Source organism: Lepidochelys kempii, chromosome 3 (assembly GCF_965140285.1).
Source record: "Lepidochelys kempii isolate rLepKem1 chromosome 3, rLepKem1.hap1, whole genome shotgun sequence".
In the NCBI taxonomy this organism is placed as follows: Eukaryota; Metazoa; Chordata; order Testudines; family Cheloniidae; genus Lepidochelys; species Lepidochelys kempii.
In genome coordinates, this window is record NC_136382.1 from 108,980,825 (window position 1) to 109,102,720 (window position 121,896).

Genomic DNA, 121,896 nt, shown 5'->3' on the forward strand with positions numbered 1-121,896 from the left:
CTGATCCTGCACCTTTGAAGTCAGGGGGTGTTTTACTGTGCAGGATTAGGGCCTTAAAACTACACCATGTAATCTGCATGGAAATCAATTGAAACGAGGACCAACAAAGTAGTCAAAGGCGGGTGATCCTCACATCAGGAAGATCTAGTCCAATCTTTGAGCAGGGGATTGGACTAGATGACCTCCTGAGGTCTCTTCCAACCCTAATGTTCTATGATTCTATGATCAGAAACATCCATTTCAGCGTTATGTTCTAGAGACAAGCTCCATCCACACAAACTGTTCGACAGCAATCTGAGAAGTGTAATGAAAACCATTTGTCTGTACCTTACAAAAGAAAATCCCTTCCATTTCTTAACAAAGAACCATAATTAATATTGTCAAGGAATATGGAACTACAGGGATTTCCTTTACTTTTATTAACAATGCTGTTGACCATATAAATAAACTCCTGTAGTAATGCCAAACAATTAAGTGCAATGTCCTGTGTAAATGAGATGTATATGCTCTCACCCCTTACATATACACAGTGCTAACACACCACATTCTCAGCAGATGTAAATAAGCATGACTTCATTTGTTGTTTGCAGTTGTGTTGTAGCCACAACATGTTGGTTCCAGGATTTTAGATACAGTGTGTGAGATAATATCTTTTATTGGACCAACTTCTGTTGGTAAAAGACAAGCTTGGAAGATATCACCTCACCCCCCTTTGTCTCCATAATTTCATTGACATCACTGGGGCTATGCCTCTTTATACCAGCTGAAGATCTGGCCCAAATTGAGGTGTTATTAACTGATCTCTTTCTATAAAGGCAAGCACCGATACTGCCCTGCAGTTATAGAGACAGCTGGATCCGCCAGTTATGAAAAGAGTGAATGTTTTTTTCAATTTGAAGGCGTTTGTAAAAACATAGATGATGCAAAAGTTATATCTGGTTACATTGCATTCCTGCTGTTTTTGAAACGATTGAAACACAGATTATGTTTATCTGAGAATTTCAGAGACGTTAATGGTGCCAACTACTGACTCGAAAAGAAAAGGTGTTGATCACTGAGATGTAATTTAAAGCTGATTATTGAAATTGTCATATTACTGTGATTTTTATTGGGCTATGTTTTAAGGCTATTGGGGAAGTTTTTTTGGTACAACTGACAGCCACATAGCTTCCATTTTAAGATAACAGGACCAGTGCTTAGCCCACAGGTAATCCCCCAAAATGTCATCTGCCATGTTCATCTCTCTACTGGCATTTTACTTTGAGTGTGATTATGTATAGGTTTGAAATATAAGAAGACATTATTTAGCTTGACAATATAAAGGGTCATCAGGAGTCTAAATACAGAATTAAGGTGTAACTCAGCACTTTTTATGACGAGTCAGTGTCCAGTAGTAGATCATGCAGAGAAATTTTAGACCGGGAGGGTGAAAAGTAAACCCTCTAAAGCAAATCCTGCTTTCCTTACATGAGCAGCTGCATTGACTTAATGAGTCTATTTGCCTGAGTAAGATGAGCAGAATTTGACTATTCAGTACAGGAGAAAATGACCTTATTCATATGTTCTAGTGTCCTGGGAAGTTCTTTCAGGACACCTGAAATGTCCCAGTTTTTCATAGAATCAGTCCATCCATTTGGTGCTGTTTGTTTTTTAACAAATATAAAATGCTTGTTCAAGACATATCCCTTTGCTGAGTAGAACTGCCTCTGCATTTACCAGTGGAATGATCATTCAATGTGATGACAAGCATTAGGAGTGAAGAGAAGTTGAATGGGTGAGTGGAGACATGATTAAAACTGTTCATATGCTCAAAGTGAATGTCAGTGACACATGTTCAGTGTTTCATGATAAGTTTCTGCGGAAACAAAATCTGCCATGCCAAAAAATTGGTCCTTTTGACCCAGGAACTGGCAGCAGCAATAGCCTAGCATGACACTTTAAAAAAGAAAAGGAAAGCTTATGCTCAAATAAATGTGTGAGTCTCTAAGGTGCCACAAGTCCTCCTTTTCTTTTTGCGGATACAGACTAATACGGCTGCTACTCTGAAACTTTTAAATAAGATACTCTTGTCTTTGGTATGATGATTTCTCCACCCTAAAAGGTGTCACCGTAAAAAAATTTCCCATTTTTGATTTTGAAAATATGATCACCTTGCAGGTAGGAAGTACAATTCTATCCTACTCAAACCCTCCTCCCCCCGTCTATATCTGGAGTTTCACAGGAAGATGGGAATATTTCTCTGACTTTTCTTTTTCTCTTGCCTCTTCCTCCACCTCTCATCTAAAATAAACCTACTGTACTTCTTACAGGCTAACAAAAGCCTCCCAGCAGGAGGCCAACTCGCATATCCATGAAGAGCCATAGCCTCTTACTGCCACTGGCCTGAATCCATTTACCTGGTATTGCACAGCCTTTCACTGACTGATAAAAGACATCTTTATCTATTTGCTCAAGCCTGTTCCTAAGGAAGGTGATGATGTAAGAACGAAAGGAGTATTTTCCAATATTCTCTATTGTAATGATATTTAAGCGTATACATGCATCCAAAAATTCGCTGATGGGCACCTTTTATACAACTTAACGTGCCATAACAGATTCGGTTCAGTATGGAATCTGGTCAGAAAGGCTAGCAGTGACTGCGAAAACAGCAAAAACGAAGGGCCTGATTCTTCATTCCATGACACCCATTTTACACCCCTGTCTAGTCTAGTAATAGACTAGATGATCAGGCTATAAAACTTATTGGCTCCTATGAGTCTTGTATCCTGGAGGTTTGAATGGGCAAAGCATTTGAAGGGAGTGAAGCATTTTGGGTTTTATTCCTCTCCCCCTTGCCCTCAGTATGGGCCTGATCCAAAGCCCACTGAAGTCAAGGTCCTTAGTGAACTAATGATTTCCAAAAACTTCCCAGTACATCGGAACAGGTTGGTTTCAGAAAATGGGGAAAGTGAAACAACTTCACTATAGTCTGTTTAAAATAACACTCCCACTAATACATAATTTATATAAACATCATTTCAAGGTGTGTATATATAACCCACCTCGATATAATATACTGTATGGCCATTGCTACTGCCCAACCTTAGGCAGTGGGTCAAGAAGCACACTATTGCTCTGCACATGCCTGAATAAAGAAAATCAATTTTCATCTCCTAAAGGTACGACTATCAGAGGAGAAGGTCAATAAAAGATATTAGTTGCCCAGAAGCATAAATGTCTGGAGGCAGAAGCCTATGGTGTACAAATCTGTTCAATTACAGTTTACCCTTATAAAACTATTACTGTCATAAACCGTTCCCCATGTTTCCTTTTTAAACTCAGTGATGGGCAGAATAATTAAAGAGCAGCTACAGGATAGCATGTCCCCCTGATTTTCAGAAGTGTCATGGCCAATACTCAGGCAGTGTAAATGAGTACAAAGCTCTGTTGACGTCAGAGTCATGTCCATTGACTGCAGCTGAGGATCTGGCCTAACATTTTAAAATCCTGAAGAAAAGGAAACTGTTGCCTCATCTGCCTTTTCAGCTGTTCCATACCAGTTGCCTTAGTCTCCCCTTTTCAACATATCTGATTCCATTTCATTTGCACCTTCTGCAGAAGCTTTGCATTATAGCAACACAGAGACATCCCCCTAGATTGTTGTGTATTTGTTTATTGTACCTAACAAAAGGATCAAAGACACAAAAGTGTATTTAACAAAAATAAAGAAGGTATGGAGAGAAAGCAAAAATACACAATTAAAGAGCTCAGTGTGTAAACCAAGTATTGAAAAATAAAACAAAAGGTAGAATATTAATGTGGAAAAAACAATGGATAATACAAAAGGAACAACACACACACAAAACAGGAAATAGACAGAGAAGGCAAAATGAAAAATGATACACAAAAAAATTAAACCCCCAAAACCATAAAGCCTGAAAGAACGGATGTTTCTATAACAAAACACACATTAGAAATATTCTGTTTCTGATGCAATTCTGCAATCTGAAGCAATGATGCAACATAAGTATACATTTTGGGTGAGAAATATATAAAAATCAATTTCTGTGTGTGTGTGTGTGTGTGTGTGATTTATATATATATTATTTATAGAATAAATATGGAAGGTACTTAGCTCTTATATTTATATATATAAAAGAGCTAAATATATTCACTATTTATTCTATTAATAAATCTCTTCTCAGTATGGTCAGTAAGAAATCTTTCCCCCCTGGATAGCATTGCCCAAAGAGCTATGTGGACTAGGTTTCCTTTTTCACCTTACTTTGGACCACTGCTAGAGGCAGAGTACTGATCTTGATAGTATGATCCAATGCAGTAAATCTGTACACTCCCGTACATTCAGTTAAGCTGTGTGAAATGGTTAAAACTCAGAACAAACTGGAGGATTTGGGGCTTTTCATACTGTAAGTAGGTAACATTCTGATCCTCACCTGAAGAGAAAAGATACATACAATGCATATAATACACAATGCCCCTTTTCTGGGGGTTGCCTTTATTGTTAACTTACATAACAACACCAAAACATAAAACTCAGCTTAAGCTATCTCCCAACAGAACCTTCTCTGGCCCAGACCCTAGTTCTCTGTGTCTCATCCCTGGTTTACACTACGAGTTTAGGTCGAATTTAGCAGTAGTCAGTAAACTGCACTAGCGAGCTTTTAAATGTCCAAATGCACATTCTATCACCATTCTGCACTTGCTCAGCCTATAGTTGAACTGCTCCTTACTACTGTTCAGGGTGGCTGTGTATGGCCTCATGAGCCATGGCATTAAGGGGTAGGCTGGATCCCCAAGGATAACTATAGGCATTTCAACATCCCCAAGGGTAATTTTCTGGTCTGGGAAGTAGTTCCTTCCTGCAGCTGTTCAAACAGACCAGAGTTCTTGAAGATGCGAGCATCATGCACCTTTCCCAGCCATCCCACGTTGATGTCGGTGAAACGTCCCTTGTGATCCACCAGTGCTTGCAGCACCATTGAAAAGTACCCCTTGCAGTTTACGTACTGGCTGCCAAGGTGGTCCGGTCCCAAGATAGGGATATGCATTTCGTCTATTGCCCCACCACAGTTAGGGAACCCCATTGCAGCAAAGCCATCCGCTATGACCTGCACATTTCCCAGAGTCACTACCCTTGATAGCAGCAGCTCAGTGATTGTGTTGGCTACTTGGATCACAGCAGCCCCCACAGTAGATTTACCCACTCCAAATGATTCCTGACTGACTGGTAGCTGTCTGGCATTGCAAGCTTCCAGAGGGCTATCACCACTCACTTCTCAACTGTGAGGGCTGCTCTTATCTTGGTATTCTTGCACTTCAGGGCAGGGGAAAGCAAGTCACAAAGTTCCATGAAAGTGCCCTTATGCATGCAAAAGTTTCGCAACCACTGGGAATCATCCCAGACCTCCAAGACTATGCGGTCCCACCAGTCTGTGCTTGTTTCCCAGGCCTAGAATCAGCGTTCCACAGCATGAACCTGCCCCATTACCACCATGATATCCCCATTGCCAGGGCCCGTGCTTTGAGAGAAGTCTGTGTCCATGTCCAAATCACTATCATGATCACGCTGTCGTCACCTCCACTCCTGCTTTTGCAGGTTCTGCACATACTACAGGATAATGCGCGAGGTGTTTACAATGCTCACAACAGCAGTGGTGAGCTGAGCAGACTCCACGCTGCCGTGGTATGGTGTCTGCAGGAGAGCAGAGTTGCAGTGGAAGCGGTAGATGACAACGGATGCCACAGAACGACAAGAGGACCTGCGAGGTAGATTCATGGCACCAACCAGGAGAGCAGAGTTGCACTGGAAGCAGTGGATGATGATGGTTAGCAGTCCTACTGCACCGTCTACTGACAGCAGTATGGTGTCTGCACGGAAAAAAGGCGTGAAACTATTGTCTGCTGTTGCTTTCACGGAGGGAGGGGCGACTGATGACATGTACCCAAAACCACCCGTGACAATGTTTTTGCCCCATCAGGCATTGGGAGTTCAACCCAGAATTCCAATGGGCAGTGGAGACTGTGGGAACTGTGTAAGGAGGTGGGGATGGCAGATACAGCACTCGGTATCTGATTGACTACACCTGTTGGATGGTTTAAATTTCTTCAAACCCCTCCATCATACACTCAGTGTGCCAACAGAATTTAGCACAAAAAAAGTGTAGAAAATAATTACTTTGCCTCCGGTCCATGTTTTAAAGAGAGACAGACTTGATTAGGAGAATGTGGACACCTCTGAGCACAGACTTCTAGTCAAGATAAATCTTTTACTATTAGTTCCCCACTTATGGGATAAAGTCCATAAAACAATACTACTTGTAATGATGTTGCAGCTCTGCAAATGCTGACACTGTGACATGACATTACTCATGAAAATACCACTTTCTGTGGCCTATGTCTCATAAAATGACCTCATGGTCCAGTGTGTATGCAAATATTTAAGGATACAAACCCAGTAGCTGCTATGGGATATTTTGCACCATTGCTGAAAGACCTCATCCTATTATTTTAATTGGGTATCTGACAATGTAAGAAATAATAGAGGTATGAAGTGACTCAACAAGCATTTTATTTTCTATTATAAAGTCAGAAATCAACACTGAACTCACATATTTTTAAGGTTGTATAGAACTGTAGTTGTTTTTCTCTCCATTTCTACATCTACTTTTGCATAGTTCCAAGAAATGCTACTTGAAGCCATAGAAGATTAAAGTAATATTGTATTGAATAGCTGAGCTATTCAAATCTTAATAATGATGTAAGGTGCTGATCCAGCAAAGCACAAAAGCAGGTTCTTAACTATAAGCATGTACTTAAATGTTTTTGGATTGGGGCCAAAATGATGATAGGGCTTTGCTATTAAAATGTAGGAGTTAAAAGGCTGGCTCTAGTGTAATCAATGACAAATCTCTTATTAACTTCAAGGGAGCCTGAATTTCAACCATGACCATTATTCAATTATCCTAAAAGCCATCTAATTAGTGCTTTCTTTCGGTCATGCTTTTAAAAAAGAAGAAAAAGTCACTCTGTATGTATGGTGATAGGACCCGATTTATGCTTGGTCTAATTCCATTGATTTCAATGGAGTTACACAAGGGCTGCATTTGACCCTCTGCACTTTAAGCATTTGTTAAAAGGAAAAATAAATCTAGAGAAAACAGCAGAATTATATTTGATCACAATATTAGAAAAATGTGACCATGCAAAAAAGTATGAGCTATAAACAGTAGCCCATGGTATTGCTAAAGGAAGCTAAAAATGTTAGGCTGAATCTTTAGCTGGTGTAAATCAGCATAGCTCCATTTACACTTCCTGAAAATCTGGTCCATTATCCTTAACTCAGCAGAATCCCACTTGTTTCACTTCCAGACACACTGAAACTTGTTTTCTAGGCATTTTACAGATATAATTGTTTCTAATCCTCACACAGTACAATTTCTACAGGAAGTTTACATGGAGAAAGATCATGGGAGCCCAGTATTCTACAAGGGACACAATACAAGGTACACATTTGTTTCACTAAAAGGAAGAGGTCACCAGTTTTCTGAGAAAATATTTATCTGTAACTGAAAGGTCAAATGAAATACAAAGCACAGTTAGAATAGCTGTCTATGGAATGAGTACCACTGTAATATCCAAACAAGGAAATTAATATATAATTGACCCCCATCCACAACAAGTCTCAACACTCAAATATACTGTTCAGTCCATGGTGACTTATGAAGTCAACCCTTGTAATATTTTATTTTCAGAAATCACCATTACTGTAACATGTGTCACTTGATGTAGGGAATTTCCAAACTTATGATTACTATTAATTACACTATGGGAATATTTAAACCTTTCCTTTTTGCTCCTCATTCCAGTTTCTCCCAACTCCTTTTATACAATCCAAATAGTAAATATAGGCATACTTTTAAAAAAAACTCTGAATATTTTATATATGTTATTTTGTATGTTTAACCCCATTGAAGTTTAAAGGGAAAAATTCAATCCCTTTTTCCTCCTAAAGCTAAAAAAAGATAAATTCACAAATCTCTCCTTAGGTCAGTCTAAATATTTTCAGTTGATTCTCGTGTCAATGATAGACCAGAAAAACTTTTAGTTCCAATGCAGTAAAAAAGTACAAGTACTTTAAAGGGTATCTTTGAAAAGAGTACGTTTACTGTGCACCAAACTAACCATGTAGTAAACTACAGTGGGACCCCTGTAACTTCTTTGGCAATTAGTCCAGCATTCCTTCAGCATGAATGCCTTCCATTTAGTTCAATGGGAGCTTAAGGTCCACAAAAGTGCAGGATAGGGTTGAAAGAGTCCTCTTCAACTCCCATTAAGTCAAGACTCTCATTGACTTTAATGAAAGCTGGACGGTGTCCAAAAGTAATAATGACTCAGTCAACTGAAGTCAATGGAATTTTTTGCTGAGTAAAAACTGATGGATTGAGATTGGTAATTATTTACCAAGTGAATAAGTCCCCAGTAAATGAAAAGATAATCTACAGAAGAAAAGAAGAAATACAGCTGTCAAATAATATGCTTGGCTTTATCAGGGAAATCACTCACATTTCTACTACACATAATACAATACAACCCTCTAAAATGTTAAAGGAACCACCTGTAATAAAAGCATTTTACACAGTCAAGACAGTGTGTGTATTGCTGTTTTCTAGGATGTCAACACTAAAATATATGCAGTCATCATGACTTCAGTAGTATTATTACTTTCATGCATCTTTATTAATATAACGAGGATGCAAAACTATATGTATAATAATACTGAATTTATGATGACTCAGAAGTTATATCTCAAAAGTAAAATAAATGAAACTTGAACCTCTATACCACATCCTCCATATTTCACTGGTGATTTGACAAATCTCTGATTTGAAAATACATTCCTTCCATATCATATAGAATATCACAATAGCACTTTTTAAAATGAAAGTATATTTTGCATGTCCACTTTCATATACAAGGCAGTTTGAGGTAAATTCCTGAACTGATTAAATTAGAGTGTTACATTCTCCTTTAAGGATCTTTCATAAGTTGTAGTCAAAAATACCAAACATTAATATAGATTGAATGCTTTATACAAAAGTAATAATATAGGGCCTGATTCAAAACCCACTGAATTAATCTGACTTTGAGGGGCTTTTGGATCAAGCTTTTAGATGAAATTAGACTCTTTTGCAAACTGGCTGAAAAACTGGGGAAATAATTTTTTTATACCCTGAAGGAAAAAGTTAAAACAAAAACAAAACAAAAAACAACAAAAAACTTGTGTAAAGCTAAAGATACATTTTCCAACACAAACCTTTATCACTGTTATACACTGAAAGCCAGTCATACGTGCACATGGTCAGATAAGACTTCCACAGAAGTCAGTGAGAACTTTGCCTGAAAGAGTTCAAGAACTTTCATCTGTAGCTGAAGAAAAGTGTTCAAAACAGGAAAGAAAAAAAGATGATAATAATTTAAAGGATGCAGTCAGTCATTTTGCAATACTTTTGTCATTTAGGACCTGAGCCTGCAATCCCTTCCTTATTCAAGCAAATACTACACCTGGGAACAGTCCCAGTGGAGTAATAGGGCTGCTCACATGAATAATCACTACCACTGTGAGTAAGAGTTGTCAGACTAGGACATGAGGGATGGTGGAAAGAGAAAGTGTATTTTTCTTTATCTGCTATTCCTCTAGAAAAGTTTGAAAATGTTAACGGAGCTGATCCGGTAGCCTTGAATTCCTTGAATGGTTCTCTTTAAATCATTTAGCAGAAAGAGATGCAGGAATAAACCCTTTCCTCTTTATGTGTTGGTTATTGGGGGAAAAGGGGAGGGAATTTGTTTGTTGTTTTTTATGTATTTTTGGAATGGAGATGAAATGGGTATCACTGTTTTGGGCAACAAAATCAAGGTATATAATTCAAGGGCATGTCAAAACAGAACATTTTGGTGCATCAGCATTCCTATGATACCAGAATAGTTCTGGTACTAATATCTGGTAGCTAGTTGCTCCTGTAGAGCAGAAATTTCTCTCTCTCTCTCTCTCTCTCTCACACACACACACACACACACCCTGCAGATAATGATGATCTCTAGGCGTATTGCCATCTTACCTGTCTGCACTCAGGGCGGTGAGAGTGAAGACGGACACGCCCACCGAGGTGAGCTGGATGGCAGGGATGAGTTTGCAGCCCACCTTTCCGAACATCCATTCCTCGAAAAGGTAACGGGAGGCATCCACCGGCATGCAGGTCACCAGCAGCAAGAGGTCTCCGGCGGCCAGGCTGGAGATGAAGATATTGGGCACGCTTCTCATAGCGCTGTTGGAGATGAAGATCTTCACCAGGGTGATGTTGCCTAGCAAGCCCACAGTGATGATGAGCAGGTAAAGCGAGGGGATCACACAGCGGACGATAAACACCGCCGTGCCCCGGGAAGGGGGCAGGAGGTCTGTTTCCAGCAGCACCCCTGGCACCAAAGCATTGCTTACATTTCCTCCTGGGGGCTGCACGGTGAGGTTGAGGGAGAGCTCCCCAGCCATCCTCCCAGCTCCGGAGATACCAACTGCAATGGGAAAGAGCAAAATAATTTGTCTCTGAGTCAGCAAAGAAAATCTTGTTCTTTCTTTCTTCCAAGTTTTCTCCCACCAAAATCGCAAAGGAGGGATTGTCTGCGGACAAACACTGAAGAGTTAAAAGAGAGAGACCTTCAGTTGTGTCATTTCTCTACCCAAAGCCACTTCTTCGGGGTCAGAACAGTCTCTTGCACATTGGGAAGATTAGGGGAACTAAACGAGATCCAGAACGCAGCTTTCTGTTCTTAATCATCATCTTCAGGATGCTTCTGTTCTGAAGGGCGCATCCCCAAGTCCTTTCTCACAGCTGGTCAGATGGGAATAGTGATGGGACTCGCATAACTTCTAGCCGGGTCTTCACTGCTCTGGCAAGAGAAAAGACTGCAGCCCTCCAGGGTCTGTGGACCTGTACAGCTCCTTCCACAGGCTTTGATGATCCCCAGCCTCTTCCTGTGCTGTGTTTCAGTCCCTTTCTGACAGAGCCCAGCTGATGGACTGGAGGCAGGCTGGGTCTTCTACTGCCTCAGTCCTTCCATTTTTACATTCGCCCAGCTCCGCCTTGCTGGGAGGAGCCACCAAACCCATTGGGTTGAATGCCTGAAGTTTGGTCCGTTGTGGTTGTGGAAGGAAGGAGCTCTTCATCTCCAGATGAAGGAACGTTTGGCTCGGACACCAGTAAAAAAGGCGATAGTGAGCACGCTCCACACCTGTCCTGCTCCGAATTACTATCATTTCCAGCTGGAGCCCAAGTCGGAGTAATAAACCAACCACCTAGGAATGCTGCTAACTAGATAGCTCTGCCTTTGGCCCAGAGAGCTACCCAGTCCGTGTTACTGACTCTAATGCCCATGCATCGAGCGGGCGGGGTGGTGTGGGGTGGAGCTGTCCAGTTTTTAGTGCTGAAAACACGTAGACTGTCCTTAGGAAAGAAAACCTTTTTAGTCCCGGACACTTTCCAGTGACTCTTGAAACTGACTAGCTTTAAAGGGGGGTGGGGGGCGGATGGACCTATATTCAAACATCTTATCCAACTGTGTTTGTTTTGTCGAGTTCAAAGAGCGTTTGGCCAACAGGCTAAGAATGTTTTGCTTTGAGTTTTTGGTTTGTAATAGTTCACCTAAAATTCGTCTGGTTTAAGGAAATGGAAAAAGCTGAGATGTATCCGTGCTGTGCTATGCCAGTGGCAAATCAATATATATTGTAAGTGATGGTTCGGTCTGTGTAGCATAGGGTCTCTCACCAGAGTGCCTTGCTCTTCCATTAACCAACATGCTTGACATCTTTGTTGAAACACGGTGGGTCGCTCGAAAATTCTTAGACTACAGTTTGGGGACGGGTGTGCGTCTGGATGTTTTTGTCATAAAAGACTCACATTTGGTTTCCTAATTGTACCCTACATTTTCAGCGGGATCCATTAGTTTAATGCGATGCACCTGTACAAATATCGTACAATGGAGAAACATCTAGGTGAGTGGAAGTTTTCAATGTGAAGAGCCGGATTATAGCAATGCAGTGAAACAGCGCTAGTTGCCATGAGTACTGTCTGGAAATTGTTTTCTATCTTTATTTTTTTCTGAATGCTACCAAAAGGCATGGAACAAACGTGCACTGTTCATATTATTAAAACAATACCCATGGTATATTTGGCATACAGGATTAAAATATTATGGCATCTAGAAAAAACAAGATTAACGAATGAACACATGCAGAAAATGGTGAAGTGGCAATAGGAAACTAATATCGTAACAAAGTCTGTCACCTGTATGAGATAATACATATCCTGTCAACAGTGCATTATCCAGTAAAGAAACTGGAATTATAAGGGAAACTGGTTTATCTTTAATACATCTTTATATACATAAAGATAACCATACATACGTTTAACACACTATTGCTTCGCAAGCCTACCATCAATACATTAATTCCTGGGTTGTATTCCTGGCTCTGCCATTGATTGGTCTGCTGGGTGACCTTGGGCATGTCATTTCACCTCTATGTGCCTCAGTTTCTCCATCTGTAAAAAAGGGGAAATGATATCAACCCCCCTTGTAAAATGCTTTGAGATTTACTGGTAAAAAGTGCTATAACTGCTATGTTGTTGTTATTTTGTTACTGTTGTTTTTAAAAAATATAACATTTCTAATCTTCTGGAATATATAATTTATTACAGTATTGTAGATTACTGATTCATGTACTGCAGAGTACTATTTTACAGAACACAGTAGATTGTACCGGAAAACAACCTGGGCTAGTATTCAGAAACATCTGACATCCAGACTACAAGTTTGCCACTAAGTGTTTGCTGTAGAAGCTCACAGCTGTCATGTAACACATACATTTGTTTAGCTATTGGATTTATATTCACACTTCAGCAAATCAAATTGTGGTTCCTTTGAGATAACCTGGAACACATATTCTTGCTTTGAGTAGTTCTCTAAATTACTGGTTTATTATTGATAGAATAGACTTAATTGAGTTTATTTTAACTCTGTAAAGGTCATTGTTCACAATACAGATATTAAATTACCTTGAACGTTTTCTAACCATTATTCACTCTTCCTCCTGTTGTAAGGTGTCTACTGATTGAGAACGATAGACTGAATTAGTAAAAGTTAAATCTGTCTAACCCCCAAATGTATAAATGGCTTGCCTAGTGACTTTTTTGAGAATGCATTTTACTTGTGAACAATAAATATGCTTGATTTGGAGTGATGGTTTGTTATTGTTTATGTATTTCAATACAGATTTATGTGGGTGATCACATGTGACAATAAGAGAGAAGTTGGTCTTGGTTAGAAACTCATCGTACCAGGGAATGGGGAAATTCGAAAACCTGAGTCGTCTTGAACCAGTCAAATCTGAAACGCCAACTGAGCATCAAAAGCAAAACATTTGAAAGGGCTTTTACTTGGTATTTTATCCTGCATTCGTGGTTTGTGTGCTAACTCCTGAAACTAGCCAAGCAGCCGCTAGCCTCTTGACTCAACTCGAGCGAGTCCACGGAAAATTGCCATTCTGACACTGATATATGAAAGAATTCTTATCCTGGCAAAGTGTAACATGTTCTTCAAATTGAAGGGTGAATTTTCAACAGCGTCTAGGTGATTTAAGAGCACAAGTCAATGCTCCTAAATCACATTGGTGCTTTTAAAAATCCCACCCTGAATCGGTGCCTTTGGAAATCCCCCTCTAAAAGTCCTGCTTTAATTCCTTTAAGTTTTACCTACATCACGTTTTCAAAACTCAGCACAGAAATTAATTATGGTCTGACATCTGTAAATTACACGTTGGAAACAGAATGATAGATCTTGCCTCCAGTGCCTTTCAAAGAATAAGCACATAGACCACAAAGAGCAAGAATCTACTGTCCTTGGCGAGGAGAGGGAGCAATCAAGGGACTCAGATCTTGATGTTCAAACTATCTAGCATTTACTGTTGAAATAAAGGCTTTAATCCATATCTTCTGATACTGTTGTTTATTTCAGATTACAGCCTACGGGCACACAAGAAAAAATTGATACGTTAGTTTCAGAGCAATGGAGCGAGGGAGAGGAGAGAGAGAGAGATTGCAACAAGTTAAGTAACTCCGGTGAGAAAGAAAGTAACTGTGGGCTGAAACTCACTTTTCATTCATAGCAGTATACATTGGAATTTTAAAATCACGGTATGGCGGGCAGATTAATCTTTGAAAACACTTACTATGCTGTACGGCTCCCCAAAAGGGAAAAGGCAAATCGGCCCATTCATTAAGACAAAACGCCTTTTTACAGAACTGAATAACAAGTCGGCATGGGAATGAAGCTAATAGACTGGCCCCACACGTGTCTCAAGCGCCATCTACTGAGCACTGTTCAAAACAGGGAATAAATTCAGTTCCCATCTCTTTGTTTTGCTTAGTATTTCTGGAGCAGGTACTTGTGCATATCAGCGGATGTAGATCTGTAGCTGCTGTGACCAACTTAACATAGCTCCAAATCGTCGTTTCTGTCCAGCAAGTCTGACGGCAAACTCCACTCAAGGCACAGGTTCGCATAGGCGATTAAATCATAGCTTGCAATCTGAACATTAAGACCTATTAGGTCCATGTGATAATCTCAGCCTTTAGCCCACAGCAGATTTTGATGGTTGAAAGCATGATGCTTATACCTTCATGTAAAAAACAAACAACAACAATATTATTTAATCACAAATTGCATAACTTCTTATTCTTCTAGAGAAATAACTTGAAAGGTGCCTTTTTCTCTCATACTACTTGTGTTATCTCTCAAATATCCACCATACTGGGTGAAATATATTTCAGAAAGACTTCTCACTCCAGATAAGGAAAGTAATAATCATCTAATATCAGAAGAGACTCCAAGTGTGAATATTAACTCTAAATAGGTTACACAGTGCTGTATACTCTGAAAGGGACATGGGCTAAAAAATCCTTGATGTAGAAATTATCAAAACAATGTCAATTTAACAATACTTTACACTGTATCAGAGAATGAATGGAAATGTTTTAAAAGGTGCTGAAACAAGTAATATTGCTTGTTTTATGTTCTTCTAATCTTACATGGAATCTCAGTTTAACTATCCTTTAACCCAATTCCAAGTAATGCAAAATAGAAAGAATTCTTAAATCTTAAAATGGAATTTCCCATAGAGAAACTAGATACCAGGCCTCTCTAACAGTAAAGCAGAATGGACTTTTGATGAGACATGAAGCCCCAGGGGTGTCACCCAAAGCAGAGTAGATTCAGATAAACTGCTTCTGCTTTATCCAAGGCAGAAAGTATTATTCTGGTGACAACTATCAGTATTTAAAGATCAAAAATTGGTTTATAGCCAAAAGAGAAAAAAGCAGATTGTCAGAGCAAGTATTGTGGAGTTCTTGGAAGCCTGATAAAGAGAATGACAAACTCCAGATAATCAGAAGTACTAGTAACACTTGGAAAAAATAAATACAGAAAATAAAATCCTGACCCCTTGAAGTCAATGGAAAAACTCCCACTGATTTCAGTATTGGCATCTAAGGTATCTGCCCTACTTTTCCACTACTCTATTGAAAAATTAGGCACAAAGCATGCCTTCTGTGTTAATTTGTCAAGGACATTTTATGGAAGAAGAAGTGGGGGGGCATTCCTCAGATCTGAATAAAATAGCCTAAGCAGCCCCATGTCTTTCTTCCTTTCTTTAAGGTAAATAATATTTTGACAGATTGAGTAACTGAGGAATTCAGTGGGACAGCCCATGTACATAACCAGTTGGAAAGAGTCCAGAGGAGAGCAACAAGAGTGATCAGAGGTTTGAAAACCATGACCTGTGGGATAAGGTTGAAAGAATTGAGCATGCTTTATCTAGGAAAGAGAAAACTGAGGTGAGAACCTGAAAACAGTCTTCAACTATGTAAAAGCATGTTATAAAGAGCATGGTAATCAATTGTTCTCCATGTCTACTGAGGTTAGGACAAGAAGTAATCAGCTTGGATTGCAGCAATGGATATTTCGGTTAGATATTAGAAAAATGTTCTAATTCTAAAGATAGTTAAGCACTGGAAGAGGTTACTGTGATACTGACATACCATGTACCAGCTCATGCCAACATCCCCATGTCTCAGAGGAATACCGACAAATACATGAAGAAATGAGAAAACAGTTTTAAATCATTCAAAGCAGAGGCCAAATTAGAGGGAAATAGCAATGGGACTTTCCCAGGCTCCACACATTTGAGTCACACTCTCAGTAGACTGTGCAGATGTTTCAAATATGATTATGCATGCTCTGGGCTCGACTATGCTACTTGGGCTTGGTTACCCCTCTGTGGGGCTCAACCGCTTTGCTGGGTTCTTGGTTAGGCAAACAAATTATCAGTTGTGGTATCTCCCAAGTCCACCCATCCTCAGACTAAAATGAGTTGTCACAGTGAGTAGATTGTACATATCTTCATAATATCGTAAGCCTAGGTCCAAAAGACTTAGGGGGGTGGAACTCCCTTCTCCCTCTTTAATAAGGCAAAGAAATATCATATTGTAAGCCTTCTGTCAGCCAATGGCAACAGCAAAGGCAAGGTTTAGTCTGTCAGGTCAGACTAGATGATCACAGTGGTCCCTACTAGCCTTGGAATCTATGAGATCTACTATCTCGGGCTCTTTTTTCTAAAATACATAAAGCTTGGTTCAAGCCCAAACCCAGAGCCATACTCCTACCTCTGGTTCTGCCGAAATAAAATATAACCTCACTGACCACCTTTACCGCTGGTTTTTCCATAGTTTTCAGGTTAAAAATGAAGTAGATTTGAGTTCTCCTACTGTGGCTTTTTCTTTTATTTTTTCTTTTATTTAAAGAGGGCCCTAACCAATACAAACAAAAACATATTTTATTGACTACATTAAACAGTGTATTTTCACTGGCGACATGTATCCTAAAGGGAGTAAGTGAAAAAAGTATTAATGACACTAAATTGAAGGGTAGCATGCTGTGATAACTGAATAATCTGGAGGTATAAGCATTAAAATCTGTTTATGTGCATATAAATCAAACTCCAACTGCATTTTTGAGCAGGGGAAAGCCGAGACATTTTACCAATGATTTTTAATTTTTTTAAAAATATGCTCACATATAGAGCAGCTGCATACTTTAATCCTCTCAATATCATGTAAATATTGATCCCAAGATGCAAACCTATTTTGGATAAAAGATGCAATAGGCAAAAAGTGGTGGGGGGTTAGGGGTTGCAATAGCTATCTATTATTGCAATGAGTCAGACAAACTACAAACAAATAAAATAACTCTCATTGTACAAACTCGCTGAGATTATGTTCTTGCTTAAAATGTGAAAATCTTTTCTTTGGGAAACTTTTATATGCAGCCTGAGATACAAATACAGAGAGGAAAAACAAGATTGCCAGTCGTGCACAGCTTTTGTTTTGAGGACACTTGTGAACGAGAACTGGATCAAAGTCAAGAACTAATTTTGCACAGGTTGTCAAATAGCCTGGATCCAACACCCGCCAAAGTCAATAGAAGAACCCCATTGATTACAATGGGTGTCAGATTAGGTGCTTAATAAGAACTTCCAGTTTCTTAGAGATACCTGCATATCAGTGGTTTAGAGGCTAATGCCTTTGGTAGTCCATTAGTAGTCTTCTGCATTACACATAATTTTAATTTTTCTCTTTTCTAGATTAATGTTCTCACTAATTAAAAATAAATAATAACAAAAGTAAGGGAATAATGGCCCTGCCTTGAGCCAGGCATGGAGTAAGATTGTACAGAGCAATGTTCTAGATCGCGTCTACTAAGGCAACTCCAGCTTCACCTCCAATTCTTTGGGTCTTTCTTGATAAGAGATATTTATTTATGATGAACAGGCTCAAACTGTGCAATGGTTTTCTGCACTGCAAAAGTGGGATTTAGGATGATGCCACCACATTCATACACTTAAGCCCAACGCCAGGATTTGAACGCAGGGTTCCCGTTCAGTAAAACACTCACTTAATTTCTAGTCTGTGTTTAAGTCCCACTAAAAAATCAAATTGAAGTCAATGAGACTTAAGTACATGCATGATGTTAACCATGTGTTCAAGTGCTTTGTTGAATAGGGATGGATTTAAGCCACTTAATTTTAGGGCACCTACTTAAATGCTTTGTTAGTGCATTAGACCATAATGCCACATATTCCTCAGTAGTACTACGGTTAAGCAATAGCTGTGGTAAAAAAGGTTATATATGGAAATAAGAGGGAAGCACAAAAATATCTATTCCTACCTTTTCAGTTCACAATCCTGCAACTCTTACACATATGAATAATTCTTCACTTCATTGGGAATACCCAAATGAGTAAGAACAATTCACATATGCAATGTGTTTGTAGGACTGGACCTTTAGTGGCTTGCTTTACAGTCTGGTTTAATTTAGTTTTCCTAGGAGATATAAGAAGGTTTGAAGTTTCTGAGTTCTAGGGTATTTTTCTCGTGGTCATTAATCCTGGGAAAAAAATTATTATTATTTATTCATTATTTATTGAATTAAGGCCTGATTCCTAGAATGAACAGTATCCACAATTCCCATTGACTTGACAGTAGCTATGATTGATGTTAAAAAGTGGCTGCTTTTTTTTTATAATATCTGAGAGCTATAACTGACTACAGTTCTCAGAGGAAAATAGTTTGAGGACATGATGTCCTAGTATGGGAGCAAAAGATTGCTAGTATTGAAAGAGAAATGATATAAAGTTACAAAAAGTAAACTAAAGATATTTATATGTCAGGTAATAACAAAAACTGGATGTAGGAAATTAAATTTGGATGGCCTGATTCTCCTTTATGCCTCTCTCTCTCCCCTTAAGTGTAAAGGAGCCTTAAGTTGGATGTAAAAGTAATTTATCAAAGTAATGAAGCTAGACAGTATAAATGAGAATCAGGCCTGGAATGCTTCAAGGTCATCAAAAATAATAGTCAAATTTAACAAATATAATCCACATTAATATAAAGTATTGATGTTATCTAACTCTGTTTTGTTATTGTGGTATTGTTATTTATGTAAATAACTGATTTACTGATCTTTAATACAGACCTTTTAAAAGTCAATCAGGCTTACTGATCTGCTACCAACTCTTGCATCTTTGTTGGATAAATCACTTTCCCCTTCAGTGTTTTGGAGATGTATGGTGAAGGGAGGCCTGCTCCCCTACGATCTTGGATGAACCTGCAGGGGTTAACAAGTGACACTATCTCTCAAAGAGTACAGAATCCCTTCCTGCTGCCAACCTTCCCCCACCTGTCAAAAACACACTGCTGCTCCCTCTCAGAAAATAAGTCAATATGACTCTCTGCCAACCTTTCAACCTACAAGGCAGGTTCCGTTAGGCAGGAGCCCATGTGGCTTATGACCAATCAAACCAGTTTGAAATTCAACAAAGTAACAAGAAAATGTGTCATAAATTCTCACAGCCATTCAACATGAAAAATAAATTTCACATTTTCACTGGTGAGGAGCAAATGTTCATAAAACTCCCTTTTCTTTTGTGTGTGTGTGTGTGTTTGTGATCTTGGAACAGGCAGATGTTGATAAACAAATGTCTGATAAAAATATCGAACTCATCTCTAATGACTGGCAGCCTGGTATCTTGTCATAGTTTGAGGTTTGTGTGAGCATAACCTGATTCTGTGGTAGACTTGACAACTGGAAATATGTGATAGAAATAAAGGAGTCTGTAGAATGTGTAATTTTGTTGAAATGAATATTTATCATGTTTCTCTCAGCTGCTGAGAGGTCAAAGATGTTACAAGTGGCATCATAAAAATGTAACAGGAACTTAGAGAGGCAAGAAAACTGAAGATTAATTAGCAGAGACGTCATCAGCCTTTAGAAAAATGCCACTAATACTTTCACTGGAATATAACTTTGGTCTTTTGTTTTTAATTTTCAGAACTGCCAAACTCTGCGACTCTCCTGTGTTCAGTAGTTCACCTAGCATTCATGGCTGGCTTTTCAAAAAGAGAAGTGCAATTACACAAGCGTAAAGGGTCAAACCCAGCCCCCCCCCGCACCCCACCTCCAACTATGAAATATATTGCAGTGTGGTCCTGCTACAGCAGATAGAGCAAAAAGTGTGTGTGTGGAGTGGGGTGAGGGTGGCAAGGGATAGAACACATGCAAAACTGGGGGGTTACTGTGAGTGGATCCTCCAGGTCTCTCCCTGCTAAGGGCTGCAAAAGGTACTGCAAAGGCTACTCTGGTCCCTGGACTGGAGTAACCTCTGTGTAATACAGCTCAATAGCCTTTTAATGTGACTGATGCTAGCCTGGGTACCTGAGCTGTGCGTTAGGATCTAGCTTTGAGCTGAAACACATGTGAAAAGCATATCCATGGTTGTGTGCTCTCTTACAAGAGTGTCATTTTCAAATGGCTAATTATAGGCCTATTTATCCTTCTGCATGACTTGTGCATGCAGTTGTAGTGCTAGTGTGAATTTGTAGGCCTATACTTCTGGAAAATGTTATATTTCCATGTTGGGTATATGTGACACAGTGGCCCATCAGCGGCTCACTACCCTATGTCAGCACCTCTTGTCAGGCCTGGCCTACCCACTACACCTAACACATTGTTGTCATAATCTGTATTTAAAAGGTGTCATATAAGATATCTTTGGAAAACTTAACTCTGATCATTAATATTCTTCCATGGTGTTTGTAAGGGATTGTACAAAGAGTTATGGATATGTGTTAGAATTATATTCTTAAAATGAGTTGGGCAAGCATAAGCCCAATCTGCCCTGGACAAAGGAATATGTATTGGTTTGTCTGACCTGCCTGGTCCTCAGGCAGAGGCAATGAAGGTAAATTTACATAAAAGGTAAACAAAGCCGTCAACCTCACATGTGGGGGAGATAGTCTGTTGCTGGGTCTGAACCTCAGATGATAAATAACTGAATCAACTGATTGTGTACAATATTACTAGATTATACAAGTGTATCAAGCAAGGTCTTTTATTAAATTAATGACACACTGTTGTTTAATACCACTGTGAAATGTATACATTAATACTATATGAGAAATTATGGATACTCACTCATTATGAAACACCCAAATTCAGGACATGGAATGTGTCAGACCCTACCAATTTTTGCACCCAGGCCCCAAAATTCTACTGCCTGAGTACAGACCATGTCCAGCAACTCCTACCACACCAAATATTGCAGACCTTGGTATATTCCAGTGCCACAAAACCCAGAGTTGGAAGATTCATTTTGCCAATTTTGGCACCTCCCCTCCCCCGCATTCCCCCCCCCCCACATTCCACTGTGTAAATAGAGCATACATCCAGTTGCATCTACTACACCAAATAAACCTGGATCCAAGCATGTTGTGTTGCCACAGAGCTGCCAAAATCCATATCCAAGGTATGTATCATGCAAGATTCTGCCTATTTTTGCTCCCAAGGCTTCATATTTCACTGCCTCAGTAAAGAACACATCCAGCCACTCCTAGTGAGCCAGCAAATTCTGGGACTGATGCTACATAAATGGGGGAATAGGATCCACTTTCAGGGAGCATAGACCAGAGGCACCAGGGGGACTAGTCCTGGCAGACACATAGAAGCCACCCATGAGCCCCTTGATTGAGAAGGGTGTGAGAGGAGATGCATTGCAAATAGACCACACATTTTTCAAGGGGTGGGGGACAGGCAAGTTTCAATGAAGGAAGAAATGTGGAAGGGGCAAAAGGTGGCATAGTTGTGAATTATGGGATGTTTATTATGGACAGAGTAGAAATATTGAACAGTGCAATATTGATAAAGGGATAGGGATAGATTTGTTTCAATGGGGCATGTGGAATATGGGGTCAGGTTGGAATGGAATGGCCTATGGCAGGCATATGGGTGATGCCTAGGTTGGGTCATATGGCTCCAGAAGAAAGAATTAAGAGAGTAAAAGATTCCAGTGGGAACCTGTACTTAAAAAGGAGACCTCAGGGGAACCTGTACTAAGGTACTGGAAGAACAGTCTGAATTCTACTTTCAAATGACAGACAGAATCTAGAGGAAAAAGGAAAAGGCTGCTTGGTAAAGAATGAGGAGTAGTGGAGAAGACACAGTATTCAGGGCCCAGAAGAAAAGTTAAGTGGTCTGGTGACAGAAGTTACGAATGCAAGAAACATAGACAGCAGTGAGCAACTACATGGCTATAGCAAAAATATGGGAGAACTGAATCAAGACTAACATCAGGGGGTGAGAGCAGTTGGTGAGTGGTGGGGAGGGCATCTCTTACCAGTGACCCTCAGCAACAGGCCTGCAGAAATTTCTGTGGAATCTCTGGATGTACAGTATGGCTTTTTTACTATAAGAGAGCTATTCCTTTTGCAGTGGGAGACGTATATAACTGTTCTGAGGGTCAGAAATTTGTTACTGATCCACCATATAGACTTTGTGGGGATGTGTTCCTATATTTTTTCAGAGGTTTTCCCCAGAAGATAATGACTGCTGGTTGTGATAAGTATTCTTGCTTTAACTGATACATCTTTGGACAAAATTACATCTTAAACTATGACAGGTTTCAGAGTAGCAGCCGTGTTAGTCTGTATCCATAAAAAGAAAAGGAGTACTTGTGGCACCTTAGAAACTAACAAATTTATTAGAGCATAAGCTTTCGTGAGCTACAGCTCACTTCATCGGATGCATACAGTGGAAAATATAGTGGGGAGATTTTATATACACAGAGAACATGAAGCAATGGGTGTTACCATACAGACTGTAACAAGAGTGATCAGGAAAGGTGAGCTATTACCAGCAGGAGAGCGGGGGGGGGGGGGCGGGGATGTGTGTCTGTGTGTGTGGAAACTTTTGTAGTGATAATCAAGCTGGGCCATTTCCAGCAGTTTACAAGGACAGTAGGAGGGGAAATAAACAAGGCGAAATAGTTTTACTTTGTGTAATGACACATCCACTCCCAGTCTTTATTCAAGCCTAAGTTAATTCTATCCAGTTTGCAAATTAATTCCAATTCAGCAGTCTCTCATTAGAGTCTGTACGCAACAAAAACACTAACTCAGGAACCTATGCTTACAACAAAACCTGTTACCAACTGTGTCCACTTCAATCTCTTTGGTCACTCGATTACAGACCTAAAAGTGGCAATTCTTCAACAAAAAAACTTCAAAAACAGACCCCGCTCTCCTGCTGGTAATAGCTCACCTTTCCTGAGCACTCTTGTTACAGTCTGTATGGTAACACCCATTGTTTCATGTTCTCTGTGTATATAAAATCTCCCCACTGTATTTTCCACTGTATGCATCCAATGAAGTGAGCTGTAGCTCACGAAAGCTTATGCTCTAATAAATTTGTTAGTTTCTAAGGTTCCACAAGTACTCCTTATCTTAAACTATGGAAATTTTAGCCCAGAATCAAAAACTAAGTAAAGTATAGGAACATTTGTTACACACAGTTTTCATAGATTCAGAAATTTTAAGGCAAAAGGGACCACTGTGATCATCTAGTCTTACCTCATGCATAATACAGGCCACAGGACTTCAAGTCTAATAGCTGTGGTTGAACTCGAGCATGTCTTTAAGTAGAACTGGTTGGAAAATTTAGCCATTTTGACTAAAACAATTTTTTTTCATGAAATCTTATCAATTTTGACAAAATAAATATTTTAAACTAGAATACCGGAATCACAAGAAATATTTATGAATGCTTCCATGCAGTTCTAAAACAGTGGTCTGAATTAACAGAAATATCAATGGAAGAAATGGTACTACCAATGTACTGTCTACAAAAAAGTTACTGGAGATAAATGTTACGTGAACTTTGACATATAGGAGATTACCACTGATGCTCACAATTCATCAAACATGCAACACTCCCTGAAATAAGTTTTGATCATAATATAATATAATATAAGAGAATATTGCTTATGATCTACCACCAGGCTAGGGAGCTCAAAAATATAGAAATTACATCACCAAAAAAGAGGGAACCTGTAAGTCGCATTCTGTGAGTCCAAAAATGCTGGCCAATATAAGATAGAAAAATTAACTGCTCTGTAGCTACAATGGAACAATTTTCCCATTTAGTTAGTACTTAATACAGACACTTGTGCTGTAAAGACTGTCAAAGCAAAGCACAAAATATTGCATAAAGCACAATGTCCTACAAAAAGACAATTCCTCTTAATGAGAGACATTCACTGGATACTGATTACTGTCATGAAGACAAAAATGCTTTACCTAGACTTAAACTATGGACAGAATATGGACTAGATGTATGGAATTGCAACAGTTTTAGGGAATCTTCTTCTTATGGAGACTAGAGAGTCATCAGTTTGAGTCATTTTTTGTTGCAGTAGCCAAAGTAATCCACGCAAAATAATTTTAATGACTGTGGTGTGTTTCTGTTCACATCATTGTAACAGCTAGGAAGTTACATTACACCCAGAATAATATCACTTGCTACTTCTACATCTGGAGCCAAGGGTGTGATTCCCAGTTCCTGTAGACATACTCCAGCTAGCTCTCAGAGCTACCATGCTAAAAATAATAGTGTAGCCAGTAGCACTGAGAGCTGGGGCGAGGGCTAGCCACAGGGAGTACAAACCAGCCAGGACCCCTTGGGATTTATTGGACATCATTAATCTTTGCTACCGCTGCTACACTACTATAAAGCTAGCTGAATGAGAGCTAGCACCAGTATATCTATGCCAGCTGGGAATCACCTTCCTAGCTCCTAGTGTAGATGTAGCCATTACAGACTGTATTGCAATGACATTAATAAAATGTACTGGAAAAATATATTATTTGTGAGGTAACTAGTCTCCTAAAAATGAACCAAGAAGATCCAGGTTTCCAGATATTGTTCTGATGGCCTTTGAGGAGCCTTAGTCGGGTTTTTCTCCAATTTCAATTTCTTTGATGGACATTAGACATGATGTTTTCTGAAAAGAAATGCCTTAGGCCAAACTTGAACATGAATATGGTGTTTTGTAAAGGAAACTGTAAGGCCTGGTACCATTGTAGTTGCTTGGCAATTGAGACAACAATAAAAAAATCCTCCCCTGTGTTATTTCCCCATTTGTGAAAATTAAGTGCAAATCAAGATCAATCAAATAGTACCTGCTCCTATCACTAATGCTTAGTGGGTGGATGAATATATTTTATGGAGAGAGATGGATTTAAGGGAAAGGGGCTGAAGAAGACTAAACTAAGGGATTTGGCAGAGAGGGAGGGGAAAGTGAAGGGACAGGGGGATATGCCCAGCAGCTTGTGTCATTATTTGCACCTATGCAGAGTGACAGGTTTCAGAGTAGCAGCCGTGTTAGTCTGTATCCGCAAAAAGAAAAGGAGGACTTGTGGCACCTTAGAGGCTAACACATTTATTTGAGCATAAGCTTTTGTGAGCTACAACTCACTTCATCGGATGCATGTCCACATGTCTACATGCATCCTATGAAGTGAGCTTTAGCTCAAGAAAGCTTATGCTCAAATAAATTTGTTAGTCTTTATGGTGCCACAAGTCCTCCTTTTCTTTTTATGTAGAGTGAGTGTAAAGCAGGCGTGAGAACAGTTTTACATCAGCTCAGCATACAAGTAAGTGTTCATTGTTCGAGATGTCAAAACTGGAGTAGGATAAACATCCCATACTCATTTAAGTGACACAACGCGATAATCCTATTTAAAAACACCTTGTTTTGAAGTCTGTGATTACCTTCCAACTCTCATTGTGCTAATTCTGCCCTTCCTTCCTCTGGCTTCTGATCTCCTCTTCAAAATTCATTTGTTAGGATATGTAAAAATGTTTGATCATGGGTTACATCTTACACTTAAAACAGTGAACTGTTCAGGAGCTGTTCCTTCTGATGCTCTTTAAACTATGTAGCACACTTTAGGTGCTATGCAAATAATAAATACTACTACTTATACTTAGTAATTATTCAAAGACTTATAGTTTTTGTGTAATTGAATTTAAGGGCTTAGATCCGAAGCTTTTTGGCATGTATCATTTCAACTATTGTTTTTATTTACCAGTTCCTGCTATATTTCACTCACCTATTTAAAAAAGTTAAGTTATTAAGCAACAACTGTTGTCGTTTAAATCATATTAATAAACCAATGTGAAGTTAAGTAATTCGGAAATATATTTATAATATGGAAAGGGCAAAGCTGTGTAACTTTTCTTTTTATATTAAAACTCTTCTCTGCCGCCTCCCAGGATTGTCCTGAATACTACCCAAACATAATTTCTGATCAGCAACGGACTTCATTAATTATATTTTCTGTCTGTTAAGAAAATGATGACCTGATCTTGAATCAGAAAAAGGAGATGCACATGTTACAGATATCTGAGCGTGGCAAGCAGACCAGTGAAACAGCGACACTGTTACCTATAATCTGAACAATTATCACAAAGCGCTAGAAACAACTATTTGATCAGAGATGTTTCCTAAATAGGGAGAGGTTGCAATAGGTTGTACAAGGACTCGCCGAGTTCCAGGTCAGTCTGAGTGGCCGAAAGACAAAGTGGTCTCTATTTGGGCAGTGGAAGGGGGGACGCTTGGAGACACAAATCGGCGGGCAGATCCAGCTTTCTCCTCCCCCCAGCGCAATTTGAGCTTGAGCGCGCAGTAGCCCCTGCTGAGTGAGGCGGCGGCGAGGCAGGGAGGAGCGACGCATGAGGCCGCGGATGATTACCGGAGCGCTGCCCACAGATGTGTGTGTGTCTCTCTCTCTCTCCCTCTCCCTGCCTGGGGTGAGCGCGCTGGGCGGGCGAGGCACCGCTGGCGGGACAGCAGCTTCCTTCCAGGATGCTCCCGGCTCCTCTCCCTGGACGGAGCCAGTGGCTGCCGCGGAGAAGCGGGACCCAAGAGCAGCAGCTCCTGACTTGAGCGCCAAGTGAATGGGGCGCCCCAACAACACCACGCCGGGGCTGCGGCTGGTGCGTACTGCGCCGTCTCGTTGCGGTTGGTCCCTGCTTTCCACTAGGTCCAGCTCTGCGGAAAAGTTGGTTCCCATCTGAGAAGGAGGGGAAAGGGAAAGCCCCGCATGGCTCTGCGTCCTCGGGCTGCTGCGCAGCCCGGAAAATACACCGTGCGCTGCTTTCCCTAGCCCCCACTTGAACTCTCTGCGTGGGTCAGGCTAGAGGGGGACTAAAGAGAGAGGAAAGGTGAAATATGAGGGGGAGGGGGACTGTAAGGAGGAGGATCGTGTTAGCAAATGGGGAGGATTTTATCAGTGACTATCAGAAGGGCCAGTGTAACTCCTGTGTGTGAGTGAGCAGAAAGGCGTTGGGAGAACACAGATGCAAGAAGTAAGCTTACCAAGAATGCCTTGCCCACCCCAGGATTTCACTTTAGAAGGGAGTCCCTTCCAGGGGCTGTTTGCTAGGCAGATCCCTGTGCGCGAGATGCTTCAATGTTTCCTAAATTTTTATTGATTTCCTTTGCGAGAGAGACTCATTCTCTGTACTCGGGTATCTCATCATGGGAGCCCACCGGGATTGAAACCCCCAAGGGGCATTTTTTTGTGTTACTCTCATTCTCAAGTAGCACAGTGATGTTGGGAGCTCACTGCCACTTGCATGTTCCCCTGTCTATTGTGTGACTGTGTTACGGTGTTGCACGTTTCTGCTGACTCCGTTCATGGATTATTAGGCAAACCACATGTATCCTGCTTTTGTTTGGGCTCTTTTTTTTTTTGGTCCTGAAAGAGTAAGGTTGATTGGGGCCCCAGAGATAAAAAGTAAAATGTGCAGTGACAAGTGTTTTGTACAGCAAGGGTCATGAGAGAGCAATAGCATCAGACTGAGTCTGATGACAGCAAATTGGCAATGAGGGGCATGAATTATGCCACAATTGCACTAGGATAACATCTTCCAAGACATGTCTTTAAATTACATCAAGAACTTCTATGAAGGATGTGTGAGTATTAAGTAAATAATGAAAGGAGAGGTGTTGGGGAAATAAATAAAGTGCTTTCTTTATCATGACAAATATACATGGGTGGAGATGAAAGTTCTGATAATCAAATATGGAGGAACAGAATAGCATTCTCTGAAAAGGCAGACTTTAAAAACTACATAATCCATGCTTTCCTAAAAGAAAATAAAGATGTAGCACTACTACTCAAAGTAACAGTGCAAACAGGTAAAGTTTCCTAGCCTAGTTCTAGCAAAGCCACTTTTGAGAACTTTATATGTTTAATTTCTGATACTAAATATTAAATTATCTTAGTTTAATCAATAGAATAATAAAAATTGATTGACTCTTTATTGAAGGATTCTTTTTCAATCTGCCTGACATGTCTCTAATTGTAGAATACTGAGTTTTATGAATGTAGCTGATATGTAAAGCCACTACTGAAATCACAAAAGCATAGTTGTTAAGCAGAACAACTGACAGACACAATATAAATGAGAGTGTACTAGAAACAGTAAGTAAAATCAGTCCCTAACAATAACAGGGACTTTGATTATATTTCAAGCCACTATTTGGTTTAAGGTACACAACACCCTTTGTATAATAGTTATTTTTAAAAGGGAGAAAAAAAGAGTGAGAAGGGTGTTTTTTAAACCTGAAATAAATGTTCTAGGTAACCTGAAACTGGAAGAATAACTTTTGTTCATGTTTGCCTTTATCTTTCCTGCTGCATAATCCTGCGACTGTTACAGCTCAGGCCTCCAACAGTGATTGGTCAGTTCCATACCCTTTTCTTTGGCTCAGTTCGAATGTTTTTCCTTGGAGTTCTGGGCTTTGCAGTTTATGGAAATGAGGCCTTGCATTTCAGCTGTGAACCAGACAAGAGGGAGGTTAATCTCTTCTGTTACAACCAGTTCAGGCCTATAACTCCTCAGGTAAATTTTCTTTTAATTGAAACAACCAATTATTTAGGAAATAGATAAAAGGTTCATAAAATGAAAGTAAATTCCATTTCCCCATTTTACATAAAGAGTAGTAATTAAACAGAAAGTGGTGGTAGTGTTTTTCAACAACTGGCCCCAGTTCCTGAGCTCTCCCTGACACAGTTTAGGAAGGCAGCAAGCTGGTCCCTGGTATCAAAAAGGTTGAGAAATACTGGTTTGGACATCAGTGGAACATAATCTTCTGTAATAAACTTTCATTTGTGACAAAGTAAGGGGCTAATCTTTTCATCTTTATTCACATGAGCCGTCATTACCCTTGCAAGTAGTCAGACTGATTTCAACTCATATGAATAAAGATTGCAGGATCAGCACATAAATGTACTATAAATAGCATTCTCCTACTTGGAAATATTTGTAGACAATAAGGCTGGATTCTGTAACCCCTTATGCAGTCATCCTTGTTCACCTAGATCAGTCCAGTGACTACATAACAAACAGGAAGGTTGGCCTAGTAGATAGGGCCCTAGCTTGACACTCAGAAGACCTATGTTTGATTCCTGGTTCAGCTACAGATTTTCTGTATGACTTTCAGCAGGTCCCCTCATCTGCCTTAGTGCGTCTATCTGTAAAAGAAAATAGGGATAACATTTAACTTACTCACAGTGTGTTATGAGGATAAAATCCATCAGTGATTGTGAAGCACTCAGGCTGAGATCTGCAAACGCTCTTAACCTCCACTTCCCTTCTGAGTCCAACTGAACTCAGTGGAAGTTAGGAGTTTAAACATCTTTGAAGATCTGGGCCTCATACTTTGGTGATAAGGGCCATATAAGCGTCTATAGCTAGAATTATCCAGACAAATAAGGACTACTCCTGTGAATAAGGGTATACAGGCCCAGGATTTATTGACTGTAACCTACTTTATTCATACCAGTCTTCAATTAAATGAATGTTTACATGTAAATGAACTGTAAAACTGGAATAATATGTAATGGTGATTGTTCTTATCTTAAATGATCTTGTAATTGTTTTTAATGTATATCATAAATAGAAAAAAACTTCTCACAAGAAATTTGGATGTATGCCTGTTTTAACTGGCACAAGGCAATTGTACATGATCTGACTGTGAAGTTTCTGCTACCCTTTAGGTATTCTGGGCATTACAGCTAGTGACGGTTCTGGTACCTGGAGCAATGTTTCATCTTTATGCTGCATGTAGAAACATCGATCAGGAAGATATCCTCCAAAAGCCCACCTATACTGTTTTTTATATCCTCTCTGTTCTGTTAAGGATTGTCCTTGAAGTTGTGGCTTTTTGGCTTCAAAGTCATCTCTTTGGCTTCCAAGTGAACCCACTCTACAGGTGTGATGCAGGAGCCCTTGACAAAAAGTTTAATATTACCAGATGCATGGTGCCAGAACACTTTGAAAAGACAATTTTCCTCATTGCTATGTACACTTTTACTGTGATTACAGTGGTGTTGTGTGTTGCTGAGATTTTTGAGATATTATGTAGGAGGCTGGGTTTTTTAAATAATCAATGACCCTGTAGTCATAGTGAACTATTCCCACTTATGTGCCATCATTCTCACTGTTGTGTATGATGGGCTTTTTATGAACAATGGAGATCTTAGTGTGAAACAAAGACCACTTTTTGTACACCTCTGCAATTTTGTATAGGAACTTCCCTTACATGAGCTTTTTCTACATTACTGTTGTAAAATATATAACAAATGGCCAGATCCAAAAGATATTTACTTGTATGAATAATCCTTACTCACATGTATAGATTGAAGCCAATGAAGCTACACATGTGAATGAGAGCCACTTCAATGCCATTTAAAGCAATTTGGTGGGGGGTAGGGGGAATGAGTTGGGGTTTTGTTTGTTTATTTGTTTTTTGTTGTTTTTTCCCCTGTCAAGGTTCCTCCCCCACTCTGAACTCTAGGGTACAGATGTGGGGACCTGCATGAAAACCTCCTAAGCTTACTTTTACCAGCTTAGGTTAAAACTTCCCAAGGTACAAATTAATTTTATCCTTTGTCCTTGGAATATCCACTGCCACCACCAAACTCTAACTGGGTTTACTGGGAAACATAGTTTGGACACGTCTTTCCCCCCAAAATCCTCCCAGCCCTTGCACCCCACTTCCTGGGAAAGGTTTGGTAAAAATCCTCACCAATTTGCATCGGTGACCACAGACCCAAACCCTTGGATCTGAGAACAATGAAAAAGCATTCAGTTTTCTTACAAGAAGAAGACTTTTAATAGAAATAGAAGTAAATAGAAGTAAAGGAATCACCTTTGTAAAATCAGGATGGTAGATACCTTACAGGGTAATTAGATTCAAAACATAGAGAATCTCTCTAGGCAAAACCTTAAGTTACAAAAAAGACACACAGACAGAAATAGTCATTCTATTCAGCATAGTTCTTTTCTCAGCCATTTAAAGAAATCATAATCTAACACATACCTAGCTAGATTACTTACTAAAGTTCTAAGACTCCATTCCTGTTCTATCCCCGGCAAAAGCAGCATATAGACAGACACAGACCCTTTGTTTCTCTCCCTCCTCCCAGCTTTGGAAAGTATCTTGTCTCCTCTTTGGTCATTTTGGTCATGTGCCAGTGAGGTTACCTTTAGCTTCTTAACCCTTTACAGGTGAGAGGAGTTTTCCTCTGGCCAGGAGGGATTTTAAAGGGGTTTACCCTTCCCTTTATATTTATGACACGCCCCCCAAATCTCAGCTAGGGTGAAACACTGGCTGGGATTTCTTCCTGGAGCTCTAGGAAAAACAGAGTTAATAAGACACATGCATCTCTAAATATACTACCAAGTACATAAAGACTAACAATATTTTCCACATCTCAAGGATGATTTTAACCAGTTGATTCTGGGAAACTTTCACGGGAGAGTGCATCAGCCACTTTGTTAGAAGCTCCTGAGATGTGTTGGATGTCGAAATCAAAATCTTGGAGAGCTAAACTCCACCGAAGAAGTTTTTTGTTAGTTTCCTTGACGGTGTGAAGCCACTTCAGTGCAGCATGGTCGGTTTGCAGGTGGAAACGCCGTCCCCAAACATATGGGCGTAGCTTTTCCAGAGCGTAGACAATGGCGTAACATTCTTTTTCACTGACTGACCAGTTGCTTTCCCTCTCAGACAGTTTTTTGCTGAGAAACACTACAGGGTGGAATCAGGTCCTTTCTACATTAAAACTGCTCCCACACCACGCTTGGACGCATCTGTGGTTACTAGGAATGGTTTGTCAAAGTCTGGGGCCCTTAGTACAGGGTCAGACATGAGTGTCGCTTTAAGCTTGTTAAAGGCCTTCTGACACTTTTCGTTCCACTGAACGGCATTTGGCTGTTTCTTTTTGGTTAGGTCTGTCAGTGGGGCGGCGATTTGGCTGTATTGTGGTACAAATCGTCTGTAATAACCGGCCAAGCCTAAGAAGGATTGAACCTGTTTCTTTGACTTTGGGACAGGCCACTTTTGGATAGCATCCACTTTGGCCTGTAGGGGGCTGATAGTTCCTTGACCCACCTGGTGTCCAAGGTAAGTCACTCTGTTTAGGCCTGTTTGACACTTGTTAGCCTTAACAGTTAGTCCTGCCTTCCTTATGCGCTCAAGGACTTTTTGTAGATGTTCCAAGTGGTCTGCCCAGGAATCCGAAAATACGGCCACATCGTCAAGGTAGGTGACTGCATATTCTCCTAATCCCGCTAGGAGACCATCTACAAGTCTTTGGAAGGTGGCGGGTGCATTTCGCAGCCCGAAAGGGAGTACATTAAATTCATACAGCCCAAGATGTGTGGTGAAGGCTGACCTTTCCTTGGCAGATTCATCTAGTGGTACCTGCCAGTACCCCTTGGTTAAGTCCAAGGTAGAGATGAACTGGGCCCGTCCCAGTTTCTCTAATAGTTCATCTGTGCGTGGCATTGGATAGTTGTCTGGGCGAGTTACAGCATTTAGCTTACGGTACTCCATGCAAAAACGTATTTCCCCATCTGGTTTGGGAACTAGAACCACTGGAGATGCCCAGGCACTTCCACAGGGGCAGATTACACCCATCTGTAACATATCCTGGATCTCCCGTTCTATAGCAGTTTTAGCTTGAGGAGACACCCGGTAAGGTTGGACTTTAATTGGGCGAGCATTACCTGTGTCAATGGAGTGGTATGCCCATTCAGTCAGTCCTGCGGTGGCTGAGAACGTTGGAGCGTACCTAGTGCACAGCTCCTGGATCTGCTGTCGCTGCATACGCCAAAGGGTCATGGAGAGGTTCACCTCTTCCACACCACCAGCACTTTTCCCTTCGTAGTAGACACCTTCAGGCCACTCAGCGTCGTCTCCTCCCTGGGCTGTAAACTGACAAACCTTTAATTCTCTGGAATAAAAGGGCTTTAGAGAATTAATATGGTACATCTTAGGCTTTCAGTTGGAGGTGGGGAATGCTATGAGATAATTAACAGCTCCCAGGCGCTCCTGGACCGTGAATGGCCCTTCCCACGATGCTTCCATTTTATGGGCCTGGAGCGCCTTTAAGACCATGACCTGGTCCCCTACTTTGAAGGAACGCTCTCTGGCATGTTTATCATACCAGGTTTTTTGCTCTTTTTGAGCATCCTGTAAGTTTTCTTTAGCAAGGGCTAAAGAGTGTTTTGTAGGTTGGTTACAAAGTCCAGAATGTTAGTTCCTGGAGAAGGTGTAAATCCCTCCCATTGCTGCTTCACCAACTGTAATGGCCCCTTAACCTCACGGCCATATACAAGTTCAAATGGGGAAAACCCTAAACTGGGGTGTGGTACAGCTCTGTAGGCAAAGAGCAACTGCTGCAACACTAGGTCCCAATCATTGGAGTGCTCATTTACGAATTTACGTATCATGGCCCCCAAAGTTCCATTAAACTTCTCCACCATGCCATTTGTTTGATGGTGGTAAGGAGTGGCAACCAAGTGATTTACCCCAGGAGCTTCCCAAAGGTTTTCCATAGTTCCTGCCAGGAAATTAGTCCCTGCATCTGTGAGGATGTCGGAGGGCCAACCTACCCTGGCAAAAATGTCTGCTAGTGCCTGGCACACATTTTTAGCCCTGGTGTTGCTTAGAGCTGCTGCTTCCGGCCATCAGGTGGCAAAATCCATGAAAGTCAGTATGTACTGCTTTCCTCTGGGTGTCTTTTTCGGAAAAGGACCCAGAATATCCACAGCTACTCACTGAAATGGAACTTCAACGATGGGGAGTGGCTGGAGAGGGGCTTTGACCTGGTCTTGGGGTTTTCCCACTCTTTGGCATACTTCACAAGACCGGACATAGGTAGAAACATCCTTGCCCATTCCCTCCCAGTGGAATGACCCCCCCAAACGGTCTTTGGTCCTGTTCACCCCAGCATGGCCCCTAGGGTGATCATGGGCTAAGCTCAAGAGCTTGGCCCGGTATTTAGTTGGAACTACCAACTGTCTCTGAGGATGCCAGTCTTCCTGGTGTCCACCAGAAAGAGTTTCCTTGTATAAAAGTCCTCTTTCTACAACAAACCTGGATCGATTAGAAGAGCTGAGAGGCGGTGGTTGCTCTGTGCTGCCGTCCAAGCTCTCTGGCAGCTTTCATCTGCTTCCTGTTCAGTCTGGAACTGTTCCCTTGATGCTGGAGACATCAGTTCCTCATTGGATTGTGGACCTATGCTTGGTCCCTCTGGAAGCGATGTAGGGGATGGGGCTGTTTCTGTTGACTGTGAATCGCTTTCCGCTGGTGCACTATGTTGGGATTCAGGCTCCGGCTGAGCCTCTTGTGCAGGGTTATCGGCTGCTGCCGGTTCAGGTTCGGTGGGGCCCTCTGGTGTTGAGGTTGCAAGTACTGGATTCAGTGCTGGCAAATGGTCTGGTGCTGGTTGTTCCGCTGGTTCCAGTTCTGGGACTGGTTCCGTCTGGGTCTCTGGGACTGGATCCACTACTGCTGTTGCAGACATTGGCCTGGGGTCCGGGTCCATCACCTCTGACCGGGTCCTGATAGAAGTTTCCGGAACAGAACTAGGCCTCACGGCTTGTTTAGCCTGGCTGCGGGTGACCATTCCCACCCTCTTGGCCCGCTTCACATGATTGGCCAAGTCTTCCCCCAACAGCATGGGGATGGGATAATCATCATAGACTGCAAAAGTCCACATTCCTGACCAGCCCTGGTACTGGACAGGCAACTTGGCTGTAGGCAAATTGAAAGAGTTGGACTTGAAGGGTTGAATCGTCACTTGGATCTCTGGGTTGATTAAATTGGGGTCCACTAAGGAAGCATGGATAGCTGACACTTGTGCTCCGGTGTCCCTCCACGCGGTGACCTTCTTCCCACCCACACTCACAGCTTCCCTCCGCTCCAAGGGTATCTGGGAGGTATCTGGGCCTGCGGACCTCTGGTGTGATCCTGGTGCAATGAACTGTAATCTGTTGGGGTTCTTGGGGCAGTTGGCCTTTACATGCCCCAGTTCGTTACATTTAAAACATCGTCCAGCTGACGGGTCACTGGGGCGAGGTGGGTTGCTGGAGAACGGGGTGGTGGGACGATAAGGGGTCTGGAGGGTTCTTTGGGAGGTAGGTGGGGCTTTGGGCGGCCCCCAGTAATAGGGTGTGGTCTGGGGTTGTCCTTCTGGTCTCCGCTCCAACTGCGACCAGTTTTCTTCTTCTCTGCCACCTCCACCCATCTGGCTCCAATCTTTCCTGCCTCGATTACAGTTTTGGGCTTCCCATCTAAGATGTATCTTTCTATTTCCTCAGGAACACCCTCTAAGAATTGTTCCATTTGCATTAGGAAGGGCAAATTTACTGGAGATTCAACACTTGCTCCTGATATCCAGGCATCCCAATGTTTCACAATGTGGTAGGCATGTCGGGTAAATGACACGTCTGGTTTCTACCTTAGGGCTCTGAACCTCCAACGAGACTGCTCGGGTGTTATCCCCATTCTGACTTTCGCCTTGGATTTAAACAGTTCATACTTGCTCATGTGTTCTTTAGGCATTTCAGCTGCCACCTCAGCTAAGGGTCCACTGAGCTGCGGCCTCAGCTCTACCATGTATTGGTCTGTAGAGATGCTGTACCCAAGGCAGGCCCTTTCGAAGTTTTCTAACAAGGCCTCAGTATCATCGCCTGCCTTGTAGGTGGGGAACTTTCTGGGATGGGAAGTTCCCCACCTACAAACCTGCAGAAGGATTGCTAGGGTTTGTTGGTATATTCTGCTGAGCCTTTACCTTCTCCATCTCCAGTGCATGCTTCCTCTCTTTTTCCCTCTCCTCCTCCACATGCTTCCTCTCTTTTTCCTTCTCCTCCTTCTCCAGCCGCATGAATTCTGTCTTTCTTTCATGTTCCTTTTGTTTTTCCTCAGCCTGAAATCTGGCTAATTCCAGCTTTTGTTGAGCCGTGGATTTTGTCATCCTAACCTCTCTGTTTTTAACTAACTTTACACCCGAGGTTTAGAAATAAACAAACAAACTTGGCTGTAAAATTTTGCTGTGCTGGAATAGGATACCTATTTTCTGATAGTGATTGTCAGCCTACAGAAAAAGACAATTCCCTTTGTCTCTGCTCTGGCCTCAAATCAAAGCAAAAAACCTCCAACTACTTGAAAAACTGCTTACCAGCAGCCTAAAGGAAAGAAAATTCTTTTTCAAACCGGTGTTCCTTGTAAAAAAAATCAAAATCCTAAAAAAAAAAAAAACCCTGCCACTTTTGTCTCCAAGCAAATGGGTAGAACACACCCCCCCCCCCATTTACTTTTAGGGGAAAAAAAGGCTTCTGGTTTACCAAGACTGTGAATTTCCCTGCAGGAGGTTAAGTACCCTGCCTCCAGGCAAAGAAAACCTGCAATTCACAAAGATAATCCCCTTTTGTCTCTCCTCTGGCCCCTAAGCAGAGAAAAAACAAGCTGCTTTCCAGCAGCTCCAAAGAAAAAAAAATCCTTTTTAAAATCTGTATTTCTAGTTCAAAAAATCTCAAATTGATCTCAAAATGATTTTAGGTTAATCCCACTACTCTGCCACCATGTCAAGGTTCCTCCCCCACTCTGAACTCTAGGGTACAGATGTGGGAACCTGCATGAAAACCTCCTAAACTTACTTTTACCAGCTTAGGTTAAAACTTCCCCAAGGTACAAATTAATTTTATCCTTTGTCCTTGGAATATCCACTGCCACCACCAAACTGTAACTGGGTTTACTGGGAAACATAGTTTGGACACGTCTTACCCCCCAAAAATCCTCCCAACCCTTGCACCCCACTTCCTGGGAAAGGTTTGGTAAAAATCCTCACCAATTTGCATCGGTGACCACAGACCCAAACCCTTGGATCTGAGAACAATGAAAAAGCATTCAGTTTTCTTACAAGAAGAAGACTTTTAATAGAAATAGAAGTAAATAGAAGTAAAGGAATCACCTCTGTAAAATCAGGATGGTAGATACCTTACAGGGTAATTAGATTCAAAACATAGAGAATCCCTCTAGGCAAAACCTTAAGGTACAAAAAAGACACACAGACAGAAATAGTCATTCTATCCAGCATAGTTCTTTTCTCAGCCATTTAAAGAAATCATAATCTAACACATACCTAGCTAGATTACTTACTAAAAGGTGCCACAAGTACTCCTTTTCTTTTTTTAAAAGTTCTAAGACTCCATTCCTGTTTTATCCCCGGCAAAAGCATCATATAGACAGACACAGACCCATTTTTTCTCTCCCTCCTCCCAGCTTTTGAAAGTATCTTGTCTCCTCATTGGTCATTTTGGTCATGTGCCAGCGAGGTTACCTTTAGCTTCTTAACCCTTTACAGGTGAGAGGAGCTTTCCTCTGGCCAGGAGGGATTTTAAAGGGGTTTATCCTTCCCTTTATATTTATGACATCCCCCTTTACCCCTTGTTGGAACTTGTAACTTAACTGCACAAATGCATTTGAACAAGTTTATTTTTAAATTGAGTGATTATTAATCTGCAGGGGAAAGCCTTTCCAAACTACGTAAATGCTCTCACGATTAACTTTTCGTTCAGTGAATTTTAATGCTCATGAAGTGAGCTTTCATGTTTCAGTAATGCCTGACATGGTACAAGAAAATGCTCTAAAATGTTCTCAAGCAGCTCTACCATTGCATCCTGATTCCTGAACCACCGTATCCCTGGCCTTCACTAAGACTCCTGGTTGTGCTGTGATTTTAGTATGAACCAAGGTCTAAATCTAGCTTCCAACAGCCAAACCTATTTTATCTGTGTCCAATGCTAGATGTAAATTCCCTTTTAAAAAAGAAAGCTAGCTTGAGCTTCCTTTAATCCCCTACCCTGCTCATCTTTATATTTAAAGATAAAATTTAGCCCCTCTTCCTTTTCTTTGTAATGAATCAGAGCTTATATTTATGGCTCATATTTACTTATGAAGTAAAAGTGTACAGATCCTAAACTTGCCTCAGATATGTAGCATTTAATAATTCATACATATTCATTATATGGTGAGGTGAGGAACTGGCCCTGTGAGTTAATTTTTAACAGGAAATTTCAAAAGAGCTGTCAGGATGACACTGCTGCTTGTGGGCCCAGTCATGCATTGATTTCAGTGAGAGTTTTGCCGGAGTATGGCCTGAAAGACTGGGCCTTGTAGATATATATATATATTTTTTTTTTGCCACGCCACTTTTACTCACCCATGGCACTATATACTGTTAAATAAAAATAATCATAAATATTCTGTGCATTAAAAATATTCTCTGAATTAAATGTATTTTTATAATTTACACATCTTAGACTTTTATAGAAAATATATCTCATCTTCTCTTGCACTCCAGTTTCCATCTCATAATTAATGGAAATTTTAACATGAAAATTAATCTTGTTTCTTGAAGACTGGACAGAAAGAAAGGGGTAGTTTTCCTTTTTAAGTGTTTACAGTTAGAGTGCTAATAATCACCTAGGTTTTTTGTTTGTTGGAGATTTTTTGCCACTCAGTTCTGATTTCTAAAAGTTAAGCTGTCTTGTCTGCTTCATCATTGTCCATAGGAACTAAATAAAAAAAACCCTCAGTTTCATATTCCAGTGTGCCTACTTTTGATGAAGTCTCAAAACAAGAGACTTTCTGACACATTCTCTTGAATTAAACTGACCTTAGGGCTTGGTCCAGTGTCCACTGAAGTCAATGGGAGTCCTTCCATCGTCTTCTGTGGGCATTGGATGAGGCTCATAGCGCTGAGGATAAACTGAGGGGGGAAAAGCTTAACTTATTTGCGAAATTTAACTTATTAAAAAAAAAAGACAGTTAAACTAAAAGTTAACAAATAAGAGCAGACAAAAAGTTGCTGTAAAACGTACAGGCTTAAGGGTCTTTCAAAATTAATTTACCTTTGAAATCTCTGTGGGGAATCCAAATACAACTTTTACAGTAAGCTGAGGCCAAATCCTGTTCACTTTATTCATGTAAGTTGTCCCAACAGGCTCAATTGTGCAAATCTTGTAATCGTGATCCACACAGGTAGTCCCAGTGACTTCAAGTGAGTAAAGCATACAGGATTTGGTTGCTGTTGTACTCATATCAATGTAAACTGTATACAGGTTACCTAGTTCTATTAGTTTTATGAGCTGGCTAATGATGAGATCCTAAATTCTAATATGTTTTTGTACTATAGATTAATCTTTTGACTCTTCCCATGGAAACAAGTGATATTTTTCTTGTCTTAATATTATAAATGAATGCAATATGTTTGGCCAAACACACTTAACTAATTATTTATTTGATATTTTGAAATACAACAAGGGCCGGGGGACTGCTCTTGTTTTTTGCTTGCTGAATATAACATGTACTTTGGTCAGTATATACTTATTTTTGTTGTATATATCAAATATCCATCCAGCTGTTTTTACATATATACAGGATCTGTTCTTTCCCAAGTAAATTTGTAATCTCAGGTACAATAAACCTCTTTATGTATAAAAATACAAAAATGTGTGACTCTATTGACAATCCAGTTCATCTCTGTACACGAAATATAGATCAGTAATTATAATGTTGTCAGGGTTTTTCCCTAGTGTTTCATAGTTCTGTTTAAGTGATGAAATTCAAATGCTTTCCAAATAGACCACCTGACCTCATGTTAATTACAAATAATAATAATTCCTAGATTCTATATAGGACTTTTCATCAATAGATCTCAAAGTGCTTTGCAAAGGAGAGCTGGACACTATGAGTATCCCCATATAGCAATGGGGAAACTGAGGCAAAGAAAAGTGCTCAAGTTCACCAAGCAGTCCCTTCACAGAGCCAGAAATTGAACCCAAGTCTTATAAACCACAGGCCATTACCCAGCCTTTAGGCCACAGCATCTCCTGGCCTAGGATACTCAAAACTTGGAATTTTGAGAGAAATTTTGACATCTTGAAATTTGTTTTCATTCCAAAACCAATCCATTTTTGAAAATTTTTTGAATGTTTGTTTCAAAACAAATTGTTTTCATTTTATATTATTTACATTATTTCATGACATGAGAAGTAGTGTATAAAATGTCAGAATATAGTAGTCAAAATATTCTATTTTATTTTTTGAAATTATTACAGGAAGCAGCTACTTTTAACAAGAAAATAAATTTATTCAATGAATCTGTACAAACTGTATCATTACAACACAAACAGGAGACACTTTGATCTAGAAAATAAGATTTTCCACCAGCTCTCATTCTAAACACTACATGTAATTTGTTCAATGCATAAGCTGTTGTATGTAATGCCCTAAAGGTTAAGTTGCTTAATAATCCTCCTTCTATAGGATGCAATCCTGCATTTCTTAATAAAGAAAAACTCCCATTGAACTAAATAGTAGTTTTGCCTCAGTAAGGAGTGAAGAATTGGGCCCAAAATGCATCTCTCAAGCCATTTTCAAACTCTGTTTTACATAGGCTCGCTCCTCTGTGAAGGTGATTTATGTGGCCTCAGCATGAAGTATAATTATGAAGAATATTATATCAGAGGCAACAAGTATTTTCTTAATGTAAATGGAAGCAGCAAATGTTGTAGATGTACTCTCAATTGGATATCTGGAGTGCTCCTTTCCCATGCATTAAAATGTAAATACATCTCCATGTATGAAATGTATTACTGCACAAGATATGAGATAAATACTGCACAGAATGAAAAATGTGAAGTTGTATCAATAATCTGGTCGCTATAAAGGTCACACTATTAACCAGATTCACTCGTGCTGGTGTAGGGAGGTGTAAACTGCAAAAGCTGTTGTAGCCATGGGAGCATTCACCCTGAAGGGACAGCAGACAGGGTACCCACAGCTTTCTATCTGCAGGAGTTGTATTGCAGGGAGACCAGCTTCATAGAAGGCTGGGGCTTTATAGGAGATCTGACTTTGGACAGTCTTGGCCAGGCTTGAGTTTTCTCGTGTGGTGGAAGTTGTCGGCAATCCCTGATGAATGAACCTTACATTGCTAGGAGCTCTCAATTATTATGTATTTATAAGGCCTTCGCTGCTTGCCTTCTTCTGGAGGTAACAAGGCAACACTAAGTACCAGGAACACAGGTGAACATTTGTTGGCATTGCAGTGAGATACGCCTGAAATCCAGAGCCAAGGGAAATCTTATAAATCATCCGTACAAAAAAAACTTTAACTAGCAGTTAAGGCTGCTGAACTGGATTTTCTATCAATATAGTTGCCAAACATTAAGGAAATAATTAGTTAAGACAACATTAACATCCACACCAACCAAAGCTCAGGTGCCTTGAAACCCAATTATAATGTCCAGCTGCACCGATTGACAATCTCCACAACAAACTCTCTTTCTATTCTAATGTAAAATCACCCAAAATGTACACATCCAGTTACCCAAAATTATATTCACTTGTACAACCTTTGTTCTGGCCTCAGAATATTTTAGATAGAAACAGAACAGTATAGGATCTTGCTGAGGTTAGAGTAAAGGTTCTGGGCTTGAGGACAAGTTTGAGAAACTGGATATGTGCTCTTGAATAACCTGTTCTAGTTTCTCTTCAGATTGTATAAATCTTTATTGAGTGAACTTAATTTCAAATTAACAAAGTTTGGGGTATTTGGTGATGGGGGGAGTGGGAAGAGGGCAGACGAGGCAATTTCCTTGTTTTCTAAAATGAGGAAAAAGGGTTTAAATGGAATTAGCGTGCAGGGTTTGAAAGAGGGCAGCCTTCTCTAACAGATGTTATGAGGCACACCAAGTACAGTTTCCCTTTTGCGGTTCTTTGCACATCTGTAGGGCCCTACCAAATTCGTGGCCATGAAAAACATGTCACGGACCGTGAAATCTGGTCTCCTCCTGTGAAATCTGCATAGTATAGGGTAAAAGCACACAAAAGACCATATTTCATGGGGAAGACAAGCATTTCTCAAACGGGGTCCTGACCCAAAAGGGGACTTGGGGGAGGTGGGCGGGTCGCAGGGTTATTGTAGGGGGGTCGTGGTATTGCCACCTTTACTTCTGCATTGCCTTCAGAGCTAGCTTGCCGGAGAGCGGCAACTGCTAGCTGAGGGCCCAGCTCTGAAGGCAGCAACACAGGTAAGGATGACAATACTGCGACCCCCTTACAATATCCTTGCGACATCCCTCCCTGCCCCCGCAATGCTTTTTTGGGTCAGGATTCCTACAGTTACAACACTGTGACATTTCAGATTTAAATATCTGAAATCATGGCATTTATGATTTTTAAAATCCTATGACTGTGAAATTGACCAAAATGGACTGTGAATTTGGTAGGGCCCTACACATCTGCATCTAGTGTGTGTGTATGGAATTATAGCTATATGGGACCTGAGGGGTTAGATAATGGAGGGAAATACTTCTATCCATATTGAAAGTGTTAAACAACTTCAAGCATTTAAAGTGTAACCTAAAAAACCACACCCTTTCCCTGTTCTCCATGGCTCCCTCTGCCATATCTGTCTGTAACCTTTACAGCCCCTCTCTGAACTCCCAGATTTGAGCATCCCCCAAGTCCCACCCTCCTGGTCCTCCAAACCATCAGACCTCTCTTCCCTGATACCTTTTATACTTCCTTTTTATTTATGCCCTTACCTGAAGCTTTCTTCACACCCTTGTCTGCACCTTTATTCCATGCTTCCATTTTCTGCACTAGGTCTTTGTCCCCACTGTTACCCCTTTCCAGCCAGAGCAATTAGCCAAAATTCAGGGTCTTGCAGGTTGTTTCTATTAGGAGGAGAAACTGAAGGAGTCAGGTATTTCTTTGATGCAAGCTTGTTTATTTCCAAAAAAGGTACACAAAGTTCTGTTTTCTGGAACACAATAGGAATCATACAACAAGGGGGAATTTCCTTGTTCATAATTCCAAGCCTTTTTCCAGACAATACTCTGCCCCAAAAGCTCTCTCTTGGCTTTCTCTCATGGTCATGCTACAAGTTCTCCTCTTGCTCTCTTGGCTTTCTACTTCTCTGGCTGTTTCTGACACACACACATAGAGCAATCAAAACAATCCCTAGCCCCAGCATTTGCATTCAGTCTAGTCTTCGGGCAATGACTTTCATTGTTTCAATTATCACTAAATGGGCATTTAACAGTTCCTTCATGTACCCTGAATATAAGGCAGCTAGTAGGCCCAGCAGTTACAGTGAGGTGGTGACATCATGTAATTGCCCATATATCAAATACATGCTTGCTGGGGTCCACCCAACCTCCAGCATAATACCACAATGCTCCAGTCCCCTCACAACTTTCTATCCCATCCAGTCCCCTGTCCACTCCATCATATTTAATCCCCTCCATCCTCCCATGTCCCAACTCATGACACATTCAAGCATGTATTTGCTACATTTTTAACCATGTAAAAATAAATGGAAAAAAATCCATTCAGATGTGCAACAGGGGAGATGACTGAAGGGGGTTGTAGAGTGCAGAGGTTCTCCAGGAAAAGTGCCCACTTTACAGTGAATCACTTAAGCAGCTCCATTTCTTAAGCAGCTTTGCATCCAAGTTTCCCTTTGCCCCCGTCCTCTCCCGCCATATCCAAATAAGAGCCACAGGGGAGGCATGAAGACTCGAAGGAAAAATTTCCTAAGAAGCATAGCTTGTAGGTCCACTAGGAATGCACTGTTCCAGGCTGGTGAATCTGCCAGCTTGCCATAGTATGGTTTGCTAAATCACAACTGTTCTGAATAAAACTTTTGTCTTATGGTTTGTTCTCAAATAAAACTAACCTATACATCCTCTAGAGATCGACTCTAGAGGGGAGGTGCTTAGTCCCAAATAGGACTGACTGTCTCTGGGAATTTTACATCCAATTACCTTTTTGTGCCTTTGAAAACCTCATAGTGCAACCTAAACTTTCAAGGGTGAGGGCTGTGCTATTTGTTTGCTAGAGGAAGCAAAAGCTAAGATGAGACAGGAAGGGTACAGAGCACTAACAAGTCACTTCCACCCCTTAACGCAATTGAGAGCAACATTCAGGCACGTGCCTATACGCCACCCTTTGCACCGACCCACGGCTTCCCTTATGATCACAGCTGCCGCCTAAGCAGCCCTGCTCTATTTGACAGGGGAACCCACACAGTAGAGGAGGCCACAACTTTTGTCTCCCCTTTGTGGCTAGGAACAGGCCCGCAGCGGCTGCACTAGCGACCACAGGCTAGCCCCATTGCTAAAGCTCGCGGATAAAGGGAGGCTCGTGTCCGCGGTGGGCTTCGAACGCGAGTCGCCCCGCTCCCAGGCCGGCGCGCTCCCTACTACGCCACTTCGCGCCGCAGGTGGCAGCCCTCCCCGCCTCACTTTTCCCCGTCGCTCACCAGGTGTCGCTGCTGCAGGAGCGAGGCGCCACGCTCTCCCCCCCCCCCCCCCCCCGCACGCCTCGGCCGGCGGCTGCCGCGGCACCGGAAGCGGAAGTGGACCGCGGGGGTCGGGCGTGGGACTAGTTGTTGTTGCTAGTGCTGGCGCCGCGGGTCCGACTGGGGCGTCATGGCGGCCGCGGCCCTTCCTCCTTTGCCTGAGCAGTTCAGGAGCCTCCAGCATCACTTGCGAACCGGGCAGGAGCTGGACAAGCGGGAGCCGGTGGTGGCGTATTACTGTGAGTGAGGCTGCCACGGCCACGAGAGCCCCGCCCCGCCCCCCACTCACCGACCGGTCCCCGACAGCCACGCCCCCACCCCGTGACTGTGTCCCCTGCCCCGCCCCCAACGCCCCTTCTAACCGCAGCCCCCTGGGCCCGCGTCTCGCTGGGTCCTGATCTGCAGGCCCGACCCGAGCTACAATCCGGGCGGGCCGCGTCCCCCCCGCCCCCCTCCCGGGACAGACCACTTTTTCGGGGGTGGAGTTAGGAATACTAACCTAATACATCGTTTTGTACCACGACTAAATTTGTCCACTTTTAATCCGGTGCGAAAAATTAATGTTTGTTCCAAATTTAGCGTTGCCTTTAATTAAGGGAGCACCTATTCTGGGTCGCCGCCCAACCCTCAGTGATTAATGCCCAAGACACAACGTCTAGCAAAATACCACCCAGTGGCACCACCTTCACCTCCCTATAAAGCTTATGCCCAGATGAATTTTTTAGTCTCTAAGGTGCCACAAGTACTCCTCCTTGTCTTTGCTTAGAAGTTGGAATAGTTTTAATAAGGGATTTTAAAAAAATCAGTGATGGAGGTTTTCAAATGCCTCTTTGAAATATATAAAAGTAGACTCTTAAAATGGAGAAACAGACTAGGATTGAGGGGAGCTTGGTTCTGTTCCCAGCTCTGCTGCTGAATTGTCTTGCCTTCAGCAGTTCACTTTCCTCATCTTTTGAGGCAGGTGTTTGTGTATCCTTCTAGATATTTAAAATCTTCATTTGTTATTATTTGACATTTCCTCTTTCTAAGGGCAGGTCTACCCTACAGCCCAAGTCAATCTAACTTACGTTGCTCAGGTTACGTGGATGCAAGTTTTGCGCTGTTCACGCCAGTGCTACGTCGGCGGAAGATGCTCTCCTGCCAACATAGCTTATGTTTCTTGCTGAAGTATATGCCAACGGGAGAGTGCTCTCCCGACAGCATAGCGCATCACCAGACATGTTACAGTGGCGCAGTTGCATCAGTGTAGCTGCGTTTATGTAGCACTGTACTGTAGAATGGCCCTCACTCATTTTCAGCAGGGAGGAAATTATATTTTCTTAAGGCTTGTCTACACTACAGTAGCACAGCTGCACTGGTGTAGACCCTTGCTATACTGTCAGAAGGGTTTTTTTCATTGCTGTAGTTAATCTACCTCTTCGAGAGGTAGTAGTAGTTGACAGAAGAATTCTTCCATTCATTTAGTGGTGTCTATATTGGGGCTTAGCCTGGCCTAAGTACATCTCTCCGGGGTGTGAATTATTCACATCGCTGAGCAACATAGCTAGGTCAACCTAAGTTTTAGGTGTACTGTTTCTGTCTCTTAAATGACTTATTCTTCCCCTTTGAGATAACTTTATCAGGAGGTAACTTCTTGGAGTTGTAGTAGTATATTTTCAGAAAGTAAATGGGGAAAGGAACTTTTTAACCAATGATTTAATAAAGTACTTCTTTGTATACAGAGGTAAACTGAAAATGCAGGCTTGCAGTGTTTTGAAAAACATAGGCAACTCGGAGGCACAAGAATGATGCTATTCTTTATTTCGTGCACACAAATAATATGCTAATACAGTACTAGAATATCAACAAGTTGAATAAGGCATCTGTAAAATAACAGGAAAACTAGAGGTTTATAATAATAATTGCTGGATGGTTCTAGTAAAACACAACACAAAGTCATCTTGTATGTGACAGGAAGCACTAGCTAGCTCCTGAAGTGCTTTTTCGTTATCAGATGTAACACAATGTCTAACTACGTCATACAAATAATAGAGTTTCATGTAAGCAAGTAAGTGCAGGTTTTTGTTCTGATGAAACTAAATGCAGAAATGTTTGATGATTAACCAATATAATTTCTCGTTTTTTTGATTTATATATTTGTTTTGAAATCTAATATAAGTTCTCAGGAGTATGTAGGAAAAAACTAACTTTTTATCACACCTTAATATATTGTGATATTTGAATGTATTTTGTGATATTTGTACTTCAGTGAATAAGTACTTAAGGGAGAGGAGATAAAGTGCCAATTAGCTTTATATCATTTATGGTACTTCCCTGCTTGAGCTTTAAATTAGTGTAGGTGGCCTTGACTTTTCCATTTGGTCACTTAAGTGTGCTTACTGTGTTATTGAACATAGCAGAAGAATATGTTCCAGTGACATAATGTTTCTCATTACAACTTAAAGTAAAAAGTGATGACATCTTGTTTTCAAAACCAAACACTGTATAGATTCTGAATCCTTTTAAATGTCACAGAGCAAAAGAATCAGTCATCACTGAAATTATTTCAAAACTTTAAGTAGTGTTTCATACAAATAGACATCCGACCCATCTCTAGCAATGAAACTGTTCCTGCTATATTGTATGGCTCCAATCCTGCAACTTCTGGTGTGTTGATGTGCTGGAGAGCCCTTTTGAACTCCATGTTGGTGGGATTTGATGCAGGGACAAGGAGTTTCAGGATCAAGGAGATAGGCTTCAATCCTATAAATGTGTGTTTTTAACTTTACTGTGATGAGTACTCCCATTGACTTCTTGTGACTACTCAAGGTTTTAAAGTTAAACACGTTCATGAGTGTTGGCAGTGCCAGGGGTGAAGGGCATTTCTGCACATTGTTTAGCAGTAAAATTGTCAGTAGTGACCACTCCTTGATATTCCTTCTATATGTAACTTCCTGCTGTTCCCTCCCTTCGTGTCCTTCCCCCCACCCCCGTTTCAATGGATAGTGGGTGTTAAGTCTGTGTTATGAACAGACCTTGGTACTTGAGTTCGAAGTTGGATTTTCTACCTCTAAGTAATAACTAAAAATCAAGAAGCAAAGTGTAACATATTGTTTGTCTCACAAAAATAGCAAACAGAAAATTTTAAATAGAAAGATATACATTTAGAAGTATTTATTTATTGTTAGACTATAATAGTTTTTAAAGAATACACCTTGGGCTTAAACTATGTTTATTTTAAAATGTGTATTGTAAAAGACTTTTTTTGAGCATTTCCTTTTCTAGGCTGTATTAAATAGTTTGTGTTAATCATATAGCAAGGTCTTCTCAGTGGTGCTTGTTCAGTGCCGAGCTGTTTCCACACCCCACTGATGATCAGATTTACTATCTAGTAATGTCTAAAAGAAAAGTTATATAGCTCCACTGGAGAAAAGGGCATAGGTGATTAATGGTGAACAAGGTGGAATTCTTCCTTCATTAAGTAATATGTGTGGAGGGTAGATTGTTTAATAGAACTGTATGATTTCTTCAAGGGATGTCATTTTCTAAACACAAGGAGGAAAACTCTGATAATAAATCTCTGGCCTGTTCAATATCTAAAGAAAAAGATGTCCCCAAGTAATATCAAAGACAGTCTGACTGGAAAATAAACTTGCAAAATAACTGTGTTTGAGAGATAATTACTTGTTTTTGTAACTAAGTTTTCACTTCTGTTGTAGAGGTTTGATGAAGGAAACTTCTTCGATACTGATTTTTTTCAACCTTTCACTCTTGGCTCTTTTCAAATTAACCTGTAAATTTTCAAGAGTATATTTATTAACTAAATTGTGTTCATTTTACTTACTGTAGCTCTAATTTAAAGGTTATTGATAGCTGTGCAGGTGTACTGAAAGCAACACTATTGTCCCTGAATCTTTTCAACACTATAGTACGTACATAAATCATATTTCCATATCCAGTAAATGCAGTATAAAATAGTATAAGTGATAATAGTCAGTGTGTTCCAGCAACTTCTAAGAAGCAGAGATATAGGGCCTGATTCTGATAACACAGTGTTATAAATCTGAAGTATCTCTGTTTAAATCATTGGACTAACTGGTGTAAAATAGGTGCAAAAAGAATTTGATCCTTAGATTTTTTTTTTTTTCAGCTCTCCCTTCTCCTTCTCCCATCATCTTCAAATTAATCTTTTGGACAGATGACAGTTAAAAAAGCCCTTACTCAGCATGTGTATTAGTGATTTTCCTGAAATGCAAGGGAAGAAAACACATACAAGATTTCAAGTTGCTTACTTCTCCCAGAACTCTAGCTGGCCATAGTTTGGTTGAAAAGCTGAGTGGAACAGAGGAAAAAGCCTCTGGCCAACATTTTTCAGCAGTTAAATGGGGTTTTTCCACTTTGGGGAGTTTGGGGAGTAATAAAATGTTGGCAGACTTGACCTTTTCTACCTGCAGTAGATCCAATGTCATTTTTTCTTGTGACAAGTGATAAAGAATAAGGAAGCTCTGCTTGGCCTTCTTGTCTTCTAAGGCTGAGAACTGTGTAGTGTATTGCAGTTCTATAGGATCATTCTGTTTAGCATTACCAAGCTATTTCTGTCTGCTTGTTTTATACAGCAGCTACAGTGTAGACCCTCTCACCCTCACCTGTATTTGACATACTGTAATATGTTTCTTAATGAAAACCTACTTTGTGTTTTTCAAAATTAGCCTCAACTGAAATTTCAAGTTCCAGTAAAGTGTTAGCATAAGTGGTAAATTTAAAAACTTGGCTATTATTAAGGCACAGGACTGACTATAGACAGCAAGAAATATTTTTCCCATTGTGCTTGGTTATAGTTGCAGAAACAATGTTCTACTGTAACTTGATACATTTTTGCTTATTAGGAAAATTTTGAGTAACCATTTAATCTTTTTTTGAAGCAGTATATAACTAAATGGTATTAGATCTTTCTATTGAAAAAAATCTTTGTCAATTATGTACTTTATACATTTAACGAGGGCTTATTAGAATTCAAAAGCATAAAATATTGTGCCCAGAAGATTTCTTGTTTATTAAAAGGTGAGTTCTGTGGAGTTCCTACATACTGGAAGGAAACATACATTTATTACATGTCTGCAACAAAGTTTCTTTGTAGGATGGTACCTACTAAGACTTCAGAGTTCAAACTGATTCACATGTTGTCCATGGTTGAACAATCTGTTTTCCGTATTGCTAATAGCAATGGGGAAACAGATTTTATGGGGTTTTTTTAAGTGTATGATTTGAGGTTACACATTAAGGAATAGATTTTAATCTTTTGTTTTTCTGGAATATTTAAGGAATAAGACACCTAGTTTGTGGTGTGCTGTGACCCATGTTTTGAATATATGGGATAAATTATAAGTTGTCCTCAATTTCAGTTTCTTGAAGATGGGTTTCCTTCATCCTATATCAAGTATTTTCCTTCGTCTGTCTTTGTTTGTGGGCACTTATTCCTTTAAGAGGATTGCAAGGGAGAAACTGTACTCTATGCTTTTGCCCTTATTGTTGCAGCAGAAGAACAAGTAGTTGTGTGTTTAGCAAACACTTACGAGAAAGGTTAATAAAAGTTAATAATTGCCAAATGTATTTGATGGAAATTATTAGAACAATGAAATCAAGCTGGTGATATTGTTTAAAAATACTAGGGGATGGACAGAAATGGAAATATAGAACAGATATGATTCAGAAATTAAAACTTGTTTTCTCAGGTGTGTATTCTTTGATTTAAGTAAACCATTAAACCTATTACTTACCCACTGGTCAGAGAATAACCCTCGGTCTAGGACCTCAGTACAGACCTGAGGATCATGAAATCTCCATTTTAACCTCTCTCAGAATGTTCCTTACACCAACTCATTCTCCTCTGGCTATTTTGTGAATCTAGCCCTTTAAAAATGGCCAGAACAAAATGTTTTCAGTCGAATAAAATGTTTAATTTAATCTGAAATGGACTTCAATTTGCCAAATTTGTCTGGAATTTTTCAAATTTGATTTGGGTGCTATTGTTTTTTTTAATTGCCAAATCAGTGATTTGCCCAGCTCTAGCTCCAACCTATTCTGTCATCCAGCTAACTATAATTCCCATTGGCATCTCCCTGGAACTTGTCATTTTGGGCAAAATTCTCTGCAGAGGAGCCCAAGTTGAGATCAGCATCTCCACTCTCTTGCATCTGGCAGCTTGTCTACACAGGGATATGTAGGGTAAGCATGGATGTGAATTTAAAGCGCACTAATAGTGATTTCTCACTAACTCCCTGTGTGGATTCTCTTACTTCACACTAGAAGCGCCTTTGCACTTTGCATTTACACCCTAAATTACTCTGCACTAAGTTCCTTGTATAGACAAGCACTTAGTGTCCTAATAAGGTGATTAAAGAACATCAGGCCTTTAGTAAATTCCTTGACCCTGAGAACCAGGGATTTGAATCTCTTCTGCTGGGGTTACCCCTCATTTTACCTAATCTCATATATCCCTGTTTGATTTGGACAAAAAGGGAAAAAAATACGGTAAAAGCTAAAAATCACAATAAAAGCAGTCGTTTTCAGAAAATTATTTGCAAGTTGACTGTTTCCATTTAATCATAAAATATTAAGATATCTTCGCCAAACATATTTCATATTGCAAAACATACATCTCACTGCTAAATACTCAAATCACAAAAGAAACGACCATTGAAAATGCAGTGATTTCACACTTTCCTTCTCTGCCCCTTCCCAACTTACTGACAACCACATATAATTGTACATGATCAGTCTTTGATGGATGTTTCATAGGAATGTAGATTGGTGGTATGATTCTGCAGTATACTCTTCTAAAACAGGTGTGCTATAAATCTGAAGACCTGTTGTGGAATTAATGTATTTTTTTTTCTTTTCTAAATTGACATTGATTATATAAAATTCATTTTGGTTATTAATATGCAAGGTTTAATTTAGAAAGCATGTGTTACTTCCCCGACCTTGTACCATCCCACGCACCCACCCTACTCTTCAAATAAAGGAGTTCCTTTTCCCATCCACCCTTTAGTCTGCATTGTGGTGTTTTTTCTTGGCTGAGGAGAGCTGGATGAGACTGTTTGGAGCTAACAATGCTAATCCTACAGTAGCTCAGATCTAGGGATTATTACAGAATGACATCCTTCCCACTAGAGGCCAGTACGGGTTGGGATGAGAAAAATCTCGATACTGAGTGAATATGACTCAGATGTCGCAATGTATATTGCTTCAGGGCCAACATAACAGACCCTCTTCTGTAGCTTTCACAAACTGTAGTTGCTCAAGAGTTATTTTTCTTGTGTGTAGACAATCCCATTTTTTGACTTCTTTCTTTGAACGAGTTGTGTCATCTTAGATGTGGTAACCCATGACTGCAGTTAATTGAACTTGTCTGCTTCTACTTTTCAAGCAGTTTCTCAAGTATTTGAAAAAGATGTCAAACTTACCTTTTTACTAAACTCTTACTCATTTCTAATATCAAATTTAGTGTTTTCACATTAATATATTGGAACATAGTAGTGCTCTTAAAAAACAGCAATGTTACGATCTCTACAAGATTGGATTTAATAGGGAATATGGTAAATTGCCTTAACCAAGAATTAGAACTGTAACCTTTCCATTGCATACAGAATCCATTGCTTGTGTCTTTCATATGAATTAAGTGCTCACAATAGGTGTGACTGATAAGTCTTGAAGACTGATGTTTTCATCTGTTGAATGGGTACAGCATAGACAGTTACACTGCAAAGTTCCCCAAATGGTCCTGAAAATGTAGGTCAGTCTTTGCCTTGAAGTACCAGCTTTAGGGATGAGTGTATTTCATTCTTCAACCTGCTGATCCTCTAAGTTTCTAACAAAGGCAAGCAAAGGTGCCGTTTGTGAAACATTTTCACGCTGGCCATTAAAGAGAGGAATGATGCTCCAGTGTTAGGGCAATAGTCAAAGACTTGGGATCAAGTCTGCCATAGACTTTTTCTGTGACCTTAGACAAGTCACTTAGCCTTTCTGTGCCTCAGTTCAGCATTAGAAAATGGGGAATATAGTATTCTCCTATGTCAAAGGAGAGATGTGAGGATAAATATATTTTAAGTTTGTGAAGCACTTGGATACTATAGTAATGAGGGCCAGAGATAAAACATATGTTTTTAAATCTCCCCCCCAAACCAAAGAAAAAAAAACGGGACAGGGGAATCTCCTTTTATTCTTTCAGCTAGTATTTTTAAAAACAGGTGGATTTTCATTTCCCTTGGTTATGTCCATAAGAGAAACTGAGCAAATGTAAAACCTGTCTTCAAACCTTGTCAACAATTTTCTTAAGTTTTTTTTGTGGCTTCTTCCTTTATAGTGTGTATATATCTCATGTTACATACTAAGCAAACAGATAGTGATGAGACAAGGAAGACTTTTTAAAAAATGCTTTCTCCTGACACTCATAAAAAGAAAGTTATATTGAATTAATTTTATTATGAGGCTTAAGTTCAGAATCTATTAGATTGTGTAAAGCTTTTAACTTGGAAAGCCATTGATTTTGCTATTGTTAGCTCTGTGTAAAGTGTTTGGGATGTTTGGAGTATCTGATTGTTAAAGCTGAAGTAAGGTTTTAGAAAGTGCATTGGATTGACTCTGACAGTGTACTTGGAGGTAGTGTGTTATTTTAATTGTTTTGTGGAAGTGCAATAATCTGAATATTAAAGACGCAGGTATTAATACTGACCATTTCAAAGATTAAAACCTGATACTTTTTAGGTAAAGTTTGCAAGTCTACAGATCAAGTTATTGCCCATTGTCATCTTCCTCATAATATTTTAAACTTTTCTTGTGTTTGCTCTGACCGTAGCCAGCATCTTCCTCGTACTTTATGGGGCAGCCCCCGGTACCTTTCCTTTGACTGAGGGCCTAGATCTGGCCTATTTCTGTCTCCCTTGAGAGTAAATGAAAGGGTTATTCATCACAATGACCATGAGTATCCTCTTATTAAAGTCAGCAATTTTAAATTCATGTATTTTTTTTTAAAAAATCCTGTTTTTTAATCAGTCTAAATACATTGACAGCTATGTTGTTGCACAGTATTTAGTGTAGCTAGATCAGATTTTTCTAGTTTTATTCCAGCTTTATGTTGGAGGACCAGAAGTTGGTCTTTAAATAACAGCACTGAAAGACCAGAGCTTGGAAGAGAGAATTGGTCATTCTTTTTCTAGAATTCTTAATGGAGATTTGTACAGCCTATTTGCATTACCATCTGGACTTCAGAGTTACAACATGTGTTTGTAATTGCAAATATAACTGTATTTTCCAATTAATTCATTTTATTTAACAAGCTGGTATTCTTTAGAGAATAGTATGTTCTAAAATAGTTGTTTATAATTTTCAATACAATTTTTTGAAACAATATCAGGTTTGTAGTATTAATAGTACAAATATGTATCTCCTACGTAGTGTTTTGAAAAATGAGACCACCCAGCACATATACAACATTGTGGTAAGTTTTAAAATGTGGTACTGTAAATGATCCGCCCTCAATTCCAGGATTTGGAATACTATTAAACATGAACTGAAAATATTTTTTTTTCTTGGATGGGATCTCTCTTACTTTTTAAAGGTAGTCTGGCTATTTTTTCCTCCAAAAGGAAAACAGTTTTCTTCAGCTTGTATTTTTCCTTAGAAATATCAGGAATTTCAAGTTTTGTTATCTTTGGGGAGGACTTATTGTTTGACTCAAATTTTTGACTTTTTCAGTCAAACTCTTACTGTTTGACTTTGCCCATCTACATCTCCCACGTTATGTAGTGGAAGGGGGAGCATATGACCCTCCAAGGTGTTTTTTATATATATACATATATACTGCAAAATAGGTAATGTACTTAGTCAGTTAATTCAAGTGAATTAGACTTGGCCATCCTGTAAAAAAGTAGCATGATGAATACTAAAACTACTAATTCCATAGTGGAATAAACAGTGGAGCAAGTAGAAATCATTTCTTGCTGGTACACTGCACTCATAGGGGGAGGCATGTGACCTCCCCATGTGATTCCTCCCCAGCCTGGCCCCTCCCCGTGATCCACATCCATCCCACAGTTACCTGGGGGAGGGGGTCTGACTGTCCTCCTCCTGCTGTGCCGTAGGTGTCTGCTGTACAGATCCCAGGCAGGAGGACTCAGGAGACACAGCTGCATGGAAGGCCTGGGGCAGAGCTGGAAGCGGTACAGCCACACCGGAGGAGCGTGAAAGGAGTTGTAGTTTCTGTTGCTACAGAACAGTTGTCTATGTTAGATTGAATGACTCTGGAAAGCAGGGTGGATTGATTTTAAATCAAGGCAATTTAAATCCTGATTTAAATTACCAAGTTGAAATCCTTGATTTAAATAGTCGATGTTAATCAGGTTTTCCATTTGCACTTTAGTTACTTTCTAAACAAAGTTGCATTCTCATTGGTTGGTATAACCATTAAAACATGTTCACTTCCAACTAAATAAAGCCTTTGTGCTAGATTTTGTACATCTTTTTGCTACCTAAGAGAGTATACTGTAACTATATACATTTATTTAAGCAACTGTATAGCTTAATATTTTCAGATTCTTATTAATTGTACATTTTAATATGTTAGAAAATTAGTGAATAACATATTGCTTATTTCTAACAACAAAAAACTAATTTTTTTGTCATGATTTGTGTCAAACTGGATTAGGATGGTAACTGGAATTTAATTAAATGCACAAAACAGCATATAAAATTTATTTTTATTAAAACAACCTTAAATGTTGTGGGCACAAACTTCTCTTATCAGGACATAGTTCACATTTACAACTAAATGGTTTAATAAAGAAACAGAGGTATTAACTGTAGTCAGTGAATAAAATTGATTATTTCAGGTGAGCCTGGGAAGAATTTCAAACATGCCTAAGTGAAAGTGACTGGAGCTTAAGTTCCTACTTGCCTAAGTCTGCTGAAAATGAGACAACAGTCTCCTAAGTTACTTGGGCTGTGTTTCACACTTCTAAAACTAGTAAATCTCAATCCCTCCCTCTTTGTTTTTATGCATAGGCTGAAAGAGAGAGACAAGTTTTCCTGCATTTTGAATTCCCAATTGATTTCTCAACTTCGAGTGTTAGTCCACATGAAGAAAATAGTCTTTCTATGCCTGCAAAAGAGGCTACAGCTGTCAGAAGCCAGTTTAGCACTTGAGCATGATATGGTTCCAGGTGCTTAGCTACTGACTTCCACCTGTTTGAGTGGTGAGACTTTCTTTAAAACATCAGCAAACATATACTTCTTGAATGGTTCACCTCAAGCCCTGAAATTTATTATGGTTGGTGTGACTTGAAGGGTGACTATTAGATGCCCATGTCATAGCAGTTGCATCTTCTTCAGCAGTTAGGAATCTACTCTAGTACTTTGGATTGAGAATATTGGCAAGAAAATGAGGTGGAGTAAGTGCTTGACCTATCTGCTTCTTTCCTGCCTACAATTTAACATTGTTCTTGAGTATTTCTTTCTTCAGTGTCCTTTCCAAATTTCAACAGTATCAGCAGTACAGCAGCAATCTTTCTGCAGTTTGTTCAAGGCTATGGAAATAGGTTTCAGTGTATTCAGCATGTCTTCTATATTTCTCTTTAGTGCAATGTTGGCTGCTTTGTCTGTGATAGTTCCATCTATTTTGTCACAATTTTCTTGATAAGTTGTCATCAAAATAGGCCAGTTCTTAATAAATAGCTCAAAACATTCAGCCACTGAGTTCCATTGTACATCTTGGGGGAGAAATAGTTTGGATCTTATTGCTCTCCCATGAAGCTGAAATAAAGTGGTTGTTACAGAAGTAGTTTTCAATTTCAACAATATTTTCCTTTATTCCTGGAGTTTTACATAAGTCTTTGGCTAAAATATACATCAGATGAGGTCTGCACCCATATGTTGTGAGTTTCAGGTTCCCTCCATTATCTTCTAGATTTCTTCTCATCTTTGCTACATTTGCAGCATTCTGGGATAAAGCTACACACTTGATACTTTAATATTTGTTCACAGTTTTATAGTTTTTACTGCTCCTTCTTTTTAGTATTCTGCTGTATAGTCATTCCCTGATGTATCAGTTGTTTCTGTAAGATAGAACTTCTGTAAGATAGAACATCTTCTGTTGTCAGACAAGTACAACAGGATCATTGTGTACATTGCTTCATCCATCAAGACTCAGATTAACGCATTTCCCATCAATGTTTTTTGCGCGCTGTTCAATTTCTTTGTCATACACTCTATCCAGCAAACTTCCAGCAGTGTCTGCTTTACTGGGTGGAGTGTAGCCTGGTCGTAATGATTGAACCATGTCAATGAAATGTTTTGTTCTGAACAAGATGAAAGGGGGGAATTTGTTGCATAAATGAACCGAGCAATCTTTTCATCTATGGAGTCTTGCTGAAATTTGCTGGTCCTGATTACAATGCATCCATGGTTTTACTGGATGATGAAGACAGTACTTTTTTTATTTTTATTTTTTTGCATACAGGTAACTTACTGTCTGATGTGTGTTTAGTTGCTGTGCTGCTGGTGGTACACATTGCAGATGATGGACGTTCATAATCTCTTATGTCTAAGAAGGACCCTGAAACAAAATGGTAAAGGAAGTCGCTCACTGAATATTACTCAGTACACTGCTTTAAAAAAGTGATTGTGAATACAAGATTCCTCCTAGTGCAACTCTTTGTACCACCTTTTAAATGATAAAATTTATTCTAAACCAGGTTTTATAGGGAAGATAATTAATAAATATATGGATTATCTAAATATATTTAAATCCTTATCTCTAGCAGCATACCAAACAGGTTGAAAAAATGGTTTTAAAAGTTAAAATTCATAAGTGTCTAATAGAACTTTATTTGTAAACAGGAAATCTTCACCTAGGATGTTTGATTATATTGAGCAATAAAAAATAATTTCAGAAGTCCAGCAGAAACAGTAATAATATAGTTGATAAATATTCCTACAACAAATTAATATGCCAATTATATTTGCATTCAAACATTTTGAAATTCATAAGTAATCTACCCAAAATACAATTTTATTACAATAACTTGTCATAGATTATCATTTATTAGCATACTAGGACATGGAAGGCAGTCCATAAGAATGATGCAAAAATAAGTTTACTAACCAGTTGATTCAGATTGTTCAGGCATGCCCACGTAATCATCTTCAGGTCATTTACTTCTGAGGAGTATTTTTCATGATGGTGTTTCATTCTGTCGGTTAGGACTTTCATCTATGTGGCCCATGTTCCTGTTTTACCCAATGGTAGAGGAGTTTCTTGAAAGTATTCCTGAGTAGGGTCTTTCTTATGACCTGCAGCCAAGGCAGTTTTTTCCTCCAGTTCCCAGGTGTTGAAATCAAGACTAGAGGCTGCATTCTGAAGAATACTGTTCCTTCTTCCCACAGGGTCCTGCTTGAACACCAGTATTGCTCCTTTCTTTTTGCACACTTTGTTTCTTCTCCCTTGTTACATAAACTGGATCCACTGCTCCCCAATTCTTCACCCTGGGGGAAAACAACAAACTAAAAACTATGGAAGACTTCTGCTCGTGTAACCCAAATGCCTTTTTGCACTGCAGTATTTTATTTATTTAGAGACAGAGAGGGAAGCAGATGAGAAATTAATGGATCTGTTTGTATCTCCTTCTGTGTACACATGCAAGGAGACTGAGCAAGGCCGTTTACCTGAAGTGCCTAGAACCATCCAAAGCAGGGCTTGTAGTTACTGGGCAGGTTAGTGCTCTTCCATGAACTGGAGAGTAAGCTTCTGTGATGAGTTGACTCATAAATTTTCATAATTTTGAGAACTGAGCCAGTCAGGGAGTAAGCTATAAAATAGGAGTAAGAGACTGAGGTGGATGATCCTGATGTGATACATGATGGGGTCTCCTGGAGTAAGAGGCCAGGTCCCAATGCCTGTGATCACTTTGCCAGTCTTTTGCACCCAGTAGCGCTGTCCCTGGGTCCCCCCCAGGATCAAGCCCTTACTACAGTTCATGACCTATTGTGCCATATTCTTAAAGCTTGATCTCAAAAATTAAATGTTTTTCCTCTGATTTTTTCTTTATTTAGAAAAGCATCCTTTAACTCAAAATGTTTGATGGTGACAGTCATAGATTCAACATATTTTTTATTAAATTCAGATTTCATTTTAAACAGGTTTATTTTCAAAAGGAAAAGCTCATTATAATTTACATAAAATAAAAAGTCAGATTTAAATTTTAAAAAATCCAACTTAAAAAAAATCTACCCTCCTGGAGAGAGAACTACCTATTTGTCATTACAATTCGTCATCCCTCTAGGCCAGAGTAGAAGCATGTGGTAGGACAGAATTAGAAGATAGCAGCTAACAGTAATATCGATTCTGTGGATAAAACTTCATTTGCTGCTATTTTATTTTTATTCAGCACTAAATTCATTTAAAAAATAAAGTTTCTGTTATCCTGGCTGAAATCTGGAATAATATACTATGTTATAGAAATGAGTGCTATGCACAAATTAAAGACATACTACTCATGGTGAAATTGTGCTGTGCATTAGAAAAGGAGGAATAAACTAGTATTGAGTGACATGAATAAAAGCAGAACAGTTTGTGTCAAAGCTCATTGTATAATTCCTTCCAGCACACCCACATTTAGTATTTACTGAACAAAGATTAAGGGCAACAAATTGAAACATAAATATTCACTTCTTTGAAAAACATTTTTCTGCGAATTATTACTTGCCAAGTCTTTGACTTTGAAGATAAATGTCCTGTCTTAAAAAAAAAAAAATTAAGAAAAGAAATAGAAACAAACTGTTAATGATTAGTAAAACATATTTCTATCTTTGTGTATAAAAAGATTTAAAGCGATTTCAGTAATATATTACTAGCAAGTACTCTTTGCAGTATTAAATGATGGTGGCAGTAATTTACTCCACAAACCTTTTTTTACCTCTCCACCACCCCAGTCTCTGCATGTTGATTTAGTTTTGTTTGAGTAGACTTAATTTGAGCTGCTAAAATATTTTGTTAATTTTAAGAACATGGGAGCAAAGGTAATATAATTCTGTAATTATATATTAAGCAAAGTGCTTGAAACAGAGGTGAGATTAAAAATGAGTAATCAGCATCTTTTATTCATCTTCAGATAGCCCACATCTGTATCACAAGTAGTATTGAAGATTTGTAGGTCACTTTTTTTCTGACAAAGAATACCTAAGCTCTTCTAAAAGGTCCGGTTAAGACTTTGGAAATTTGTGAGTTCTTGCAGCTGGAATGTATGACTAACTATGGCTTTTATTTCAGAAGTTACAACTGCTTGGCTTTCTTTCCACTGAGTATATTTTTGATCAAAAGGTTAACATCAAGTGGCTGCCTTCATTTTAAGCCTAGCTCTTCAGTTTACAGAGTATTATTGGTTCCTTTAGGGACAAGCAATAAATACATTGTTTCAAGTTCAAGAGAAGAGAAGTAATTGGAAAATGAGCTTCATAATCATCTTGATATAAAATGACACCTTGAGCCATTAAGCACTTGTGTAAAGTATTCTCATTGTTTTAAAAGCAGACTCCTTTGGCTGCAATAATACAGTTTTAATTCAGAGCATAAAGAGGATCTCATTCTGTGCTGTATGTGGTACTAAGCAACTTAACCTCCCTATGAGGCTATTAGGAATCAAACATTGTCAGACAAAACAGAATTTGTGTGACCTTAGCAAGTATCATAGCTATATGTTCCATTGCTTTTGCAATATCATGGAAACTAAAATTTCTGGGTTTAAGGGAATGTAAATATTCAGTCTGTTTTCTTTCAGAAAAGAAATGAGGAAATATCATTTATGATTTATTAATGTCTGGTTTCGCTCAGCAAACTGGTGGGAAGAGGTGGGAATTTGGTTTCTCATTTGGGAGTTGCCCCTGAATATTGAGAAATCCCATCTTACTGAGCAGTGCTTAGGGCCTAGCAAGTTTTGTCTTCTGGCTATTAGGTGTCAGTTAAAAAATTTCAGAAAAGGAACAACCTGAACTTGAGAAGAAGATTTGGGCATCACTGCCTACAGCTCAATGAAGATATTTGCTTGTTGTTCAGTTGCAGTCGGAATAACAAATATGTGAAGTCCTTATCTTTCAAACACCTACATGCATGCTCAACCTCACTTTTGGACTGCTCACTGTAGTAAAATTAAGTATGTCTTTGTAGGATCGGGACTTTAGTTTGCATAAGCAACAGGATGGAGAAAAATATAATGCTTATGGCTTACTCCCAACTAGAATACTTTGGTCATCCCATCTTTAAAAGGATATTTCAGAGTTTTTCTAAAGGTGGGGGGAGAGGGCTAGAAAAAGGTCACAAAAATGACTAGGGGCATGGAAACACTTTCATATGAAGAGAGATTGAAAAGATTAGATTTGTTTACCTTAGAAAAGAGACATCAAAAAAGTATATAAAACAATTAATGGAATAGAGGAGGTAGATGGGACATTTCTGTTTTCTCCCTGCCTTACGAGAAAGGGGACAGTCAATTAAATTGAAAAGCAACAAATTCAAAAGTGAAAACCAATAAATATTTTTTGCATAAATCTGAATTAGATCACTGATGTTGTTGAGTCCAAAAAATTAATAGAATTCAAAAAGAGCTTAGATATTTATATGCATAACAAGAATATCCAGAGTTTTTATAGTTAATACTAGCAAATTTTAGAGGCAATATTAAACCTCATGCTACCAGGTTTTATGCCAAACTCTAACTATTAAAAATTAGGATGACACCTAATGTGGGAGGTAGGTTATTCAGCATCTGCCTAATACAGTGTTTCTTGCAAACCCATCTGAAGCCTCTGGTGCTGGCCATCATCAGAAATCACTGGACTAGATGGTTTGTGGATCTGATAAAGTATGGCAATTTCTGTGTTCCTGTAACACAGCCCTGGGGGGCAAAAAGTAGGGGAAAAAATCTAGTGTGTTTTAAAAATGTGTTTAATTGTATGTGGGACTGCAAACACTAAAATGCCTTAATCATATTCATATGGTTAGCCCTACTGCAGGGCAGAGTTAAAAGTTGTTTGGGTGCTTCATATGTGCTTATTTTAATATGTTTGAGTTTCTTTTAAGTGTATCCTTAATTCTAAATTTTGTGGATTTGTAATGCTTGGTTTTAGAATAATTGCAGCACCTTGGAGGGTAAAAAAAATAAAATACTGGTACATACTCTTAAACTTAACTATATCTTAATGTAAGTGTTTTTTTTTGGGGGGGGGGGGGAAGGGATAAGGGAGTACATATGATAAATTCCATCTGCTTTTAAACTTATTGAGTTTCTTTCAGTTGCCAAACTCTTATTTTCAGTTGCTCAGAGCTTTTACCCAAAACATATCTTTTGGACTGAAGTTCCTATTTAGTCTCAAAATTAGAACTTTGTTTTTGTTTTTGCATTGTTGATGATACAGCTGTTAGGCTATTTTTTAAATTATCCAAATGTGTACAGGGAGGAGTCCGAAGGCAAAAGTTGTTTTTCATCTGCTAAAAAATGTTTGTCTTTTTTGTGGTTAAATAACTCAGATTTATTTTAACGTTTTAAAACTTGGCCAGTGCATGATCCTGAATAAGGAGTGCATGCTTTGTCTGCTTTGAAGAAATTTGGTTTTGAAATAATGTGGTATTTGGCTCATATGAGGTACATTTCCTAAACTTTGGAAAGACTTACCAGATTGTAAGACTCACTGCTCAAACCTAATAACTGATAGCCAAGGTGATTCTGCTCTACTTCAGAATCATTGGAGGAAGTTTGCAGCCCTTTTTTACTTACACAGCAAGTTCAATATGTCCTCTGATTTGTCTGCCTTCAGAATGGGGGTTGCGTGTTCCCTACTGCAATCACTGTCAAGTCCCTCTGCCAGTTTCAAAATCAGCTTGTTACACTCCGCCCCTGCCTCCCCCCCCACCCCCGGCAATCTTACTGGATTTAATGTATAATGATGTGAAGGGGGGACAGACTGATAACTTCCGCATTAATTCACTGGAGTTGTCGAGGCAGTTTCCACTTTACTGTACAGTTAATACTAAAAATTAAATGTACTTTATGGTGATTAGTTATTTTATTACAATTGAGTATGTTCTATTCTGGCAATGAAATAACATGGTTAGATGACTCCACATACCTTCAGTGACCCATTTACTTTTTACCTTCAACCATTGTTGGGCATATCTTTGTAAAAAAGTCTCCAAATTTCCTTCTTCCTCCTCCCACAACATAACATAGAATTATTGGTTTACATTCCATGTTTAAAAAATATGGAGAAAAGAACCTGTGAGTTGTTATCCTGTTACTGTGAAATAGATAAATAAGATAAACCAAGTGGAAAAATGAAATGAAATGGAGAAAATCTGTATTTTGAATCAACTATTGTGGATTTTGCTTTTTAAATTTTTACATTGTATAGGGCAGGGGTGGCCAAACTGCGGCTCGTGACCCACGTGTGGCTCTTTGACAGTTAAAATGCAGCTCGTGGAGCACTCCCTGTCCCTCCCCCATTCTCCACCTACCAGACTGGGGGCGGGGAGCTCAGGGCTTCTGCCCTGTGGCAGGGCGGTGGGGCTTCAGCCCCGTGGGGCATGTCTGCTGCGGCTTGGGGCTTCAGCCTTGTCAGGTGCCTACTGCAGGGTAGAAGCCTTGTACCCCAGCAGGCACGCCCAGCTAGCGAACTTTTTAAGATTATTGTATGAGACTCGGAGGATCAGTAAGTTTGGCCACGCCTGGTATAGAACATAACTTCAGACCTTATTTTGCAGAAGGTACAGTAATTTCAGGGGTAATGTCTTAGAATCTCTTCCATAAAACACATGATTGGAACTTTGTCAGAAAATATGAAGGCTAAGAGAACCCCATTTTACTTTGATTTTTTACAATAAGGCAAGGGATCCAGTGTTCCTAAAGTGATCATGTTTATAAGCATCCACAAGCCCTAATGTAGAACTGACACTTAATACCGCTATTCGTGAGGCTGAACACTTAGAATATTTTATTGCTAGCTTAGTAAATTAATTTTATATTTGCACTGACCAGGTGCAGGGTCTAGGTTCTTTTCTGATAGCCTTTAAATTTCTCTTTGAATATGTCATAGTGGATCCCAGTGTACATGCACATGTGCCTCATTCATGCAGGTTTGGAATCTTTCACATGACAGCGTCCATCAGGGCAGTCTATGTGCCCTTTGCCTCTTTGTGCTCCAGTATGAGGGCAGAAAATGTCGAGGACCCGTCACCCTCCCTCAGTTCCCTTTTACAGTTCATGGCTTCAAGATGGAACCTGAATGGTGTCCAGTCAACTCTGTTTCTCAAGCTTCAAACCCAACTTTACTCTGAAGAAATTCCTGTTCACTCCTATTATTTAAATTTATGACTTGTCTTTTGGACCAGCAAAAAAAAAAAAAAAAAAAAGGGGAAATCCCCTGCTGGAATGAGGCGCTGGGTGCCAACTACCAGCATAATGGTCACTTAACCCACTGGGTTTAAACCTTGCTCATCATGCACAGCATATGTCTTTTCTGCCTCAGGGAGGGACATATCCCTGAAAAGCGCTTAAGCTGACACTCTTTCCCCTCCTGCACCCAAAAATCAGGAAACACAAGGCTCAAATTACATCTCTTGGAGAAATCCATGAAAGAGACATCTTCCAAGCTGGAGTTGAGGAAGCTATCTGCAGCAAGTGCCAAAGTAACCAGATACCCATACCTCCAGTTCTAGTGGGGAGAAGAATTCTAAAAGGATGCCAGGACCACTGGGACCAGTGTCAAGATCCCCAGCACCTTATGCACGAGTGGTCTTGGCACCAAGCGCATCTATGTCAGCTTCCAAGGAAAGAGACCCGGCGCCCATTTTGACTACTTCAGACACTGAGCAGCATACCCACAGAGAGCTTGTCCCATAAGGAGGAGTCAAAATTCCTCCAAAGACAAGTCTTCCCCAAACGCTCCTTGACATCGAGGGATAGAAGCAGGATTGTGAGACCATGTTTCAGGCACTGATGTTAACACTGAGACTTGGCCTGGTACTGACACCAATCAGTGAGCCCTTTCAGGTACCAAGGTACACCTTTGAAGAATTGTCCTTTGCCCCTTGTCTCAGCACTAGAACTGGCACCAGCTCTAGACCTGCACCCATCAACACCACCCTTCCCAGAGATGTACTCCCCCGTGCCATCGCCAAGCCACTCCTTTGTCCTGACTTTGAGCAGGAAACCTTCTCCCATTAGATTGGAACATTACCGTGGAGGAATTTCAGAAACACACTTTACCAAGCTCTGGTGCATGACTGGCAGTGGACAGGCCAACCACTGTCTGGCCAATACCCATACAATTTATCACAATGACTTTACTGGCCTTACTAGGTCTAGTTTCCCACAGGTCTAGAATGGAGCCCATCACATGTCAGGAAAGAGAAGGAGGTCTCGGTCACTGTCCCTATCAATTGCCAGGACCCCCAATTTGGAACCAGAGGAATCCCCTTGTGAGGATGCAGAGGTTGTTCAGGAAAATCTCCTATTGCCTTGCCCACCTAATGCATCCTCTTCTCTGGATGAAGCAGTAAACTTGGCCCTGACACTGGCCATCAGTGATTTTAGGATCTTCCAAAATGTGCTGTTGAAGATAGCTTCAGCCTTGCACATCAAGCTAGTGGTGAACCAAGAGAACACGACAAGCTATTTGATATCCTTAGCTCATCACTGTCGACAGGAATTGCCCTACCAATCAATGAGAGCATATTGGACCTAGCAGATGGACTGTAGCATACCCCATCTTGCTTCACCTTCTGCAGAGTAGAAAAGCATTATCAATTTCCACTTAGTCTTCAAACATTTTATGTGCATTTGACACCAGGGTCTCTTGTGGTATTGCAGTCCAGGAAATGACTAATTTCACAAGGAGACTCTAAAAGATACGGTCTTCAAGGAACTGGACCTTTTTGGCCAAAAGGTTTACTTATCAGCCTCCCTCCAATTCTGCATCATGAACTACCAGACTCAGTTCACTAAATAGTTTTCTGATGGGGGAAAGAGTAATCCTCTTTCTGTCTAGGCTCCTGCAGAACTCTGGAGAGGAGCTGGACAGATGGTAATGAAAACAGCGCTACAACTGACAGTAGATTTGACCACATGGCTACAGCAGTCACAATGTGCTTGGCCTCCTGGTTACAGGAGTCTGGGATTCCAAAAGAAGTCCAAGTGACAGTAGAGGACCTACTTTTTGAGGGCATAGAGCTCTTCAGCAAGCAATCAGAAGAGGTACTCTGTTCTCTCAAGTATTCCAGGGCAGTGCTGAGCTCTTTAGAGATCTACATCACAATGCTGTAATTCAGGCCCTTCCTATATCAGCCCATCATAGACAAAGAATACAGGCTTATTCCCACAGTTGCCAGCTGGAATATCTGCTCAGAAAGCAACCTCAGGAGGCATGCCCATCCTCCTCTCTTACACTCCATGATTCGTCCCAGAGTCAGCAGATTTGATGAGGGTGTTGAGAGCCACATCAAGACCATCCCAGACCTGACCTTCGGAAATCACTTCACCACCATCTATTGGGTCTGGTCAGAGATAACAACAGCTGACAGAGGAGTGCTGTATAGGTAGCAAATGAGTGCTGGACGTCCCATGGCTACCCCATCCATTTCTTTTTCTTTGCCCCCTACCCCATGGACTTTCCCCATCCATCTTCTGTGACCCTTCTCATGAGAGCCTGTTACAAACAGTAGTGGCCTCATTACTTTGTCTAGGAGCTATAGAAGAGGTAGTACAGAATAAGGACATATCAGGAATAGAAATCTCTTCCACTGAAGAGTTGGGGGGGGGGCTTTGTCCTATCCTAGATCTGAGGAGACTGAACAAATACAGCACCTCAAAGTAAAGAATGGTAATGCTTGCCTCCATCATGTCATCACTTCAGGCTCAGGATTGATTTGTCGCTTTAAACTTACAGGATGCATATTTCCACATTGCCATCCACCCAGCCCACAGGATGTATCTGAGATTTATGATGGGACCAAATCACTATCAGTACGAGATACTGTCCACAGCACCAAGAGCTTTTACAAAAGGTGGCAGCACACCTGTAGAAAAAGGGCATTCATGTCTATCTGTACTTAAATGACTGGCTCATCAGAGGTAGCTAACATCAGGAAACTCTAAGTCTCAAATGTGCTCTCCGGGCCTCCTAGTGGATGGTGAGAAATAGTCTCTTATCCCTTCCCAGATAGAATTCCAAGGAGCCAAGATAGATCCCCCAACAGCAAGGGCTTACCTACCAGAGGATAGATTCCTCTCACTTCGGTCATTACTGAATAGGGTGAAGTCACACCCCACTACAGTGGCACCAGGTTGCCTCACATTATTAGTTTATATGTCTATTAAGTATGTAATTGATACAACTTGATAGCCTTCCTGAGATGGCTGCTATTCTGGTAGAGGTCAGTTTAAAACAATGGTCCCCAAATTGTGGGATGTGCCCCGCTAGTGTTGGGTGTGGAGGAATATTTGGGGGAGGGGGGACTGCTGGGCCCAGGCCAGCCCCTCTGGGGGGCAGAGGGGGAGTGCCACCCAGACCCATTCCGCCCCCAGCTCTGCTCCAACTTCCAGGCTTGGCCCCTCCCCCCCCCGGGAGCCGTGGTGCTACTTCTGGCTCCTAGCGGGGATGGGGAGGGCGCAGACCGGGGTGTGGGCATGTGACCCTGAAAAGTTTGGGGACCACTGATCTAACCCCTGCAAAACAGGCAGTGTCCAAAAAGGTGTAGGTTTTGTGGCCCATCATCTTCAAGGCCATCTATCATGGACATGTCAGAGCAGTTTGGGGAGCCCATCTGGACCATCTACAGATACAAGGGTCACTGTCACTGGAAGACATGGACCCGCACATAAACGTCTTAGAGCTCAGAGCCATCAGACTGGTATGCAACACTTCTTTCTGTCCTGTGATACTTGGAAGTGTTGTTGCTGTCAGACAGTATGTCAGCGATGCACTTCATAATCAAGCAAGGAGGCTCCTGCTCTTTCCTACATCTGCAGAGACAGTCAAGCTTTGGAGTTGGTGCCAACTGTATGGCATAACCCTGGTAGCTCTGCACCAGTAGGAGCCAGTAGCATCTTGGCGAACTTCCTAAGCAGGAAACTGTCCCCATTTACAAGTGGTCGCTGCAGAAATCCATCACCAAGTTGATATTCCATCAGTATGGGCCTCTGCTGATAGACCTGATAGAGAGGATGTGTCCAGGATCATTGCCTTCCTTCTGCAGTGGAGTCAAGGCCTTCTATATGCCTTTCTACTAATCCTCCAGGGTGACTTGCCAAAGCCAGACAAGACCATATCACTCTCATTCTCAAAGCTCCCTAGTATGAGAGGCAATTTTGGCTGACGGACCTGTTACAAATGTACACATAACCACCGATCAGGCTCCCAGATTGCCCAGACCTTCTGTTGCAAACCAGAGTCAAGTATACCATCCAGACCTGAAGTCACTGCATCTGACTGGTTGGATGTTGGCTGAGCACCAGGGACAGGGACTGCTCCTTATGCATTCAGGAAATTCTGGCACAGAGCAGAAAGTTCCTCCAAATGGAAAAGATTCTTAATATGGCCAACTCACCATCGCCTAGTGCAGGCCCTGGTGTTAAAGTGTATGTCTACACTGCAGTTAGACACTTGCGGCTGGCCCTTGTCAGCTGACTCAGACATGCTGGGCTTGGGCTAAGGAGCTGTTTAATTGCGGAGTAGAGGTTCAGGCTCAGGCTACAGCCCAAGCTCTTGGATCCTCTCACCTTGCGGGCCCTAGAGCCCAGGCTCCAGCCCAAGTCTGAAAGTCTACAATGCCATTAAACAGCTCCTTTCAGCCCGGGAGCCTAAATCTGCCACGTTTTTTAATTGCAGTATAAACGTACTCAAAGATTCTTGTCTATCTGCTGCAGTTAAAACATTCTGAACTTTTATTTGGCTCAACCAGGGTCCATCCAGCAGCAATATTAGCATAGGAAGGAGAATAGATAGTTAGCTCTGGAGAAAAAGTTTGACATGCAGGAGACTAGGTGAGTATAAAACATCAGAAGAGAGAAGTTTTTGGACAGTTGGGAGGTCTGAGAAAGAATGGCAGATTTGGGATTTGAAGTTTCTTGTTATGACTCTTAGTTCTTTTCTATGTCTTAAGCCCTCCCTGTGCTTCACTTGCCTGTAGTCAGTACCTTCAAAATACTTCTCTGGATAGAGAAACTGCGTTTTGAGAATACAAAATGAAAATTCTTAAGTTTAAATTCCAAAAATATTAAAATTGGACAGGTTTGTTACACCTGTCAAACCTTAAATTTAATCCTATTAAATCAGGATATTTAAAAAAAAATTATTAGAACAGAAATTTAAACTCTAAACCTATTAGTTTGTTGTGGTCAGCTCCTGACATACACTATTCTTTCAAAAAGGGAGCCTCTTAATAAGGGAAATGGGTCTATAACTCCTAATCATCACTCTAATTCGGATAAACTCTTATACCTAGGGGAGATGAACTAAGGATGGTGTTTATTTACAAATGCTTCATTATAGTTATATTTTAGGTCTCAATCTGCAAAAACTTACTGATTGAAATCAATTGATTACTAAGTGCAAAAAGTGAAGCACATGCATAAATCTTTGCAGAATCCAGTTTGCCCTAAGTGTGCAATAACGAATGTAGTTGAACACTCGATAGGGTTAGAGTTATGATTTAACAATGTAAAAATGAAATTGTTCCTCAAAATATCTGGTTTTGGGACATCTGTATATAGACAGACATACACACAAACACACACAGAAAGTTCATTGGTGACCTTTTAATATTTTCTCTCCTTTAAAGGCCGTTTGTATGCCATGCAGACTGGGATGAAGCTTGACAGTAAAACCCCAGAGTGCCGCAAATTTTTATCCAAACTAATGGATCAGTTGGAAACTGTGAGTATTTGGGTTTGGGGTTTTTTGCTATACTATTAGAGAATCTACTACTATCTCACTTTTTAAAAAATCATCTTTAAACAATTGGAATTGCCTTTCCCTTTACATTAATTAATGAAACAAACCTATATGTGCAAGCATACTGTTTAATTGTTGTAATGTATTGTTTTTAAATTAGGTGACAGGAGGGGCAAAGGGTCTACATATATTTACACAAACTTAACTGAAATCTAATACAAAACAAAATTTTACCATAAAATTCTATGTGAAGTATACATATTACAATGACAGTTTTCAGAGTAGCAGCCGTGTTAGTCTGTATCCGCAAAAAGAAAAGGAGTACTTGTGGCATCTTAGAGACTAACCAATTTATTTGAGCATAAGGTTTCGAGAGCTACAGCTCACTTCATCGGATGCAATTACAATGATATTTTATAATGATACTTTATTTAAACTCTACTGAGAAATCAGATGACCTAAGGATACGACTTTCAAAAGTGCTCATGCATGGCCTATCTTTTCTCCTATTGAAGTCAATGAGAGTTTTACCATTGACATGAGTGGATGTGGTTAACCCAATGCTGACTGCTTTTGAAAATCTTACCCTAAATGTCTTGCTGGAAGAAATAAATCTCTTGCCATGCTGGTAAGATCAAGTAACGTAACAATCTAAAAATGTTAAGATCTGTCATAATTTCTGAACTCGATCAGTCAAGAATTCATAATGTGGCAACCTTAATCTTACTCGCTATGTAAATAATCATCTGAGCCTCTGAGAAGCAAGGACCAATACTGAGCAAAAGAAAAAAGTATCTTAAACTGAAAAGGAGTAAATTTAAAAAGAAAATGCATGGTTGAATACATCAATAAAGTTATAGAAGCTGAATGCCACCTAATGACTTCTCATGTAAAATTCCTGTTGCCCTTCATGGAGTTGTCTGCCTTTCTCTCCCCCCGGTGAAGGAATGCTTTGCTTGGAAAATAATTTATCACTATCATGCCAGTTATGAAGGATCTTGCAGTGTGTCCTCAAAGTGGTTGTCCTCTGGGCTAATCTGATTTCTGATACCAAAGCTTTGAACATGAAATGAAAATGGACTAGTAGACAATGGAGGGAACACAGAAGTGAAGTGTTGATGGAAGTCTGTCCCCGTCAGCAGAGAGGCAGCCCAAGATGGAGTATCTGCATTGTGTTCATGTTCTATCCTAGAATAGAGTGAATTGTGATAATCCAGTCTGGAGGTGACTAATGAATGGATCACTGTGGCCAGAGCCTCATCTGGGAGTAAATAGTAAAGTTTACTAGCAAACTGCAGTGGAAGAAGCATTTTTTTTTTTTTTTTTTGTAACGTCTCTGATACTATCTGATGCCTTAGCTTAGTGATGTGTTAAATAGATTCACAGAGCATTACATTGAATGTGAAGCCAAGGACAATGTACCAGCTATTTCTTCAAAGCATTTTTCTTCTTACCAGCACTGCCTCAGTCTTGTCTAGGTTCAGTCTGAGGCTAACTATTAATTCAGTAGCTCCTGTCTTGTTGGCCTTATGACATTCTTGCACTGCTTTTATCTTTTGAAAATGCTATATACAGGAAAGTGTCCTTGACATGTTGACATTGGAGCCTGTTGTATCTTGCCACATCTTCAAATGGTCTTATGTAGATGCTGAAAAAAAGGGGAGCTGAAATAACTTTGGTGTCTTGAAGAGGAGCAATTTCCTATCAGCACTCTCTGAATCCTCTTGGAAATGAATGATTGGAGCAGTAGTACTACACCATCTACTTCAGCTGTGTTATCTAGGTAGTCCAATAGCACCTTTTGGTTCATATCTGAAAAAAGGTAAAATAATTTGAGCAATGATATGTGGCCTCTACCCATTATCATAAGAAGTGTCATGTGTTAATTGCTGTAGTGGTTGTCTCCATGGTGTGCCCCTGTCTGAAGCTCTGTACGGGAGAATCAAGTATATTGCAGATGTCATTTTTTGTTAGTTAAGTGTTGCCCTTTTCTCTCTTTTACCCAAGACTGGGAGGCTGGAGTCAGAACTATAGTCAGAAGGTTCTGAAGCATCAGATTTATTTTTTATGTTTGCACAGACTAGCATTTTTAGGTAATTCGGCGTTTTAGCTTCTCTGAAGGAGGCGATGATTTGTTAACAGCAAGCATAGCTGTTTTTCACTAGCCAGAAGAACAAAAATGTCTTTCTGGTCTTGGTTTAAATATTTCTCAGGGCTTTTTGAGCTTTTGTGGATGTGAGGTCATATTTTGTCACGGGTGGTGAGGTGCAAACAATTATCATGCTCAGTCAAATGTAGATGCTGTATAGCTGTAAAGAATAAAATAACTCAGCTGTCTAGAAATTACCAGAAACAAAATTTGTTATGAAACACCATTATTTTGTAAATAATCATGATTAATTATTGTTTAATACTGTATATTATTGCATTATAAAATATTTTACATATTTTGTGTAGATATGCCTTTGCATTAAATAATTGTATTATCTTAATGGTTCTGGCAAAGTAAAGCCATTGTGCATGCTTTTAGGTTTGAATTATAAACCATAATTTAGTACATAAAGTTCAACCTCAGCACTACAATGCTCTTTGGGGAAGAATTTCAAAGGCACAGCTTTAGGCACCTAATTCCCATTGACTTTCAGTGAGAGTTAGGAACCTGTGTGCTATTTGAGCCTTTGAATATCTATTCCTTTATTTTGGAGTACCTTTATTAAAACTGCCCCATTATATGTAAAATCTTGGCTAAGGAAATCTGTATGAAATGACAGTTCATCTTCAATAAATAAAAGCAGTGAGTACAAGTTCACATATTTTAGGTCAAATATAAGTCTGACAAAATTACTTACAAATAATGATAATTCACTGGGAAGAAAATTAAGCTCTCTCAAATACCAGTTGTTTTGTAACATAGCTATGATGAAAATCATGTTTAATTTACTTTTGTAAAGAAAAATAACTATTTGCAATAATGTTCACATTTCAGGTCTAAAACTCTCGAGTGGCTGTTTTTGGGTACTTGTGTGCTTTTTACGTTGCTGTAGGTGTTCCTAATATTATAGATGTCTAGCCTGTAGACTTTATTCATGTGCGCCCTTTGAAAAAAAAAAATAGACTACCATTCAAAGTTGCCTTTACAATTTTTGGCAGTATAGAAGTTGCATGTTTGTATTATGTGTAGTATTCCTGTTTTTTGTTCTGTAAGGATAAACTGAGATGTCTTTAAATGCAAACAGTAAGTCTATTCAGGAGCCCTACATCCACCTGTTGTAACTGTACCAGTGTTATTTACTTTACGGATTTTATTAGGAAACCTGAGGTTTCTTGTACTCTGTAACATCTTTGAAAAGAGGTCTTTCAATTGCAGTTCACTGCTTAGACTGAGCATTCCAGTAAATATTTAGGTCATTAGAGCAGTGAGGTTACAGCTGGGATTTCCTTTTCATTAGATCTGAGTTTTTATTAAATACTATAGTGTGCAGCACAAAAATGTTTTATAAGACAGAAAAAATATGTAGTCATACTGATCTACTGTGTGACTCTGTGAAACACACATTATGAATTCGGTAGTGTTCAATCCTTACTCAGAGTTCAGAATGTACGGTCTTTCAGATAGTGGAAAAAATGATGTAGTCTAGATATTCCTTCACAGCAACATATGTGCATATTTCTTTCAATATTTCTAAAGACCACTGTGAAGAATGCTTCTATCATAATACAAGCCATTTAGAGTTATTAGTTCATAATATTTTCTCCCCAAAAGGCTGCGCTCTGTCATATTATAAGAAACTGAAATAAAGTTATTAATCGTGTCTTTGTGTTTAATTGCATCTGGATTGTTTTGAATTAGCAAATTGATCCTATGTCTTTGAAATTCAATTGCTGAGAGCTAGTCAGTAACCAGATATGTATTTTTAACTTGCTTCAGATGAAAAAGCAGCTGGGTGATAATGAAGCTATTACTCAGGAAATAGTTGGCTGTGCCCATGTGGAGAATTATGCTTTGAAAATGTTTCTATATGCAGACAATGAAGATAGAGCTGGGCGATTTCACAAGTAAGTGAAGAATGAAAGCAAATGGCTTAAAGTATCTTTTGTCTTCATTACCTAACCTAAGTAATAAATCTAGAGTCCAGAAACTCAAATATCCAAACTCTGTCCTTCTTTCCTGATTTATGGAAAAACATTGGGTTGTCATCTGCTCTTCGCAATTTTTTTTTTAAACCCATTCATCACTACCCCTTAAAGCTACCATTATAAAATGGCTAGCATCTCTGAATGGCTTTCAGTATATAATGCCTTATTTTATTGGCAAATTATGCACCTCATTTTGAAAACAGCCTTATGTTGACCTAAGAAGAGAGACTCCTGAGGCCAATATTGAATCATCATCATCATCATCAAACATGGCAAAAGTATTTCTACTGCTGTACTACTAATATATCTATGATGACACATCGCTAAGGTCACAGTATTGTGGTTTGATTTATGGTATTACTAGAGAATAATAAAAATGGCTAATTATTTTTATGAAAATACATTAGAATGTCTTATGAATTGGCATCTACAGAGCAAAACTCCAGATCAGTTTTGAAAAATCTGTATTTTGCCTTCTAGTTAAAGGGGCATTATCAATTTAAATTTACTCCTAGATCCAAGTATTGTGGAAAAAGTTTTTTAAACTACCTTCATTTATTTTAAATGTCAGTGACAATTGTTTTTTAAACAAATAAATATTTCCCTGTGGTGTTTGATAATACAGTGTTATGACAAAGTTAAGATTAGTGACTCTGACTATAAACAAAAGTGAAACTGATTTAATTATTTTTCATTGTCCAATCTGAAAGAAACATCAAAGCTCAAATAGTGATAAGTAAATGAGATTTTAAAATTCTTTTCCTTTTAATAATGTGGTGTTAGTAGCAAAGATAAGAAATTTTGAGTGGAGGGGTTACATCATATAATTTTTAAATTTATAGTATTTCCTTGACTCATTTTTTGAGATCACCAGTAATAAGCAAAATTCTTAATATTGCTATAGGACTACATGTCAAATAGTTCCTTATTCAGTTTGTCTGTGTTATTGTTTTAAGACTTTATTATTAAAATAATACTTATGTAGGACTATTGTTGATTAGATTAAACTAGTTGAAAAAAAATGAATGTGCACCTGACTTCAGTGAAAAATTGTAACAACTAAGTTATGAATTGACAAATCTACTTTTAGAGATTTTTAGGCCTAAAAATGCTTACCTTTTAAAACCTGATACTAATGATATTCAGCATATGAAACTAAAGTTTGCACGATGTTTGTTTCTTGTAGAAACATGATAAAGTCCTTTTATACTGCAAGTCTCCTGATAGATGTTTTGTCTGTATTTGGGGAGCTCACTGAAGAGGTAAGTTACACAGGTATACAGTATATCATTGATTGCTTCTTTCCAGTAATGACACAAAGACATGGTTTTAGTCTGTTAAAGCTTTGTTCTACCGTTTGGCTCTCAGTATATTAGCTGTTAATTGTGAATGTCAATGTAGATGGGTTTTATTGCCATCTACAGCTTCACTCTTGTGATCACAGGATCTAGAGGGAATCACATCCAGTATTTCCTCCATAAAGTGTAATATACAGGCTGTGTGTATTATCCTTTATGCATAGAAATTTTATACCTGTACAAGTGTTTCAGTTAGTAATGAACATACGGTACATTTACGTGGGGATGAAATATTGCACCAGCTAGAGGGAGGGTCACCAGGGGAACTGGGGAGGGAAAATGAGAGAGTCTAACTCCTCTTCCTCCTCTCCCATTTAAAGAAAAGCGCTTCTCACCCCAATAATTGAGGTTGCACTATATAAAGTTTAAAGTACAATATACATTTTTTGGTGCAACAAATAATAGATACCTTTTAAAAAATGATGTTTGATATCAGCAAGTACCAAAGTTCAGTTCACAAATGTGCTGCTAATGTCACGAATAGTCACTTTATAAGCATGTTGAGCACCACCGGAACTAGTTTCTAGAAAAACAATTCTAAACTAAAAATTGCGAGTAACTAAAGTATACTTGGTTATAGCCACTTTTTTCAGCAGATTCCTTATTCAGACAAAGACTTCAGACCTGGCTGAATGGGATGAAAGTATGCCTGGTAAAAATGGGAGCAATCACCAAGACTACTTTGTACTACTGGCAGACACCTTCACTTTAGTCACCTGCTCCTGCTTACTCTTGCAGCAGGAGGTTTAGACTGGAACAGATAAAGTCTAATCAAGATGTTTCATGTTCTTCTATTTCCTTTCTAGAAAATAACTCAAGGGATTTCTGCAGAATTAGCTGATTTAGAGTCTTGATGGAAAAATGTGACAAAAAGGTTGAAATCTTTGGACAGTAAGATAAAAAGAAAGCCATTGCGGACTAGATCGCATCTAGTCAAAGGCAGTTTAAAATACCTGGAAGATCAAAACAAGATGCTGAAATATTAAAGCACTTGGTGTCCCAGCATCAGAAGGATATGTGGTCTTAGTAGCATTTGTGGAAAAACTAGTGCCAGAAGTTCTGAATGGGGATGGGATAGAACCTATCCAAGTGGAAATTGGCAAACATACAACTAGGGGGTTCAGAGTAAAATGATGCTTGCTGTGATCTTTCTCAAAGATAGCTCATACTGGTCAGTTGTTCTCTTCTGCCCCCAGATTTTAGCTCAGTTAAGCTAGTTAGGAGAAAGGATTTAGCTTCACTTAGGGCTTAAACCCATGGAAGAATGTCCATTGACAGCAATGAAAACTGAATGGGTCCCTTAAAGAACTTGGTAGACAAAGGTGCTTTCACACAAGAACCTGGATTCTAAGTTTACTGACCTGCATCTAATCAGAAGTAACCAACACTCTTCCAAGTGCAGTTTTTAACCTTCTATAATCCAGGTGCTTGGAACATTGTTCCCCTCAGTAGCAGAGTTAAATCAGTAATTACATCTTTTTATGTCACATCCCAAGATGTAAGGTCTAACCTGTCTTTCAGACTCTGAATGTTTCCATCAAGCGGAAGATTCAGTTGTCCTTACAAGTTTGTGGCCTGAAGAAGGGCTTTGTGTAAACTCAAAAGCTTGTGTCTCACCAACAGAAGTCGGTCCAATAAAAGATATTACCTCAGACACCTTGTCTCTCTATTATCCTGGGACCAACACAACTACAACACTGCATATAGAAGAATAGATAGAAAAGGTCTCTGAGGCATAAAAAAGGCCAAAGACACACTGTCTAAAGAATCATGTGAGGGACTATCTTTGGGCTCTTGAGCCAATGTAAACTGTACATCCTTAGCTGGCAGCCAACATGACTGACTCCAACAAGGATTCTGGACCCTAGTTGCTCACGTGATCAGTCTCCTATGCAGCCAGGCACTTTGAGGGCTTCAAGCCTGGGTTTTATATGTGCGCCCCCAGCACAGGAAAGACGAGGAGGAATAGAGGTATCAGAATCTGAAGAATCCCAGCACTCAGAGGAAGCTGGAAAGCAGAAGCATCCAGATGCTAGGTAACTGCTCTGGTGGGCTGCAAACATGCCCCTCTTGGCCCATAAATTCATATTTCCAATTGCCCTCCAACCCATCCCCTATACCCAAGTCTCCCAGAGGACTCAGGTTACATAGTTTCATCTGCTCAGGGGCTGGAGCGAGAGCACAAGTGTCACTCCAGCTCTTCCAGTGACTTCACTTGTCAGCCTGACTATAGGGGAAAGCAGCCAAGCAGACTTCTCTCCTCTCATATTCCAGATTTGGTAGGAAGAGGAAAAAGAGCCTATGCTGCCAAGACCCCCTCCTTCCAGAGAAGTCTCATGCCAGAATTATCCCTAACTCTCAGTTTTGAGCATCTCATCTTTCTCACCTCCAGCAGAAGGGCTGCAGGGGGAGCTTAGTGATAATGGTTCTTCTGCTATAAATTCCCATTACCAACACAACAGCTCAGGCAAAGAAATGGAATAACTGCTCCAGTGTTTCTCCTGTGGATCAACATTTCCACCCCCACAGAAACAGACCACTAAAGGGGAAAAAAGCTAGCAGGCAAGCATCAGAGTGACTAGCAGGCAAGCATCAGAGTGACCAACAAGCAACTCCACATTTCTTCAGCAGCAGATCCATCAGGATACACAGTAGCCAGAAATCAGCCATAGCTTGCAGGATCGTTGCTGCCCTGTTCCCCCAGGTAATCCTAACCAACCATGAAGTAGAAAAGATGATCAGGGGAAAGTACCAAATATATATTCTGTCTTTTGAGACTGACAGCTCCTCCCCACAACAGACATATATGCTCCAATAAAGAGGACTACCCTTCTAGGCAATGAGGAACACCAACATCTGTTCCTTCAGTGCCTCCAGTTAGGTTCCTGCTGGACACTCAAAGCTCTGTTCAGTCCAAACCTAAACAATCCCTGCATCCTTTCACATCCCCATGGGAAACTGAGATAATGTGTACTAGATGGATGAGTATAAAGCAGTATGGGAAGAGGATTAACGGGAAAATGGGGCAACTTAAATGGCAATAGGGCATCCCAGAGCTGCAGCTGTAGCGAGCAGAGCATTCTAAGTATTGAAAAGAGGAACAACTGCACTTTTCATAGTTGGGTGGCACAGAAGAAGAAACAATGGTGGAGCCAGTATCCAGGTCCTCCTAGTATAAGACATAATTTTGCTCTTTCATGCTCACATAAAGCAAATAGTAGACTAGTAGGGGTTTTTTTCCCCCTAAACAAAATATTAGGGCCCAACTGGATTATGAGAATTTTGCATTCTTTCTATCTAGCAGTCCGTTTGGTTTATATGGCTGCTACTCTCAGATCCGAAGATACAGTTCATATGGAAAACTCCGAAAGAACCCCATCCTGGTTCAGTGGCGAAATAAAAAGTCAGTGTATAACAAATGGAAAATGGGGGAAATAGATAGCAATTGACATAAATGAGAAGTTATGTAGTGCAGAAAACTGATGAGGGAAGCTAAAGTCAGGGGAAAAAATCCATGTCTGGAAGGGTTAAGGACAAGAGAAGAAGTTCAATATATTAAGAACAAAAGAAATCCTAGCAATGGCATAGGCCCATTATTAGATGGAAATAAATAAAATTGTTGTTAGTGATATAGAAAAACCAGAAGTGTTCAATAAATACTGTTCTGTGTTTGGAAAGAAGTGGGATGATGAACTCATGTCATATGAGGATAATGAAATCCTTTCCTGTCCATTTGTAACTGAGGATATTAGACCTCTACTAGGGATAAATATTTTTAAGTCAACAGGCCTGGATAACTTGTATGCAACAGTCCTAAAAGGATTGGCTGAGAGATCTGTGGCCATTGATGTCAATGTTTAATAAATTTTGGAAAACTAGGGAAATTCCAGAAGGTAGGACAAAAATTATTAGGGGTATGGAACGGCTTCCGTATGAGGAGAGAGTAATAAGACTGGGACTTTTCAGCTTGGAAAAGAGACCGCTAAGGGGAGATATGATTGAGGTCTATAAAATCATGACTGGTATAGAGAAAGTAGATAAGGAAGTGTTGTTTACTACTTCTCATAACACAAGAGTTAGGGGTCACCAAATGAAATTAATAGGCAGCAGGTTTAAAACAAATAAAATGAAGTATTTCTTCACACAATGCACAGCCAATCTATGGAACTCCTTGCGAGAGGATGTTGTGAAAGCCAAGACCATAAGAGTTCAAAAAAGAACTAGATAAATTCATGGAGGATAGGTCCATCAATGGCTATTAGCCAGGATGGGCAGGAATGGTGTCCCTAGCCTCTGTTTGCTACAAGCTGGGAATAGGACAGGGGATGGATCACTTGATGATTACCTGTTCTGTTCATTCTCTCTGGGGCAACTGGCACTGGCCACTGTTGGAAGACAGGATACTGAGCTAGATGACCTTTGGGCTGACCCAGTAGGGCCATTCTTATGTTCTTTCAGGAGTCTGATTTGTTTTGTGTACCCCAGGTTTCACCTCACTTAAAAACTACTTGCTTATAAAATCAGACATAAACCCACAAAAGTGTCATAGCACACTATTATTGAAAAATTGCTTACTTTTTCATTTGTACCACATAATTATAAAATAAGTTAATTGGAATATAAATATTGTACTTACTTTTCAGTGTATAGTATATAGAGTAGTATAAACATTTCATAGTCTGTGTGAAATTTTAGTTTGTACTGCGTTTACTAGTGCTTTTTACATAGCTGTTGTAAAACTAGGCAAATATTTAGATGAGTTGATGTACCCTGTGACAGGGGCCCTGCATGTCAGTTTGGGGCGCCCCTGGTGGCCCAGTGCAGGCTTGGTACACGCAGTCACACAGTCATTGGAATTTCCCGTTAAACAGGTGATTTCAGTCAAGCGGGGGGCTGGGACCACTTAGCTAAATAGTCTGTGGGTCCCTGGGCGGGAAAACAAACAAGCAGACTGTTGCCCTGCAGCCTCCTAGCTGGGGCAAAGCACACAGTCTATGGCTCCTGAGTGGGGCAAAACAAACAAACAGTCTGTAGGCCTTACTTCCCTCTGGGCTGGGACATAGAGCAGGCAGCAGCCTCCTCAGCGGGCAATGACTTGGCTTCCCTGGCAGTCTCTGCCGTCGGCGAGTCACCAGGAGCATAGTCTGGGTCTTTGGGCTCTACCATCAAGAGTGTCGCAGGAACTGGCAGGGTACATCCTTCCCCCACTGTCCCCTTTGCTTCCCCCAGTTGAGCTGGCACAAGGAGTTATGGATCAATCAGGGGTGTGGATTTTTCACACCCTTGAGTGACATAGTTATACTAAGTAAGGAGACCAAGCCTACCTTTCCCAGACCTGAAGAAGAGCCCTGTGTAAACTCAAAAGCTTGTGTCTCACCAACAGAAGTTGGTCCAGTAAAAGATATTACCTCACCCACCTTGTCTCTCTAATATCTGGGACCAACATGGATACAACAACACTGCATACGTTTTTAAATAAGTCCATCTTCAGAATAGGGCATTTCCTGCAGGTCAGACTAGCTGCAAAAACTAGGGCCACCGCTTTCACCTGACCTATCCAAGCATGCAGCTAGACAAAGACCAGCTAAAATATGAAAAGCATTATCTAATTTTATGTCACTGATGTCTGACTGATTCACAACTGATAGTGCTTTGAATTTAATAAAATATAGCTTTGGATCTCTATTTATCACATTCCCAGAATCATGAATGAAAACCTCAGGAAGGACCATAAGACATAGATTAAAAGATGTGTGCAGTCTGCTTTGTGCCAGATTTCTTGTCTTCCCCAGACATTTATAGCCTCATGATTGTCTCCAAATATACTGACCAGCAACATCTTGTCAATATGATGTGGTCTTCAGTGGAACGCATGCGCCAAAGCTAGGATGAATCCTAGAGCAAAATGAAAAGGATGTTGCTAAACCTACTTTTGATTGATTGGATTTGCAGAGTTACTCCAGTAATCTCCGCACTCCTCCTGCATGCGTGCACACGCGCACGCACACACACACACACACAGAATCCCATCCGCTAAAATAGGTAATCTTACATCTGACCAAACCTGTGATTGGGCAGTTCCACCCACCTTAAGTGACTGTCTATAACGATCTTCTTTCCTGACCCACCAAGACTTCTCTAGTAAATTGGACATCCTTTTTTTGTAATTAAAAAAAATCTATTACATCCATCCAAGGGGAAATAAAATAGCCCAGATATTTTTCATTTTATTATATTATACTCGGTTCTAAAATTTGCCTGAAATATAAATAAACCTTACACCAGTTCTAACCTTCACTTAATTCTGTGAAATTGTACCCTTTTGCACCAGGTTTGAATTTGCCAGGTTTTTTGGCTCCTCTAGTTTGTTTTGGCCATATGTACAATTCAGTTACTGATCTGTAAAAGTGACAAGTGAGAGTGCTCAGTGTCTTCTTTCTGTAGGTTATTATGATCCCATTTTTGCAATGGTTGAAGTCAGTAAAACCCTTAAATTACCTTAATCACTCCAACGTTCATTTTGGGGAAAAACAGGAATCTGTAAAGGCCCTTGATGAGAGGTTTTTCTGATGGTTCCTGTTTCCCAGAAACAGAAGGTGGCCAAAAATAAGGGAAGGATTTTAAAATATTGACATTCTAAATTTTCCTTACTTTATTTTCTCAGTTCCACACTGTTTTTATGAAGATGGAATTGGAAAGCCTTCCAGCAGCTGAGTACGAACTTCTTGTCACTTTCACTGCTCAGCAGTCATCCAGCTTCAAAAAAATACCAGTTTGCCAAAACTAGTTACAGGCTCTCTTGAGAAGAGTTATTTTAAACTCTTTTTGAAGATATTAGTATTTGTTAAACACCTGGTACTCTTATTTCTCTGGTTATTGAAGGTATTTTGCCATTGACCTAACATATAATTCACTAATTTTGTCATGTGTTCTTATGTACAGAGATTAGCAAAGATAATCAACTAGATATAACAAAGCTGCTGTTCCATCTGTTGATTTTAGCTCCATTATAAGATGCTATGGTAAACTTCACAGTGTCTTTCTAATGTCATCAGAATGTGTAGATGAAATTATAACCTCTTTTATACAGACATGATTTTAAAGCTCTATTTGGAATTTTATATCTTATAAAAATTCCAATATTATTGGTTAGAGATGAATTATTTGAATTTAGTAGAGAGACGAAATCTTAATCAGATGGTCTTCTGAAATTATCAAAGTGTAAAATTTATTTCTGCGCTGTGTGGACAGTTATAAAATACCTATCAATTTTTAGTACTCAGAGAACAGTTCAATATACTAGATGACTAGGGTGTCCGTTCTACCCCTTACCTTGACGTGTTGCATTAATTGAAGACCTCCCACATTTTCACCTCTAGCTGAGATCCCATTTAAGAGCTTGTCTTTATTAGTTCCCTGATTTACTTACCTGAATAGTTGTTTATAGTGGTATCAGGTAATTGCAGAGAAGATTACTGTAACATTTTTTTTCGTCCTGAGGAGGAGTGGAAAATCTAAATCCTGCTTAAAATAGAAGGTTGAAGACCAGTGTATTTTCTTAATCTGTGAAGTCCCAAAAATTAGAGTACGTTTTTGACACTTTTTTTTACCTCCCCCAGAATGTTCAACACAGAAAATATGCCAGATGGAAGGCAGCATATATTCATAACTGTCTAAAGAATGGAGAGACTCCTCAACCTGGACCTATTGGAATGGACGAGGAAGATTATGGTATGTACATTGCTATTTCAAATAAAATAACGTTAACAGGTTGGATGGGCTAGTGAATTAAGGTGAATATTGTTATATATGTTTCTCCAAAGGGAACTTATTATCATCACTTTTCTGCTTAGGTGAATGTTTCACAATAATTTTCTGTTGTTCTTTTCTGTGCCAGACATCTTTCTGATTTTCATTGGACTTTTCTCTTGACTGGCAACACTAAAAAAATCTTGCTTGCATATGGAATGTTGTGATTTTGGATAAGTCTCAGCTAGAAACTAAATAAGGATAATGAAACTAATTTCATAAATGTCTCAAGATGGAATTTAATAGTTTTCAGAAGCAAAAGGCCTGGTAAATTAATTCCCTTTATCACATACCCTCTTTGACTCTAAGGCAGATCTGCAACTGGAAGGTAGTCAAGTAGCAATGTAAAGTTCTGAATCTGTTGGTACAGGATGTGTACTAAGGTTATGGGCTCTATTCCTGGCTCTGACATAGACAATATAGTTCTTTTATGAAAAGTGATTCTAAAAATATTATCTCTAGACTTCTGTTCTTCAATTTAATTTAAAATGTGTTAAACATTAGGAGATAGACATATACTATTATGGATCTGGTTTTCAACCTTTCTGAAACATGATCTCATGCTTTTGGAGAGCCCCTACCCATCTAATCAAAGAAAAGGAAGGATGGGCATGACTTCCAGTTTGAGAAGAGATCAGACTATTGGTCCTTCAAATACATTATGCTGCTTGAGGTAGTGGCAACTAGCTGATGCCATGGAGAAAAACAGAAAATAGGAACATAAGGACTGCCATATCGGATGAGATCAGTGGTTTGTTTAGGCAGATTTCCTATTGCCAACAGTACTAGATGCTTCAGAGAAAGGTGCAAGAAATGCTGTAGTAGTGGTCATAGAATAATCTGCTCTCAGGGAACATTTTTTCCAAGCTCTCTTGAATAACAGATTGGCTTATGCCCTGGAATATGAGAGCTTATATCTCTTCCAAAAATACATATGTTCCATAGTTGTACAAGGAAAATGGGATGAGTGATACATGTAGTAATCAGCAGATATCCTATTGCATTTTTTAGGCTGATACCTCTGGGTATCCATTTTTTTTAATCTTTTGGAGTTTACATGTTACTTGGCACTATTTATGGTGTTTGTAGGCTTTCTAGTTTAAAAAAAAAAACAGTATTACTGCTCATACATTCTTTCTCTATTTAACTACCTATATTTACTGTCCCCCTTTTGTCTGATAGCCATACAAGAGATCTCTGTTTGTATTAGTTATTTTCAAACTACTCTCTAAAATGATTGTGACCTAGTTTTACTTTACTATGCAGCGTACTTAGCCTTTATACTTTAAAAAGTAGACATGAATAGAGCCACCTAAAGGACTGTAGTTGCAAATTATAAGTTTTATATCATAGAACTATACTCCTTAGAACACATGTAAATGAAATTCATAGATATTTGTGAATTGATATTAAATCATATTTCAGATTATTAGTTTATCCTAATTATTATAAATGTTTCATAGTAGTATATTTTTTCCTACCAAAGAAACCCAAAGCACTTTACAAATACTGAAATCAGTACACTCAACCACTGAAATACAGTTGCCTCTGAGCTGGAGCACAGCAGCCAGTTGCTACAATGTACAACTTTAAACAGTCAAGAATAATGCTATATTAAATTGAAACTATATTCTTACGTAGTTCTGTAGAATTAGGCGTTGTCTCAAACTGAGCTTTTTAGCCACTGGTACAGCTATGCTCATGTAGTTGTACCAATGCAAACTCCGAGTGCAGATGTGGCAACCTACCCCAGTTTGACATGCACTTAGTTAACTGAAAAATGTTGTTAAAAGAGCTAATGTGAAATGAGTTAGTTTTTATTATCAATATATTATAAATCTGCAAATATAGAAGTCTGTAAATTAAAGAATTTGTTTTTATTATTCAAATTCATAACTAGTGATCGCCCACAGAACTTGTTTGATTCTTGTAAAATTGAATAAACGCTAGGCAACGTGTAGTAATACTACTATTAAAACTTACATACCACTTCTAGTCTTCAAAACGTTGTACAAATATTAACTGATCCTTAGAATGAGGAGTGTAAGTTGTATTATGCCTCCTCATTTTACAGACTGGGAAACAAGCAAAGATGATAAGGGACTTGCCCAAGGCCACAGAACCAGTCAGAGGGGAGATTAGAATTCAGTAGTTTTTCACTCTTACTACTATGCTAAAACCACTACTTTTCACTCTGTATCGTTACCAGGGGCTGTAGGAAAAAATGAAAATTGCAAGTCCCATTGCCAGGGTTATAAGTAAAAGTAAACTAATGGGGACAGTATTTTTGGTGGTGATATAAAAATGAAAGCATTGCTATTCAAAGTGAGCCTGCAATATGTATTTTTCATAATCAACAGGCTATATTTTTTGTTTGACAAGTTTTATTTTGTTCGGTAAGGCATTACTCTTTTAGGCATTAACGCCATATTCTATTTTTATGTATGGGCAATAAAATGACAAAATACTTTTTTTTAGGGATTATTAACATTGTACCAGATGTGGCATACATGCCATAACATTTTGAGGATTGTAGAGCCAAAGATCATATGCAAATAGATTTTTCAGTAGAATATTCTGGAAAAAGAACTTGTCATAATTCTTGCTTTGTTCATCCCAGAAAGAAAAGCAGCATTGTTTAAACATACTGCTGGACTTTCCCCATTCCTTTCGGCTTGCTCACTTTCTGCCTCTTCTTGCGAATGAAAAAGTGCATGTTTAAATAGACTGAAACTAGCCATCTCCAGCTTGACAAATTACCATATTTTCCATAAGTGTTGTGCTCCCTGTGATTCTTGAAAACCATACTGTAAGTCTTGGAGATGTTTATACAGTAACATAGGCGTTCTCTATGTAATTCTGCTCTTGGATTTAGTGGAGGCTTTTGTCAGTATCCTACAAGACCATGGAAACTTAAAATAGCACACTTGATTTATTAATGTGGTTAGAATACGACTCAGAGAGTACACATGAAGATCACTCAGGAGTACCCTTGGGTCAGCTACTAAACTTTTATTGCAGTCAAGAAAAACATAGTTATAAGCTATGTATATTTATAAATTAAAAAAATCCTAAATGGACAAAGTATAAAGACGGTAAAATACATGAACTACTGACATTAATATTAGAGAGTTCCAAGGAGCCTTTTCAGTCCTCATAAGAATAAGGAGAAATTTGTAGAAGCAATTAACTTTAACTTTCAAGAAGGGGAGGTGCTGGAGCACCCTTCTTACCTGATTTGAGGAAAGTATGTGTTCTAAATGTTTTTAGAATCATAGTTTGCAGTAAATTGAAGTGAAATGGTACACCAGGATAAGAAAATGAAATGATTTGGAACTGAAATTACTCCAGGATCAGTTGGAAACAGGAGACAGTCTTTAAAGTTCTAGTCTGGAGTTCCTAACACCTCCAAAAATATGGTTTCTATGCCAATATTCAGTATGATATTCTAAGCTGTATTCCATATGATATTTTAATTAAAAGTTGTTGGTATTGTGTGTCAGAATGATTACTGTAATGTTCCAGATCTGTTACTTTTATGATCTGCTTTAAATACCGATCACTATCTTCAAAGCAGAAAGTTATCTGTTTTATATTTGCCAAGATGAAATATCTATGGAATTGTTGCTGTCACTCTGTGTAAAAGTAGTTTAAACACTATGTGGCAATAAAAATGTGACTGTTAAAGAAGGCAAATATAGAATGATAGTATTTCATTCACGTGGGCTCTAGAACTATAAATATATGGTTTGGCTATATATATTGACAACAGAATTAGAAATATAAATATTAGATAGCTTTAAACAAGGTTTTTGTAAAACTACAGAAGTCCTAATATTTACCTTTTGAATTGCCAGTTGTTAAAAAGAAACTATAAAATTGAAGTGTGAAGAGACTGCAGTTGTTTTACTACATAGTTTTTAAACATTCTTAGCCATGTTACAAATGTTTTAAACTTAGATTGTAATTGGTGTATTTTGAGGAACAGATGATCTAATTTTACTAGCATTGATTTACTGTAAAAGATTTGCATTTCAGATTTGTGTTCAGATCTCATACTTAAAACAGTTCTTGAATGAAAAATTCTGATCCAGCATCTTAAAAATAACTGTTTATCTCTTGTATCAACTACTTTTCAATCCTGTGCAGTAATATTACAACTAAAGATTACATAAAAAGGCCATATTGAGTCAGACCAATGGTCCATCTAGCCCAGTGGCCAGATGCTGCAGAAGAAATGAACAGAACAGGGCAATTCTTGAGTGATTCAGCCAGTCATCCAGTTGCAGCATCTGGCAGTCAGAGGTTTAGGGATACCTAGAGTATGAGATTGCATCGCTGACCATCTTGAGTAATGGCCATTGATGAACCTATCCTCCATAAATTTATCTAAGTTTTTTTTTTTTTTAACCCAGTTATACTTTTGGCCTTCACAACATATCATGGCAATGGGTTCCACAGGTTGACTACGCGTGGTGTGAAGAAATACTTCCTAATGTTTGTTTTAAACCTGCTGCCAGTTAATTTCACTGGGTGAACCCTAGTTCTTATGTTATGTGAAGGGATAAATAACGCTTCCTTATTCACTTTCTCCACACCATTCATAATTTTACAGACTTCTATCAGTTCCCTACTTAGCTATCTCTTTTCTAAGATGAACAATCCCAGTCTTCTTAATCTGTCCTCAGATGGAAGCTCTTTCATACCCCTAATCGTTCTTGTTGCCTTTCTCTACTTTTTCCAATTCTAATGTATCTTTTTTTGACTGGGGCAACCAAGAACTGCACGCAGTATTCAAGGTGAGGGCATACCATAGATTTATATAAATGGCATTGTATTATCTGTCTTATTATATATCCCTTTCCTAATGGTTCCTAACATTCTGTTAGGTCTTTTTTGACAACCGCTGCACATTGAACAGATGTTTTCAGAGAACTATTCACAATGACTAAGATCTTTCTTGCATGGTAACAGCTAATTTAACCCCATCATTTTGTTTGGATAGTTGGGATTGTGTGTTCCAATGTGCACTATTTTGCACTTATCAGCATTGAATTATATCTGCCATTTTGTTGCTTCGTCCACCAGTTTTATGATATTCCTTTGTAATTCTTTGCAGTCAGCTTTGGATTTAACTTTCTTGAATAATATTGTATCATCTACAAATTTTACCACCTCACTGTTAATCCCCTTTTCTAGATCGTTTAAGAATGTGTTGAACAGCTCTGGTTTTAATACAGATCCTTGGGGGATCCTGCTGTTTACCTCTCTTTACTGTGAAAATTGACCATTTATTCTGACTTTTTTTCTGATCTTTTAACCAGTTACTGACCTATGAGAGGACCTTCTTGTTTATCCCATGACTGCTTACTTTGCTAAACAGCCTTTGGTGAGGGACCTTGTGAGAGACTTTCTGAAAGTCCAAGTACACTATATCCACTGGATCCCCTTTGTCCACATGCTTGTTCAAATCCACAGAATATTCTAATAGATTGGTGAGGCATGATGTTCCTAGACAAAAGCCATGTTGACTCTTGTAAAACATACCATGTTTATGTTTGTATCTGACAATTCTGTTGTTTAGTAAAGTTTCAACCAATTTGCCTGGTACTGCAGTTAGGCTTACTGGCCTGTAAATGCCAGGATTGCCTCTGGAGCCTTTTTAAAAAATCGGTATAACATTAGGTGTCATCCAGTCATCTGGTACTGAGGCTGATTTAAATGATAGATTACATACCGCAGTTAGTAGTTTTCCAATTTCATATTTGAGTTTCTTCAGAACTCTTGGGTGAATAACAGCTGATCCTGGTGATTTATTACTGTTTAATTTATCAATTTGTTCCAAAACCTCCTCTGGTGACACCTCAATCTGGGACAGTTCCTCAGATTTGTCACCTAAAAAGAATGGCTCAGGTTTGGGAATCTCCCTCATATCCTCTGTGGTGAAGACCAGTGCAAAGAATTCCTTTAGCATCTTTTCAACAGCTTATCTTCCTTGAGTGTCTTTTAGCACTTTTATTGTATAGTTGCCTCACTGAGTGTTTTGACAGTCTTCTTTCTTCTGATGTACTTAAACAAAATTTCTCTGTGTGTTTGTGTCTTTTGCTAGTCGCTCTTTGAATTCTTTTTTTGCCTGCCTAATTATACTTTTACACTTGACCTGCCAGAGGATTTGACTTCCATTTTTTAAATGATGCCTTTTGCTAGTTTGGTTAGCCATGGTGGCATTTTTTTGGCCCTCTTACTGTGTTTTGTTTTGTTTTTTGTTTGTTTGTTTATTTATTGGGGGGGTATACATATAGTTTGAGCCTCTATTATGGTATTTTTTAAAAAAGTTTCCAGGCATTTGACTCTTGTGACTGTTCCTTTTAATTTCCATTTAACTAGCTTCCTCATTTTTGTGTAGTTCCCCTTTTTGAAATTAAATGCTACTGTGGTGGATTTATACAGTATTTTCCCCCCTACAAGGATGTTAACTTTAATTCCATTATGGTTGCTGTGATTGGGCTGTTTGGCTATATTCACCTCTCGGACCAGATCCTGTGCACCACTTAGGACTAAATCAAGAATTGCCTCTCCTCGTTTGAGTGCTAGGACTATTTGCTCCAAGAAGCAATCATTAATTGTGTCTAGAAATGTTATGTCTCCATTCCAGCCTGAGGTGACATGTACCCAGCCAATATGGGAATAGTTGAAATCCCCCATTAATACTGGGTTTTCTGTTTTTGGAGCCTCTCTAATCTCCCTGAGCATTTCACAATCACCATCAGCTAGTCAGGAGGTTGGTAGTATATTCCTTCTGCTATACCCTTATTATTCAAGCATGGAATTTCTATTCACAGAGATTATGTGGTACTGTTGATTCATTTAACATTTTTGCTATATGTGACTCTGCTTTCTTTCACATTTAGTGCCACTCACTCACTAGAGCGACTTACTCTCATTCCTACATATTTTGTACCCTCATATTAATGTGTCCCATTAATTTTCTTTGTTCTGCCAAGTTCCTGTCATGCCGGTTATATCAATATCTTCATTTAATACCAGGCACTCAAGTTCACCCATCATAGTACTTAGAGTTCTAGCATTTGTATACAAGCGCTTATAAAATTGTGCTCCTCCACACCCCCTCCAGCCCTTAGTTTAAAAACTCTTCTACTACCTTTTTAATTTTATATGCCAGCAGTATAGTTCTGTTTTGGTTTAGGTAGAGCCCTTCCTGTATAGGCTCCTCCTTTCCTCAAAGATTCCCCAGTTCCTAGTAAACTTAAATCGCTCCTCTCAACTCCATTGTCTCATCCATGCATTGAGACCCTGCAGTTCTGCCTGTCTAACTAGCCCTGCTCATGGAACTGGGAGTATTTGAAAGAATACAGTCCAGAATCTCCATGGTAGCAATCAATTACCCAGCAGTCTAAATTTGACCTCCAGGACCTCTCTCCTATCTCTCCCTGTGTCATTGGTACCTACAAGTACCACAACCACTGGCTCCTCCCCAGCACTACACATAAATTTATCTAGATGTCTCGAGAGGTCCTTCACACGTGCAGGAAATTCACCATACAGTTCTCCTGGTCATCACAAAACCAACTATCTGTATTTCTAATAATCAAATCCCCCATTACTATTATTTGTCTCTTCCTAATAAGTTGGAGGGGTATCCTAAGTGCAAGAGTGTACCGTCACATCATCTGTAAGGAGGGTCCCAAGGATGGGCTCATTTTCCTCTGCTCCAGCTTGTTGTCCATCTTTCATCTTCCTCAACAGCACAGAGGCTGTCAGACTGGGAGTGGAACCACTCTACAATGTCCCTGAAAGTCTCATCTATATAGATTATAAAGGACTGTAATTTTTTGCTTCCTTCATTTTGGACAGGTAAAAATTTAAACATATGACATTGCAGAAAGGAAAGAATACTTTTCATGTTCTGGTGATTAATTTGATTGAGCTTGTGCATCTAATAAAAGAAGTTCATTTTATAAAAAGATGGCTTTGTTTAAGAGCACAAGATGAGTTTAGCTCATTGCATTACGAGTTTTCAATTTTAGAAAGTGTGTATTGGGGAGGGGTGGGACAGCTGGAATTGCTCTGCTTACTGTATGTAGGCTGTGTGCATATGGAGGCTAATTTTTCAGCAGTGAACATGCATGAAACTGTGCTTAATTTTCCACATACAAATTGAATATTTGCACATGCCCCAATAAATGAATATCCCTCTTTCTGGGGTGCTTTGTATATATATGTATCTTATTGGAGACTACCTATTATTATGTTTGCCCAAATTTTCCCATTTTAAGACCCTGGTTTCAGTTGCTTGTAATTTGGGCATGTACACACTACAAACGTAAGTGACCTATGTTGGCGCAACTTACAGCCACCACAGTAATTACTGCAATGGTTCATGTCCACACTGCCCTCCTTCTGTTGGTGGTGTACATCCTCACCAGGAGCACTTCCACTGACTTAAAAGGGGCAGTGTGGGGGACTGAGAGCCCAGGCTGTCTGCTCCATCCAAGTTGGGATCCTGGGCAGCAGGGTGGGAGGGAGCTGGGAGCCCATCAGGCAGCCCAGATGAGAGCAGGCAGCCCGGGCGACAACTTGGGTGGGAGCTGGAGCCGGGGGTGAGAGCAGGGAGCTTGGGCAGCAGCCTGGCTGAGAGCAGTGAGCCCAGGGACACTAACTGGAGCACCCCACCAATCCTGGGGGTGACAACGTAAGCTGTGAGCAGCCTTCCTGTCAATTTCATGGCTCCAGCATGGAGTCATGAACTTGAGAAGAATGACAGTCAACAACCAATGTAAGTAACCTGTAGTGTCTACACGGATGCTTCATTGCCCTAACTACACTGATGTAAGCCCTGTGCCTCTCATGGACGTGGAGATATGGTGGTGTAGTAGGGCACTTATATTAGTCAGAGCAAGGACTGTAGTGTGTACATTGACATAATTAAGTCGACATAAGCTCCCTTGCATCAACCTAAATCTGTAGTATAAACCAGGTCTTTGCAAAACTTTAACTATTTGGTTGAAATTTTCCGTGCTACTTGTCCTTCTCATGCTGAATTGTTCAGGATAATTTCAGCCAAAATGGTTCAGCTAGTTCTGAGAACAAGGTTATGGAAAAATACATTATTTTGTCTGTGTTAAAAAAATTCTGGTGACCTTTTCTTTGAAAAGCTGTAGTGCCCCATGTTTTGGATTGGGACTGCCAAAACTGCCCAAATTTGGCCAAGTTACAAGCCTTGTTTAAAAAAAAATAAAAATAAAAAAAATCACAATTCATACGTGCTTGGAGACTTGCTAGACCTTTGCAGCTAAATTCCCTGAAGATTCTGTGCACAATGAGCATGCTCCAGCCTGAGGCAAAGTAGGATTTTCCCCTCTGATTGCAGCTCTGGGCTGGGCCAGGAACTGGAACAGAGATCAGCAAGCCTGTCTTTCCTGAACTCTGTGACCCCCTGCTGGTCCAAGGCACCACAGAGAAGGAAACTTCCTTATATAACTGGAGTAGGCTGGAGTAGATTAGGACAGCAAGCCCTGGCGGGGCGGGGATACAGGGGGTGGGGGGGACTAGGATTAACTTGGTAATGAGACTTGGAGCTGGGATGGGAGGAGACTGGTGACATGATCTGTGGGGGGATGACTGGAGGCTGGGCGTGGGGAAGAGACAGATCAGATGTGGCACTGATTGAGTGGGGGAGCTGGGAGCGGAGGAGAGACTGGGACTGGTTAGGCAGTGAGAATGGGATTGGGATGAGTAGGAGATTAAAGGAAGAGAACAGATTGTCATCATTAAGGATGTTGAATGATGCTTAGCAGAATTGGATTCTATCCCTGTCTCTGCCACAGAATTCCTGTGTGATGCTGTGTCCTCTTTTTCTGGGTGTTCAACCTGAGTCCCTAATGCCTGAATTGTAGAAGTGTTGACACTTAGAGTTGCAGTTGAAGTCTATGGGAGTATGACAAACTGGGAATATGTCTTATTTCTTATGAATATCTGTTTCCTTATTCAGTTGTGTATTGCTGCCTGCCTTAATGCGTAGAGTTAAATCAAAGGAGGCTTTAAAGGGGTTGTTGAGAGGCCAAGTAGGAAAGGTAATGTAGTGACAGGATAAGACAGCCTCATAGGTACCTACCTTCAAGGAATTCAAGATAACAATGGCTGGGCCATCATTGGAGGAGAGAAGTTAGCTAGATGGCTCCATCCAGGTGAGAATGTTTTACCCTTCCCAAGACTAAACCGATAATCAAAGTTTTTTATTTGTGCTATACCTAGTCTTTTTCTACCTGTTTTAACACACCTTAGCTTTGCTCCTGTGAATGTTAGCCAGATTGCATTGCAGTGGTGGTGAACTAGCAAGAACTACAGAATAAAGGAAAATCTCTGCATCTTTAGGATTGTGTTTGCCTGCAAAAAATCTACCTTAAGTTTGTTGTAGAGGTCAGACATCTGTAGCAATGAATTACAAGATGCAGATGAGAAAAAATAATTTTTAGAAGGTAGAATAATTTTACGATGTTCTGTGCTTTTCTATTACATTTTGGAAACAATACTAGCCACTTTGTTTATAGCTTTCTCATAAAAATGCATTTTTATATGTTTAAACACTGGCAATATAGTGAATGCAACAGTGATGGCTTAAGTGTAAAATAATGCATTTATGAATAAACTTATACAAGTCACAAAGTATAATGACAGTATTAGACTTATTGACAAACACAGCCATCGGGCATATGGTGTTTTATTCCTTCTTATGTTTTCAACTGTATTTGAAGGTAGCAGTGAAAGACTACTAGGACTAACTTAGTTACAAAATTACCAGAAAAATCATTTTTATTGTAATTATATTTAAAATCAGATTAGAAAAGAACTTCATGGGATAGCTTTTCTTCTTGATGCACACATTTAAATCCCATACATATGATGCTCACCTCAGAAAAATATACATATACAAATTTTGATAGGGAGTTGAGAAGGCAGATAACTTTAAAAAAAAAAAGGGGGTTTTCCATGGAATGTATTTTTAGAGTTTTATACTTTTAAAGTAATGATATCTTAGTCTAAATCTAGTAATACGCTGATACAGATATTGTCAGTTTCAGCTATTCTACCTTTAGTCTTCTGTAGTAGTAAAGGATATTGTGAAAGGAAATAGAAAGTGGTATTTGTGTACTCTTTTTAATAAAGTTAGCTGTCCAACATGTAACTCATATTTTACCCTTTCTCTGTTTATTTCAAAAGCCTTAAGTGGGGCAAAATCTCAGTTCCATCAGTTGACTCTCCAGTTTTCATTACTAGACGCTAATATTTACATACTTGATCAGATCTTCTATAGCTGGAGACCAGAATGCACTTCGTAAAGAATTTTAAAATAACCAGTTTTTACACGATCTAAATACAACTCTATGCTCTTATGTTGTTTCCGCTGTCTGATGCACCAGCAGTTAACAAACACTGTTCCCAGAACTGTGCTTGTTCCTGCTGACCTTTCTAATCATGCAGATGCACACCTCCAATAAATGAAACAGAGCTTTGTTGGCTTGAGCGCCACTAGAAATCTAGGAACAGAAACAACTTCTTAATAAAATGGCACAGGTAGGATAAATTATGCTTGGTGCAGGTATGGCCATACTTAGCTGTCTAGATTGGATCTTTAAAGTTATATGCCAATTAGAAGCCAGGATATTTTTAAAGAGGTAACTATTAGCTTTGCACTAAATAGGCCAGCCATTCATATTCTAATGTAGGAAGTTCTGCAGGCAGGGCCATGGATCAGCTGACGAAATGTCTCATAAGCCCTCTTTAATATTACTTCCTTCCCAAATTTTCTCGTTTTTTTCTCTTTGCTTTCTTTTCATTTCTCATTTTAATCTTCTTAACATTTTCCTCACGAATATACATGCCATATAAAAGAGAGAGTGCCTTATACAGTGAAGTGTATTCATTCAAATATATTCATTACTACACACTGTTCGTACTCTTTGTCAAACTGTTTTTAATTCTGTATAATTTATATGCTAAATCTTAAGGATTCAGAAAAATAAAACCACAAGGTTGTACATATTCAGCCCAGTGATGACATGCATTCTCTTTCAAACATCTGTCTACAGCTCTATACATTAAGTATAAAGAAAAGGAGTACTTGTGGCACCTTAGAGACTAACCAATTTATTTGAGCATAAGCTTTCGTGAGCTACAGCTCACTTCATGCTCAGATAAATTGGTTAGTCTCTAAGGTGCCACAAGTACTCCTTTTCTTTTTGCGAATACAAACTAACACGGCTGTTACTCTGAAACCTACATTAAGTATGTGAGCTCCCAGAACTTATCCCATGATGCACTTATACTTCTATAGATCGTTATTTGATTTTTTTTTTGTTGTTGTTAAACCATTCATTTTATAACTTTATAAGACGTTATCCGATAAGGAAGTCAAGGCGGATTATTGTTGCAGAAATAAATGGTAGTTTATATGCTTGCTCAAAATAAGAATTAATAGAGCCCTTTTCTGTATCTTAACAGATGCTGAAAGTGAAGACGCTAGTTCATCTGCTCTACCTACCCAAGTATCTCGGCCATCATCATCTACATATGACGCAAACGTGCCAACTAGTAATTATACTGGCATACATATCCCACCTGGTGCACATGCTCCAGCCAACACTCCAGCTGAAGTACCTCATAGCACAGGTATGTCGCATTATATCCAAGAACACAGATTTACTTTTACTGTGAGGTGCTTTGCTATTCCATTGTAGCCTCCTTTCCAGTTATATGTAAAGTATAATAAGGCTGCAATATTGTATATGTGTTAGAACAGAGGCAACTTTTATAGTTAATACTTCATAAATTACCATGCTAATCCTCATGTTTTTGGACACTTGTGACTTTCTGAAACTTTCACTTGTTGGGCTGAAACTTTCTATAATTGGTCTCTGCTTGAAAGTGATTTTTATTAAAAGTTTGGCAAAATAGTGTTGGTCTTTGACTAGAGGGGATAGTGACAAGAATTTACTTTTCCCATTATTAACAAATATTTCATAGAATCATAGAATATCAGGGTTGGAAGGGACCTCAGGAGATCATCTAGTCCAACCCCCTGCTCAAAGCAGGGCCGATCCCCAATTAAATCATCCCAGCCAGGGCTTTGTCAAGCCTGACCTTAAAGACTTCTAAGGAAGGAGATTCCACCACCTCCCTAGGTAACGCATTCCAGTGTTTCACCACCGTCCTAGTGAAAAAGTTTTTCCTAATATCCAACCTAAATCTCCCCCACTGCAACTTGAGACCATTACTCCTTGTTCTGTCATCTGTCAACTTCTTTGTCTTTCTCTACATACTCCCATTGCAGCATGCATTGTTCCTCTGGTTGTGTCACCTGTGATTGGCTCTTTTTTAAGACTTTTCTTTTTTCACTCGGTTTCCATGTGCCTGGCTGTATCCACTCTTCTGTCCTTGATCATCTTGATCCAAGTGAAGTTATTGCAGCTTCCCATCAGACATCTCTAAAGCAAGCCCATTGTTCCTCTATGTCATCATTTGTTACCTGCAATTCTTCAGATTCATTGGACTGCTGGATTTTAAACTCCCTCCTTCCATGAAATATCATCTCTTTTCTTGTTAACTTGTCTTTTAGCTTGATTCTAACTGTTCCAATGGCAAGGTAGTGGTTACTTCCTGCGTCAGAATTTTTAAAAGATCTTGCATCCTGCAGTGATCATCTGTGCCATCTGTTTAGGCAGCGTTATCCAATTGTTTCTCAGCAATTCCATCATTTGACTTGCCTGGTAGTTTGTGTTTCCTGAGATGAGGGAAAAGTACTCCCACCAATGGCACAAGTTATACATGCTGCATATCTCAGTGAATCTTTTACCATTTTCTATCTGCCCCTCAATTCCATGTCTATGAAGTGATCAGATCCGAGGCTGCCATTACCACCTTGAGCATTCATATCACCCAGAACCAGAACTACATCATAAGCATAGACCTGGTCTGGTACATCTTGCAACTTGTTGTAGAATGCACCCTTTGCTTGTTCATTATGATCATTGGTAAGTGTGTAACACTGGATGGTAGTTACTTAGCATGATTTGTAACAAAACGTGCTCTTGTAATTCATGAGTTGACTGGTTCCCATTCTTGTAGAGCTTATGTGTTGCCTTTTGGTCAAGGACTATTCCAACTATCTCTTTAGGAGTATCATGAATAGAGTACCATGATACCAACTGAATTGATTTCAAAGTAACAGCCGTGTTAGTCTATATTCGCAAAAAGAAAATGAGTACTTGTGGCACCTTAGAGACTAACCAATTTATTTGAGCATAGTGAGCTGTAGCTCATGAAAGCTTATGCTCAAATAAATTGGTTAGTCTCTAAGGTGCCAGAAGTACTCCTTTTCTTTCAACTGAATTGAGTATTCCACATTCAGTCCATCTCATTTTCTCCCTCTGGGAATACCATTATTGAATTGAGTCTGACTCTTAATTACTTGACTCAGTTTCCCAGTGAACCCACATGGTTCTCACATTCCAATACCTAATTTTAGCGGTTAGGATCTCTTGTTTCAGGTGATGAACTCCTTAACAGGTTTCGTCTACCACCCTCAGACCTCCATTTGAACTCAGTGATTCCAAAAGGCTGAGGTCTCCTTCAAGCTGGCTTAACTGAGACAGACTCTCCTGTATCTGGGTTTTTCCATAACTACAACTTTTTTAGATAAACTGGTAGTTCATATGACTCTCAACCTTAGATCCATGAATCCTTATCCTATATGGGGTTCCTTCATCCACCATCCGAGACACACAACTGGTAGTTTAAGATGCCCCAGGAAAATGGCATGGTTGTAGGGTGATAAGGGGTTGTCTGCATGTGTTGGGGGGGAGTTGGTCTCACACAGAACTACCCTTATCTCAGGGATCAGAGAAAGATTTGAGATAGAGAAGTGCTGTCTCTCTCACTGAGAGCACAAGACTTCGGAGTGAGAATTGTATTTTCAAAGGAGCACAATCCCAGATAAAAAATGTTCCTTTTCATTATGCAACCATCATGTGGAACAACTTTTCTGTATCTCCTCATGTCTCAATCCTTAACTCTTCTTTTTGACCTGAAATTCTTAACCCTCTTTGAGAATACACATATGCTACTTCTATTCTCTCCTCCCCAACCCGTTTGCTTTCTCCTAGTTCCTTGTACTAATTTTCCCTAAAACTCTGAATCTGGTGACCACCTGTTCCCACTGGACCTTTTTTCACACCAACTTTTCCGTACCTGTTACTTCTATGAAATATTGTACTGAAATAGCTGTTCTTGAATGCGTCTTGATTTCGTCTTCATGAAAGGTGCTATTTAGAAATATTTAAACGTTCGTAGCCAACAAATTATTTTTCAGAAGTACTTTATAAATGTTTCTGAAGTTCTCCTAAAGTTTCCTTCAGTTATAATTATTTCCGATAAAAGCCAGTTCGGGATTGTTTACACTATATAAGTAACACAATTAAACCTCCTGTTAACAACTTGCTTTTTAAGTCTATAATTAAAAGTAACATAGTATAATTCCACTGTTGTTTTGCTGATTTGCAGGTGTAACAAGTAATACCATTCAACCCACTCCACAGAATATTCCAGCTGTAGATCCTTCTCTTTACAATGCTCAATCTGCAGGTAAGACAATGGCATTTATGTTTTTGCTTATGACTTATTTTGCACAAAAAATAGTTTAAGGAGAAACCGAATAAAATTTCAGTAATGTTGACAATTTATAAATAAAGAGTATTGCTGTTTGGAGGTAGGGACTGCCTTTCTGTGCTTGATGCCATCACTTAGCACATTCTGAGTGCTAATGAAATGCAAACAGTTTTTAAACTGTTGTTATTACCCTGATATATAACTCTTGGCTATTACCTCATTAAATCCCCTAGCTAATGAAAGCATGGTCTGTACTTAGAACAATGTTTCTGAAAAGCCCAGGTGCTGCAAAAGATAGAGTTGGGCGATTTAGGTAGGTAATACTCCTCCTCTGAATTGGTATTGAACTAATGAGCTATTATTGTGATAGGGACTCTGTGCTCCTATTTTTCAAATGAGTTTTAGAGCCAGCCAGTTCAGTAAAAATGATTATTCTTGTGGTGTGGCTAAATTCCATGTTGGGTAATCACGGAACATTCCACCTACCTAAAATGGCCCTCACAGGGTCAATTTAGGTTATTATTCAATTCCTTCCTAAAATAATCACACAAAAAAGACATTTCTGTAGCGTCTCTGCTGCAGAATACCTGTCATATTTCACACCAGAGACAGCACATGTCAGTTGTAAATAATCCCTGTATGAAATGAGCTAACTTAATATAATGCCTCCTGATTATGCCTGTATTTAATTATCAGTCACTTAGCCAAAGTTTGCTTTGAATCCAAAATATATATTGCCATCTGTCTGTGGTGTTATATTAGCACCCATTGCCATACTGTTTCTCTATTCATAAGTTGATTGTTCTCTCTGTATATACATATGAGCTAACCTTAGCAAGAAACCATACTCTGAGAAAGGTGTGGTCTGACTAGAAGCCAGAATCCTCCTAGCACTGACACTCCGTGAATGAGTCCATTAACCTTTCTGCCAGACTTTTCCATCTGTAAAAGTGAGGTAGTACCAAGACAGGTTATGTTGCTATGTAAAACTTAGTTATAGTTAGTGTTTCTGTGTGGCTGGTATAATTTTGATACTGTAACAGGCCAGTCCTTGCTTCCAGACAGCCCCCCAACCTGAAGCAAATACTCACCAGCAACCACACAACAGAACCACTAACCCAGGAACCTATCCTTGCAACAAAGCCCGTTGCCAGCTGTGTCCACATATCTAATCAGGGGACACCATTATAGGGCCTAATCACATCAGCCACATTATCAGAGGCTCGTTCACCTGCACATCTACCAATGTGATATATGCCATCATGTGCCAGCAATGCCCCTCTGCCATGTACATTGGCCAAACTGGACAGTCTCTACGTAAAAGAATAAATGGACACAAATCAGACTTCAAGAATTATAACATTCAAAAACCAGTCGGCAAACACTTCAATCTCTCTGGTCACTCAGTTACAGACCTAAAAGTCACAATATTACAAAAAAAAAAAAACTTCAAAAACAGACTCCAACAAGAGACTGCTGAATTGGAATTAATTTGCCAACTGAACACCATTAAATTAGGCTTGAATAAAGACTGGCAGTGGATGTGTCATTACACAAAACTAACATAAAACTATTTCCCCATGTTTATTTTCCCCCCTGCTGTTGCTCACATGTTCTTGTCAACTGCTGAAAATGGCCCATCTTGATTATCACGACAAAAGGTTTTATTTTCTCTCCTGCTGGTAATAGCTCACCTTAACTGATCACTCTCGTTATAGTGTGCATGGTAACACCCATTGTTTCATGTTCTCTGTGTATTGTGACAAAGTTCCTGCTCTACCTTGGTGGGTCTTGCGCTTATTGGTGGATTTGCTCGCGTTGGAGCTTCACGGCAGCCCTCAGCTTGGCCGTTTTTCTGAATTCACAGTCCAGGTCGACTCCTCCTGTGTCTGATCAGGAGTTGGGAGGATTTGGGGGGAACCCGGGCCCACCCTCTACTCCGGGTTCAGCTGAACCCTCCCCCCAGCCCCCCCCCGAGAAAGGGGGTACCTGCCGGCCCGCTTCCCTGGAGGGGGGAGTGGAAGGACCCAGCCCCCAGACCCAGCCGCTTGCTGTTTGTCTGCGGACCCGTCTCCGGCTGAGAGAATTTCTTATCTGCTCCGGCATCCCTGGAATGCGAAAAAGAAAGCCCGGAACAGACAGAGAAACAGCCGTCTACTGCCTATTGGCATTTTAACAACAGCCTGTTGGAGGATGAGGGCTTTGTGACGTCCTTCTGGGAATTCAGGCTGGCCTGGCGAGGGCAGCGGCGTGCCTTTCCCTCAGCGCGGCGATGGTGGGACCTGGGGAAAGTGCGCACCCGGCTTTTCTGCCGCGACCACACCTGGGGCACCAGCCGACGGAGAAATGCAGCGATAGACCATTTGAAACGGGAGGTCTTAGAGCTGGAGAGATGTCTGACCACCAGCCCGAAGACCCACTCTTCTGCGGATCGTGCCAGGAGAAGCGGAAGGAGCTCCGGGCCCTTGAGGACCATCGGGCCCGGGGTGCCTTTGTTCGATCCCTCATCCGCCTCCTTCGGGTGATGGATCGCGGCTCCTACTTTTTCTATGCCCTGGAGAAAACAAGGGGGGCCAAGAAACACGGCACCCCCCTCACGGAACCGGCAGATATGTGCAGGAGGGCCTGAGCCTTCTACGCAAGTCTTTTCTCCCCAGATCCAACCAACCCTAGTGCTTGCAGAGTGCTTTGGGAGGAGCGCGAGCGACCGAGATGGGCAAGAGTTGCCTCTCACTCTGGCCGAGTTCTCAGAAGCCCTCCGTCGTATGCCCACTAATAAGTCTCCAGGCGTGGACAGGCTGACCGTGGAGTTGTACCGCTTGTTTTTGGACGTCCTCGGCCCAGACCTAGTCACTATCTGGGCCGAGTCTCTGCAGAGTGGGGTCCTCCCTCTTTCGTGCAGGCAAGCTGTGTTCGCCTTGTTGCCGAAGAAGGGGGACCTCTGCGATTTACGAAATTAGCGTCCCGTCTCGCTCCTCAGCACGGACTACAAAATCGTAGCGAAAGCAATCTCGCTGCTGCTAGGGTCTGTGCTAGCAGACGTGATCCACCCAGACCAGACCTACACCGTCCTGGACCGCAGTATCTTTGATAACCTATTTCTGGTTCGGGACCTTTTGGAACTCAGGCATAGAGACGGTCTGTCGTTCGCCCTCCTGACCCTAGATTAGGAGAAGGCGTTGGATAGGGTGGACCACGGGTACCTCCTGAGCACTCTGCAGGCGTTTGGGTTCGGACCCCAGTTTGTGGGTTTTCTCCGGGTGCTGTACACTTCCGCAGTGTGTCTGGTTAAGCTCAACTGGACCCTGACCGAACCGGTCAGCTTCGGGCGAGGAGTACGGCAGGGGTGCCCCCTCTCGGGCCCCCAGCTCTACGCTCTGACGATCGAGCCCTTCCTCTGTCTCCTCCGCAGGAGGTTGACAGGGTTGGTCCTGCGGGAGCCGGAGCTGCGGCTGGTCCTGTCGGCGTACGCTGATGACGTGCTCCGCGTGATCCAGGACCCCGGCGACTTGGCGCAGGTGGAGGCTTGCCAGTCCATCTATTCGGCAGCCTCCTCTGCCTGGGTCAACTGGGTCAAGAGCTCTGGCTTGGCGGTAGGAGACTGGCGGCAGGCGAGCTCCCTCCCACCCGCACTTCAGACCATCCGGTAGAGCGTGGGTCCACTGCTCTACCTTGGCATTTACCTTTCTGCCACGCATCCCTCTCCGCCGGAAAACTGGGAAAATTTAGAGGGCAGGGTGATAGGGGGGCTCCAGAAATGGATGGGACTTCTCCCATGCCTCTCCCTCCGAGGGAGAGCGCTGGTGCTTAATCAACTAGTCCTGTCCATGCTCTGGTACCGGCTCAACACCCTGGTCCCGGCCCCGGGTTTCCTGACCAACCTCCGGACATCGATTCTGGGGTTCTTTTTGGTCAGGAACGCACTGGGCCCCTGTAGGGGTTCTTCATCTACCCCTGAAGGAAGGAGGACAGGGCCTGAAGTGTCTACACACTCAGGTCCGTGTCTTCAGCCTCCAGGCCCTACAGAGGCTCCTCTATGGTGCAGGCAGTTCGGCGTGGAGCACACTGGTGCACGCCATCCTGCGCCGCATCCAAGGGCTCCAATATGACAGGCAGCTCTTTTATCTCCGTCTGGGAGGTCTTCCGCGAGACCTTTCCGGGCTGCCGGTCTTCTACCAGGACTTCCTCCGGACTTGGAAACTGTTTTTAACAACCAGGTCCGTGGCGGCCACCGAGGGGGTAGTTTTCCTCGCGGAGCCCCTGCTACACAACCCCCAGCTCCATGTGCAGGTGGCGGAGTCCCGCTCGGTGCGCCAGAGCTTGATCCTGGCAGAAGTCACGAGAGTCGGAGACCTCCTGGACTACGACCGGGGAGACTGGCTGGATCCCCTGACGCTTGCCCGGCGCATGGGGCTCTCCAGACCTCGCACCCCCGGCGCATACTTCAGGAGGCGAAGGCCACTTTGCCGCCCACTGCTCAAGCTTACCTCGACCGGGTCCTGCTCGAGGGCATGTCCTCTACCCCAGGCCCGCCGGACCCTTTAATTGGACCCCTGCCCCGCAGACCCAATCGACCCCCTCATGCAGGGGTCCTTTAATTGGACCCCTGCCCCGCAGACCCAATCGACCCCCTTCATGACCCCCTCATGAAGGCTGCATGCAGTTCATGCAGCCTTCACTGCGAGCCGGCTGCATGAACTGCAGCTGGTACGCTTCCAAACTGCGCCAAGGAAACATCTATACATGTTCGTGCTCCACAGCCTTCACGCCCTCACCCTAGTGTCCCGCCCCAACACAAAGTGGCGAGACCTTCTGCCACCTTTGGAGGGTGAGCAGCCCCGGTGGGCCAGCCTATATTCCACCTTGGTTCCGGGGCCTGTCGGGGACATCCGTTGGCGGCTCCTTCACAGAGCTGTGAGCACAGGCACATACCTGGCGCATCCCAGATATTTGTCCCTTTTGTGGTGTGAGGGAAACCCTGGCGCACGCATATTTGGAGTGCGCCAGTCTGCAGCCCCTGTTCCAGCTCCTCACAAATCTCCTATTATGTTTTTGGTTGCATATTTCCCCTCACCTTTTTAATTATGCACTCCCCATCCAGGGCCTCACAAAGTCGCGGGATCTCCTAGTTAACCTCCTCCTGGTCCTGGCTAAAACGGCCATCTATAAAACCAGAGAGAGGAGGTTGGCCGATGGAGCTTCCTGTGACTGTGGGGCCATTTTCCGATCCTCGGTCTGTTCACATATCCAGGCGGAGTTCCTCTGGGCTGCGTCCACCAATTCCCTTGATGCTTTTGAGGAGTGGTGGGCGCTGTCCGAGGTTCTCTGCTCAGTGTCCCTGTCCGGGTCCCTTTGTCTGACCCTTTGATTGGGGGAGAGAGTAAGGGACCCCAGCCCCAGCTATTGCTGCTGCAGACACCACCACCTCAGAGGGGTCCTTTCACACGTGGGTGCACGTGCGCCCCACCCCCCGGATTGTCCACCCCACAGCCTGCCCCTCTTGTTGGGTGCTTTCAGAGGAGGGAATTGTTGGTGACACTTGGGCGTGGCGCCAGATAACTCGAGGGGGTGGAAGACCACGAGAGTCGATGAAGCCCCCTCGCTCTGGGCCACCAGGTAACTCGGAAGGGTGGAAGACCATGAGAGTCGAGGAAGCCCCCTGCTCTGGGCCCAGGCAAGCTTGAACACTTCCCTCCCCTGAAGCTAATGAGAAAACACTTGTGATTGGTTGCTGTGTTACGCATTGCATATGCTGCTGTTTTTACCTTGTAAATGTGTTATGCAAATAAAAACATCTTTTGCTTCAAAAAAAAAAAATTACTCTTCTGTAGCCATCTGGCCCGACCTTGTCACAGTATATAAAATCGTCCTACTGTATTTTCCGCTGCATGCATCCGATGAAGTGGGCTGTAGCCCACGAAAGCTTATGCGTAAATAAATTTATTAGTCTGTAAGGTGCCACAAGTACTCCTGTTCTTTTTTCAATAAACTAAGAGACCTAATTAAAGGTGGTGTGGTACATTATTACTTAAAATACATTTTTTTCTTTGAGATATGAAAAGACTCCTTAGCAGTCTGCTCTTTGAGTATAATTAGGATTGGAAGGATTAGATTTTTTTGTTGGTACATGTCAGGAAATATCAATCTACAAACTGGCAAAAAAATTACCATCAACAATAATCTAAATTTATAGATAAGCAAAGTAAAAAAAAATGCTGTTTGAGAACTTATTAGTGTTTGATGTAAGGATACTTACTGTGTATATTTTGATGTGATATTGACCATTTTTGTTTTAACAATATTAAAGCTTTCTCTTTTTGGATATCAGGGTCTACTGTCATTAAAAATTGTTTGATCCCCCATTAATTTCCCACATCGGTGAAAACTTAAATTGATAAAAATAAAAAAAAGCTTTAAAATAAGCATTGATTTTATCCATCAAAATTACATTAAAAATCAAATTCTGCCAAGCCTAAGTATAATGAATTAAAAGACATTAACTGGAATTTCGTATTTGAGGATGTTGTCACATGAGGATGCCACATAACAGTGCCATTTTGATGTGTAAAAAGCAAATTTCTGTGATAGGAGATGTGTTCAAAAGATTGCAGATGAGTAGGAGTTCATTAATACATTCATCTTCCCCATTTTCTTTAGAGAATAAAAGGCATCCCTCTGAATAATTCTGAATAACATATAATGTAGTTTCAGAGTAGCAGCCGTGTTAGTCTGTATCCGCAAAAAGAAAAGGAGGACTTGTGGCACCTTAGGGACTAACACATTTATTTGAGCGTAAGCTTTCATGAGCTACAGCTCACTTCATTGGATGCATTCCGATAATGTAGTGTTTCTGGTTACAGTTGCTCCTATTGTTGAGTACAAAAACATGGTACTGTGATTAAACCATTTGTGTGCGCAAAGGTTTCATAAGCCCTTTCGCCTAAATCACAGGGCATTATTTATTTTTACACATGTGAACTGCCCGCTGCCCTCTTATCTCTGGGAGCCTGAGTTCAAATGCTGAATTAGGATATAAAAAAGAATTTGAATCTCTGTGGATTCCCCCTACATGTGATGCAGTTCAGAATGATTGGGAACCTCTACTACAGAAACATTCAGCACTGGGTTAGTAGTGAGCATTGCAAGTCCTGATTAAATTGATCCATCCTCATTTAGGTATTCGCATGCCCCCTTTTCAAATCATCTCAGTATGGTCTTGATCCTCCAGTGGGATAAGGAGTAGCACCAATAATGCTGAGCAGAGCGAGATAACCCTGTGGATCGCCAGTTGCTCCTGATCCAGAGAGCTACACAAGTAGTGGAGATGATCTGCATGCGCTCCCCTCTGCATGAGTGCACAGAGGTCATGCCAGTTGGCAGAGTCAGGGTATGATGCCACATCCCCTGCGGATACGCAATTGAGGATGTAGGGCGTGTGTGTGGAAGTCCATGTCCACCCTTCCTAATCACCATCTCTAAATTCCCGTGTGCCAACTGGTTGCAGGCATTGATGCCATATGCACAGACAGGAACCAGATGGCAACCTGCAGAGAGGGGTAGGTGCCCAGTGGCTCTAATCACAGACATCTCTGCTGGTAAAGGGGCACTTCTAGAAGCTGGCCAGCCCATGATATCCCCACCTCAGGCAGACAGAGAGGTAACCTCTGAATTTTCCTCTCTGAATAGTTGCAGAACCAAGCATTCGTCTGTGGCACATGCACTGCCTCTCTATGGATAGGAACCTGTCCCTTGCTGCATGGGCAGGCTTTGGATCGCATGCTGTGCCACAGGGTGTTCAGCACGCTCGTGCAAGGCTCTCTGAGCACCTCCTTCGTATTTTAAAAGAAAATGGAGGTGGTGGTGGGTGGGTGGTTGGGTGGTTATAGTGGGACAAGAGGAGTGGTTGTCTTACTGAAGGAAACAAAGAAAGAAGAAATAAGTATTGCTTTTAGTTTGCCCAAAGTGAGGCATGTGGTAATTGTCATATTTATTAATCCAGTTTATTACAGTAGTGCTTAAAGGCCAACCAAGAATGGGACCCCATTATGCTAGGGTAGTCGACGTTTCTTCTCCTGAAGAGCTTGCAGTCTAAACAGAAGAGAGAGATACAGGGTAGGGCAAGGGGTACAAAAGCACACACACAGAAATGTTCATCATTTTTCTTGGTCATTTTTATTTGCTCCTGGCCTTGTGGCTCTCAGTTTTCTTCATCCATCCGGATGTAGAGCAGGACATCCCTTGAACAATTGTGACTTTCCTCAGCAGCTTGTTGAGCTCCTTGTCATGACAGATGATGAGCTGCAGGTAATGGAGGATGATCCTGGTTTCCTCCAGTGTTGCATGCCAGCTCAAGAATCTCAGCTGTCAGATATTCCAGCTCCATGGCCATGTAGACTGGGGCTCCTGCCCCAGCTCACTCCACATAATTGCCTTAGCAGAGAAGATGGTGCACACAGTCCACAGGGAACTGCAACCCAGCCCTCAAGGAACAAGACTTAGCCTTAGCTTTTGCTTTGCCTCCCTGCTTCCCTCAGCCTGCCATTGTAATTTACGCTCTGACAGAGCGACCTCCCAATGAACACTGTGATGGTAGAAAATGAAAATATCATGTTTGTGCCACTGTTTGGGGAGGGGGAAGAGACGGGGTGGGTCTGTTTACTTAAGTGGGGATAAGCTAAAGGGAAGGGAAGTGAGGGGAGGTTAGGTGTGGAGTGAAACTGAGGGACTGTAAGGCACGGGGAGAGGATTAGCACAAACAGCCAATCAGCACAGAGCAGAGTTGCAGTTCAAAACTGCAGAAAATTCTCTGAATGTCCAGAGGTCCCTGCTTTGGTTGCTTCCACTCCGCCTAGCTAGAGCGTCTGTCTAGCTCCTCCCTGTAACTTTCCCAAAACACAGGAATGAGCGTCACTGTCTTAGCTATGGCTACACTAGAGATCTTACAGCAGCACAGCTGAACCGATGGAGCTGAGCTGCTGTAAGCTCTCAAATGTAGCCGCTCTAAGCTGATGGGAAAGAGCTTTCCTGTCGGGTCAATTCCTCCAGCCCCCATGACCAGCAGTAGCTGTATTGTTGGGAGAAGCTCACCCGCCAACATAGCACTGTCCACACTGATGCTTAGGTCGGTGTAACTTATGTCATTCATGGGAGTGGCTTTTTCACACTGCTGAGTGACATAAGTTATACTGACATAAGTGGTAGTGTAGACTTAGGTTTAGTGTCTGTGAAAGTTCTGACTCCTACAGTCAAGAGTTGCCCATCTGGTTGACAGTTTCATGGTACAAACAAGCCAGAACTGTGTAGCAACTTTGTACACCACCTGCATATATTAGTTCAGTTCAGTTTAGTCATTGTTTTTGTTAGCACTAAATTTCATTAAATTTATTCACAGGTTACGTGATGTTTTATATAAACTTTGTATGCTCCCATAAGCTTCCTTTGCAAATGGCATAGTGTAGTAAAGCCACCTTTACCACCTTGTTGTACAAGTGATCATATTTGAAATTAATAACCATTTTGGTTTGCCACCCACAAAACAGAAATAATAATTACACATTTAAGATGGCTAATGTAAATGAATATATCTAGGAAGAAAGAATGTAGCCTATACTTTCATGATGGGGCACTCTGTCCTGAGAAGCAGCGATTCTGGGGAGGGGAAAAAAAAAGATTAGGGAGTTGTGGATAATCAGCTGATCATGAGCTCCCAGTGGGGCCCTGTGGCAAAAGGGATAATGGAATCCTTGGGTGCATAAACAGGAATCTCAAGAAAGAGTAGAGAGGTTACTTTGGCACTGTTGTAACCGCTGCTGTAATACTGTGTCTAATTCTGATGTCCGCCGTTCAAGAAGGATGCTGATAAATTGGAGAGGATTCAGAGAGAAGCCACAAGTTTGATTAAAGAATTAGACAACAAGCTCTGTCAATTTAGCTTAACAAGGAGGAGGTAAAGAAGTGACTTGATTACAGTCTATATGAACGTACGGGGAACAAATGGGCTCTCTCTGAGCTAGCAGATAAAGGTATAACATGATCCAGTGGCTGGAAGTTGAAGCTAGGCAAATTCAGACTGGAAATATGACCTACATTTTTAACAGTCAGAGTAATAAACCATTGGAATAATTTACCAAAGGTTGTGATGGATTCTCCATCACTGGCAATTTTAAAATCAAGACTGGAATTTTTTTTGTTCAAGTACTTGTTCACATTGATGCCATTCTAGGTGTGTGTGCACCCACGTGTGCAGCTGTCAAAGATTTTTGCCTTAGCGGAACTTGTAGGGCTGGCTGTGGTGCCCTCTAGACTGTTGTATTCGTACCACAGTATATCAGGCGCTGCCAGCTCACATCCTCTAAGTTCCTTCTTACTGCCCGTGGTGGTCATTCGGAGTGCCTCTCTTGCTTGACAAGAGCTAACGGTTTTCTTCCCTTGGACTCTGTGTCTTCGGGCCTCTTGTACATTGTTGATAGTGTTAAGTAGTTAAGTGTTAGTTAATAGTTAGGGTCCCAGCGGGGACTTTGTCCCAGGCCAGGCGTGCCTCGTTCTCCTGTGTTTAAGCCCTGCTTGGACTGCAGCTGGCCTATGCCTGTGAGTGACCCCCGTAACAGCTGCCTTAAGTGCTTGGGGGCGTCATACATCAAGGAGTGTTGCCAGATCTGCAAGAACTTTCAGCCCCGCACCCAAAAGGAGAGAGAGATTCACCTCAGGACTCTCCTGATGGAGTCCACTCTCCACCTGGCTTCTGACCCTTCCACACAGGCCGTACCAAGCGCCTCGGCCTCTGTGCACAGTGCGTCCCCAGCACCTGGCTCTTCGCGGCACAATTAACCGACGCTGGTACTGAAGAAGAAGGCTAAAAAGAACCCTCCAGCACCGAGCAAGAAGGCCCAGAGGTCATCCAGCAAAGGACCCGGGCCTGCCCGCCAGCCTTCTCCAGAAACACGTGCCTCCATGACTGGGGCTCTTAGCCCCCTTAAAGGTCCGCCACCGACTCCTAGGAGCGGAATGGGACCCACAACCCGGCCTGAACCGTCATCCCAAACCAAGCTGCAGAGTGTGCACAGGTCTCCATCTGCTCCTATGATGTCTTCGGTGCCACAGGAACAGGCTAAGGGTCCCCAAGAGGGCAAGCCCACTGTTAAGACCCCTTTGGGGGCGGAGCAGCACCACTGGTCACCAGACAAGAAATGTCAATCTCCACTGCGTAGAGCAGTGCTCTTCACTATTTTTGAAGTGGGGGCCACGTTGGTAAAAAATCTTCAATGTGAGAGCCACATCAACCTGACACAGACATTTGAACACTCCGAGTTCTTTGTTCGTTGATATGGTAATATTACCGTTATTGATAATATTGTTTGGACTGCAGGAGGGGGCATGGGAGGCTGGCTCTGGGAGGGAGTTTGGCTGCCGGAGGGGGCTCAGGGCTGCAGGAGGGGGTATGGGTTGCGGGAGGAGATATGGAGTGCGGGCTCTGGGAGGGGGCTCAGGGCTGGGGCAGAGTGTTTGGGTGCAGGAGGGAGTATGGGGTCCTGGCTGCAGGAGGGAATACGGGTTGCAGGAGGGGGTATGGGGTGTGGGCTCTGGGAGGGGACTCAGGGCTGGGACTTAGGGTGCAGGAGGCGGTGTGGGGGGCTGTCACTAGGAGGCTGCAGGTTGGGTGGTGGAAGAGCTATTCAGAATCTGCCATTGAAGAAAGTGGCACTTACTTTGCGCGGCCCCAGCCCCACGTCGCTCCTGGAAGGGGCCAACACACCCCTGCGGCCCCTGGGGGGCCACATGGCTCTGCGCGCTGCCTCCACAACTCCCAACTACAGTTCCCCGTTTCCAGCCAATGGAAATTGCGGGGGCAGTGCTTGCAGGCAGGAGCAGCACACTGAGACCTCTGCTCCCCCCATTACTCCCCAGGGGCGTGCTGGCCCTTTCCAGGAGCGACGTGGAGCCGGGGCCGCCCAAAATGGCGTGGGGCCAGGGAACAGCATGGGGCCAGGGAACGCAGGGAGCCGGCCTTTGCCGCAGCCCCACTGGAGAGCGTGATCAACAGGGAGCTGCACTTAGGGTCCATAGGAGCTGCCACTGGCTCATGGGCCTTGCCGTGAAGAATCCTGGCTTAAAGAATCCTGAGCCAGGTCCCAATCTTGTCATCGGTCATATGGACTTTCCTCCCGGGCTCCTCAGCAATACTCTACTGCACGGTGTCTACGCTCCCCATACGATGACCGGTAGCCTTCACCCTCTCACCGATCTACCTCTAGACGTCAGTCCTGATCGCCGACACCATGGGAAATCTCCCTATCGTATTGCTGGTGTCCCCCCTGCACCGGGACCGCTCTCCCCGGTAGAGTCATCAGTCAATTACGTCTGGCCAGCAATCCCCGGTAGCCATGACCGGTAAACAGACTTAGGCGTCGACAGCTCCTCCCTGGTTGCTGGAAGGTGGTTCCTTTGGCATGGAGGCCCAGTTCAGCCCATCGCCCCAGTCTCAGCGACGGGATTGGGCACTGGAGCCTGCTTCATTGTCCATGACACCGCAGTGGCAGCAAGGCCAGTGGCCAATGTATTGGAGAGCAAGGGGCGTTCCGGTGAGGACGATGCTCCCTTCGCATTACTCCTCGATGGCCTTGTCGAAGCAACGGGCGGCAGCTCCACCAGCACTGGGTCCAGTACCGGAAGTCCATTCTGAGGTCAGGGTAGAGGATCCCATATCCACCCCTAAACCTCCCTCTCCAGCAGCTGCCAAGCCCTCTGCGCCACCACCGGAAACCAAGTCTTCCTTATCTTCCCTGGACAAGGCAGTTGTGGGACCTTCCAGGGCTAGCCCCCCGGATGACTTTAGGGAGCATCAAGCCCTTTTCCAGCAGGTGATCAAGTACTCAGGGCTCGAGGTGCAGGAGGACACCCTTTTCAATGTCCTCTCAGCCTCCATGCCCGCCTGGGTTGCCCTGCCGATACACGATGGGGTCCTCAAGATTGCCAAGTCACTGTGGCAGACCCCATCCTGCATCCCGCCCACCTCGAAACGGGCAGAGAAAAAATACTTTTTGCCCGCCAAAGATTTCAAGTACCTTTATACTCACCCAGCCTCAGGCTCGCTGGTTGTATCTGCAGCCAATGAAAAGGACAAGCAGGTTCCCACCGCCTCTACTCCAAACATAAAGAAGCCAAAAAACTCAGTTTATTTGGCAGAAAAATTTATTCAACAGCCAGCCTACAATTCCAGGTGGTGAACTATCAGGTCCTGCTGGGCCAATATAATTTTAATCTTCGGGACAGTCTTAAAAAGTTCCAGGATTCCATTGCTCAGGGTCAGGTTCAAGAGTTTGGCACCCTGGTAGAGGACGGTGGCAGCCAGATGCTCCCTGCAAATGGCATGGGACTCAGTGGCAAGGGTGGTCTCATCATCTGTGGTCATGCAATGCAGCTTCTGGCTCCAAACAGTGGGCCTCTTCCAGGAGATGCAGGCCTCGATTCAGGCCTTTGATGGAGTTGGACTCTTCTCCGATCAGACAGACGCCAGGATACACGGGTTGAAGAACATGAAGGCTACCCTTTGCTTGTTGGGCACGCATATCCCGCAGTCTGCCAGAAAGCCATTCAAGCCTCTGCTGCCATCAAGGCCTTGGCAAGCCTGGTAGGGATCTGCCAGAAAGGATGCTCGGTTTGCCATCGCTGCCCTTCCTCCCGCTCACCAGCCCAGCCGCTAAACCCGCTGAACACTCGGGCGGCCAAAAGTGATCGTTTTGTGGATGCGCTCGAGAGCGATGCCCCAGTCATCCAGACGGATCCTGCCCATCCTTTCCTCAACTGCCTTTGTCCCTACCACTCCACCTGTTCGTGGGTTACATTGGACTGCTGGCTTCTGGACACAGTAGCTCAAAGCTATACCCTGCAGATTTTGGATACCCCTCCTTCCTGCTGCCCTGCTTCCCGACCCCTCTGCAGGGACCCCTTTCACGAGCAACTCCTGGTTCAGGAGGCCAACAAGCTCCTGCAGTTGGGGCTGTGGTTCCTCAAGAAATGGAAGGAAGAGGTTTCTATTCCCAATACTTACTAATCCCAAAGGCCAAGGGTGGGGCCTTAGACCCATCCTGGACCTGGGTGGCCTCAACAAGTCTCAAGAAATTGAAGTTCTGCATGGTCTCCCTGGCCTCCATTATTCCCTCTCTGGATCTGGGGGACTGGTACACCGCTCTCAATTTAAAGGACGCTTACTTCCATATCTCCATATTCCTGGGACACAGACGTTTCCTGCATTTTATAATGGACAGGGACCACTTCCAGTTCGTGGCGCTACCCTTGGGCCTGTACTCGGCCCCCAGGGTTTCATGAAATGTGTGGTGCCAGTAGCAGCTTACCTCAGACGTTGGAGGGTCCAGATCTTTCCGTATCTCAATGACTGGCTCATCAAGGGCAGGTCTCCGGAGAAGGTGCAAAGAAACCTCAATCTGGTGCACTCCACCTGCAGCGACCTGGGCCTGTTAATAAACATAGAAAAGTTCACATTAATGCAAGTCCAGCACATAGAGTTTATCGGAGCAGTTCTTGACTCCACGCGAGCCAGGGCCGTCCTTCCAAAAGAATGCTTTCAGGATCCCGTATAAGGAGACATTCAGTCACCACGGCCCACACATGACTGCAGCTGATGAGCCACATGGCATCATGCACATACGTGGTCAGTCATGCCCGGCTTCATTTATGACCCTTGCAAACGTGGCTGGCAATGGTTTACGTTCCCAGCAGGCATCCCCTGGACCGAGTGGTCACAGTACTGAACCACATCCTCTCGCCCATGGACTGGTGGTTAGACCCCAAGTCAGTGTTTCCGGGAGTTCCCTTTTTGTCCCCAGCACCATCGCTCACCTTGGTCTTGGACGCATCGGACCTGGGCTGGGGAGCCCACCTGGGCTAGTTCAACACCCACAGCTGCTGGATGCAGAACGATGTAGCCCTTCATATCAATGTCAGGGAGCTCAAGGCGGTGCGCCTGGCCTGTCAGGCATTCTTGCTCCACCTGAGAGGCAAGGTGGTGCAGATCCTCACAGACAATATGGCTGCAATGTATTACATCAACAGGCAAGGCGGTGCCCGGTCTTCAGCCCTGTGTCGGGAGGCACTCAGCCTCTGGAACTTTTGCGTGCAGCATGCCATCCATCTGGTGGCTGCTCACCTACCTAGAACCAAGAATGTCCTGGCAGATCACCTCAGCAGGACCGTCTTGTCTCGCCACAAATGGTCCCTCCATCCAGAGGTGGTCAGCCTGATCTTCTGAAGGTGGGGAACTCCCCAGGTGGACCTGTTTGCATCCAGATGAAACAGAAAGTGCCACATATTCTGTTCTCTGCACGGCAGAGACAAGGGATCCCTGTCGGGTGACTTCTTGATTTCATGGTCGGGAACGTTGATGTACGCCTTTCCACCGGTGCCGCTTATCCACAGGGTCCTGCTAAAGGTAAAGCAAGACAAAGCCTCTGTCATCCTGATAGTCCCGGTGTGGCCTCACCAGCACTGATTCGGCATGCTGCTGGGTCTTTTGGTGACCGACCCACTGCAGTTACCTCTCCGACTGGATCTGCTGCACCCAAACCTGGCATCTCTGCACCTGATGGCATGGCTGCTGCATGGCTCAGTATGGGTGAGCGGGAGTGCTCTTGCTGCACAGCAGGACCTGTTGGACTGTAGCAGAAGCCTTCCACCAGGGCTACCTATGTAGCAAAGTGGAAATGCTTCACATATTGAGCCTCAAACAAGCACATTCGTCCAGAGGAAGCCCCACTGCAGAACGTCCTGGACTATTTGTTGCATCTTAAGCTTCAGGGCTTGTCGTCGTCTTCGGTCAAGGTACACCTGGCGGCCCTTTCGGCATTATGCCCTCCGCTTCAGGGCAGGTCGATCTTCACCCATCCCTGACAGTGCAGTTTCTGAAGGGTCTAGAGCATCTGTACCTGCACATCCAGGACCTGGTCCCCCTGTGAGTCCTGAATCTTATGCTTTTAAAGTTCATGGGTCTCCCCTTTGAACCATTAGCTTCCAGCTCCTTTCTGCTTCTCTCCTGGAAGGTCTCCTTCTTGGTCGCTATAACTTCAGCCCAGCCGGTGTTCAAAATCGGGGCGCTCACATCATAGCTTATACTGTCTTCTACAGGACAAAGTCCAGCTGCGTCTGCACCCAGCTTTTCTGCCCACGGTCATTTCCCAGTTCCACGCTGGCCAAGACATTTACTCACCCGTCCTCTGTCCAAACCTTCGTGCATCAGATGAGGAGCACAGGCTGCATACTCTGGATGTCAGACTGGCCCTGGCCGCCTCATTGATAGCCATTCCGTACATCAACGCAATTATTCATTGCTGTCGCAGGGAGGATGAAGGGTTGCCCGGTGTCAGCCAGAAAACCTCGTTTTTGATCACTGCCTGCATCCGCTACTGCTACAAGCTGGCGAAGGCACCTCTGCCGGCAATCATGACGGCTCATTCCACTTGAGCGCAAGCGTCTTTGGCAGCCTTCCTGGCACAGGTGTTGATCCAAGAAATTTGTCTGGTCACCACCTGGCCATACGTTCATAAGTTTGTGTCGCACTACGCATGACTCAGCAGGCGCGAGACAACGCTGGCATTGGCAGAGTGTGCTACAAGCCTCACGACAGTGAACTCCAAGCCTACCTCCATTGATACTGCTTGCAAGTCACCTAGAATGGAATCGACATGAGCAAGCACTCGAAGGGAAAAGGGTTACGTACGTTTCATAACTGTTGTTCTTCGAGATGTGTTGCTTCTGTCCATTCCATTACCCGCCCTCTTGCCCCTCTGTTCCAAGAAGGAACTGAGAGGGCGTGGGTCAGTGGTACCTGATATACTGCAGCATGAGCGCAGCACTCTAGAGGGCACCACAGCTGGCTCTACGGGTGCCGCTAAGGCAAAAATCTCTTGACAGCCATGCACGTGGGCACACGCACCCCTAGAATGGAGTGGACATGAGCAACACATCTCAAAGAACAACAGTTACGAAGGGGAGGGAACCGTTTTTTCTTGTTTTTAAAAAAGATATGTTCTAGGAGGAATTATTTTGGGGAAGTTCTATGGTCTGTGTTAAATAGGAGAGCAGACTAGATGATCACAGTGGTCTTTTCTGGCCTTGGAATCTATGAATCTATTAATTTAAGCGATACAGTAAAAAAAAAATTCAGTTTAGTTACATTTTGAGTATCTTAACTGTTTCTTTTTAATAGGAAAAGAAACTTTCTCTATTTTAAATAATTATGGTTCCAATTAGTGCATTGTTCGTATATTTAAAGAATGGTTAAAGCACTGCTAACACATACTAATAATTTTAATCACCGTCACAGCTTTGATTTTCTGTGGACTATATCTAAGGCCTTGCCTATACACCACAGTGCATTGGTTTCATTAAAACTGTGGTTTTAAACCAATTTATCTAAACTTGTCCAAGTTGTGAGTAGCAATTTAAATTAAATAATAAATCAGATATTGTGTAAAATATCAATTGTTTTTCTTTCAAAAACTGCTTTCCTTTCTCACTACATGATTTTCTTATCCCTCCTCAAAATGCCCTTCATCATGTTCCTAATTGCTGAGCTGAAAGAATCATGGCTGGTGGAAGTTAGCTTTGGATTGCAAATGACTATCAAATTTCAGTAATGAATATAACTACTATACTAATATTATTTCAGGATTGGTACAGCATAGCTTTTCCTGTGTGTCAATATTTTTCTTGCCTTTAAATTATATAGGTTGAAATTAATTAGTTACTAAATGGACAGGCTATCTAAATGATAGCTTTGAAATAACTACAAATATTGTAGTTTTTCTCCACATTATTTCCAAGTAAATACTTTAATAAAGTATTTCAGGAAAATTACAGTTGACTTTTTTTCTATACTCTCTCTCCATTGTGAGATGCTGACTTTAACAGGAGCTGAGGCTGCTCGGAACGTGATAGGATGAGGCCCTTACTGGGTAAACTTTGGTTTATAAATTAAAATTGCTAGAACCTTTCCCTAAAGTGTTGATATGGTGGTATCTGAAGGAGGCGTCATAAAATATAAGACTTCATGCCAACAAAACATTAATAGACCGGGTGCTGTAAAAATAAGATTAGGTGGGTTAATTTAGGCTTTGTTCCAGTAAATTAGTTGAATACTGGAATGATGCCGTGTCTATTTTTTAAAGAATGATTTTCTAGTTTCTTTTGGCATCATAATATGAAGGAAAAAATGTCTAAGGGGAACTTGTTCTTCTTTTACTTTTCAAACGTATACTTTTACTTCTTTTACTTTTCACACAAACCCAGTGTGGTGGTGGAATTCAGCCTAACTGGTTTGACTCAGTTAAATGTCACTTAGGCTAATAAATATGGACAAATGTATACATACCAGGTATGTATGAGTATATTTTTAAAAAAGGCGTAAACTGGCTCATCTGATTCACTAAAGTACACTGCCATCATACAGTAATCTTACAGGTTTGACAGGTGCCAGATGCCAGAATATTCAACATCTATTCTTTCTCAGGCTTTATATTTTGAAGATGAAAGTAGGTGCGGGTGTGGAGTGTGATTTCAATTCGGATAAAATTAAATCTCAAGAGCTTCTTTCCTGGTCATATGCTGTTTGTTTTGGAGGGCTGGTTGTTTCACTGACCTGGTTTTACTGATGAATCTCAATGATACTAAATGTTTCTGCACTGTATGACAGTCGTAATTATCATCTGGATTTGGCTGTTATGTGTATGCTAACTTCTTGCCATATAACAAAATTGAACCCAAAAGAATCTCATTTATAATTTGCTTTGATTGGCTGATATATGTTGTCCATCTTCAGTAATATAGATACTTAAATCATTATTTAACTTATTCATCTGAAAAATCATTGGTACTTATTCATCCAGGACATATGAATCAGATCCAAAGAAGGTTAAACTGAAATTAAAAATATTAAAACAAGCTTTAAAAATTGTATATAGATTTTGTCCACTAAACTATGTCTATCAATTGACAAACAAAAAATGTGTACTGTAGATTTAACTTCTTTAAACAGAACACAGCAACCATAAAATGTATTTTCCTGGAAAAATGGAGTAATAATAATAATTAATAATACCTAGCTCTTATTAGAAAATGAACAAAGATATTTAGTTTTTAATATTTACTATCTTCCCATTTTTTTTATTTGCCCCAAATCAGCTGCCTAAAAGTGGAAAAATGGATGAGGAAATATAATGGGTACTTAGAAACATTTCTTGATAAGTAAACAACTGAGATTATGAAGTAAATATTTGCATAATATCAGCAACTACACAGTTGGTGAGTTTCAGAAAAGGAAATCCAGCTGAACTGAACTGTACAGGATAAAACTCATATGTTTATATTCATGTTTAAACATTCAAAGAATTACGTTTACAATATCTGAGTTTAAACAGGTTTTCTGTTATTAAAACCCCCATTGTATAAGAAATGAATGCTAAATAAATATTCATTTTAAATACTAAAATATTATGACCTGATATAATAGGTGGTTATGGGAGCCCTGGATTAAATAAATTTATATTAATGTCCAATATAACACATGGTTTTTAAACAAAAATTTTCTGATGAATATGACAAAGAAGATCCCTCAGGACCACAAATTTTCACCTTGAGTAGCATTGATAGAAGTAGGATTATTTACAGAGTAAAATATACTATTCATTATGAGCACAGGTTTCAGAATCGGGCCCTAAATTATATTGGCTACATGAGCGTTAGCCTTAACTTGCATTGAATTGGTTAAGCCCTCAGTGCAATGCATTTAAGCACATGCTTAACTTTAAGCACATCAGTGGGACTATTCACATGCTGGTCTGCTGAATCAGGATTTACATCTCCAACACCTTTTTGAAAAGTAGGAGTGTGTGTGTGTGTGTGTGTTTGAGAAGTTTGTACAGATCAATGTTCGGGTTTGTTACAAAAAAGCTTTTGGCTGGTGTTTGTCAAAATTACAAAAATAGGTGAATTAATAGAGCAATCTTGCTTTCTCTGATTACGTAAAACTGAAAATATTGCAGATATGTTGATAATATTGGGACAAATGCTTTAGTCTGTTCCTCAATAGGTAAAAGTAGAAATGTAGTATTTGCACAAATATCTCAATAGGGGACGTTTCTGTATCTGGAAGGTTATACAGACACGGAGAGAATGGCTTCAGCTGTGAGTGTATTATTCCATGCTGAGAGTAAAGCAGTTACACAATAAACACATAAGCCACTGTCCTTGTTTCACGCAGGTTGTAACATGAATACAGTTAACTTACTATAGTTTGAAAGCTCTTCTGAGCTACCTCAGATAAAGGGCAGATCTTTCTCAAAGGTATTGGTTTACTCATAAAAGGCACTGGATCACATAAATGTCCAGATTTTGAAGGTCCCCATATAATATTAGAACGAACCAAAGAAACTGAGAATTATACATGAAAATGAACTTAAAAATAACGGCGTAGGACCAGCACTTCTTCTCATGCCCTTTGTTAACATATAAACAGACTACTTCAAGCATTTTAAGTAAAACATTATGCTTGATCTGAGATAAAGCCCTGAATTTTCTTATATTTTTACTTCTTAATTATCTTGTTTTTGCAGGGGAAGTCCGTTTGACACCAGAGGACTTTGCCAGAGCTCAGAAATATTGCAAATATGCTGGCAGTGCTTTGCAGTATGAAGATGTGAGCACTGCTGTGCAGAATCTACAGAAGGCCCTCAAGTTACTGACTACAGGCAGAGAATGACGCCTTTGTCCAGCAGATTCATGTCTTTTGCCTAAAGAACTAACAATCCATTACTTTACCTTCTGCCTATCAGGGGGACACAGTTACATGAAAGCTCTCAATTCCATTGACCATGACAATGAAATCTGTTTCTCAGTATTAGATCCCTGATGTAGCACTAATCAGCAAACTCAACCGGTTTTCATTTTCCACACAGTGGAACTGGAAACATATGGATGGAGTGATGTGATCAAGATACTGGAGAATGCACTCTGAACACTGTTTAAGAGTTAGAATTAATGCAACAGTATTTAGAGTGTTTAAGGAAAAACATGGAATCTCTCTTTATTGTTTTGGAAAAACAAAGTAATGTGCTCTACTAGCATTCATTGAGTCTGAATTTATCACTGTTAATAAAATTTCAAATGAAAAATGGCTTTGGGACTGGAAATAAAAATTAGGGCTTTTCTACTGAAATTTAGATAGCAGGAGTGTGGGGCCGGATGGATCATGAAATGATCTTAATGTACATCCAGAAAAGTCCTTTTTAAAAAATACAACTTAAATACAACTAAATTGTTATGGTATTATCTGAGACCAAGTTAAAGGTGTGGGAGGCTTGAAAAGAAGAATACTGAGATTTAATTGATAATTTATTGTACTGGAACATCCATTTCTTGAAGCGTTGGGCAAAGACATTTAGATGTTCTTTTTCCTCCCCCTCACATATGTGTGAGTGTGTGTGGACGGCTACGTATTGATTCTGGTAACTGTTACTCATTTTGCATGGACAATTTAAATTTTCTATATTAAGGATAGTTAAAAGAAGGTGGTACTAGTGTTAACCAGAGATGAGCCCAAAGCCCAGATCCTAACACGGTGGATTTAAGCTTCACAGCTGCCCCATTTCTTTCACCAGCCAAATGACCCCTCAACCAAATGCCTAGACTTTGACACCTTCATAGTCTCTGTTTAGAACCAAACTTTGCAGCTCAGGTTCATCACTATGGTTAGTGCGACAGAGCTAGTATCCTCCCCTGCTTACTTTCTTGTGGAGATTTTGGAGATTCTAGAACTGATTAAAATATTTTGGAATTTGAACTCTGAACATTTTATAGGCTTTGTCCTGGGGAATTATGGAGCTATTGATTGTTAAAACTGCATCCATGCTGTATAAAAACAAATGAATAAAAGATTCTTAAATTAGTATGATCGCCTTCAATGAGTACACTATGTAGTTTGTCTATTTGTATAATACATCTTTGAATACCAGTAAAACCTGATAAACGTCTTTCTTTACAAAATACCAAATCAGATGTGCACACCTGTTCATGCCTACACTATTTTCCAGGGATGGAAATATAGCTGGTATTTAAAGTACATAAAAGCAGCCTAATGGTATGTAAAATCTGGTATGCAAAGCACATCCAGTTAAAACTGCAAGCTCTGTTCAACAGCATGTTTGAAAAGGTAGTGTGATCATTTGTAATATATTTTTAAGCATTTTAATTGAGTACAAATTAATACATAAAACAAGTTCATTCTTACACGTCTAAGAATCCCAACTTAAACAATGTTTGTGTGTGTAAGGGACGTTGTTGCAAGTTTAGAACAAACAATTCTGAAGCATTACTGACAAATAACTTTTTGTAGCTCTTGGCAATGAGCTCATGGTTCATTATAGTACTTTAAGCACGTCAGAGATGCTTCAGTTTGCTGAACGAGCCCTTGTCACCATCAGACAAAACTATTGGTAAATTCTTCCATATATATGGAATCCCTTCATTTTATATATATATATATATATATATATATATATATATATAAAATGAAGGGATTTTATTGTCACTAGAAAAGCTGGATTTTAAGAAAAATGATATGTTGACTTATCAACCTAGAGAAACCTGTTGCAATCTAGAAATTATTTTAAAAGTATACAATTTGGTCTAGCACTTTTCGTCTTAGGTTCACACAGCTAATTATAAATATTAAAGAATAAAGCCCCAGAGTACCCTAGGGAAGAAGCTAAGTTTTGCTGTTTGTCTGACTTATACGTTAAGTAAATGTTACGCTTTGTTTTAATAATGTTTCTCAAATGAGTACAGTGTTAGTCGGGGCTTTTGAAATTAAAAATAAGTTTTCTCTTGGAAGAATTTAGTGAGCCAGTACAATGGATTAGAAGGAAATAATTGAGTAGAAGTATACACTGAATTTATAGGTTGCTCAAGAAGGAGGACGACTGGCTGCAGGTTACAGGTAATATGTTAAGTCTCCAAGGAGCATCATCAGTGGAGCAGCCCCGGGCAGTTCCACAGGGGCAGCAGTTGCAGCATCTAGCTTTTCCAACCAGATGACAATTTCAGGGTGGTGTCTGCGAAAGGGATGGAAATTTAAAATGAGTTGAACTAAAAGGTTTCCAAAGCTGTTTGCGAGGGTCTCAGTAGCATTTTTTTCTTAAACTGCT

The 121,896-nt window shown here is 40.8% G+C and overlaps 3 protein-coding genes across 4 annotated transcripts in view; 2 read left to right on the top strand and 1 right to left on the bottom strand.

Moving 5' to 3' along the window:
- Positions 1 to 10,543, bottom strand: part of NMBR (neuromedin B receptor) — an 18,311-nt gene extending 7,768 nt beyond the window's left edge. The window contains exon 1 of the mRNA XM_073335221.1: positions 10,116 to 10,543. Within this exon, the coding sequence (XP_073191322.1) occupies positions 10,116 to 10,543 (428 nt within the window). The remainder of the gene's footprint in view (positions 1 to 10,115) is intronic.
- A 17,388-nt stretch (positions 10,544 to 27,931) lies between these two features.
- On the top strand, positions 27,932 to 30,647 carry GJE1 (gap junction protein epsilon 1). The gene is made up of 3 exons (XM_078851970.1): positions 27,932 to 27,970; positions 28,720 to 28,902; positions 30,060 to 30,647. Exons 1-3 carry the CDS (start codon positions 27,932 to 27,934, stop codon positions 30,453 to 30,455), a joined length of 618 nt encoding a protein of 205 aa, XP_078708096.1. The 3' UTR covers positions 30,456 to 30,647.
- Positions 30,648 to 44,764: 14,117 nt separating this feature from the next.
- VTA1 (vesicle trafficking 1) lies at positions 44,765 to 120,662 on the top strand. 2 transcript variants are annotated; one of them, XM_073337486.1, is made up of 8 exons: positions 44,765 to 44,965; positions 69,586 to 69,680; positions 73,627 to 73,754; positions 75,022 to 75,097; positions 82,813 to 82,924; positions 95,525 to 95,692; positions 98,582 to 98,662; positions 119,308 to 120,662. In XM_073337486.1, exons 1-8 carry the CDS (start codon positions 44,857 to 44,859, stop codon positions 119,451 to 119,453), a joined length of 915 nt encoding a protein of 304 aa, XP_073193587.1. In that variant the 5' UTR covers positions 44,765 to 44,856; the 3' UTR covers positions 119,454 to 120,662. The 2 variants fall into 2 exon arrangements, with proteins under 2 accessions (XP_073193587.1, XP_073193588.1); XM_073337487.2 differs by lacking the exon at positions 44,765 to 44,965 and adding an exon at positions 71,274 to 71,520 and having other exon boundaries at positions 69,605 to 69,680.
- Positions 120,663 to 121,896: the final 1,234 nt, after the last annotated feature.

Coding starts and splice junctions, on each gene's coding strand:
- GJE1 (XM_078851970.1), top strand. CDS start 27,932: ATGTCTTTAAATTACATCAAGAACTTCTATGAAGGATGT. Junction 27,971..28,719: donor AGAACTTCTATGAAGGATGT/GTGAGTATTAAG, acceptor CGACTGTTACAG/CTCAGGCCTCCAACAGTGAT. Junction 28,903..30,059: donor TCAGGCCTATAACTCCTCAG/GTAAATTTTCTT, acceptor GCTACCCTTTAG/GTATTCTGGGCATTACAGCT.
- VTA1 (XM_073337486.1), top strand. CDS start 44,857: ATGGCGGCCGCGGCCCTTCCTCCTTTGCCTGAGCAGTTCAGGAGCCTC. Junction 73,755..75,021: donor AGAGCTGGGCGATTTCACAA/GTAAGTGAAGAA, acceptor TGTTTCTTGTAG/AAACATGATAAAGTCCTTTT. Junction 98,663..119,307: donor TTACAATGCTCAATCTGCAG/GTAAGACAATGG, acceptor TTGTTTTTGCAG/GGGAAGTCCGTTTGACACCA.